Source organism: Copadichromis virginalis, linkage group LG3, assembly GCF_057382275.1.
Source record: "Copadichromis virginalis isolate Kocher_CV1m ecotype Utaka linkage group LG3, C_Virginalis_male_GT1.1, whole genome shotgun sequence".
NCBI lineage: Eukaryota > Metazoa > Chordata > Actinopteri > Cichliformes > Cichlidae > Copadichromis > Copadichromis virginalis.
Window position 1 is genome coordinate 14,308,638 of NC_140620.1, and position 105,582 is coordinate 14,414,219.

Genomic DNA, 105,582 nt, shown 5'->3' on the forward strand with positions numbered 1-105,582 from the left:
TGCCTAGCAACCATGATACTAACCGCTGGAAACGTTTCATACAGCTTTGTTTGAGAGAAATGAAGGAGAACATATTTTGTTCATTTGTTCGTTTGTTTCTACACGAGCTTTGTGTGATTTAATAAGTATCTGAGGCTGAGACCACATGACTGTAAAACATGATTGTTGGGCTTCATTTCTGTACTGAACAGTCATTTTAAGATTAGCTAGTAAATAACAATTATGTTGTTCATGAGACTAAAGTCAGTGTAAATATAATATGGCCAATATTATAGTTATTATATTAATCATTATTAGTTATTACAGCAGTGAACTTGAACAATTCACGTAAACAATTCACTTTTATTGTCACATCACATGTGCAGGTACACTGGTACAGTATGGAAGAAATATAGTATCATCAGAATTCAAGTATTTTTAGACATTGAATTTATGACACTGATTTTTTATCCTCCAAATTTCCCTGCAAAAATATTCACCTGCAAAAATTCACCTGCAAAAATTCACCTGAAAAAAATTCACCTGCAAAAAATTCATCTGCAAAAATTCACCTGGAAAAAATTCACCTGCAAAAATTCGCCTGCAAAAATTCAACTGCAAAAGTGATGAACTTTAATGACCCAAGCCAGAGCAATCAGCACCAGATCGAGTCGAGTGGCTCTCAGCCAATTAAATTACGCTGTTTGATCACATGACACCGTTAGCCAGCAGTGTGTCTCCTAAAAGAGAGCTGTTTAAAGGTGAGTGATTAAGTTTTTCTCCTAAATAGAGATCATTACAGAACGCCTAGTCCTATTTAAAATCCCATTTATTTTTATTATTTTTTTTATCATCTACTCGAACTAAGGAAAACGTTTGACTAACTCAAAGACAATTTCCACGCCTCCCCTGCCTGTCTGCAGAGGCAGTTTTGAATTTAGGAGCAGCAAGATGGAAGCGGCAAACCCTGGCGATTCTCCGGTAAGTATATTGTTATTTATCTTCAAGTTTGTCTTTTGAAACGTTAATGTTATTTAAATCCGTTGCTCACGTATAAAGTACACAGACGGGGTCTTTGCTCAACTCGTCTGAGGCGTGTCTCACTAAGCGCTACATGCTAGCATCCTGCTAACCGAGCTACCATTTACATGCTGTGCTTTAGAAAATAGGATACTCGTTAAAAAAATACTCCGCAGATATTGATAGATAGACGAACACTGCAAATATAATGTTGGAAACGAGAACGGCCTTTGGTGAAGGGGTAAAATACACCATGAATAAAGCCATATAGTGAATTGGCTGCCATGGTTGCAGAACAGCCTGATTTAATGACAAGAATGGGGAAGAGTGAGGTGAAGTGAACCAAAGCCACAAAACACAGTCAGAAGAGGCGGCAAAAGGGCAGTGATCTGTCCGTCAGTATGAAGTTGGTGTGTGCTTTGGTGAACAAAAACTCCAGACCGGTAGCAGGAAGATGGGAGACTCGTGTTTCACTGGAATAGTGGTGAATTAAAACATCCTTTGTTGGGGACATTTCGGTGTAAATGCATCCATACAGGTGAGACAGAGGCAGACCAGACAGTGAAGAAAACAAGGCAAACATTAGAAATATTAAAACGGAAATATAGGATTAATATAACATACAATTTGGGAAAATGTAAGGAACGCAATGTAAATGATATTGTAAAGTCATTAAAACAGCATACTCTGATTAAAAGAAACATGTAATTGGGTAGGATAATAATGTTAAAAAAACATGTACAAGATGGGTATGTATACTTGTAGCCAGAATTTAACAACTATAAAGTTGTAGCATGTCAGTACCTTACCCCATCCATTATATCCACACTTTCAGAAAAGGATATGGTCAATATCTTTACAAATACTATCTAAACTTAAACTGGATATTCCCTCTGCTTCTTCTGCTTCTCGTATACACCCTCAGGGTTTGTGATCAGCCAGCGGCTGATATGATCATTAATCCTGTAAAATATTCTTTCGGTTTATGAATCTGTTTGCATGGATTTCTTAATCCGTTTCCACTGTTAGCAGAAGTTGTGCATGCAGTTTTGGTGTGCTGCTCTCCAAGACTACAAGCTGCGTTAAAGTTGGAAGTAACTGGCCGATGTTCCACTGTTAAAAGACCATCTGTTCATCAAGAAATGACCAGGTGAAAAAGTCATAAACTAAACACTCTGCATGAGCATGGAATTTAGGATGCAACTTTATATCTTACCTGCTCTACACTCAGGGCTTGAATTACAACAGCAGTCAATCACATAAAAAATTATACTTTTGGTAGTTCTGTGTCTCTGTCTCTCTCCTCCAAACCCAGATGGCTGCTGGTACTGAACCGGGTTCTGGTTCTGCTGGAGTTTTTCCTCTGCACTGTCACTTCATGCTGCTCAGTGTGAGGGATTGTTGCGGTTGAGTCCATATGTCCTGCGAACAACTGCTGGGCAATGACACCATGCAATCTTCTGGGATTCCTTGGATAGAAAACCTGTGAACTGCACTTGTCCTTGGTCTTCACAGCTCACCTTTTTACTGTTTATTGAATCAAAATGCTCCAGTGACATGGATTCTACACTGTAACTGATGTGATGTTCTATGAAGTGGTTTTAATAAAAAAAAAAAGGCAAAAATTAGTTTGTTTCTTTATTTAATTTTTGAACAGCGATACTCATTCAGTAAATGCAAATTATTTACACGGCAGTACACTATAGGCATAAATCTAGACCCCTAGATAAAACATGATGGCATTATAGCAGTGACAACTCCTCCACAGTAGCAGGTGGGATTTTTCTGTTTTGAGGACGGCTCCTTTTACCTGTCACTACAGATGGTCTGTTTATGTTTTGATTGAGAGCCTTTTTTTGGGCAGCTGAAGAGGAGAAGTCCATCTTATGGCCAACCTCTGGCTGTATCTTGGTCATATTACCCAGCAAAACCCAGTATGCAGGTTCATCTGTAACAGTCCTTGTGCCACGGATCAACACTGTTGCTTCTACATTAAACAGAAGAGCAGTGACGTGGGTGCAGGTCTCCGTGACTCCGGCCTTACAGCTGCAGCGGGCGGCTTCAACCTTCCCTGTGATGCTCACAGTGACCCATGGCTGCAATGCAGGTTCATTCAGTCTTTGAGAGTGCAGGACCTGAAACACACACAAAGTTCTTGTCTTTAAATGAACTATGAGCCAAGGCTGACATAAATGTTTTATCTACTTAATCATAAATGTAACAGTGTTTAGAAAGTTAGCACATACATGTAATTTTTCATTTCTTTATGTGTCCATTGCTGCAGGTTATAGTGTAAATCTGCCTGTTCTGTCAGAAACCTGCCTGCAGAAAATGAACCTAAAGTATGTAATGCAAGGATGTAATCACTTTCAAAATGGAGAAAGCATAAAGTGACAATTATGAATCACCTTATATGATAAGGAGATTCTGCAGGTCATTAATCAATGTATAAAACTAAAATAAAATGTATTTTTAGTGACACAAGATACAAATATGGAAGCAAGATGTATAATCGCTCAGTTTGGGGAAATTGTGGGTAGCCTGCAAGGGCCTCAACTTCTCCATACCCACAATGTGCAACAAATGGGCACAGCTGATCTTCAACAGTGGAACATCGGCCAGTTACTTCCAACTTTAACACAGCTTGTAGTCTTGGAGAGCAGCACACCAAAACTGCATGCACAACTTCTGCTAACAGTGGAAACGGATTAAGAAATCCATGCAAACAGATTCATAAACCGAAAGAATATTATTTTACAGGATTAATGATCATATCAGCCGCTGGCTGATCACAAACCCTGAGGGTGTATACGAGAAGCAGAAGAAGCAGAGGGAATATCCCGTTTAAGTTTAGATAGTATTTGTAAAGATATTGACCATATCCTTTTCTGAAAGTGTGGATATAATGGATGGGGTAAGGTACTGACATGCTACAACTTTATAGTTGTTAAATTCTGGCTACAAGTATACATACCCATCTTGTACATGTTTTTTTAACATTATTATCCTACCCAATTACATGTTTCTTTTAATCAGAGTATGCTGTTTTAATGACTTTACAATATCATTTACATTGCGTTCCTTACATTTTCCCAAATTGTATGTTATATTAATCCTATATTTCCGTTTTAATATTTCTAATGTTTGCCTTGTTTTCTTCACTGTCTGGTCTGCCTCTGTCTCACCTGTATGGATGCATTTACACCGAAATGTCCCCAACAAAGGATGTTTTAATTCACCACTATTCCAGTGAAACACGAGTCTCCCATCTTCCTGCTACCGGTCTGGAGTTTTTGTTCACCAAAGCACACACCAACTTCATACTGACGGACAGATCACTGCCCTTTTGCCGCCTCTTCTGACTGTGTTTTGTGGCTTTGGTTCACTTCACCTCACTCTTCCCCATTCTTGTCATTAAATCAGGCTGTTCTGCAACCATGGCAGCCAATTCACTATATGGCTTTATTCATGGTGTATTTTACCCCTTCACCAAAGGCCGTTCTCGTTTCCAACATTATATTTGCAGTGTTCGTCTATCTATCAATATCTGCGGAGTATTTTTTTAACGAGTATCCTATTTTCTAAAGCACAGCATGTAAATGGTAGCTCGGTTAGCAGGATGCTAGCATGTAGCGCTTAGTGAGACACGCCTCAGACGAGTTGAGCAAAGACCCCGTCTGTGTACTTTATACGTGAGCAACGGATTTAAATAACATTAACGTTTCAAAAGACAAACTTGAAGATAAATAACAATATACTTACCGGAGAATCGCCAGGGTTTGCCGCTGCCATCTTGCTGCTCCTAAATTCAAAACTGCCTCTGCAGACAGGCAGGGGAGGCGTGGAAATTGTCTTTGAGTTAGTCAAACGTTTTCCTTAGTTCGAGTAGATGATAAAAAAATAAAAAAATAAATAAATGGGATTTTAAGTAGGACTAGGCATTCTGTAATGATCTCTATTTAGGAGAAAAACTTAATCACTCACCTTTAAACAGCTCTCTTTTAGGAGACACACTGCTGGCTAACGGTGTCATGTGATCAAACAGCGTAATTTAATTGGCTGAGAGCCACTCGACTCGATCTGGTGCTGATTGCTCTGGCTTGGGTCATTAAAGTTCATCACTTTTGCAGTTGAATTTTTGCAGGCGAATTTTTGCAGGTGAATTTTTTTCAGGTGAATTTTTGCAGGTGAATTTTTTGCAGGTGAATTTTTGCAGGTGAATATTTTTGCAGGGAAATTTGGAGGATACAAATTCAGTGTCATAAATTCAATGTCTAAAAATACTTGAATTCTGATGATACTATATTTCTTCCATAGTACAGCACATGTGAGTGAACTCTGTGTCAAACACTGAGCTTCAGTAAAGATTCAAGTTTCAGTTATTTATATTTCCCATCACCATAAATCTTCACTCAAAGACAAGAATCTTTTACAGTGTATAAATATGTATAGATGTATTATATGTACGAGACAAATAATGTTCATTTGTTGGCATTACTAAATTTGGCTCAATGCTTACATATATGTGCAAAATGAAAATGTACGAGCTGTGATAACTGTTTCTGATAGAATGAAGAGTAGACTGATATATTAAATATTCCTTTATTGGATGAGGAAATCAGACCATGTCATAACTGCTTTAAGTCATACAGAATAGATATCAGAGCCTTAAACATGCTGACTTCTGCTAAATGGGTCAAACTGGGCAGAAAGTCTACAAACACATAACATCCTTATAGAATATGATGTAACATTATAGAAAACCCACAAAACGCTACGTCCAGATGAACAGATTCAACTTTCGGAGATTTACTTTGCTGGATGATTGAGAATGCATCAAGACGAAATATTGTTTGGTCTGGGTCTAAACAGAGTGCATTGAGTGCATAGCTGGATTGGCCATCGGGCATACCGGGCATTTGCTGGCCGCTGGCGATATTTTGTTTTTATGGGCCGATGGATTTTTTTTTTTTTTAGGAAGGGTATAGATAATGAAAGGTGTTGGATTGGTCAATTGGTCATGATCGACTCTTGGCTGGACCAATTACAGCCGAGGAGGCCGGATGCACCCTCCCCCTTGTTTAGCAATCACGTGATTTTCGCGCATTGCATGCCAGGAACTCGTGGCAAAACAATCCAAGTACCGCATCAAATGCAAGCGTTTGCAGCGCCGCAAAATGTTCATTCTCCGGTTCCAATACCTTCTTGTTTTTTCTTTGCCGCACAAAAAAGGAATGTACAAAACAAAAGGAGAACAATGCCGGTCCGTACAAAGACAGACTCGACGAAAAGACAAAGAAAAGATACGAGGAAAAAATCAAAGGAGTGAAAGTGTCAGACCCTTACGAGCACACAGAGGGACAAAAGACATTAGCGTGCTGCCCAACTTTCACCACGCTCAGATTTATAATTACACGGTTCTTGGAGTGAGTGCATACACTCATGAAGTTTAGTAACTTCAGGTCACTGCAACAAGCCCAGGTACAGTTTACCGACGGATGGGTGCAGGACCTTGAAATGCACCGTGTAGAACGAAAGACCATCGTACGAACAAAGGTAAGTTTACCAGTCTCACAAATCGTCGTCATAAATACACATTCGTTAACCGTTTATTAATATAACCTTTGAGCTCAACGGTAATTAATTAGTAGTGGAAATAATTTCTGGTAGCATTACAGAAATGTAGCAGTGACAATAATATTGTATGTTGTAATCGCACTGGACAATTAGTGATACAAAACAACTGTTTTCTCCTGTGAATAAAAGTATATGTTTTTGTCAATGTACCATGGTAATAACAGAAACGAAACGCAATATTGTGTCAGGAAAATTCACTATTTATGCACAATAAACAAAGGAGCATAGCGCCACAATTTCTGTTCAGCGCCAGACTTGCTTGTAACCTATATCACCAATTATGTTAAGAAAAATGATGCATTAACTACAACAAAACTCTGACCTTTGTGGGAATGCTTGGAGCAGACTAACATGTGAGCTGGAGTGTTCTGGGACGTTATATTTGGTATATCCAGACCATCCGTCGGCTCTTACTTCGGAAACATGGCTTAAAAATGTCTCTTCAACGATGTAATCCGATAAAAAAAACGATCTCTCTACCCGTCGGCTTGCCGTGGCTGTCATGCGACCGACTATTGAAGTTAATAATACAACAGCTTCTTGCCATTTTTTGTGTTTCTTTTTATTGCTGTGTAACTGAGTTCAATTGAAAGCCTGCGTGCGCTAGTACCTCTTGCCACAAGTTCCCAGAATCCTTTGCGGTTTAACACTGAATGACGTCAAATTTTCAATCTTTATCCTGGTGGGCCGGTCTCTAGTCAAAATGCCCGGGCCAATTTTTTGTCCCAGTCCAGCCTTGATTGTGTGTGACGTCTTCTTTTGCGCAGGCAACATGAGCCTGCACACATTAATTTTGTGATAAGTGATATTATTGAAAATTCTCTGTGTGTAAGTACAGTTTAGTGCTGTCTGATCATCACTCTGATTGACTGCTGTAGAAGTGAACAGTGTTACTTTGACCTTTAACCTCGCTGCGCTGTGTTGTTTCCTCTCTTTCAGATCACGAAATCATCACAGCTGAGTCTGGACAGGACGTCACTCTGACATGTCAAGCTCAAGTTCACATCGTCATAGTTGTAGAGTGGAGCAGAACTGAAGAACAGAACTGGAAGATGAAGAACTTGTCCTTTTATATCAGCATGGATGACTTGTTCCAGATTACCAGCATCCATCTTTTGAGAACCAGGTGGATCTGAAGGACAGACAGATAGCTGATGGAGACGTGTCTTTGATTCTGAAGAATGTGAGACAAGATGATGCTGGAACATACGAGTGTCATGTCATCAAGAGAGCTGGAAAACCTTTGAAGCTCATCAGCGTCATCAGTCTGAAAGTTGGTTCTCTAAGTGAGTGAGGAGTGTTCAGTGTGTTTGAGATCTTCGGCTCTTTTAGCTGCGCTGCCTTATTGCTCCTAAATAGCTCTGTTTTCACAATCACTGAGATCCTTCTATTTTAGCCTAGCTGTGAATGATCTGTATTGGTAGTGTCCCGATTCGAAATATTGAGGCAAGTGTAGCCAGATGGGCTACTCGCCTTCCGTTGTTTTTCTTCTCTCATTCTCTCTCTCTCTCGCTCGCTCTACCACCCTCGCTCTCTTTCCACTGCACTCGCTCCTTGTATCAGGTGATCGGGTTAATTGGGAACCCACCTGCACATTGATTGCAGGGTGGCGCTAGCCTGTATAAAGCTAAGCCGATGTCTTGTTGGATTAATTCCTCCCGAGCTTCTGGTACGATACAGCAGTAAATGCTGGCGTACTGCGACGGACTGATCAGCAAGAGCCGATTATACGACAGCTACAGGTATGCTCTCGCTTAACCTTGGATTCCCTCCGAATACTGGAATTGGTGTTAATATCCTTTTCCAGCCTGTTGTAGCGCAGCAGTCTGTTTAATTCTGCCATTGCGGAGAGAGGTGTTCGTGGTATCTCCACCAATGAGAGTATAGTGCCTCCGGTCCTGGGGTAAGCTGTTAGAACTACTTTTATTAGCATTCATAGCTATAAGAGTTTAAGGTTACATTTATCTGTTTCAGGGTTCACTGCTGTACTCACCTCTCCATGGTAAATTGTCCAACCTAAATTGGAAGAGTGGACTGCCTTCTCAGTTGCTGTTGTGAACTCCTCCTTGGTGGAGTCTGCTGTCTTGTCTCGTTTTGTCTTATCTTGTTTTTATTAAGTAGGCTTACCTTTTTTTTGGGTTCGCCTGGTGTTCTATTTTACCCTGGACTGTTGCTCGTACCCACACTTCTATGATCGGGCTGAAGTGATTCTCTGCCCGAGTGTCGTGCTGGGACTCTAAATCGCCTGGGTGGCCGGTCTCAGCCGGTGGGGAGCCAGACCGGCCTACGCCTGAGAATAATTATTACCAGCACGAGTGGTAGTTTGACCCGTGGGGAATAAGCCTTTCCTCTGTGTGTGTGGGCGTGTGTGTGATTTCTTTTATTAAAGTTATTAAAGTGTGTTTTAGTCTTTTTATGATTTGTAGCGAGCCTGACGCTCAGTGTCCTTTTATTCTTTTAACATACTTTTCTGTGTTTTATTTCAGTGAAGGAGGACGAGCCAGTGGCCCTGGGACCTCAGGTGGTGGGTCGTTTTCACACTTTCTTTTGTACAGCACTGGGTGGTCTGCAGTGATTCTTTTGGTGTGATTTTCTTTTGGTTCCACGGCTGCTGGTAAGTCCAAGTTCCACGATTGTTTATTTTTACTGTAGGACACTGTCAATAATGACGCTACATCTTGACTTTTAATATTTTATTTATAAAATATTATTTATAATATTTTATTTATTTCTATAAATAAAACTGTTTTAATATTGGAAGCCAACCTGCCTCAGTGTGCATCCTTGAATCTGTGCGGTCTTCTTTTATTCCTTTTATTTATTTTTCTTAAATATATTTCCTGGGGGTGTAATTCCCCTAGGTGGCGTTGTCAAGTTTATTTATTTTGTTCATAACCCCGCCGACCACTTGGTCACACAAGGAACAAACCAACACTGGCCCAGAAGAGTTCAGTCAAATGATGATTTATTGAATACACGTGTGGGAAGATGTACACTGCAACTCATCAGCATAGATCTTCTCCAAACAACTCAATTCAGAATAGTTTTATTCATCTCAGGGTTCAGCCCCTTCTGCATCTGCAATGTACATAATTATGCTTACCGTATTTTCACAACCATAAGGCGCACTTAAAAGTCTTAGATTTTCTTCAAAAAGTACGGCGCGCCCTATAGCGCAGTGCGCCCTGTGTGTTGTAAGGAGGACGTAGTAGAGAACACCATGAGAACGCTAAAGGGTGAAGTGTGTGCGTTGACTTTATTGCACATACCTGTATAAAAGAACAGGTATGTGCGTTATGCAGGACATCGTTGTTTTAACAACCCTGAAAATGGCAAAGAGACACGCTTACGAAGCACAGTTTAAACTGAAGGCCATCAGCTACGCGGAGGAACATGGAAATCGAGCAGCGGCGAGAGAATTTAAGAATAATGAATCGATGGTTCGCAAGTGGAGGAAGCTGGAAAACAAGCTCCGACAGGTCAAGAAGACGCAGCTGACATAAGGCGATCATCGAGCAAAGAACGAGCGGGAGAAGCGTTTCGACGGTCACCATTTGGCTAAAAGCAGTTTCACTTTCACTTTTTATGAAACGGTGCCATTTTTCCATCCGGACCAGGACTACGGTAGCGCAGCAACTTCCACCGGATTATAAGGAAAAGCTGGCCATCTTCCGCTCCTACTGCAGCAAACACATCGGCGACAAACACATCCAGCGATGGATGACCGATGGAGACCACAGTTTCACCAAGAGTGGAAGGCAGCGCCGGGCGAGTTACGCCACAATTTGCCAATGGATTGTAGATGCTTGTGCTAACGTGGCTGCTGGCACTGTTGTTCGAGCTTTCGCAAAAGCCGGCATCATTTCCGAGGAGCCGCACGGCACGGAAAGTGACTCTGACAGTGAAGAAAGTGAACCTGGCATGTTTGATGGAGATTTAGCGCAGCTGTTCAATTCAGACACAGAGGATGAGGACTTCGATGGGTTTGATTGATGATAAAAATGTGAGTACCAAACTTTGTTTTGCTCCTGCTTTATTTTTAAATACGCACACTTGTATGCTTGTGTGTTGTTGATGATGACGATTACTGGTAATAAAAATGTGAGTGAGGTACCGAACTCAGGTTTGCTCCCGCTTTATTTTTTAAATACGCATACGGTACTTGTATGCGCCCTATGATCCAGTGCGCCTTATGTGTGTGTTAAATACAGTAATGGCACACATAACTGAGACTGCGCCTTTTAGCACAGTGCGTCTTATGGTCGTGAAAATACGGTAAGTTACAGTAAATCATCATGTGGCGGAGGTGTGGTCCGGCGCGCGGCTGCAGGGGAGGAGTGGTGCAGTGGGCTCAACGGGGCGGTGCTGGTAAGAACAGCTGATGGCGGTTTGGACTGATGGTGGTTTTCCTTCCCTTTATATAGTGAGGCGGAGAGGAGCGGAGGGAAAGGAAGCTGGGGAAACCGACCGCTGTCAAACGGTGTTCTGCTGTAATTCTGTGGACACTCACAATAAACGTGCATCTGATGATAACGACCTGTGTGTGGGTGTATCTGTGCCTAGCGTGTGTCACACATCACTTAAAAATAGCTAAAATAGACAGAGATGTTACTCTTTCCAGTACTTTCTTCCATACATGGTAATTAAATTCATTCTCCGAATAGCCCCTGGGGACTTTACACTTTCTTCACTCTTCTTCTGTCACTTTTTACTAGGCAAGCTCAACTGCAGGTAGAAGCTAAATGAATTCAAGGCCTTTGCTTACAAAGGTCTACATTTAAATCATATTTGTCTGTAAGCGTGAATGCTGTTTTAACCTTCCATTGCTCCAAATCACCTTACACAATAGATTGTGAAGACATCGCGCTTCACAAAGCTTGAAACCTTCAATAGACTGAGAATCAACTCTTATGAGCACAACTACTGATGTGACGTTCTGTATCGAGGCTTTGAAGCTTGTGTCGAGTAATGGAGGGGGCGTTTCCGTGATGCGCGTATCGAGGCTTGCTTCATTTATGGGAGGAGCTGAAAATGATGACGTCCAAAGCCTCGCTGCCCGGCTGTACCACGTGACTGGTTCATGAAGTGGTTCGAACTTTGCCGTGAGATATGACAGCGATATAAACCCCTCAGACTTCATTCAAAATGTAGGTGTTTGATGGAGAGTTGCAGTTAGTGAGAGTTTGGAGACCGTTTGGAGGTTCATGAGAGTGAGGAGAGACAGTCTGGAGAGAATGGAGCCAGCTAAGAAGAGGAGGATGTCCTCCCCTGTGTGGGAACATTTTGATCTTATTCCTCCCAACAAGGTATGTAAATTTCTACAGAAGATGTATTTTCATAATACTGATGGTGCAATACAATTTATGTTAAGCTGTCTGTACTTTTGTACAAGGTGAAGTGTTTGCTATGTGCCAGGGAGCTGGGATATAACAACAACACCTCATCCATGCTTAGGCACTACAGAGCTTTGCATGACAATAAGGGGAACACCGATTGTGGAGCAAGACCAGGTGAGCCATCAAATGCCATGATAATATAGCATGCTGTAATGTTACTAAATGATATAACAATATTATACAGCTGTTATAATTTACGTGTTTGATATTTATATTTGTGCTTTATCTTTATTGTCTTTCCTCAGGAGAACAATCTCAAATAGATGAAGACCTGGTTAGCATGGTGATTGAGGACTCCCAGCCATTTAGCATTGTGGAGGACAAAGGATTCAAAAGATTTGTTAAATCATTAAATCCTAGCTACGTTCTCCCCACTAAAGGTTATAAAAGCAGTGAAAATTTAGTTTTTACAGAATAAAATGTGAACAGGCAGGACTGAGGCTCAAAGCCTCAGTGTGTAGCTGTCCATACCTCAACGTTACAAAAGCACAACTACTGTCCACACCCCAACCACACCTCACCTCACAGTAAATGATCATTTCCATTTTAAGCATTTCCAAATAATCATTTTCCATACTGCCAGTATAAATATACACAGTATACTGCCATCACTACAATATAGATGTTTTACACACTCCTTTTGTTGTTGACATTTACAGGCTGTGTGCAAAAGGCCACACTCTTCAAATTCATGCCAACTAATATTTTTACGTCCAGTAGATGTCCTACTAGAGCAAATGAAGCTTCATCTGCCCATCACTAGGCACAACATGCAAATGTGTGTATACAATGATTATGGCTGCACATGCAATAAAAATGTTAATCTGATGCCAGTAGCTGTGATAAACAGTTTAATGCAATTTAATGACAAAGTTATATTATTAATGTACTAAAATAATTCCTTTATTCCCACTGTTAGCAGTGTTTGATTTAGTGTTTTCATAAAAGTCTATTTCTTGTGTGTATATTAGTGCTCAGAAGAACAGACATGTGGTTTAAAGCCTAGACAAAAAAAAATCCCCCTCATCAACACTTTTTTGTTTGTCAGGGGACATTTGTTTTGTAATAATTGCTGTTCTATCCCCACAACCACAATTGCTAACCTATCCCCACATTGTCCCCACATTGTGGGGATAGGTTAATTCGATAATTCAAATTACCACTAGGTGTGAATGTGCCAGTGAGCGTGAATGGTTGTCTGTCCCTGTGTGTTAGCCCTGCGACAGGCTGGCGACCTGTCCAGGTTGTACCCCGCCTTTCTCCCTATGACAGCTGGGATAGGCTCCAGCGCCCCCCGCGACCCTGAAAAGGATAAGCGGAAGCGAATGGATGGATGGATGGATAATTGCTGTTCTTTTGATATGATTTGCAGCAGGCCATAGTTTATTTAACACAGTGGATGGTGCAGCAGAGATACCTGACTCAAAACAGGACACTCTTTCAGGGCCAGTGAATGTCACCTCTCCTCCAGCTACAGGTAGATATGAGCAGCACTTAGATGAATTTTTTGATTTTGCTCTGACAAATATTAACATTTTAGAAATTCAATTTCCTGATCCATTTGTGATCTTTTCTATCACTTTTCCCAATGTACCTGCAATTAATTCCAGATCCTTGTCTCTGTGTCGCTCCGTGTACCTGGCCTGTACCACCACAGTCGCTGTCTTCACAGTTTCCGCCCTCCGTCTTTCTTTCACACAATGTTGTGATCATAGTCCTAGACCCTATCTTTGCATGTGATTAGTTACATTAAAATGAAGGCCTACAGAAGATGACATCAAGTCATTGTGAGCTGAGATTCTAGGTTTATCCAATTGTCACAAGAAGTCACCAGCAGGGACAGTACTTGTTGAGAGTCCGAATCAGAAGAAGATGTTTCGGACTCTGGAGGTGTGGAAAGTGACTGACCTTAGGTACCGACCAGAGGGCACGGGTCACACAGGTGGTGGGTGGGGTGCAAGGGGTCACCCATGATGACAGTGGTTTTCCTGAGAATGGAGGACATGGCAATGGCCTCCATGGGTGGCAGAGGGCAGCCAATGTTTTTCTTTTGTGGGGTTAATTACCCTCTGTGCAGCCTTTCTGTTCTCAGTTGTGGCCCCTGCGTACCTAATACCCAGGCAGTAGGAGAGTACGCTCTCCACTGAAGCACAGTAAAAGACTCGCAGCAGCTTCCGGTCTGGGTTATTCTTTCTCAGGACAAGGAGGAAATGCAGTTGCTGCTGGGCCTTCTTTACCAGCATGTTGGTGTTGTGGGCCCAGGTGAGATTGACAGAGATGTGGCTGCTGGACTCATGGACTGTTTGGGGCCAGTTGATGAGGAAATATTTAAATCAGGATCAGGTTTAAGGTGGTCCAGTTTGGTGGTAAAAATGTCTGGGATTATGGTGTTGAACGCTGAGATGTAGTCCACGAAGACCATCCTCACGTATCTTTTCCTGTGACGGCTATAGGTCTGTAGCCATGACCAGGGTGCTTGGAGGGGCTTTTTTTTTCCTGAGGGAGATGTAGGCAGGGAAGGAGCAGAGAGATTCTGTCAGATTGTCCTAGGTCATGGAGGGGTGTCAGTCTGTAGGCCTGCTTGATATCTTCACATGGTTCAGTGTCCTTACCCCTCTGGTAGGACATGTAACATATTGGTGGAATTTGGGGAGTACAATTTTCACACATGCCTTATTAAAGTCCCCAACAATGATATGGACACCCTGGTTGCTTTCTGCTCTGGTCGCACCTTTCCTTACAGGAGTATTTGGTGTGATCCTGATGGTATAATGTCCAGCTTGGTAAATCCACCTAGGCATTGGGGATGTTTGGATGGAGCCAAGATTCAGTTACAATTCAGTTTCAGTAGATAACACTCCCAGACAAAACAGTTACAGTAAATTTCTGATCAACTATAAAAATATTTTTGATGATGTTATTGTGTATTATGTTGTTTCTATGTGCTGTATTTTTAATAATAAGTTAAGCACTTTGTAATAGATTCTTGTCTAAAAAAAGTGCTATATTAATAAGTTTTAGTTACTTATTTACTTCACTCATCACCTACTTGACAGCTGACACCCTACATATCTTTCTTACCTTCAGGTCAGCCAGGAGGAACCAAATGGATGGATCTGTTGGAGGGATATGTCTGACTGATTGTCGTAGTAGTTTGTTTTGTTATTATTGTTGTTAATACAAGTATTACAGTTGTTGGTTGTGCTATTTCACTTCCTGTTTGTAGAAAGCAGCAACTTCCCAAGTCTGATGATACCTTTAACCCCTATTCCAGCTGCGAATTCACACATATAAGTGAATATAACAGCTTCTCTTGGCTCTCTGTGAAGGTGGTCGCACTTTTTCTCCTCTCCTCCTTCCCCTTATCTTCCCTGCTTAGCCTCTTGTGTCCTTGTCTTGTCTCGTGTGAATTACTTTTCCGTCGAACAGTCTCTCACTGTCGTTCTCTAAAACCTAAAAGAGAATTATGGATTTGATCAACTGGTGTCTGAATGCTATTGACACCCTTTTCTCAACGAGAAGTCTGGGCTCGGGAGAGCCCGAGTGCCCTGGAGGGACTTTCCCTGCCGAATACACGATGGATGGGTGGCAGACCTGGAGGATCTTGTGCCTGGCGGGACTGTCGAACGAGGACGCTGAAGATATCTACCTATTCGGAACCATGATAACAGCTTGCTTGGCCCTGACTTATCGGAGAAATAAGAGAGCGGAACCAGCTGTTCAAACCCCCCCAAGGCTGACCGCTGGAATTGAAGCGATGGGACAAGGCGCGACCTCTCACACCGAACGCAGCATGGTCAACACCTTGGAGATGCTTACAGCTGCTGTGAAGACTCAAACTAACACCATTGAGCATATGATGGGATACATCAGAGAGGGGCCTGCTCACAATGACACCCTTGAGTGAAAGTTGGATCACATCGCAGAACGGATCGCTGCAGTCGTGGGGTCTCAGAATCAAAAGAATGACAACACCACGGAACAGAAGTTTGATACCATCATGGGGAGGCTCGCGGCTCTCCAACGGGAGATCGAGAGACCAGTGTCAGAGTGCTAAATTCGGAGCTGCTCGCATAAAGGAGAAATCAACAATATTCAACATATGGACACCACGGCGCCAGCTGCTCAGGCCCAAGGCTGGAGCCCACCAAAACAGCTCCCTGATAACGACTGTGTGATGACTATTCTTCCCATCCCATGCAAGGCCACCTGGGTTGGCTGGCAGACTGTTTACTTAGCCTGATAGAGCGAAGGACACTGTCTCAGCTGGACTCTGGACACGCACACACATACACTTACACTGATAAGCACGCACTCATCCCCCTCCCTTTCCAAACGCCTTCGATGCTTGTTTCCTGTGGGGGAAGACGGCGGGTCTGCGTGCCACGCTGAAATGGTAGCGCTGTGTAGGACGACTGCTGTGTTCCTTCGGATTACCCCCCACCCCTCTATCCAACCCCTGTGGCTTGTCACGTGCTCTAATGTTGTGATGTGGACATTAATGTGCTCTCTGTGCAGAGGAGTTTTTTTATTCCTGTTCTCATGCTGTCCTCCCATAGGTGCCCAGCGTGAGAAGAGGTCTCTTTTTTTCCTCTTGTACTTTTCCCATTGTTGTGTAATTTTTTCAGTGTTTTCTCTGTAACGCTGCCGATCTCCGACTGTATTCCCATGTGATGTCTTTGTTGTGTGTGTAAGTCGGGGGGGGGGGTCCTATTCCTCTGCGGGGCAACCTGCATATGGCCAATAAAGCATTCATTCAATTCAATAAGTGCACAGGGAACCAGGTTTGCTCGAGCCCAGGTCCCTGACAGTACCCTGCATGCTGGACGCTGTGCCGTACATCGACATGCAGGACCCTCCGTTGTGCTGACTTCCTGCTCGGGCAGAGCAGGTCCCTCCGGCGTCATTGCAGCTGCAGACAATTGAACAGATGGTAATGGTGGTGTAGACAACGGGACCGGCGTACCAGGCTGTGAATTTACCGGCTGTCTGGGCCGGTGAGCAGCCTTGATTGGAGGGAGGAGGTGGAATTAATTAAGAAATGTGTAATACCCAAGGGGAAACCACAAAGCCACTTTCCCACAACGTGATGAACCTCTTCCCCGGGCATCTCCAGATAAATAAAATAGCTGCGGCTAAATAAATATTTACATGTAAACCAAATGAATGGCCTTTTTTATGTCTGTTTTTGTGATGTACCAAGATCTGAAAGTTTTATTTATTTATTTAAACAGTATTTATTTATTAAACAGTACATTTGCATAATGACTGAAACCAGCCCACTGAAGTAACAATGATCTGGGAGGTCAGTTCCTTGATCATTAATATACAAATTCTCATGACCATTTAGAACAACCACTGACCAAAGCACACTGATCAATGGCCATGAGTACCATTCACAGAGAGTTGAAAGACATTCCCCAACTCTCTGTGAATCGATGACACAAGGATCCAGGCCCACACAGACGGTGCGTAAATCATGGGAGGCCACATCACGGACAGGAACAGAGACACAGATGGACCGTTTAGACAGGAATAGAATAGGAATCTGTGGGAGGAAGTAGTATCCCCATCTACAAGACCACGCAAAGGAGGTATATGCTCTCTGCACTGGTATGTCATCCTTTAGGAGACACAGATGGGCCGTTTAGACAGGAATACGATAGGAATCCATGGGAGGAAGTTGTATCCACATCTACAAGACCGCACAAAGGAGGTATATGCTCTCTGCACTGGTATGTCATCCTTTAGGTTTATCACCATTTTCAGATCAGGATTACAACCAATATTGGTCCCATCCCACTCAAAGACCCTGCACTCATCAAACAACATTCTCTGGACAATCTCTTTTTGTTCCTCTTCCAAATGATCAAGATTCACTGGCGGATACCACGACATTGGGAGAGGTCCGGCTGACTCCACCATTATCTTGCGAACTGTTATTGCAGGTGGGCACTCGTTTGAGGCCTCAACCTCCACAATACGTTCAACTGGCTGTAAGGTGCCCAGGGCCATCTTGCTTGTCAAGGTCATATCATGTTTGGTGTCATTACTTAGAGCAGGGGTGCCCAATCCCGGTCCTCGAGAGCTACCGTCCTGCAGCTTTTAGATGCATCCTTGTTCCCACACACCTGAATCAAATGGTTTGATCTCTTCAGCATGCCATCATGTTTGGCAAAGGCCTGATAACAAGCCATTCATTTGATTCAGGTGTGTGGGAACAAGGATGCATCTAAAAGCTGCAGGGCGGTAGCTCTCGAGGACCGGGATTGGGCACCCTGACTTAGAGCAATGGTGATGTATGGGTTAGCTGGATTCTGTATTTCAACTAACCCCGTCAAGACATAGAACCGCTTTAGGGCCTGGTTGCCCAAATCATCCTCAAACAGCACTAAACAATCAAGTGGATTCATGGTTGATGGAACGGGGCACTTTAACCAGGTGACCTGTTCAGGAGGGATAATCACATCCCTTTCAACTGTTCTCAAGTACCCTTGTGTAATGTTTGGCTCTACTGTCTGAATGAAGCTTCAGACCACCTCACCATTCTCAGGGGGAAGACAGATGGCATTACACAGCAAGGTAACAAGAGTAGGTATCAACTGCTCTAGTTGCTCCTCAATGATCTGTTCCAAGACATTGAAACCGATCAATGGTTTGTCCACAGGCAAGGTACTGACGAGGACCGGAATACTGACGGAGAGGCTGGGGTCTTCACTCCCCGGTAAGTTGATCATGATGGGTACCCAGCCATCAAATGATATGGTTTCCCCGTTGACTGCGCAAACTTTCAACTCATCAATTTCCTTGATGATTTCAGATAGAGGTTGCATGACTAAGTCAGGCAAGTATCAGTCTTTCCAATGTTTACTTATGATGCAAACTTGAGCTCATGTGTCAAGTACTGCTTTCACTACTAAGCCATTCAAATTGCAATGTATGAGAGCTTTCTTACTGATTAGCTTAGCAACTGCCCCACGTTTAGTGTGGGGTGCCATAACACCAGATGTAGCGAGTGCCTCACCCTGCTGCTGGTTAACTACTTCTGATGTGACTGGCGAGGGGAGACTTGGTTTGCTACTGTTAAGGTTAGGTTGGGTCCCATATGAAGAGGACCCACTGCTTCAACCCTGTCACCCGGTAGAGAAACTGCTGTGGTGTCTCACTTTCATCTTTTCTGGCACACATTAATTCTTGAAAGAGTTCTGTACTATTTTTCTCTCTCAGGTGGGCATGGAGAAACCCCTTCAGTTCAAGTACAGTCAAATCGTCTTTATTGATTAACATATCTTTAAAAGTTCCAGGCCTTAATATCCTGAGCACTCCACGAACTATCTCTGCATCAGGGAAGCCTTCTCTGCGTCGACCTCTTGCTGACCCAGGCCCGCTGGACCCACCGTCTTAGCAACCATGGATCAGTCTCGGCTCCAACTTTCAGCTCGCATCAGCTCCCGTCCTGGTCCCAGATGTCATTTTTGGATCAGTCTCAACTGCAAGGTGTCGACAATCCTGGACGAGCCCCCAAGATTTGTTACGGGTCCCAAGGATGAAGACCATGATGACAAATATGTTACCTGTAAAAGCAGGTGAAGAGCAGAGTAAGGAAGACAGCATGTGTCTCTGTATTCCTCCAGATTGTGTCTGAGTCTGATTTATTTCACACAAACAAATGCTATATAAACACTACCATGAGCTTTCAATATATAATTCAGCAGGTTCCTCATTCACATCAATTACATTTACTTATTTCACATCCTCAGTGAAATATACTCTCTTTACTGGTTCATTTTCTCTAATTAACATCTTCTTTCATAACAGTTACTTTCCTTACTCATATCAATAAACACATCACATTGTCTTCTACAGTGTCTTACTGGCTAAACAGTTCAATAACAGTGTCAGTTTTGGCCAGCGGTCATAGGTTCTGTCCAATAATATGACGCAAGACTGGAGTAAAAGACATCCATGGATTGGCACTTTATTAATGAAGGAACATAATAGGAGCACAAGAACACTAACTATAACTAAACAAAATGGCTTCCTTTTGGGGTGGCTGTAGCTCAGGTGGCAGAGCAGGTCAGCCAGTAATCAGAAGGTTGGTGGTTCGATCCCAGGCTGCATGCCAAATATCCTTGGGCAAGATACTAACCCCATGTTTGCCTACTGGTGGTGGTCAGAGGGCCCGGTGGTGCCTGTGTCTGGCAGCCTCGCCTCTGTCAGTGCGCCCCAGGGCAGCTGTGGCTACAATGTAGCTTGCCATCGCCAGTGTGTGAATGTGTGTGTGAATGGGTGAATGACTGAATGTAGTGTAAAGCGCTTTGGGGTCCTATGGACTAGAAAAGCGCTATACAAATGCAGGCCATTTACCACTTTTATACTCTTCCGGAATAGCCCAAGTATGGGGGTTAACTAATCAAAATGAAAACATAACCCTCCACACACACAAACATGCAATTACATTAAAGCACATCACAAACATATACATATTTCCAACACGTACTATAAACAAACCAATAACATGAGCTTCACCCATTACTATATAAATTAAAACCCTCTTTATCCATACTCCCTAACCTGGCACACTGGTCTACTCCAAGAGCCCTTAAACAGGTGATTAAGCTGCTTTCACTCTTATGCTCCACATCCTGCAAGAAGCAACCAGGACAGGTGAGTACCTTATTTAGGTTACTCACAAATGATTAACTGTAAACAGCTTTAACCTTGGCTCTTCTCTGACACAGGTAGGATGGCCAGTCCCACTGTCTCTTCACCTTTACAAGCTGTCATTTTAGTTGTATGTCACATAAACCCAATAAAAGACTCCATAAGAACTAAAGTGTTTTTTCTTTATTACACTATTTTAAATTCCCAATCCAACAATTAATCACTAACAATACCAACCAGATAATGGAACCCCTGGTCTCCATTAAAAACAGCAAAACCGTCACCGGTTCTGACAGTAACCAGACAGAAAAGCAGCGCACATTTCGGTGCTTTATTTCAGTGCTTTTTTTTCCTGAGCTGTGATTCACTTTAGATTCTAGCCAATCATTTTATGTTTCCGAGGATAGTAGGCGGGTCCAGGTACGTACCTTCTTTTAGATCAGAGCTACAGATTAAAAATGCCCAAGGCGAAGCGGTCAAAAGTCTGGCTGTACTTCACAGCAAAAGATGCAAACTCAGCAGCCTGCTACAAGTGCTTTAATCAGATACTGCAATACTGTCAAAGGAGGTAACACCTCAAATCTGATGAAACGCCTGGTGACGCATAGCGTTTTTTTAAAAGCCGAGAAATGCGCCGTATTTGATAGCTTGCTGAGACCTCACACCGTGTACATCTACTGCAGGTGTGGTGCCTGTTATCGGACCCGGAATTAGCAACATCCCCCCAAAACACGAAGAGTAGAGTCCTGGCCCCTAGCCCTGCCAGTGTAGCAGAAATGATGACGGACGAAGATGGCAGCAGCAGCCGTTCTTCTCTGCGTGAGTAGCTTAATGTTGTTCATGTGTAATTCACGTTGAGTACGCTATCCATGTTATTACATTAATGCATGTAAGGTGAACTAGCAAACATCATCATAGCTACATGAGTATAATTCCCTGGAAGCACAGGCAGACGCAAGTGGTTTTCTGTCACTGGTTTATTTGAAGACTTCTCTCCAAAGCTACCGTGAAAACTATACAGCATTAACAAAATAAAACTCGGCGTAAGACACAGCACTAAAGATAACACTGTACAACAAACACGATTGTGAGGAGAAAGTTGTTGGAAGGCAAAGAAACTTACAACTCAGATATCTATTTTTTACATGCGCATGGGCGGTCACTGCTCAACCGATGTGACACAGAAAAACCGCCCAGGGCATTCAGAACATCCTTTATTTACATGTATACTTAAATCAAGTTTCCACAGCAGTAGGAGTGGCATGTATGGAACTGATCATTTTTCCTTAGAAGGAGAAAACCTTTCGCTTATCTGCTGAAAAAGGAGGTACCTTTGTATGTATAGAAATTCAGACATTCCCATAAAAGGAGAGAGAGAGAGAGAGAGAGAGAGAGAGAGAGCCAGCTTGTCTGTTAAAACAGGAGGTATGGTATCGTATGTCACCGCATTCCTCTACACATATGGCTTCAATCTCTCTTCCTGTGTTGGTTCCAATTCACAAGCTCTTCTTCCTTTAAATGAAGCTACAACTAAGCATAATCACAAAACTAAAAAATCTCTCATCAACGATAAATCAATAAATACCTCGTTGGCTGCATGCTGCAAAAAGGGAATTAGCTGCCGTTCTTCTGAGGTTTCCTTTAACCGTTTAACTGTGTGGTACCTCACAGGGGTACCACAACAACATCATCCAGGTAGAAAACAGCATATGCAATTTGAGGAAGCAGGTACCGCTCCATGAGGTGCTGAAAAATGGCCGAGGCTTCAAATAAGCCAAACGGAAGTGTGACGAATTGGTACGAACCATACAGAGTGGAGAAGGCCGTTTTTGTCTTTGGACTCTGCAGATAAGGGAATCTGCCAGTAAGCGTTGGTTAAATCCAGCATCATAAAATAAGACAAGCAGTGCTTAACCAGTCCAGGTCAACTCAGGCATTGGACAAGCATCAAACCATGAGACCTTGTTCACTTTCTGATAATCATCACCAATGTTCCCTCTAAACTGCGCGTGTGCTCAATTGCGCACTGCTGGCACGGTCTCTGTGCAGAAAAAATCCGTGTTGCACATAAAGTAAAATTCTAACCGGAATTGAAATTAAAGTGAATACGTTAACAATTCTGTTTTGCAGTGTTAGTCAGTAAGTGACTGGCTGCTCCAGTATGGGATTAGAACAATGGCACCTCATCCCATAGTCCAGCCAATCACGTGATTCAAATTCGTATATGCGCAGCTAATCAACGTCGTTGACAGGCTATGACAGCGTCCTTATGTGCCGAAACCGGTGTTTTAGCTAGCAAAGTGGCGTGGCTAATGTGGAGTGAAGCCACGTTAATGACAACGTGTACAACCATTGGAGATGTGAGCAGGACAGATGGAACAAGTGACGTAAAAAGAGTGGACATTATACCAGGTTTCAAATTGTGTTGATAGGCCACATAAAAAACAGAGTTGTGATTAAAAAAAAATCCAGTGTTTGGTTTTCTTCCAGAATATTGTTGTTTACATTTACTGGGGGAAGAAATGGTAAAAACGTCATTTTATAAAGAAAACGTTATAAAGCACTCTCCGCCTGTGAGCAAAGACAAAACCAAAACACCCCACCCTTTCCCATTGGTCAAAAAATGTACCATGCCGACCAATCAAAACATGGCATTTGGTTGTTAAGAAACGGAAGTTGTTAAGAAGAGGAAAATTTAGGAGTGACGGCAGTGTTTTGAGATGTGAGAGATTTGCAACGTTTAGCGCAAATCTTGTATAGTTAGTGTGTAGTGTAGTCAATAGTTTTGTTGTGTGTGTCAGAACAATGAGGCGGCTGCTAAATGTTACAGGAGTGATACATCTCCTGTTGTCAGGCCTGCAGGTATCAGGCTTTTGATGTTCTCCTTTATCTCATAGTGGACAGAAATTATTTTTTGGAGAGGCACAAATAATTTGTGTGGCATCAGATTTGATGCAGAACACCTGATTGTTCTGTAAATAGTTTGAAATGTTTAAAAAAAATCCCTTAGCAGCATTTTTAGGTAAACAGCTGCAAAAATCTTTGTTGTTTGCAATACTCAGTAACTTTTTTGAAGAAGTAACTATATAATTAATTGCCCAGCATTGGTCTTTATATATTGTATTTTGCAGAGAGAGTTACAAAGTTTCAAAGTGGTGCTCCATGAGAGTCCTGTAGACGAGCAGCAGCACAATCCTGCATTGCAACTGCAAACCGCTGTTGCAATGCAGGAACATCTGCTTTATTGGAATGTGTGAGATGTTAACCACAATGACTCTTAAAAACACTGTCTCAAAGCTTCATGCCAACAGCATGTTTTTAAGAAAAATCAAACATATGTTCTTTCAAGATCATTTTAGAGTTTTTAATGAGCTGCAGGATCCTTCTTCAGTGTGAGTGGAGAACAGCCAAGTCGCCTCCTGTGATAAACCTCCACATGTACCACTGAAAACAGTTAAATTAGTTTGAATCAGAAATAATGGGTCAAACTACTTGTTCTGAGACCATTTCTTTATTTTTCACACCAAACTGTTTAATAAGATAATAAGATAAACTCTACACAGACTTCATCAAATATAACTAACACTTTAACATTATCAGGATTTCATAATACAAACTTCAAATCAACAAGAAAACAGCTGCAGAACATGTGGATCAAAATTCATTAAAAAACAACATGTGGACTTCAATGACTAAATACACTAAAGTGAAAGGAGGAGCAAAAAAATAGAGGTTTAACAGAATTTGAATTACGTAAAAGTAGTCACCTGTGATCTTTAAAATGGTTCTGATGTGTGCTGCTGTTTTTAACTTTCAACATTTCTTTGCTGCCACTGTGAATAAGATTGTGCTCTTTGCCTAATTGAATAAAGGTTACACTGACTCACTGCTCCATCTTCTGGTACTAACTGGCATTACATGGAAGTACAGCCCAAAACCAGTTCAGCTTGAGTTTCGTTTTTTCTGGACATAAAGTCACAGCAGGTGTTGTTTCAAAGCTGGTGGACAGATTTAGTTCATTTTGGAGGTTTTAAGAGCAACTGCTGTGAAAATATTTGTAGTTTTGGGAGAAAAGGATTTAAGAGAAGATTTTACAACAGCAAAAGGTTAAATATGAATGAAGGATTGAAATTTAACAGAGGTAACACATTAAATGAATACATTACCCCACATTAAGTTAATTTTGGAAACACTAAGAAAGTTCAAATAAAAGAAATTGAAATATATATCCATATCTGCAATTCTGATACATTATTGGTTTGGTAAAAAAGACATTCCTAAAACTTTAATAATACAGTAACAAGTACAACTACTAAACACTACTGTGTCCTAAGGGAACAAAGATTAAAATGTAACAGAGATAATTTTAGAGAATTAAAATCCCCCAAAGGAAAAAAAAACTTGATATGCATATCTATGCATATCTATACATGCAGCTTCCTAAATGTAACATTCAGAATTATTCACTGCAGCTCCAGAAATCAGAGCTACCTCATCAGATCCAAGTGTAGCATCAGCTGACACTCTTTACAGGAGATTCCATCTGAACTCTGTGGAGCCTGATCTCAAGGTTTTTAAGTCTGACCCTGAAACCAGAAGAGGATCTTTCTCTCTCTTCAGATTCATTGTGATCCAGTGATTTCAGTCCTGCATGATCAGGCTGATGTTTGCACAGAGCAGATAATGAAGTGAAGGTTTTTGCACATTGGTAACAGTGAAACAGTTTATTTACAGCGTGGGATCGTTTGTGTTCGGAGTATGAACTGAGATTCCTGAAACTCTTGTCACACTGGTCACAGCTGAAGTTCACTTCCATGTGTGTACGTTCATGTTTGTTACGATGACCTGATTGTGAGAAGCTTTTGTCACAGTGTCTGCACTTGTATGGTGTCCCTCCTGCAGTGGTGAAGGATGACCCACACTGGTCACAGATGTGCTTTTTGACCACACTGTGGAAGAGTTCATGTTTTTTAATGTACTTGGTGTGTGGAAGCCTCTCCCACATTCTTTGCAGTAGTTCATTTTGTCTCCAGTGTGGCTACGTTGATGTGGTTTTAGGTCCCGTTCGTGATTGGAGGTTTTTCCACAAAGGTTAAAGAGAAACGCTTGCCCACCACCACAGTGACGACAGGGTTGAGAAATGGATCAGTGTGCTTTGCTCCACTCCTAAACAAAGACATTGTAAGTCAGGGAATTCCTTCAACGTTTTTATCCTGAACGTCGCCTGAAATAAAAAGCATCTCTGCCAACGTCCAATTACATTTTACTGTTTACACTATAAAACTCAGGTTACTTCTTCATTTTTCCAAACAGTTCATTCAGTATAACTCCATAAGTTTACTGATCAGACTTTTTCCAAACAATCAGGTTAAAATTACAAGATAAAAAATCAATACATCCTCACAGTAACTGCACTTCTAGAGTTACTTTCTGGAGTGGATCTGTTGGTGTTTTTTCAGCTGATTTGGAGCTTTAAAAGTCTTCTCACACAGGTAACATTTATAAGGTCTCTCCTCAGTGTGTTGTTGTAACTGTGCATCTGTTGTAAACAGTTTCCCACACTGATCACAGCAGGAAACATCAATTCCAGTCTGAATCCGTAGGTGAATATTTCGGTACCGTTTGTCACTGAAACTTTTTCCACAAAAGTCGCAGCTCTACGCCTTAATTCCAGAGTGGGTAACTAGATGCCTGTGTAAGTCGCTATTTAGAGCAAAAGCCTTACCACACAACTCACAGTTGTGTGCTTTAAGTCCACTGTGGATGAGTTGGTGTTTTTTTAAGGTTCCAGCCTGGGTAAAAGACTTTCCACACAAGTCACAGCTGTAAAGTTTAACTCCACTGTGGATGAGTTGGTGTTTTTTCAAGTGTCCAGCCTGGGTAAAAGACTTTCCACACAAGTCACAGCTGTAAGGTTTAACTCCACTGTGGATGAGTTGGTGTTTTTTCAAGTGTCCAGCCTCGGTAAAAGACTTTCCACACAAGTCACAACTGTAAGGTTTAAATCCACTGTGGATGAGTTGGTGTTTTTTCAAGTGTCCAGCCTGGGTAAAAGACTTTCCACACAAGTCACAGCTGTAAGGTTTAAATCCACTGTGGATGAGTTGGTGTTTTTTCAAGCTTCCAGCCTCGGTAAAAGACTTTCCACACAAGTCACAGCTGTAAGGTTTAACTCCACTGTGGATGAGTTGGTGTTTTTTCAAGTGTCCAGCCTGGGTAAAAGACTTTCCACACAAGTCACAGCTGTAAGGTTTAACTCCACTGTGGATGAGTTGGTGTTTTTTCAAGTTCCCAGCCAGGGTAAAAGACTTTCCACACTCATCACAGCTGTAGGTTTTCTCTCCCTTTCTTCTGTGAGGTTTCTCGGCCTCCTGAGAGCGCTGACTTCTCGCTCCATGTTGGTCCTGCAGTGACAGAGATACAAACAGAGGCAGTGAGTGAAATGCAGTCGTGGAACAAACTGAAACTCCCTTCATTGGTGGAATCAAACATGTCAACAAACACATTGTTGGTGTGTTTCCACCACCTTCTGGTGGCAGTATCACATTACAATGATGTGCTACAATGAGAGTTGTAATGAAAATGACATTATTGAAGAAATATTGATCAGCAGAGAAAATCTTTTACGCATAAGAAATTTCAAGTTCAACTGATGATATTGTTGTTTCAATGTGTGCTTATAAAATATGATCTTTGTATTTTCTTGTAACTTCTGTTACAAGAAATTAGAACTCTGAACAATATTTAAACTCCATTCAGAGTTACATACCATAAAATAATACTTTATGATTAACATAACAGTTTGATTGCTCTAATTACCTGTATTTACCTTGTGACATATTACAGGGCAAAGTACATTCTGGGTACAGTTACATCACAAAACATCAACTGTGAACACCTTATGTTACCGTGGCGTTTAAGTCCATGGGAATTATGAGTATCTACTCCCAAATTCCCATCCGGGCTACATTATTATCGGTTCATGGTATCGCTTAACTTTTACGAATATGAGTACACACACATTTTACAGTATCGGCCCCAATACCCGATACCAGCAACGGTATCGGTGCATCCCTAATTGTAACTGTGATATTTTTCTCACCTTTTGTGTTGAAGTCATTGATTGTTTCCTCTGTAGTGGCTGAGCTGAGTCCAAATGGATGAAATTGTCCCTCCGTTGCACCACCAGACTCTTCTCCTTCTGTTAATCACCTGGGGGACACACACGCAGCAGGATTTGTAAAAAGAGTTTTGATAAACACAATGCTGGACAGCAATGCTGTCATGTACATATACATATATACATGTCTATATACATATATATGTCTATATATATATATACATATATAAATAATAACACCCAGCACGCCCCTGCGGGCGGTTTATCCTTCAAGCTTGGGTCCTCTACCAGAGGCCTGGGAGCATATATATATATATATATATATATATATATATATGTGCAGATCCATAGAGGCTGGGGTCTATCACACCAGGCAAGACCCCAGGTGCAGGCTGTGTAAAGATGCCCCAGAGACAATCCAGCACATAACAGCAGGGTGCAAGATGCTAGCAGGCAAGGCATACATGGAACGCCATAACCAGGTGGCCGGCATAGTGTACAGAAACATCTGTGCCGAGTATAACCTGGAAGTCCCGAGGTCAAAATGGGAGATGCCCCCAAGGGTGGTGGAGAATGACCGAGCTAAGATCCTGTGGGACTTCCAGATACAGACGGACAAAATGGTGGTGGCTAACCAACCGGACATAGTGGTGGTAGACAAACAGAAGAAGACGGCCGTAGTGATCAACGTAGCGGTTCCGAATGACAGCAATATCAGGAAGAAGGAACATCATATGTCACTGCATTCTTCTGCACATATGGCTTCACTCTCTTTTGCTGTGGTGGTTCCAGTTCACGAGCTCCTCTTCCTTTAGTGTTGGGGAGTAACGGAATACATGTACCGCCGTTACGTACTTAAAATACAAAATATGAGTAACTGTATTCCGTTACAGTTACCGTTTATAAAGGTGGTATTCAGAATACAGTTACTTTGTTGAAATAAATGGATTACACTGCGGTACTTTCCTGTTTCATTTTGTCGCGGGTCAGGACTGTTTGGGTTTTGTTTGACAGCTACGTTCTGTTGTTCCAGGCGGCAGCATTACGGTTGCCATGGTTACAGGGCGACGCTCTCTTGCTCTCTGCGACTGTGTGTTTCCTGGGTGAGAGAGCGCCTTTTCGTTGTTGTTGTTGTTGTGCTAAGCTAACAGGCAGAATGCTACAAGCATAGCTCTAAAGAATGTAGCATCATGGGCAGTGTAGTCCGTGTTGCAGGGAGAATGGACTGCCATACACATTATGGGTCTGTGAGCGCGAGGAGGGAGAAAAGGGGGAGTGGAAAAGTACGAGCTGTCATCGAGGAAAAATGGGAGCTGGAAGCATGTAAATATAATAATAACCACTTCAGCCAAGAAGAGTGCCTGACGAGCCCAGTTGTAAGTAAGCTATTAAGACTCGACTGTACACCGTGTTCGTGTTTTCCTCCGAAAACAATAAGTTCTGTTGGAGCAGTCTTTCAACGCCTCTCTCTGTCTCTCGCAAGAAAAGTTGACCCACACAACAAAGTAAAGCTATTTTTCGGCTACGAGCCGACAGGGACCCCGCCGTATTAGTCAGAGGTCCCTTTACTACAGTTCGGAGTCGCGGACCTTCAGTAATAGTAATGAATCACCCAGCAATAGTACATTCACGTTGTTGTAAAAAGCATGATAATATATTAAGTAATCCAAAGTATTCAGAATACGTTAATGTCATTGAGTAACGTAACGGAATACGTTACAGAATACATTTTGGGGCATGTATTCTGTAATGGAATAGGGCTTTGGAGCGTGATGTCACGGGGGTGGGCGTGGAAAGGATTTTGGCCCGATCCGCCATTTTGGGGGTCTAGCGCAAGTGAAAAGGGAGCGAAGGCACAGACAACAGCCATGGTTCGTATTTGCTGTGTGGTCGGCTGCAATGTTCGATCGCACGACCAGCAAGAAAATAAGCTTGAAAATGGTTTATCTTTTCATTCTTTCCCAACCTGGAAGCAACACGAGGCAGCTCATGTATCGATGTTACCAAACAAAGGCGTCTAGCCTGGAGAGCAGCTGTGAGACGAGCTGACGTGCAGTTCTATTCCATCTCCAAATATCTGTTGGTGCTCCAGACATTTTCATTCCGGTAAGTTCTAAATATGTTCATATCACTCTTTATAGCCTATTAGTTTTATTTTCTATGCGCTCTGAGCTCATAGCAAATGACAACAAACATTCTACTGAGTGATTTTGCAGAACTACCTTCTATTTATAGAGTTGCTAATTATTTGGCATTATTGCAGCAAACCAGCCTATTAAATGGATGAATCACATCGTGACTGGGTTCCAGTGCTACACAAGGGACCTGCTTCAAACATACCACCATGCCAATCAGATTACTTCTTCCTTGTGAGGGTGAAGAGGTGACCCTTCTGGATAAGATGGTGAAGGTTTGCTGCGTTTTGGTGAACAGTGTGATAATAAAACCAGGGAAAAATGAAACCTGCTCCTGTTAAATACTCTTAAGTCTTGTGCTGTTAAAATTGCTGTATTTTTTCAAAAGATACAGTAAATAAAGTAATGTTAGTAGTGAGTGATATCATGTAAACACTCGTGATTTTGTGTAAACATTTTGTCATTTGTAAACTATAAAATCATTTTTCTTCTTTGGCTCTCAGCGAAGGCGGTCGCACTTTTCTCCTCTCCTCCTCACCCTTATCTTCCCTGCTTAGCCTCTATGTCCTTGTCTGTTTCGTGTGCATTACTTTCCCTGGAATAGACTCACACGGTCATTCTCTAAAACCTAAAAGAGAATTATGGATTTGATTAACTGGTCTCTGAATGCTATTGACACCCTTTTCTCAACGAGAAGTCTGGGCTCGGGAGAGCCCGAGTGCCCTGGAGGGACTTTCCCTGCCGGATACACGATGGACGGGTGGCAGAACTGGAGAGTCATGTGTCTGGCGGGACTGTCGATCGAGGACGCTGAAGATATCTATCTATTCGGAACCATGATAACAGGGTTCGTGCTGATCGGAGTTGGCTTGGCCCTGGTTTATCGGAGAAATAAGAGAGCGGAACCGGCTGTTCAAACCCCCCTAAGGCTGCCCGCTGGAATTGAAGAGATGAGATGAGGCGCGACCTCTCACAACGAACGTAATATGGTCAACACCTTGGAGATGCTTACAGCTGCTGTGAAGGCTCAAGCGTATGGGGGGAAACATCAGAGAGAGGCCTGCTCAAAATGAGACCCTTGAGCGACAGTTGGACGACATCACGGAACAGATCACTGCAGCTTTGAGGTCTCAGAATCAAAAGAATGGCAACACCATGGAACAGAAGTTTGATATCATCATGGGGAGGATCGTGGCTCTCCAACGGGAGATCGAGAGGCCAGTGTCGGAGTGTTAGGGCAGCCAAAAATTCTCCTGGGCTGCTCGCATGGAAATTTACAAAATCAACATTGAGATTGCGGACCCCCATAACGGCACCAGCTGCAGGCCAGAGGCTGGAGCCGAACAATCACTCCCTGATAACGACTGTGTTACGGCTATTCTTCCCATCCCATGCAAGGACACCTGGATTGGCTGGAAGACTATTTACTTAGCCTGATAGGCCGAAGGACACTGTCTCAGCTAAACTATGGACACGCACACACACACACTTACACTGATAAGCACTCACTCATCCCCCCTCCCTTTCCAACGCCTTCGATGCTTGTGCCCTACCGGGGAAGATAGCAGTCAACTGGACCAGCACAGATGCTGCAGGACCGGATGCGCTGTCTACACCGGCTCTCTCTTACCCTTTACCCGCCCCTGTTGCTTGTCTCGTGTTTCTATGGTGTATTGATAGTCATGTGCTTTTGTGCTGAGGTGTTTTTTCTGTTCTCAAACTGTTCTCCCACTAGGAGCTCAGTCTGAGTGGAGTTTTTTTTCTCCTCCTCTTACCTCATGTAGTGTATTTTCGTTGTTTTTTCCTATCAGCCTACCTTCTGACATGTCTGCCCAATGTGATGTTTGTGTAAAGTTGGTCAGAAGGTTCCTTTGTGAGTGCGCATGCGCCATTAGCGTGCTGCCTGCTGTAACCCCTAATTTCCCTCGGGATGAATAAAGTATTCTGATTCTGATTCTGATAAATGACATGGATTCTACATTGTAACTGATGTGATGTTCTATAAGGTGGTTTCAATAAAATTAAAAAAAAGAGGCAAAAATTAGTTTGTTTCTTTATTCAACTTTTGAACAGTGGGACTCAGTCAGTATATATTCAGTAAATGCAAATTATTTACATGGCAGTGCACTACAGGCATAAATCTAGACCCCTAGATAAAACATTATGGTTCATTCCCACAACCCACAGCTTTACTTGTTAGGATGCCTGGGTCGTCGACCCAGGGTTTTTGGAGTTTATGATATTATTTATACTGTTGTTTTGGACTTTGTTTCTGTGTTTTGTTCTGTTTGCACTTTTTTGTTTTGTTTTGTTGTTTCTGGCTCCTTGTTTGGTTTGTTTCGAGCCCTCCGTCCTGTTTCCCCCGCCGCCCACCCTGGTTGGGTTGTTTTTGTTGTTTTTTTGTTTTTGATGTTTTGGTTTGGGCTGTCTGGAAGCCAGCCCTTAAGGGGGGGGGGGGGGGGGGGGTACTGTTAGGATGCCTGGGTCGTCGACCCAGGGTTTTTGGAGTTTTTGGAGTTTATGATATTATTTATACTTTCTAGTTTTTGGTTTCTTTGAGTTCTGTCTTATGGCTTAGAGCAACTAAAGAAGACAGAGACTGTCTTCTTTAGTTGCTCTGTCTCCCCTATCACCTGCATCCCCTTGTCTAGTTCGCGTCTATGTGTATCTTAAGTTCCTATATCCCCGTGTTCAGTCAGTGTTTGTGTGTGCCCTGTTCCCACGTCTCTGTTCCCTTTGTAGTGCCTGCTTATGAGCCTGTGTCTGTGTTATGTGTTTCCTGTTTTACTTTGAAGGTCTCTGTCTTTTCTCAGTGTGTTCAGTTTACGCTTCTTTGGTCTCGTCAGTTCTGATTTGTCCCAGCTGTTTCCCTCCTGTTACCCATTCCCTGATTGCTCCCTCTGTGTATTTTAGCCAAGTGTTTCTCTGTGTCTGTGTCGCGATCTACCGTTTACTTTGCTGTGTGTTTTGTCAATCTGCCGGTGTTAGTTTATTTTTGAGTTTTTCCAGTTATGTTATGTTTGTGTTCAGCATTAAAGCTGTTTTGGTTTAAGTTCTGTCTCCGGAGTCTGCACCTTGGGTCCTATTCCTGCCTGCACACAGCCTCACCTAACAGAAGATCGCGACCAGAACATGGACCCTGCAGACTCTTTTTCTTCTGAGTTCTACGGTGAGATGGAGCGGATGGTGAGGCTGCTCGACCGCATCGCCCAGTCCCCGGATTTAAGGACCATGGCAGTGGGGCTGAGCGCGGTGGAGGCCATCATTCGGCATAATCCCCAGCTTAGCCAGTTCGCTAAGGACACTGAGTTGGGGAACACCAGAACTGCCTGGAGAGAGCAGGTCAGGGCTATCAGAATCAGAATCAGAATACTTTATTGATCCCTGGGGGAAATTATTTTTTGTTACAGTGCTCCATTTTAAACCAACATTAAGACAAGACAGACAATACGCTAACTAAGAATAGTACAATATATACATATATATACATACATACATACATAAGTCACTTATAAATAAATATTTGGAAAAGAAACATGTGTAGTTGTAGCAGCAAACAGTGTGTTAAGTGGATGCGTTGTACAGGGAGATGGCCACAGGCAGGAATGATTTCCTGTGTCGTTCAGTGGTGCTTTTCGGTAATCTCAGTCTCTCACTGAACGAGCTCCTGTGACTGACCAACATGTCATGGAGTGGGTGGGAGGTGTTATCCAACATTGTCTTTATCTTGGACAGCATCCGCCTCTCTGACACCACCTTGAGGGAGTCCAACTCCATCCCCACAACATTGCTGGCCTTACGGATCAGTTTATTAAGTCTGTTGGCATCTGCGACCCTCAGCCTGCTCCCCCAGCATGCAACAGCATAGAGGATCGCACTGGCCACCACAGACTAGTGAGCTTGCTCTCTCCCTCACTACGTCTTCCCCACCGCTGCCGCAGGACAACGCACACTCTGCTTCATCGCCACTGCAGGTTTCCTCCCCTTCCTCACGCCAGCTGGGACCTTGTTCGCCTGTCCGTTCGCCTGCCTTTTTCCTGGCGGCTGTGTGGTCGGAGGATGAGGAGGAGGTCTCCGTTTCTCCACCGGTTCCTGTTCCCTCGTCTAAAAGGAAGCGACGCCACCGTCGCTCCTCTCCTCGGTCATCCGTTCAGCTTCCTGTCTCCGCTGGAGGGTCCGAGGGGTCCGTTCAGCCACCTGTCTCTACTGGAGGGTCCGAGGAACCGCTTCAGCCACCTGTCTCCGCTGGGGGGTCTGAGGAACCGCTTCAGCCACCTGTCTCCGCTGGAGGGTCCGAGGAACTCCTTCAGCCACCTGTCTCCGCTGGAGGGTCCGAGGAACCGCTTCAGCCACCTGTCTCCGCTGCAGGGTCCGAGGAATCGCTTCAGCCGTCTCTTCCTGCTGGAGGGCCCGAGGAGCCGCTTCAGCCGTCTCTTCCTGCTGGAGGGCCCGAGGAGTCCGTTCAGCCTCACGCCTCGTCAGCTGGAGGGCCCGAGGAGCCCGTTCAGCCTTCTGCCACGTCAGCTGGAGGGCCCGAGGAGCCCGTCCAGCCGCCATTAGCCTCTGCCTCGGCTATGCCTGGTCCAGCTTCGGCCCCAGCCTCTGCAGCTCCGCCTGGTCCGGCCCCAGCCTCTGCAGCTCTGCCTGGTCCGGCCCCAGCCTCTGCAGCTCCGCCTGGTCCGGCCCCAGCTTCTGCAGCTTCGCCTGGTCCGGCTTCAGCCTCAGCCTCTGTTCTTGTTTCGCCTCCGCCTGGTCCAGCTTCGGCCTCAGCCTGTGCTTCGCCTGGTCCGGCTTCGGCCTCTGCAGCTCCGCCTGGTCCAGTCTCCGAGGGTTCAGCTTTGTCTGCCCCTGAGGTCTCCAATCTGTCTGTTCCTGCACGTCCCGCACGGCCTGCTCGTCCTGCCCGGCCTGCTCGTCCTGCCCGTCCTGCCCGGCCTGCACATCCTGTCCGGCCTGCTCATCCTGCACGGCCTGCACGTCCTGCTCATCCTGCTCGTCCTGCACGTCCTGCACATCCTGTCCGGCCTGCACGTCCTGTCCGGCCTGCACATCCTGTCCGGCCTGCACATCCTGCACGTTCTGTCCGGCCGATGACTGGACGTCGTTGCCGTCATGGACAGCCCTCTGAACTACGCCGCCATCATGGACGGCCCCCTGAACTACTCCGCCACCAGTGCCTCCCGCCCGGCCGGCCTCCTGACCTGCTCGGTCGCCGTCGCTGCTTCCCGCCCGGCCGGCCTCCTGATCTGCTCCGTCGCCATCGGTGCCTTCTGCCTGGCCGGCCTCCTGAACTGTTTTCTGGGCTCTTGGACCATCAGCCTCCGGGCCGCCCCCCTGAACTGCCCGGGATTGGACTATCGTGCTCTCAGCCTCCGGGCCGGCCCCCCTGAACTTTTTTGAGACTATTGCCTGGGCCTCTGCGCCTTTCGTGGGCTCTTTTGTTTGTTTGCTTTTGGACTTTGCCTGGGCCTTGGTGCTGTTGTTTTGGACTTTGTTTCTGTGTTTTGTTCTGTTGCTTTCCGGGCTCCAGTGTTTGCACTTTTTTGTTTTGTTTTGTTGTTTCTGGCTCCTTGTTTGGTTTGTTTCGAGCCCTCCGTCCTGTTTCCCCCGCCGCCCACCCTGGTTGGGTTGTGTTTTTTTTTTTTTTTTTTTTTTTGATGTTTTGGTTAGGGCTGTCTGGAAGCCAGCCCTTAAGGGGGGGGGGGGGGGGGTACTGTTAGGATGCCTGGGTCGTCGACCCAGGGTTTTTGGAGTTTGTGATATTATTTATACTTTCTAGTTTTTGGTTTCTTTGAGTTCTGTCTTATGGCTTATGTCTCTGTCTTCTTTAGTTGCTCTGTCTCCCCTATCACCTGCATCCCCTTGTCTAGTTCGCGTCTATGTGTCTTCATAGTTTTATTTTGGAGATACAGCAATTTTTATATACTGCAGGAAAAACAAAAACAATCCTATGATGCAAATTTGCAAAGAAAACAGCAGGTGCATCAAAATAAACTATTTCCAGCAGTGCAATTCGAGTTCTAAGCATCCCAGAAACTATTCAGAAAAGTCAAACATGACCAGTATAGGCTTTTAAGGCCTACAAGTAAAAAAACTACATTTTCCGCGAAAATGACATCACTTCCGGTTTCGGGCAGGAAATGGCGGACATGTGATAGTTAGCGGTGACGTCTGTTTCAATGTGCCAAGTGTTACGAACAGCTGATCGGATCGGCAAAGCGTGTTTCTGGAATATTATGTTTTTGTTCCTGCAAGTGCTTTTTATGCAATTTATGTGGAAGGAAACCGTGACCGAGGACAAGCTGATGGCATAAGATGTAAGTTTCATATGCAAAACAAATTATTGCGCTAGCTTACACGGTTCAGGTTCTACAGGGATTTAAAAATAGTTACACAAAACAGAGTGTGCTGCTCTGACCGGCTTTAAAGGGTTAACAATAACCATGTATTGAATAATGACTTTAAAAAATAATATAAAATAGTGTGCAACACCACTGAAGTTTTTTTTACCTCTCTTTTCAACCAACGGCAGTCACTCTCCTCTCCAAATAACTTCTGCTTAGCTTTCCGAGCTTCCCTCGGGACCTCTTAATCAGCGGTCTCCAACCTTTTTTGCGCCACGGACCGGTTTATGCCCGACAATATTTTCACGGACCGGCCTTTAAGGTGTCGCGGATAAATGAGGGAGGGGCTAATAATCGGCTCAGTCATTTTTAATGATCGTTGAAAGCCCAGATCGTAATCGTGATTAAAATTCGATTAATTGAGCAGCCCTACCTGCAAACATTCAGATTAGTGCAGCATAAATTCATTCATGAGAGGAAATTACAGTGAGAACATGTGGAGGCTGTTAGATGGATAACATAGCGAGTTCAGTGCATTGATGTGACATTGTCCTGAAGGATTGTTATTCTTTATGGTTAAAGAAATTGCACTATTCATATTTATTATAAATAATCCTAATTACACATCTTGCTTCCATGTTTGTATTCTGTGTCACTAAAAATACATTTTATTTTAGTTTTATACATTGATTAATGACCTGCAGAATCTCCTTATCATATTAAGTGATTCATAATTGTCACTTTATGCTTTCTCCATCTCTAAAGTGATGACATCCTTGCATTACATACTTTAGGTTCATTTTCTGCAGGCAGGTTTCTGACAGAGAACAGATTTACACTATAACATGCAGCGTTCTATAGATGGACACATAAAGAAATGAAAAATTACATGTTTTTGCTAACTTTCTAAACACTTTGTTACATTTATGATAAAGTAGATTAAACACATTTACGTCGGCCTTGGCTCATTAGTTCTTGTCTTTAAATGAACTTTGTCTGTGTGTGTTTCAGGTACTGCACTCTCAAAGACTGAATGAACCAGCATCGCAGCCATGGGTCACTGTGAGCATCACAGGGAAGGTTGAAGTCGCCCACTGCACCTGTATGGCCGGAGTCGCAGAGATCTGCAGCCATGTCGCTGCTCTTCTGTTTAATGTAGAAGCAGCAGTGTTGATCTGTGGCACAAGGACTGTTACAGATGAACCTGCATACTGGGTTTTGCTGGGTAATATGACCAAGATAACCAAGATAACCAAATATGACCAAATAATGTAAATATGACGGTGCATCACGAAAGATTGATATCAAACTGATCACTTGACCAATATTACGTTACTTGCTGTTCAAGTGAATCAACAAACGGCGAAATGAAAAGTCGAACAAATGCTATTTTTTTTAGAGAGTCTTAGCTTATGTGTGTTTATTTCATATTTTCAGTTCTTACCCTCCCCGACTAAATCGGTTTCATTTATGTACTGAAATATAAGAATGGAAAATAGAGGGATCTTTCAAAGAAAAAACTCAGGTAAATGTTATTTTATATGTTATGTTTTGTATGTTGTTCAGTATATTTCTATGCAAAACAAGAGGGATTTCAGTACACAGCAGGATATTCACATTTGTAACCAGATATTTACATACACTTTAGGGAGAAAACATAAAACATTTTTACTGTACAACATCAATTTAGATTAAACTTTTGTTTTAGATAAATATTGAAATATATTTTGAATTAGTTAAATGTCAGAATAAAGAGAGACAGCTGTCTATTTTTTATCACTTTGATCAAATTTAGGAGTACATATACACTAAGTTTATTGTTAATTAATAAGAAAACTCCAGACGATTCCATTCTGAGCTGAAGAAGCTTCTGATAGGTTAGTAGAGTCCATGTGAGTAAATTGGTGGAAATGGGTAAAATCAACAGATGTCAACCAAACCAGAAAAAGAACTGTGGAGCTCCATAAGTGTGGCTCAATTTTGAATACAATTTGGTGCCATTTGCAATTAAGAAATACAGACAATTTCTCTCTTTCCTCTTAAAGTTAACAAATATGTTTTTTTATTTATCAATCTAAAAAAATAAACATTTAGTCTGATTTGATGTTACAATTAAAAAAGTGTTTGTTTTGATCTGAAGAGTTTGTAAATATCTGGTTTCAACTGTATATTTGATGATTGTCAGCACAAAGAGAGAGAGAGAGGAACAGAGAGGAGAATGAGGACAGAACAGAGATGAACAAGAGCAGGTGAGACACACATGTTAGTCAAATGGTTGTTTACCAAAACTATCACCGTATCATAGGTACTCATGTATCTCGTACCTAGTGTTTCTTTTTAGGTTTGCTATTTTTCAAATTCTACATTTATTAAGTTATGCAGGCTTGTTTGCACAACAAGGCTAAATAATTATATAAACTTTTCTCAATCTAAATAGTGGACTTTGGTAGAATTAAAAAAACAAGTGTAGTGCAGGTCTATGATGATTTTTTAGTGCTACTATCATCTAGTTCTGATTCTTGTTCTGTCTTGGTTAAATCCTATATAGTCCTGATTTTGAACTGTTGTAGTCCAGTTTTAATTCCGGATCAGTTCTGGGTCTGGTTGAATTGGGGTTTAGTCCTCGTGTCTTGATACAACTCCGACTTTGTTCTGCCTTGCTGCTCAATTAAAAAACTAGTTTAAGGTGTTCTGCATATGAGATATATATTTTTCGCTATATGAAGTCATTCTTTTCTGAACAAAACTCAAAACAGAGCCTATTAATCTTTCAGTCATTTCTACCCCCCCCCCCCCCCCCCAAAAAAAATAAATAAATAAATAAAAAAAATCCCACATGCATACTACCCTTTAGGGCTAAGCCCCGGGTGTTTCAAATGTCTGGCTCCGCCTCTGCTCTACAGACTGTCTAACTCCAGTGTATACCAAGCAATCTATTATTCTTAACAGCAACAACATAAACTGAACCCACATTAAAGTTGGCTCGGTGCTTACCTTTATATGAGCCCACAAACCGAGAGAAACTCCGTGATGAAGCTGGAAGTCTTAAGAAACAGATCAGGGAGCAGAGACCCACGTGGTTCACGCTGATCTCGGCTACGATCCAGGAGACAAGGGTGTGCAGATCGATGCAGAAATTAATCCCAACGTTGGTAGTGGTATATGTTCCTGTAAGTTTACTACTTTACTCCCGTTTCATGAAAAAGCAGCTCTCTCTGCTCGACTCCTCTCCTGCACACACACTTTGCTCCGCCTCCTTTTCCGGCTCTGCTGTGATTTGTTGCTGTGCGGTCACGTGACTAAGCAGACCAACGTAGCCATGTGGGGTGTTATTTCAAAAGTAGCGCCTATCTCCTTTTCCTTAACTCTTTTTCTTGCCCTCGATGGAAACGTCATCGTGGGAAGGAGATTTGCTAAGGACTCAGGGAAAGAGAGGACCGGTGCTGAGAATTGGAACAGCTTTAGGCTGTATCCCACTTGTTGGGTTGCGGTCACGTGGTTCTGATGACGTGCGGAGGCAGCGCGATTTTTGAGTGGAGGGCGGAAGTAAACATGGAGGACACTGTGGAGAGTCAGGAGAGCAGCTATTGTGCAACTTTAGACCCCGTTTCTCGGGAGAGATATAAACAGATAGTTAAAAAAATATATCGGACGTGATCCGTATTCTTTGAAAATGTCCGAATACACCACAGAAGTAAAGGATTTGCCTACTATCGAGGCTGTGGATATCACCAACTACTTGGTCCTCCAGACTTCTTACTACACTAGGCAGCAAATGAAAGCTTTCAAGAGTCTGGAGGCGTACAATTTTTTTGTCAGCGGGTGGGTCCACAACCTTGGAACAAAACGTCTCCGTGATGGATACAGTTTGGTGTTTGCAAGGGTGAGTGTTTGTTCTTATATTGCTTTATCTTAAACACGCTAACAGTTAGCGGTAGCGGCTTTAACGTCAACAAACATGCCACATCCTTAGGACTTCGTTAGAGTGACAGTTGTTTGTTTCAAGGTAAACCATTCTCAGCGGTCTAACGAGACACCTCTGAAGGGTGTCTCGGGCTCTCAGCCGTCTGTTGCATATCCAAAATCGCCTCTGCACATCGATGCTGTTCTGCCTTAAGCTTCATTCTTTTCTCTCGTTTGAGAACTGATTCCGATCTGGGTTTTCGTTCGTAGCCGAGATTGACCGTCGGAGCCCAGTCCTCCGACTCTTCGTCATCCAAAGCACTTGGGCAGCCTATAGTCCCAATCAAGTCAATATTAGACTACTAACTTAAAAGCACTAAGTAAACGAGAATTTAACGACAACCTAATGCTAATAAGTTCGTTTGCAAACATAACATTACCTCTGACGAAGTGGTCGCTGCAGACACGGGCATTGGCAGACTCTGCTCCTCCCGACTGTAAACGTAAATTTAAAATCCATTTTTCCTACGTTTTTCGGTTAGAATTTTCCATTTTTCTCCTCTTCGTTGGGCTATTTTTGGTACCCTAAAATACCGTTTATCAGTTTCTCTGGTCGACCTACTGGAGCATCCGTAAACACAACAGGACATAGGCATTTTGCGTACTGTCTGTCTGTGATTTTGCGCTTATCTTTTTCACTTCCGACCGCCAGTCAAATTTCGCGCTTTACGTCGACGTCACGTCTACGTCAAATGAAACCTAGCTATTCAGGTTCGGCAGCCCTAAAGTACGCAGCCTTAACGGTCCACAAGGGCCGCGTACTCAAAGACCGCTAAGGCCGGAAGTGCGAGGCTTGTGAAATACCGGTCGATCTCCGTCGCGCTGCCCAGGTTGCCTAGCAACCATGATACTAACCGCTGGAAACGTTTCCTTTGTTTGAGAGAAATGAAGGAGAACATATTTTGTTCATTTGTTCGTTTGTTTCTACACGAGCTTTAAATTTAATAAGTATCTGAGGCTGAGACCACATGACTGTAAAACATGATTGTTGGGCTTCATTTCTGTACTGAACAGTCATTTTAAGATTAGCTAGTAAATAACAATTATGTTGTTCATGAGACTAAAGTCAGTGTAAATATAATATGGCCAATATTATAGTTATTATATTAATCATTATTAGTTATTACAGCAGTGAACTTGAACAATTCACTTTTATTGTCACATGTGCAGGTAAATGGCCTGCATTTGTATAGCGCTTTTCTAGTCCAAAGCGCTTTACACTACATTCAGTCATTCACCCATTCACACACACATTCACACACTGGCGATAGCAAGCTACATTGTAGCCACGGCTGCCCTGGGGCGCACTGACAGAGGCGAGGCTGCCGGACACAGGCGCCACCGGGCCCTCTGACCACCACCAGTAGGGGTTAGTATCTTGCCCAAGGATATTTGGCATGCAGCCAGGGTGCAGCCTGGGATCGAACCACCGACCTTCTGATTAGTGGCTGACCTGCTCTGCCACCTGAGCTACACTGGTACAGCACATGTGAGTGAACTCTGTGTCAAACACTGAGCTTCAGTAAAGATTCAAGTTTCAGTTATTTATATTTCCCATCACCATAAATCTTCACTCAAAGACAAGAATCTTTTACAGTGTATAAATACGTATAGATGTATCATATGTAAGAGACAAATATTGTTCATTTAATTTGTTGGCATTACTAAATTTGGCTCAATGCTTACATATATGTGCAAAATGAAAATGTACGAGCTGTGATAACTGTTTCTGATAGAATGAAGAGTAGACTGATATATTAAATATTCCTTTATTGGGTGAGAAAATCAGACCATGTCATAACTGCTTTAAGTCATGTAACTACAGGGGTCCAACAAAGAATGGCCACGCATCATACTGATGTCTTCGGAAATTTATTTCTCTCTCTCTCTCACTCTTATTGTCTTCAGACACCGTGAAAACTGAAGAAACACAAAGTTTACAACATAAATGTTTTGAGCTTATCAGTCTCTCATATCAGTGTCCATAAACAGTTTTGTGCAAGCAGAACAGAGAAAATGCACAATAATGGATATCACAAAAATGTCCTCTCATTACCACTGTAGAACACGTATGCAACATTATACAAACAATATACACGAAACCATACCGTTTGCGCCTCTTGGACCACATGCAGAATAACATTAACGCTGAGGCTGTAGATGCATCGGTAGCCATGTATCCATGCTAGCTCCACAATGCCATGGTTGTGCTCTCAACCAAACTCTGGTCATGTGACAATTACAAACTTCACCTCAAACAAACTTTACAGCACTTTACATATTTAACAAACCCATATTTTGTAATCACATATTTGAGACATGTTTTTTTATTTAATGTTAAACTTTTATCATCTTATCTTATAAATAAATGAACTAAATTAAGCATGAATCTATCACAGAAACATGAAATAACCAACTTTATTTTAACTGTCTCAGGGACAGTTACAAGTCATACAGAATAGATATCAGAGCCTTAAACAGGCTGACTTCTACTAAATGGGTCAAACTGTGCAGAAAGTCTACAAACACATAACATCCTTATAGAATATGATGTAACATTATAGATCAACTTACCTCAGAATATTTAAAGCATATAAACAATCACAGCAATATGATACAACAAACACAGCAGTGCTACTGATCCAAAATACTCAAAGCTTCATATAACTGAAACAAACATTTATTTTTAGCTCCATTCTGCTGCTGATACATACTTTAGGTTTCTGAACATTAAACTTGTTGCTGCCTTTCATAGTGTGTAACCTGAAGGCCCTGAGTACTTTCTCCCACACTGAAAACACTGGAATGATCAAATTATTTGAACATTACCTAATAAGACTGATTCAGGACAGACAATTAATTATTTTAAACTTATCTAGCAGTCCTTCACAAACAGGGAACAGTCTGTCTATTCTCTCCATCTGTCAGCTGCTCCTCCTCCTCTTCCTCACACTGTCGAGTTTGTCCTGGTGGATCATCAGGGGTGCAAAGCCTCACAGATGATGTGCAGCAGTGGGTCCCTCAGTCTGTCCTCACTCTGGACACTTGCAGTCATCACACATGGAAATCAAATGTGTGATAAGCTGCAGGATTCAAACACAAGTGTAACTTATAAACACATGTTCATACTTTTATTCCACAATCAGAGAGAAAGAAACAGAGAGAGAGTGCAGGACAGACAGACGGGTGGCAGTCTCAGGTGTATACACTGCTACAAAACAGCACAAAAGAAGGAGGATTTAGTTTGTGTTATTACAAAACAAGAAGAGTTTCCAGATGATACAGTGGACACATGTGTGACTGCTGTGATTAAAGCATCTTTCTTTCAGCTTAACGAGTGAACCGTCAGCTCGTTCAAACACACGTTAAAGTCCGTTTGGCTCGACACCACCGAACAGAGACAGCAATATAACACAGCTAACATTAACAGTGCAGTGAATCCTGCTTGTGCCGTGATATTCAGGACTGCAAACCGAGCAGCATCACTGACTTTCATCTTGTTGTGTTTGTGGATATATGACTGACTTTAATTATCAATAAAATGATCACATTCTCTGTAAGATTAAGGTCGACTACTGAACAGCATATATTTTAAAGTAAAGACTTTTAAACCAAGTTAGTACAAACATCACTAATATCACATAACTTTGCCGACCATTATTTACAGCATTACGGGCGGAGGATAGTCCTCCCCCTGCTGTGGGAGATGTTCACACCTGTGCGTCCAAACTGCAAATGTATGGAAGAAATATAGTATCATCAGAATTCAAGTATTTTTAGACATTGAATTTATGACACTGATTTTTTATCCTCCAAATTTCCCTGCAAAAATATTCACCTGCAAAAATTCACCTGCAAAAATTCAACTGCAAAAGTGATGAACTTTAATGACCCAAGCCAGAGCAATCAGCACCAGATCGAGTCGAGTGGCTCTCAGCCAATTAAATTACGCTGTTTGATCACATGACACCGTTAGCCAGCAGTGTGTTTCCTAAAAGAGAGCTGTTTAAAGGCGAGTGATTAAGTTTTTCTCCTAAATAGAGATCATTACAGAACGCCTAGTCCTATTTAAAATCCCAGTTATTTTTATTTTATTTTATCATCTACTCGAACTAAGGAAAACGTTTGACTAACTCAATGACAATTTCCACGCCTCCCATGCCTGTCTGCAGAGGCAGTTTTGAATTTAGGAGCGCCAAGATGGCAGCGGCAAACCCTGGCGGCTCTCCGGTGAGTATATTGTTTTTCATCTTCAAGTTTGTCTTTTGAAACCTTAATTTTATTTAAATCCGTTGCTCACGTATAAAGTACACAGACGGGGTCTTTGCTCAACTCGTCTGAGGCGTGTCTCACTAAGCGCTACATGCTAGCATCCTGCTAACCGAGCTACCCTTTACATGCTGTGCTTTAGAAAATAGGATACTCGTTAAAAAAATACTCCGCAGATATTGATAGATAGACGAACACTGCAAATATAATGTTGGAAACGAGAACGGCCTTTGGTGAAGGGGTAAAATACACCATGAATAAAGCCATAGAGTTAATGGCTGCCATGGTTGCAGAACGGCCGGATTTAATGACAAGAATAGGGAAGAGTGAGGTGAAGTGAACCAAAGCCAGAAAACACGATCAGACAAGGCGGCAAAAGGGCAGTGATCTGTCCATCAGTATGAAGTTGGTGTGTGCTTTGGTGAACAAAAACTCCAGACCGGTAGCAGGAAGATGGGAGACTCGTGTTTCACTGGAATAGTGGTGAATTAAAACATCCTTTGTTGGGGACATTTCGGTGTAAATGCATCCATACAGGTGAGACAGAGGCAGACCAGACAGTGAAGAAAACAAGGCAAACATTAGAAATATTAAAACGGAAATATAGGATTAATATAACATACAATTTGGGAAAATGTAAGGAACGCAATGTAAATGATATTGTAAAGTCATTAAAACAGCATACTCTGATTAAAAGAAACATGTAATTGGGTAGGATAATAATAATAATAATAATAATAATAATAATAAACGTGTACAAGTTGGGTATGTATACCCAGAATTTAACAACTATAAAGTTGTAGCATGCCAGACCATCTTGATTGAATGTAACTTTGCTCCACACAAGTTTTTTGTTAGACATATTCATATTGTTATCTAATAAATGATACATTCTTAGATTTTATCGAACGTTAATTTATAAATTGTTTCTGTCTTTATGTGTTTGTTTCAGATTATGCAGGATGAAATTATTCGGTCAGCAGTTGCTGACAGTTGCTAACATCATCCAACCAAACTGCTGCTGTTGCTGCTGCGATGAATCAGAATACAAGGTACTTTAGCAAGACTTATGAGTTAATCCTACATTCAACTAAATGGACAGCTGGACAGGTTCATACAAAATATTAGATTAGGCCAATTGTCCTATACATATTTTTTGACCTAGGGGTGGGATTGATTTTTTTTTCTTTTTTTTTTTGCCTGTCCCATTTGGTTCTTTAGCCATCAGAATTGTTGTCTGAAGACCAACAAGGATACCCAATGGATTTACTTTGCCAAATGGATCATCGTGGCATTGCCATATTGGTCCATTTGATCGACCTTTGTTTTTAATTATTTATTTTATTTTATTTTCAGTTGTTACAGATGGGACAGACATGAGTGAGGGATAGGAAAGGGGAGAAAGAAAGAGGAAGGAAAAGAAAAACAGAAGGGGAGAGGGACAGTGAGAAAGGGGAAAAATAAATAAATAAAATAAAATCTCCTGGATCACCTGTTGAGAGAGAAAGAATAGAAAACAAGCAAAAAAAACCAAAGCAACATACTAAACACAACACCATCGCATTAATCTAGCTAAGTGTAAACAGCAGTAAATACTAAATATTCAGTGTTGTTGTGCAGCACGCAGGACAGACAGCGCACAATGTGCTTTGAAGTAGCAGCCAAGAAAGGTGTAATTTAAGTCTACGAGCAGTGAACATCCGTGTGCACACCTGTGTGGATCAGCGCGTTTGTATTCAAATGGTTTCCACATGTAATGGTCTGCAAGAGCATGTAGCGAGCCATAGCCCCGTCCCCCAGGGCATGAAGCAGGCATGGAGGAGATCCAGGCCCCAGACATCCAGAGGCCCCAGAGCACGAGAGCCCAAGGAGGACCACCGGAGGAGCATCCGTGCCACCCTCATGGGAAGGGCGTAGGATCCCCAGACGAGGCGTCACCCAGTAGCCACCGAGCAGAAGCTAGAGGGGGCTGCACCGGCGTGCCCGCCGGCTCTGCCGGCAGCCAGCTGCGCCAGAGTGAACTGAGCCGCAGGCCCAGAGGCCGGAGGCCCAGAGGGCCCCCCACACCCCGGAGGAGGCCTGACCGAGCAACAGGCGCCAGCAATGCACCGACCCCTGAGAGCATCAGTCACCGGCAGGGAGTGTGGTGAGGGGAGATAGGCCTTGGAGGGCCTGGGAGTTCCCAGAGAGGTGGAGTCTAAGACCCGACCTGACATATAGACACAGACAAACAGGCACACACAGACACAAACATGCGTTCCCACCCTCATGCACACATATACAAACACTCAGCACTCACCCAACGTAAGGACTGACATAAATGGACATGTACACACAATCACACTCCCCAAACATACTCTACACCCCGGGTCCAGGTACCCTCGCCCCCAGAGGGGGAAACAGAACCCAGACCCAAGAGATGTTACCCTTCCCCCCGGGGTGGAGGCAAGCAGACCGTCCCAGGCTCCGCAGCAGCAGGGAGGCCAATCGGATAGCCAACAGCACATCAAGAAGGCTCAGGGCCTTCTTGATGTGGGGATGGTTTTCGCTCTGTATTGTAGCGTCCTGATCCTGATGACATCCAGTTTGTGCTCCAGTGGATGATGAGAGTCAAACCTTAGATACTGATCCATATGCGTAGGTTTACGGTACACGCCAGCTTTTAGATGTTCCCCATTACTGATGGAAATGATGGTGGTCTTCAATCAGTGGGTTTTGGTTAGTGGTTGTTCTCATGACAATGACAATAAAGTTTCTGATTCTGATTCTGATTCTGGTTGTTGATCAATGGTCATGAGAGCTTTGCATAATTATGATCAAGGAACTGACTTCCCAGCCCATTGTTGATTCAGTGGGCTGGTTTCAGTCATTATGCAAATGTACTGTTTATAAGATTTGGGGAAACCTGCAGTCAGCTGAGACTGAAGAAGTCACCTGGATGAGTGACGAAACGTTTCTCCCACAAAACGCTACGTCCAGATGAACAGATTCAACTTTTGGAGATTTACTTTGCTGGATGATTGAGAATGCATCAAGACGAAATATTGTTTGCTCTGGGTCTAAACAGAGTGTGTTGTGTGTGACGTCTTCTTTTGCGCATGCGGGCCGCTTTGAGGGTTCACACTAGAGCGCGTTTGCTGTCGCATTTTATTTATAGTGTGAACAAGCAGACAAAAAAATCAGATTTGATCAAAAAATCGGAATTAAGCATTAAGACCTGCAGTGTGAACATAGCCTAATTATTTTCTCCCCTCTCTCTGTGGGCGCTGAGTCCAGTGTCAGCTTCAGAAATATTCCCCTCTGAAACCCCTTGGTGTGAGGAACTTGTTTAAAATAAAACTGCTCTTCTCTCTGGGCTGAACCTTGACAGTTTTAGACAGCTTAATTTAACCGCAGCTATTTTATCTCTCACATGAAACTTTGAAATCACTTCTCAACCAAACAGATCATGCAAAAACAAGAACAGAGAGAGGGAAAAAAATGGTTTCAGACAAACACACACACACATGCGCACGCAGCAAAAATCATTACAGGACCAGTTGGACTAGAAAGCTGAGAGACACATACTTACTAATCACACAGAACTGCTGAGGACCCAGTTCGCTCACAGATTTCAAAAGCCTTAGTGATTATTATCCAGCATTAGTATCTGAACCTGGAATCATTTCTATGGAAACTGAATTTTATGTAAACGTTAAATTTAATCTGATGCAATCAGGTTTAAACTCACGTTCTGTTATTCACTGAAAATACAGACATTTAGAACAAACTAAGACCATCTGTGGTAGAGGAAATGTCTGCTGTGACTGCATCACTCTGCTCAGCTTTGTTGTTATTCAGCCTCTGCATGTTTACCTCTGCAGGTGAGTTTTACCTGTCAGGGCCCTGTTTCAGGAAGCCGGTTTGGAAAACTCAGAGTGAAAAACGATACGCAGGGTTGAGTAACCCCGAACTGTCCAACCCGGAATATTCGGTTTCAGAAAGGCTGATAGCAATTAGTTCAGTCAACGCGGAGTTGCTTTAACCCCAAGTGAAGCGCGCGGACAGGATACATAAAGCCCTGATAAGCGGAGCACAGATTAAGCGAGTCACCATGGAGACGGAGGGAAAGAAGGCGCGGTCAATGTATTTCACAGCGCTTGAGGCCGAAATTCTGATGACAGCATATGCCGATAACATGCAAATTACGCGGAAAAAAGTAACACAGCCACAGCTGCAAAAGAAAGGGAGCATGCATGGCAAAACATAGCCGACAGAGTCAATGCGTGAGTGTTAATATAAACATTGATCTAGGGATTTCCACCCATTTAACACGTTATTTTATCATATGTTATTTTATTTGTTATTTTATACATTTTATTTTGTGATGTGATGTGAGCGCAGGTGCAACCCAACAGGCCCCAAACGTGCCTGGCAGCAAGTAAAAATGAAATATAAAAATATAGTCCAAACAGGTAAGGTGTAATTGTATTATGAGCCATAGTGCTTGGTCTGTTTGTCCCATGTAAATCAATTGCAGTTAGAGGCTACATTAATTTTCTTTCTGTAAGCACTTATTGAAATTATCTGAGCACATTACAAGTACATATTTGCTTACTCTGTATGCTCAAATGTGGCCCGTTATAGCCAACAGAAAAAAAGGTGGGGGTCCTCCACCACCACCACTCACAGAGGCTGAGCAGTTGGCCCTCAGCCAAAACAGTGGGCGCCCTGTGGCCGAAGGCATCTCTGCGGGGACATCCTCTGAGTCAATAACCCCGCAAGACACAAGTGCCTACATAGGGGGTAAATTCAAAATAATACATGATGTGCATACATCCTTTCTTCACAGTCACCTTTGCAGTGCTACTCATTCATTTGATAAACTCTTTACCATAATGGATTATTTTGTAGTGAAGTTATTTTCCTACTGATTTTGCCTTCCCTCAGTCTTGGTTGTCTTTGAGAGCATAATGACAATGAAGTGTAAGGTGATTGGTATGTTTGTTAATTGCCATTTGGTCCCTTGTAAGTTATAAGTGACCTGTATAAACCTCATATTCTATCAGTTGATGGTGGTGGTGTACTGCATCTGGTGCAGCCTCCTGTTGAGCCAGACCAACATGCAGTTGTGAGTAATACTCCACAGATTATATGAGTGTACAGTAGAACAGCAATGTTGTTTATTTCTTTACTACAGGAAAATAATGAAGAAACATTGACAGCTGTTACAGAGGAGGAAGCAACAGAGACACTTTATGAGGTTTACATCTTTTAATACTTTGTGTACAGGAAATACAGGCGACCAATAAAGCCAGTTGAACAAAAAATCTGTTTATTCTTCTTTCAACATGTTGAGGTGATGGGTCAAAAGAAATGATTGTGACATATGGTGTCTCTGACTGCGCTTCCATCTTGTATGTCCGTGGGAGGGTCAGGATGTTCATGGTTTGGATCACTGCTGATGTTTGGTTCAGAAGGACAGTGTTCTCCTCTAATTGTGGCAATGTTGTGAAGAATCACACATGCCACAATAATGTCACATGCCCTTTCTGGGGTGACCCTGAGTCTTTGCAGGCACTGGAACCCGGCCTTAAGCATATGGAACGCCAGGACTGCCATAATGAATTAATTAAATACACCATTAAATAATTAATTAAATGTGGCAATAATTAATTAAAATTGGAATTAATTAATTAAATAAATAGTTATGACACATGTAATTAATTAATTATTGACACATTTAATTAATTATTTATGTATTTCACATTTTAATTAATTATTGACACATGTAATTAATTAATTATTGACACATTTAATTAATTATTTATGTATTTCACATTTTAATTAATTATTGACACATTTAATTAATTATTGACACATTTAATTAATTATTTAATGATATATTTATTTATTTCATTTTGGCAGTCCTGACGCCTGGCTCTCGTCATGAAATAATTTTATCTGTCAGCCTCACCCATCAAACTCAGGGGGCGGGGTTAACGCTGCCCATGCAGCTTCTCTAACATTTGATTGGTTGCCGTGCAAAGTAAGTCAAAACAGGTCGATCCTAGAAAATCGATTGCTTGTGTAGACTTGGGGCAGCCAGTTATCCCAGAATGCAGATCAAATCACAAGCAGCAATGGTGGTGGTGTAGTTTTAAAATACCCCGTTTTTCTGTCACCAGCTACACTTTTAACAGTGTTTTAGCCGCGAATGTCGCGACGTATGTCTGGTCAGGTTGTCAACATAGAACATGTTTGCAAAAGTGCTCAGATGTTTTCAGAGATTTCACTAGCTCTGCTAACAGTTAGCATGCAGAGTGCACCGAGGGGGTTACGTTAACCGGTTTGTTTACATATTCCACTCTCCGTGTTCCACATGTTGCATTCGCAGATTCTCATTTTCACCGAACGATCGTCTCTTTCCGCCTGGTCTTGTGTCTCTGTGCTTCTGTAACATAAAGAACGAGCTGACATTTTTCTCACGAAACCAGCGATCAGCTCAACAGACCCTCAGTTTACCTGCATGCATCCTCCTCCTCATCTGTCAGCTGTTTAACACCTGCTGCTAATTCAAGAAACACGCCTAGTTACCTGGTGATAGTCACAGTTTAACTCGGCAGCCGGTGCTCGATATAACGCAATGTCAGCGCATTTTTCTGCACAAGATAAGTAAATATAGTGTTTTCCCCGAGCGCAGAGCTGCTGGAGCTCGTTTCCTTACAGAGCACTTTATAGGCGAACAGCTTTATCAGCGGCTGATGTCCAATCACCGGCACACAGCTTTCAAACCTCAGCTGAGTTTTAGCTCTCAGTGGTTAAACGCTGGACTTCATTCACTCAGGTTCTGTCTGTCGGGTCACGTTTACTTCGCTGTTTTATTTACAACTGAGCAAATCGGTTTGGCTGAGGTTAAAGTTACGTTTCATAACTGCATAGTTTCACAGACGTTTAATGGTTCACTGGCACGTGTTAGACTGAACTATCATCTAAATATCATCTGTTTTTTAATAGTTATTCAACTGTATTCTAAGCACCAGCTGTCTGTTAGAATGTGATTTTTTTTCTCTCTCTGTTGGCAGAGGTATAAAAATGCGCAGGAAAATCTGACATGCATGGCGAACTTCACCGACGATATTTAGGGAGGAATAAACACACATCAAACATAAATGAACCATTTGTCTGTCTCCATAATTGAGAGAATTTTCTCTTCTTATGTCAACACACTCTCTCTTTTTTTTTGCTTTTTTTTTGCTTTTTCGGTCATGTTATGTTTACCTGTCAAAGGCTTGTTACAAACTATGAAACACATTGTGCAGACTTCTGGATGTTAGAAGAAAACTAATACTGCTCATGAATGAGACTAAAGGCAGGAAGGTGTCCTTTAAAACTAAACATGTTAATAGGACCTCCCTGTTTATATCATAGTTTATGATATAGCACGTGTATTTCAGTAATAGCCTGCTGAGGCCACTATACGTGCTGGCCTCATATCAAATATGAAGGCAGACTGAGTCTATGTTTGACGTTTTTTATATCTAATCTTCCTTTTCAAACATTTAAACAGCAGCGAGTCTGCAGCTGAGGGAATACAAATTCAAATTGTCGGAACAGGTTTGCTCGTTTCTTGGATTCATTTGGTGATTTATTAAATGTATAACTGTTATTCTAATCTGCTGCTGAGTCTCTTACACTTTTCTTTATGCTGTATATTTTCACGTCTCTGGAATAGTTGGCAGTTAGATAGTCAGCTGGGAAACTTTGTGTTAACTCATGGAGCTGAGGATATCGTGGATATGCTGACCTCGCTGCGTGGTGTACAGAGCGAGGTCAGCATGATTAATATTCACAATAAAAATATTAGCCGAACATCATGAAGTCTGTATGTGTTTCATAGTGTCGAACAACCTTTGTACAGTTAAAGCCAGCAGTTACTACATGACGGAAACACCAACGTTATCTCTTTTATGTGTTTATACACAGGTCACGCTGATTACTGAACAAAAACCCAAAGATCAGATGTTAAACAGATTTATTTGCTCTCTCTCCTCCTTAAACATGTTTTTAATGTTAGTTATAATTCAGAATTGGCGACTGAAACACGTAGGACACATAAGAACATCAGGAAATAAAACATCGATAAATATAACCTCAGTAAAAGAAGTCAGCGGGGGTTACTACAGCTGTGTACCGGGGCCTGCGCTTTGTCGGTGGGATTGCTTGCGAGGCGAGCGGGTCTATCCCACGCTTTGCCGTGAGACTGGGCAGACATCTCCGAAATCATCGAAACACTTTTGCAAAGAGGCTGTATCTTGACAAACCGACCAGACACATGAAGATTAAACCACTACATTCTCGGCTAAAAAAATATTAAAACGGTATTTGGTAACACACAAACAGGGTTTTTCAAAGCTCAGTTCTGTTAGCTTCCACATGCCGGTTGTTGTGTGCTAGAAACAATGGCCACCAGGCCAAAGCAATGGTTTTGACTCGATCAGCGTTAACCCCACCCCCTGAGTTTGATGGGTGAGGCTGACAGATAAAATTATTTCATGATGAGAACCAGGCGTCAGGACTGCCAAAATGAAATAAATAAATATATCATTAAATAATTAATGAAATGTGTCAATAATTAATGAAATGTGTCAATAATTAATTAAAATGTGAAATACATAAATAATTAATTAAATGTGTCAATAATTAATTAATTAAATGTGTCAATAATTAATTAAAATGTGAAATACATAAATAATTAATTAAATGTGTCAATAATTAATTAATTACATGTGTCATAACTATTTATTTAATTAATTAATTCCAATTTTAATTAATTATTGCCACATTTAATTAATTATTTAATGGTGTATTTAATTAATTCATTATGGCAGTCCTGGCGTTCCATATAAGCATTCCGATAGTCATTTCAATTCTGGCTCTTGTCCTGCAATTAGCCAGATTATATCGCTGCTGTGGGCCCGGTTCAGGGTCAGGGTAAGGGGTAAGCGAATAGGGTAAACATGGATACCCCCTATCACCAAGCAAGTAGCCAGTGAACTCTCCTAAGACAGAAGGATACACTTCAGTTCAAATGTCCCTGAAGCAATTGGTCTTTATATATTTTAAAGTATTCTCAACTCACCATGTCCAAATTTTGTGCTCAGTGTACATTCACGGAATATTTGTGAGTCATGGACAGAGCCTGGCCACTTGGCTTCCACATTTGTGATAATGTTGGCAGCATCATATATGATCTTCACAGTGCAGAGAACACAAATTAGCATCCATTACTATAATGAAATAATTTGTTAGTTTGAAATGCTACAGGGAACTATGTACCTGTACATTAATGCTGTGGAAAGACTTCCTGTTCACATAGTCTCCTTCATTTACTGAAGGAGCAATGATTGGGATGTGAGTGCCATCTGTACAGCCAATCACGCCTGGGAACCCTGAAAATAAATGTAAAATTTGAGTAGTAGTCCAAGTATCACCACATCATAAATTAAGTTTCGTTCATCCTGCTACCTGCAATTTTGTGGAATCCCTCTTTGATGAATCTTGTGGGTCTATGACCGGGGAACACCACAGATGAGTGCAGGAGACGTTTCAGTGCAACTGTAACATTCCTGACTGCCCGACAGACGGTAGCCTTGGAAACGTGCTCAGCGTCACCAATATTATACAGAAAGCTCCCGTTTGCAAAAAACCGAAGTGCAATACATATAATATGTAATGAACTGAGAGAATGTCCGCGATGTGTCACATGCGTAATATATGGCCTGAGGATGTTATCCAAATAACTTATAGATTGTGCTGAGAAACGGTAACGTTCGCACAGGAAATCATCAGGAAATGATAAAATGTCCAAACGCGCTCTGATCACTCTCTCCCGGCGGAGAGCTCTGCGGAGAATTTGGGCTTCACGATCTACTGGCTCTTCAAGGAAGAGGCACGCCATGTCCGACTCTTCCTACTGTCAGGTTTCCGACAAAGGGGCGGAGAAAGTCAGGGTTAGTTGTAGTAAACCTGCTAGGGGGCAGGTTAGCTTCACGGAGTGTGTCATCATAGTGACTCACTGAGGCTTCATCTGAACTCGCTTTGTGAAACCGACAACCCAGAGTTTTCGTTAACTCAGGGTATACTTACTCAGTTTTTCCACTAAACCGGCTTCCTGAAACAGGGCCCTGGAGATAAATGCCATTTCAATGATAGATAAAGACAAAGAAATTGAGTAGGATTATTTCATATTCATTCTGTTTGTCTGTGTGTGTGCAGGCAACATGAGCCTGCACACATTAATTTTGTGATAAGTTTATTGAAAATTCTCTGTGTGTAAGTACAGTTTAGTGCTGTCTGATCATCACTCTGATTGACTGCTGTAGAAGTGAACAGTGTTACTTTGATCTTTAATCTCGCTGCGCTGTGTTGTTTCCTGTTTTTCAGATCACAAAATCATCACAGCTGAGTCTGGACAGGACGTCACTCTGACATGTCAAGCTCAAGTTCACATCGTCATAGTTGTAGAGTGGAGCAGAACTGACCTGGAAGATGAAGAACTTGTCCTTTTATATCAGCATGGATGACTTGTTCCAGATTACCAGCATCCATCTTTTGAGAACCAGGTGGATCTGAAGGACAGACAGATAGCTGATGGAGACGTGTCTTTGATTCTGAAGTGAAGAATGTGAGACAAGATGATGCTGGAACATACGAGTGTCATGTCATCAAGAGAGCTGGAAAACCTTTGAAGCTCATCAGCGTCATCAATCTGAAAGTTGGTTCTCCAAGTGAGTGAGGAGTGTTCAGTGTGTTTGAGATCTTCGGCTCTTTTAGCTGCGCTGCCTTATTGCTCCTAAATAGCTCTGTTTTCACAATCACTGAGATCCTTCTATTTTAGCCTAGCTGTGAATGATCTGTATTGGTAGTGTCCCGATTCGAAATATTGAGGCAAAGAACAAACCAACACTGGCCCAGAAGAGTTCAGTCAAATGATGATTTAATGAGTACATGTGTGGGAAGATGTACACTGCAACTCATCAGCATAGATCTTCTCCAAACAACTCAATTCAGAATAGTTTTATTCATCTCAGGGTTCAGCCCCTTCTGCGTCACAAATGTACATAATTATGCTTAAGTTACAGTAAATCATCATGTGGCGGAGGTGTGGTCCGGCGCGTGGCTGCAGGGGAGGAGTGGTGCAGTGGGCTCAACGATCATGATGATAATGACCTGTGTGTGGGTGTATCTGTGCCTAGCGTGTGTCACACATCACTTAAAAATAGCTAAAATAGACAGAGATGTTACTCTTTCCAGTACTTTCTTCCATACATGGTAATTAAATTCATTCTCCGAATAGCCCCTGGGGACTTTACACTTTCTTCACTCTTCTTCTGTCACTTTTTACTAGGCAAGCTCAACTGCAGGTAGAAGCTAAATGAATTCAAGGCCTTTGCTTACAAAGGTCTACATTTAAATCATATTTGTCTGTAAGCGTGAATGCTGTTTTAACCTTCCATTGCTCCAAATCACCTTACACAATAGATTGTGAAGACATCGCGCTTCACAAAGCTTGAAACCTTCAATAGACTGAGAATCAACTCTTATGAGCACAACTACTGATGTGACGTTCTGTATCGAGGCTTCGAAGCTTGTGTCGAGTAATGGAGGGGGCGTTTCCGCGATGCGCGTATCGAGGCTTGCTTCATTTATGGGAGGAGCTGAAAATGATGACGTCCGAAGCCTCGCTGCCCGGCTGTACCACGTGACTGGTTCATGAAGTGGTTCGAACTTTGCCGTGAGATATGACAGCGATATAAACCCCTCAGACTTCATTCAAAATGTAGGTGTTTGATGGAGAGTTGCAGTTAGTGAGAGTTTGGAGACAGTTTGGAGGTTTATGAGAGTGAGGAGAGAAAGTCTGGAGAGAATGGAGCCAGCTAAGAAGAGGAGGATGTCCTCCCCTGTGTGGGAACATTTTGATCTTATTCCTCCCAACAAGGTATGTAAATTTCTACAGAAGATGTATTTTCATAATACTGATGGTGCAATACAATTTATGTTAAGCGGCTTTACTTTTGTACAAAGTGAAGTGTTTGCTATGTGCCAGGGAGCTGGGATATAACAACAACACCTCATCCATGCTTAGGCACTACAGAGCTTTGCATGAGAATAAGGGGAACACCGATTGTGGAGCAAGACCAGGTGAGCCATCAAATGCCATGATAATATAGCATGCAGTAATGTTACTAAATGATATAACAATATTATACAGCTGTTATAATTTACGTGTTTGATATTTATATTTGTGCTTTATCTTTATTGTCTTTCCTCAGGAGAACAATCTCAAATAGATGAAGACCTGGTTAGCATGGTGATTGAGGACTCCCAGCCATTTAGCATTGTGGAGGACAAAGGATTCAAAAGATTTGTTAAATCATTAAATCCTAGCTACGTTCTCCCCACTAAAGGTTATAAAAGCAGTGAAAATTTAGTTTTTACAGAATAAAATGTGAACAGGTAGGACTGAGGCTCAAAGCCTCAGTGTGTAGCTGTCCATACCTCAACGTTACAAAAGCACAACCGCTGTCCACACCCCAACCACACCTCACCTCACAGTAAATGATCATTTCCATTTTAAGCATTTCCAAATAATCATTTTCCATACTGCCAGCATAAATATACACAGTATACAGCCATCACTACAATATACATGTTTTACACACTCCTTTTGTTGTTGACATTTACAGGCTGTGTGCAAAAGGCCACACTCTTCAAATTCATGCCAACTAATATTTTTATGTCCAGTAGATGTCTTACTAGAGCAAATGAAGCTTTAAGAAGCTTTGCGCTGGGATGAACCAATTGGATGAAACGCTTCAGTGCTTCATGAAGCTTCATCTGCCGATCACTAAGTACAACATGCAAATGTGTGTATACAATGATTATGGCTGCACATGCAATAAAAATGTTAATCTGATGCCAGTAGCTGTGATAAACAGTTTAATGCAATTTATTGATAAAGTTATATTATAAATGCAGTAAAATAATTCCTTTATTCCCACTGTTAGCAGTGTTTGATTTAGTGTTTTCATAAAAGCCTATTTCTTGTGTGTATATTAGTGCTCAGAAGAACAGACATGTGGTTTAAAGCCTAGACAAAAAAAAATCCTCCTCATCAACAGAAACTGAAGTATAGCAGAAAGCTTTGTGAGCTTCTTCTGGTAATATCCTAGTAATAGTAATAGTAAAAACTAAATTTTAAAGTGTCTTAATACATGCTCAATCAAGCAGTTAAGTAAATCTCCAAAAGCTGATTCTGTTCAACTGGACGTAACGTTTTCAGTGGGAGAAACGTTTTGTCACTCATCCATGTGAATTCTTCAGTCTCAGTTGACTGCAGGTTTCCCCAAACTTATAAACAGTACATTTGCATAATGACTGAAACCAGCCCACTGAAGTAACAATGATCTGGGAGGTCAGTTCATTGATCATTAATATACAAATTCTCATGACCATTGAGAACAACCACTGACCAAAGCACACTGATCAATGGCCATGAGTACCATTCACAGAGAGTTGAAAGACATTCCCCAACTCTCTGTGAATTGATGACACAAGGCCCACACAGACAGTGCGTAAATCATGGGAGGCCACATCACGGACAGGAACAGAGACACAGATGGGCCGTTTAGACAGGAATAGGAATCCGTGGGAGGAAGTTGTATCCCCATCTACAAGACCACGCAAAGGAGGTATATGCTCTCTGCACTGGTATGTCATCCTTTAGGAGACACAGATGGGCCGTTTAGACAGGAATAGGATAGGAATCCGTGGGAGGAAGTTGTATCCCCGTCTACAAGACAGCGCAAAGGAGGTATATGCTCTCTGCACTGGTATGTCAACCTTTAGGTTTATCACCATTTTCAGATCAGGATTACAATCAATATTGTTCCCATCCCACTCAAAGACGCTGCACTCATCAAACAACATTCTCTGGACAATCTCTTTTTGTTCCTCTTCCAAATGATCAAGATTCACTGGCGGATACCACGACATTGGGAGAGGTCCAGCTGACTCCACCATTATCTTGCGAACTGTTATTGCAGGTGGGCACTCGTTTGAGGCCTCAACCTCCACAATACGTTCAACTGGCTGTAAGGTGCCCAGGGCCATCTTGCTTGTCAAGGTGATATCATGTTTGGTGTCATTACTTAGAGCAATGGTGATGTATGGGTTAGCTGGATTCTGTATTTCAACTAACCCCGTCAAGACATAGAACCGCTTTAGGGCCTGGTTGCCCTCATCATCCTCAAACAGCACTGAACAATCAAGTGGATTCATGGTTGATGGAACGGGGCACATTAACCAGGTGACCTGTTCAGGAGGGATAATCACATCCCTTTCAACTGTTCTCAAGTACCCTTGTGTAATGTTTGGCTCTACTGTCTGAATGAAGCTTCAGACCACCTCACCATTCTCAGGGGGAAGACAGATGGCATTACACAGCAAGGTAACAAGAGCAGGTATCAACTGCTCTAGTTGCTCCTCAACGATCTGTTCCAAGACATTGAAACCGATCAATGGTTTGTCCACAGGCAAGGTACTGACGAGGACCGGAATACTGACGGAGAGGCTGGGGTCTTCACCCCCCGATAAGTAGATCATGATGGGTACCCAGCCATCAAATGATATGGTTTCCTCGTTGACTGCGCAAACTTTCAACTCATCAATTTCCTTGATGATTTCAGACAGAGGTTGCATGACTAAGTCAGGCAAGTATCAGTCTTTCCAATGTTTACTTATGATGCAAACTTGAGCACATGTGTCAAGTACTGCTTTCACTGCTAAGCCATTCAAATTGCAATGTATGAGAGCTTTATTACTGATTAGCTTAGCAACTGCCCCACGTTTAGTGTGGGGTGCCATAACACCAGACGTAGCGAGTGCCTCACCCTGCTGCTGGTTAACTACTTCTGATGTGACTGGCGAGGGGAGACTTGGTTTGCTACTGTTAAGGTTAGGTTGGGTCCCTGTTGGGGGAAAACTCTGTAAAAGACCCAGGAGAAATAAAGACACAATGAGACAAAGTTACTTTCTTTATCAAACGTGTACACGGGTGAGCTGCTAAGGACAACTCACACCATGCACAGTGGCTTGGTAATTTTTATAGGAAAGACAGTGAGAACAGGATAAGAAAATACAAAACAAATAAAATAAACAACTCCATATGTGGCGCTAGTCTCGTCAGCAGAGAGCTGGGAGAAGGCTGTGAGAGATAAAACAATCTAAAACAATATGTCCCAGAAACAAGATGTCTTTGCTGGGAAAGTCTAAAAAGATCATTCTAAACTAATCTAACCATAGGCAAAGGGCAGACAAAAGGCATCTTTGTACATTTAAAAGAAGGTAAAGAAACATAGAATCATTTTTCCTGTAACATTCCCTCCTGTTTTAACTTATTTTAAATGTATACAACAATTGTCTATGAAGGTTATTTATTAAGTATCTTAGGCAATTTTTAAATTTTCAAAATTTTCAAAATGTCAGCATAGCAGAAATGGCAGTCATTTGGTCTAAAGAATAAAACAAAAGAAAATAATAAAAAGAAAAACATAGTAAATGAAAATCATAGTAAATGAAATAACAAGTGGAATAAACAAGAAAAAATAATACAACTACAAAAAATAAAAGATAAAAACCTTATATTTTAAAACGAAAACTTACAAAAAATAAAAGGATGAAAAGTAAAATGAAAACTTTATATTTAAAAATGATGAAAACCTAATATGTAAAATGAAAACTTCAAAAAATACAAGGATGAAAACCTTATATTTAAAATGATGCAAACCTTAAATTGAAAACTTTATATGTAAAATAATGAAAACTTCATATTTAAAATGAAGACTTCAAAAAATAAAAGGATGAGAACTTCAAAAAATAAAAGGATGAAAACTATATTTAAAATGAAAAACTTTATGTTTAAAACTCAAGACTTCAAAAAAAATAAAAGCATGAAAACTTGCATAACCTACTAATGTTTTAATCAGTGCATGATCACTTGACAAGTCATTTTTAATCACCACGTCATTTATTAGCAGCTAGTACAAGTTCTCCTCTAACAGAATTGCAACGGGATGTTGTTCTTCTTCAGGCACGGCAACATAAGCAGTCATTGTAGTTGTTATCATCTGTGAAATCATTACTCTTAGGCATGGCAACACACACAACACTAATATGAGCAGTGCTATCATGATGAGACCTAGAAGGAAAAATGGCTTTGCTACAGCAGCCAGCCATGAACCGCTGAACAGCCAGTCCAGCCAGCTTTGTGCTGTAGCTGCTCCAGGTGTGTGGTCAGTGACATATTTTTGCAGAGCGGTCAAATTCTGCAAAGCTTCATAAATGTCTCCTCCAGTTTCGTATCCATCAGGGATAAAAGTGCAACATGTTTCCCCGATCAGCTTGCAAACTCCTCCTTGTGATGCTGTTAGCAGGTCTAGTGTCAGTCTGTTCTGCAGCACCATCGTTCTGATGGCCTGCTGTTCTCCTGCTAAGGCGGTTCCCAGGGTCTTAGTCAAGTTGATGTGTCGTAGCAGAGCATATCGGTTGATTTCCACATGATCCCGCACCTCGGCAACTCCAATGCCGGGGATCAAGCTCTGTAAGAATTTCACTCCACCTCCCCAGATGCGAAACTCTCCCGGCACTCCAGTGTCCACAGTAATGCCGAAAGAATTGGGGGAGGCGATGTCCACTTCACGTCTCTGCCGGCTGCTTGGATGATGTGCAACACTTTGCATGAAGAAAACGTGATCTGATAATTCCACCAGGGCGCACAGACCTCCCCAACCTTCAGGGAGTGACAGATAAGCCTTGTTGCCACATAGGAAGTACCAGTCAGCCAAAACTCTGGTTCCTCTGCTGCTGGGTGCCGTCCGTGCACATCCTGTCTGGTACTGAGTCTTTGTTTGTAGTGGCATTCGGTAGCTGTAGTTGGAGCGACAGTTGAGGCTCATCAGTGTCGCGTTACTGGCACAGGTTTCGTTGAGTGAACAGTCCATACACTTCCTCTCGTTCCTTGGTGGGCAGAAAGTGTATATGTATTTGCATAGCAGTCAGTTTTATTATTCAAGTAAGCTGTAGTGTTCATAAACTGCCACCAGAAATTAGTGGCATAGCCATGGGGAAACTTGGTGTACTTTCCTTTGTCATACAGTGTCTGCCTTTTCTCCATATAACGTGACTTGTTGTCCCTCACGGAAGCAAAGGTGAGGAGCCCGGCCATGGTCAGGGCCGCTGCAGTTGATAAGAGCCACCACCTCATGACGACGGAACACACCCTCCTGTCGCGAGTAGACCCCCCGGCCAGGAAAGCTGACCCCTCCACCGGGCGAGATCACAACAAGTAGGCAAGCCTGCCGTCAGCTGTGTTTAGATGGCTTCACTGACTCGCCTGCAGTGACTCTGATGGACCCAGGATGGTCGTTCCGCAATTTTGCAAGCGGTCGGTGTAGTGAGGAGGACTTGGTATGGCCCCTCCCACCTGGGTGTGCTCCAGTTTTTCCTTTGGAGCACCTTGATCAGAACCCAGTCACCGGGCTTTAGTCTGCAAGACACTGGAGAAACATCATCAGGTTGTTGATTATGTACAATGATCTCTTTGTTTTCTAACAGCTTAGACATCCATTCTGCTAATGTGTTTTCTCTGATTGCTTTGTCTATTGGTTGACTGGTAATAGGCAGTGGAAACGGCCTGCCATGAATGATTTCAAATGGAGTTAGTTTATGGGAGCCTTGTGTTAAGCGCATCCACATCTTCACTAAACCCAAACATTCAGGCCACGGCCTTCCTGTTTCTGCCATACATTTCCTGAGCCTTTGTTTTATAGTGCCGTTAGTTCTCTCTACAAGGCCTGCGCTCTGAGGGTGATAAGCACAGTGGTGTTTTATGCTGAAACCGAGTGCTTCAGAGACCTTAGTGATGACATCATTTACAAAATGAGTGCCGTTGTCTGATCGTATCAAAGCTGGAATGCCATATGTGGGTATGAAGTGATTGCACAGGCACTTTGCTACTGAAATTGCATCTGCCTTTTTCACTGGATAGATTTCCGGCCACTTTGAGAACACGTCTATAACCACTAGGGCGTATTTTGACCCTTGACATTCGCTTAGTTCAATAAAATCCATATGAATTGTGTGAAAAGGATGAGGCGGAGTTGGAAAACGGCCTCTCCTTGGTCGCAGGTTACCTTGAGCATTATATTTTTGACACGTCATGCACGTTCTGACAAATTGTTTTGCTGAAGTTTCAAAATTTACAGTGTAGAAATGAGAGTTGCCAATACTGGTCAGTCCCCCCGTTGACAAATGCGTACAGCCATGAGTCACTAATGCCGCCATTTTGTGGAGGAATTTTTTGGCAACACTGGCTTGCCACAACACATCATTAAGTCGTTTGTCAGAACTGCACCGTGTTTTAGCCATTTTGCCTGCTCTGCTGTGCTTGCTGCTTTTTGTTCATTTTTCAACACATCCAGTGGAATCTGATGTGTGTTTACTGCCATCAATGTGATGTTTGCCTGTTGTGCCGCCTATTTTGCTGCTCTGTCAGCAAAATTGTTGCCTGTAGTAATGAAAGAGTCAGTAGGCGTTGTAAGAGGTTGGCATGCTGGTTTGCCAGTTGGTGTAATCATTCCTCTGGTTTTCCAGATTTTTTGCAAAATGATGCACAGCAGAGAAAACATACTGGCTGTCTATATAAATGGTTATTTGTTTATCTTTGTGTATTTCACATGCGCAACAATCTCGTGTGAAGTGACCTTCCTCTCCACGGTTCTAGCAGGCGTTGTCTCTATGTTATCTGCTGTTTCTGCGTGGCTGTCTGCGGCCTTGGTGTTTGTGACTTTGCTCGCCTCTCTGTTCCTGATAGCCACCTGCGAATTAGTGTTTTAGTCTGTTGTCAACAGTCAGCCTTATTTTTAAGTTACAGAATGCTTCTCCCTTTTTTTGTTTTTTGTTTTTTTGTTTGGGAGAATAGATGCAACTCTACAATTTCACTTAAGGCAGTTTTAGATAATTTCTAGTTCTTCAAACAATGCATGGATCTCACACATTTCAAACTTTCAAGTTAGGGTTGTTTCCCATTTATACAAATATATATATTTAACTTTGCATTGCTCACAGCTCATAGCTCACAGCTCTAAACCTAGGCATCAATCATATGCCTAATCACTATGTGTCACTGTGATTCTCAAGTATTGTCACAAGTTCGTTTAAATTCGTTTCCAAAACCAACAAAATAATCAAACAAAAGCAAAAAACATAAACGTGTCAGGACACAAAAGAAAAAGAAAAAAAATGCTGCCATCCGAACAAGGCAGAAGTCTGCATATGTTGGCTTTTAATAGCATGCAGCTTGTAACATGGTAGACTAATGTGCCTGTGTTAATTCAGCTCCATATTATTGTGTGAAGTTGCACTGGGTTGGGAGTGGTTTTGTGTGTGTCACATTTTTGGTGAGCCAATGGCTGGAATGGGGTTGGACTAATTAGAGGCAGGTGTACTTGATTGCACTGATACACCGGTCTTCTTATAGCCCACACTACAAACACTGCTGTGTTGTTTTGTCTCTCTGTGCAGGTATGTAATGTGATGAAATCAGATATGTTTGGGATGGACGGGTTTTGCCCTATGAATTTTATATTAGGTGTGTCGTTTTGTCTCTCTGTGCAGGCCAGGGCCTATTATATGCCACAGCCTAAAGGCAGCAGGGTTGCAGAGGCTTGAGTGACCACTGACTATATGCTTGCAGGGTGGTGGGTCTCCAAGGACAACTTCTAACCCTGTTAAAGGCAACATGTGGGGTGCAACTTGGCTGTGTGGCATAGCTGGCTCTGGCCTTGGGACTGTGTGTTTTTATACAATTCTTAAGTGGGACACTGGACTGTTTTATCTTTTATCTCTTGATATATTTTTTGTCAATAAATTATCTTTTAGAATTTTATTGACTGACATCTTTTTGCCCATGACTGAGACGGTTGGTCAGACCTAGAGTCTTTCTTTGGGTGTGTTACAGCAGCTTCTGCTCTAAAAGAAACAAATAAATAAAAAGAAAAGAAAATGTGGAACATGCTCATCAGCTTAGCAGTGTCTACATATTTAATTCAGCTTCTCAATCCTGTAGTTTTAGCTGTTGTCTACAGGGTTTTGCTTATTGGTTGTTATTATAGGTGTGCTCTATCTCAGCAATGTGTCATTCTAGAATGATAAGTTTCAAGCTGGTCAAGTGCCTCTATGCACTTCATTAGTTTAGTTATTCTCCGTATTGTCTTCATCTCACATGTCATTACACTGAGTTTCAGCAAACCTTAAGCTTGATGCAGACTACTGCTTAACAATTATTCACCTCACATCATAACCGATTAAGGTGCCTCTTCATATTAATATGTCATTGTTAATATTATCCTCTTTGTCTTATATGACAGCAATAGCATATTATAATATTTTATCAGTGTGTACCACTATACTACTACTGAGCTACTTTGATAGTTAGGATCATCTTATTCAGCAAACAGATAATTTAGAATTCATCCAATCTGCGGTCACATTTGTTCTCTCTGTTGCATGGCGGACCAGGCAGTTCTATTATAATATATTATTTATATTTTATTTTGTATCCATCAAGGGCTTCAGATGACCTGCAGAATCATCCTTTTCCCAAGGTGGAGACAGTTACCTTTTCACACACTGTCCTTGGCTGAACAGTGACACAGCCTTAATATACCTTATTTATTTTATTAAAATATTTTTGTGTGAATTATTTGCTTTATATTCATTTTATACATGCTGGGCATGGTCATCATGCCAACTGTGTTTCATTGTTAATATCACTTTACAGGTTGTTATCCTTGCTATTATTAATTTCAAATACTCTAAAGATAATTTCTACTGTAATTTTCCCTTTGTTCATCTTTATTTCGTACTTTTTATATTTATATCTACTCAGTGGGGTCTGTTTTCAACCCTTTTAAACTACTACAAAACTACTGTGATCTCTAGTTTTCACTTAATAAGGGATTATTATGTTCTTCCTGATATGGGTGTTGCTGCAGATGCGGCTGCAGGAGTGAGTGATGGTTTACTAAAAGGATTGTGGGAACTGCACAGTGTCTCGTCTTCTGGTTTTACTAAACTGGCAGTTGAGTTCTGTTCTTCTGACTGTTTATATTTTGTTTTCTTAAATCTCTCAGTTTACAGACACTGTTTTTGTCCGGCGTCTGGACTTTTCTTTTCTCACCACTGCTCGTCAGCAGGAGTGAGTTTTAATTTCACTTGCTTGATTACCCATCTTAATTATGTATTTACTTATTTTTGTTTAAGTAATACATACACAATACAGCTGCTATCACCTTCGCTGGTATTAGAGACGAGAGTGGTTGCTCACACGCCCTTCTACTTTCGGACTATTTCCAAAAGCGGTGTGAACTTTACGAGACGGAACTCGACCGTTCTCTCAACTCACCAGCACGTCAGTGAATAGCAGTAAAAGAAAAACACAGTAGGAGCAGCTCAGTCTCTTATTGGACCGTGAAAAGTCAGCTTGCTCCGTTAGTTACAACAATACACACACATACATTCACATTCACACTTATTCGCGCGATCGGAACCCTTATAATAAGGGGAGCTGCCAGTCTTTCTGTAGACGAGCTACTTATTCCCTTGACCCAGCTGGGGGAGCTACCCAGAGCTCCAAACCTAACCCACAAGAGTGGGGAGCTTCCAGTCGACGAGCTCCAAGCTACCAGCCGACGAGCTACTTTAAACCCACAGAAGTGGGGAGCTTCCAGTCGCGACGAGCTACTTTCGCTATTTTAAATTCCCTGAATTTAAAATACGATTTTACGCAAGATTGTGTCAGTGTGTCTGTATCTACCTGGTCAGTGTCGCCGGGTCTGGTCCACCTCGATCGGGCCCCACCACCGTGGGTCGCTTTCTAAGAACGTTGGCCAAGACTCGAATTTAACGCCCTTGGTCTTTGACCACACACCTAGTGTGTGGGCTGTCGACAGACGAGCAACGTGGACTGGTCACGGAGATGGGACACGATGGAGGCGATCCGGCTCGAAGGACCAAGAAATGTTGGGGGAAAACTCTGTAAAAGACCCAGGAGAAATAAAGACACAATGAGACAAAGTTACTTTCTTTATCAAACGTGTACACGGGTGAGCTGCTAAGGACAACTCACACCATGCACAGTGGCTTGGTAATTTTTATAGGAAAGACAGTGAGAACAGGATAAGAAAATACAAAACAAATAAAATAAACAACTCCATATGTGGCGCTAGTCTCGTCAGCAGAGAGCTGGGAGAAGGCTGTGAGAGATAAAACAATCTAAAACAATATGTCCCAGAAACAAGATGTCTTTGCTGGGAAAGTCTAAAAAGATCATTCTAAACTAATCTAACCATAGGCAAAGGGCAGACAAAAGGCATCTTTGTACATTTAAAAGAAGGTAAAGAAACATAGAATCATTTTTCCTGTAACAGTCCCATATGAAGAGGACCCACTGCTTCAACCCTGTCACCCGGTAGAGAAACTGCTGTGGTGTCTCACTTTCATCTTTTCTGGCACACATTAATTCTTGAAAGAGTTCTGTACTATTTTTCTCTCTCAGGTGGGCATGGAGAAACCCCTTCAGTTCAACATATCTTTAAAAGTTCCAGGCCTTAATATCCTGAGCGCTCCATGAACTATCTCTGCATCAGGGAAGCCTTCTCTGCGTCGACCTCTTGCTGACCCAGGCCCGCTGGACCCACCGTCTTAGCAACCATGGATCAGTCTCGGCTCCAACTTTCAGCTCGCATCAGCTCCCGTCCTGGTCCCAGATGTCATTTTTGGATCAGTATCAACTGCAAGGCGTCGACAATCCTGGACGAGCCCCCAGGATTTGTTATGGGTCCCAAGGATGAAGACCATGATGACAAATATGTTACCTGTAAAAGCAGGTGAAGAGCGGAGTAAGGAAGACACCATGTGTCTCTGTATTCCTCCAGATTGTGTCTGAGTCTGATTTATTTCACACAAACAAATGCTATATAAACACTACCATGAGCTTTCAATATATAATTCAGCAGGTTCATCATTCACATCAATTACATTTACTTATATCCTCAGTGAAATATACTCTCTTTACTGGTTCATTTTCTCTAATTAACATCTTCTTTCATAACAGTTACTTTCCTTACTCATATCAATAAACACATCACATTGTCTTCTACAGTGTCTTACTGGCTAAACAGTTCAATAACAGTGTCAGTTTTGGCTGGCGATCATAGGTTCTGTCCAATAATATCCCTGGTCTCCATTAAAAACAGCAAAACAGTAAATATATGACTAGGGATGAATACCGGTATCCGGTGCCATGATGGCACCGGTTCCTACATAAACGGTAGTAACCAGACAGAAAAGCAGCGCACATTTCGGTGCTTTATTGCGGTGCTTTATTTCGGTGCTTTTTTTTCCTGAGCTGTGATACACTTTAGATTCTAACCAATCATTATACGTTTCCGAGGATAGTAGGCAGGTCCAGGTACATACGTTCTTTTAGATCAGAGCTACAGATTAAAAATGCCCAAGGCGAAGCGGTCAAAAGTCTGGCTATACTTCACAGCAAAAGATGCAAACTCAGCAGCCTGCTACAAGTGCTTTAATCAGATACTGCAATACTGTCAAAGGAGGTAACACCTCAAATCTGATGAAACGCCTGGTGACGCATAGCGTTTTTTTAAAAGCCGAGAAATGCGCCGTATTTGATAGCTTGCTGAGACCTCACACCGTGTACATCTACTGAAGGTGTGGTGCCTGTTATCGGACCTGGAATTAGCAACATCCCCCAAAAACACGAAGAGTAGAGTCCTGGCCCCTAGCCCTGCCAGTGTAGCAGAAATGATGACGGACGAAGATGGCAGCAGCCGTTCTTCTCTGCGTGAGTAGCTTAATGTTGTTCGTGTGTAATTCACGTTGAGTACGCTAACCATGTTATTACATTAATGCATGTAAGGTGAACTAGCAAACATCATCATAGCTACATGAGTATAATTCCCTGGAAGCACAGGCAGACGCAAGTGGTTTTCTGTCACTGGTTTATTTGAAGACTTCTCTCCAAAGCTACCGTGAAAACTATACAGCATTAACAAAATAAAACTCGGCGTAAGACACAGCACTAAAAATAACACTGTACAACAAACACGATTGTGAGGAGAAAATTGTTAGAAGGCAAAGAAACTTACAACTTAGATATCTATTTTTTTACATGCGCATGGGCGGTCACTGCTCAACCGATGTGACACAGAAAAACCGCCCAGGGCATTCAGAACATCCTTTATTTATACTTAAAGCAAGTTTCCACAGCAGTAGGAGTGGCATGTATGGAACTGATAATTTTTCCTTAGAAGGAGAAAACCTTTCGCTTATCTGCTGAAAAAGGAGGTACCTTTGTATGTATAGAAATTCAGACTTTCCCATAAAAGGAGAGAGAGAGAGAGAGAGAGAGAGAGCCAGCTTGTCTGTTAAAACAGGAGGTATGGTATCGTATGTCACCGCATTCCTCTACACATATGGCTTCAATCTCTCTTCCTGTGTTGGTTCCAATTCACAAGCTCTCCTTCCTTTAAATGAAGCTACAACTAAGCATCATCACAAAACTAAAAAATCTCTCATCAACGATAAATCAATAAATACCTCGTTGGCTGCATGCTGCAAAAAGGGAATTAGCTGCCGTTCTTCTGAGGTTTCCTTTAACCGTTTAACTGTGTGGTACCTCACAGGGGTACCACAACAACATCATCCAGGTAGAAAACAGCATATGCAATTTGAGGAAGCAGGTACCGCTCCATGAGGTGCTGAAAAATGGCCGAGGCTTCAAATAAGCCAAACGGAAGTGTGACGAATTGGTACGAACCATACAGCGTGGAGAAGGCCGTTTTTGTCTTTGGACTCTGCAGATAAGGGAATCTGCCAGTAAGCGTTGGTTAAATCCAGCATCATAAAATAAGACAAGCAGTGCTTAACCAGTCCAGGTCAACTCAGGCATTGGACAAGCATCAAACCATGAGACCTTGTTCACTTTCTGATAATCATCACCAATGTTCCCTCTAAACTGCGCGTGTGCTCAATTGCGCACTGCTGGCACGGTCTCTGTGCAGAAAAAATCCGTGTTGCACATAAAATAAAATTCTAACCGGAATTGAAATTAAAGTGAATACGTTAACAATTCTGTTTTTCAGTGTTAGTCAGTAAGTGACTGGCTGCTCCAGTATGGGATTAGAACAATGGCACCTCATCCCATAGTCCAGCCAATCACGTGATTCAAATTCGTATATGCACAGCTAATCAACGTCGTTGACAGGCTATGACAGCGTCCTTATGTGCCGAAACCGGTGTTTTAGCTAGCAAAGTGGCGTGGCTAATGTGGAGTGAAGCCACGTTAATGACAACGTGTACAACCATTGGAGATGTGAGCAGGACAGATGGAACAAGTGACGTAAAAAGAGTGGACTTTATACCAGGTTTCAAATTGTGTTGATAGGCCACATAAAAAACAGAGTTGTGATTAAAAAAAAATCCAGTGTTTGGTTTTCTTCCAGAATATTGTTGTTTACATTTACTGGGGGAAGAAATGGTAAAAACGTCATTTTATAAAGAAAACGTTATAAAGCACTCTCCGCCTGTGAGCAAAGACAAAACCAAAACACCCCACCCTTTCCCATTGGTCAAAAAATGTACCATGCCGACCAATCAAAACATGGCATTTGGTTGTTAAGAAACGGAAGTTGTTAAGAAGAGGAAAATTTAGGAGTGACGGCAGTGTTTTGAGATGTGAGAGATTTGCAACGTTTAGCGCAAATCTTGTATAGTTAGTGTGTAGTGTAGTCAATAGTTTTGTTGTGTGTGTCAGAACAATGAGGCGGCTGCTAAATGTTACAGGAGTGATACATCTCCTGTTGTCAGGCCTGCAGGTATCAGGCTTTTGATGTTCTCCTTTATCTCATAGTGGACAGAAATTATTTTTTGGAGAGGCACAAATAATTTGTGTGGCATCAGATTTGATGCAGAACACCTGATTGTTCTGTAAATAGTTTGAAATGTTTGTTTAAAAAAAATCCCATAGCAGCATTTTTAGGTAAACAGCTGCAAAAATCTTTGTTGTTTGCAATACTCAGTAACTTTTTTGAAGAAGTAACTATATAATTAATTGCCCAGCATTGGTCTTTATATATTGTATTTTGCAGAGAGAGTTACAAAGTTTCAAAGTGGTGCTCCATGAGAGTCCTGTAGACGAGCAGCAGCACAATCCTGCATTGCAACTGCAAACCGCTGTTGCAATGCAGGAACATCTGCTTTATTGGAATGTGTGAGATGTTAACCACAATGACTCTTAAAAACACTGTCTCAAAGCTTCATGCCAACAGCATGTTTTTAAGAAAAATCAAACATATGTTCTTTCAAGATCATTTTAGAGTTTTTAATGAGCTGCAGGATCCTTCTTCAGTGTGAGTGGAGAACAGCCAAGTCGCCTCCTGTGATAAACCTCCACATGTACCACTGAAAACAGTTAAATTAGTTTGAATCGGAAATAATGGGTCAAACTACTTGTTCTGAGACCATTTCTTTATTTTTCACACCAAACTGTTTAATAAGATAAACTCTACACAGACTTCATCAAATATAACTAACACTTTAACATTATCAGGATTTCATAATACAAACTTCAAATCAACAAGAAAACAGCTGCAGAACATGTGGAAACCAGTTCAGCTTGAGTTTCAAATATAACTAACACTTTAACTTTCAACATTTCTTTGCTGCCACTGTGAATAAGATTGTGTTCTTTGCCTAATTGAATAAAGGTTACACTGACTCACTGCTCCATCTTCTGGTACAAACTGGCATTACATGGAAGTACAGCCCAAAACCAGTTCAGCTTGAGTTTCTTTTTTTCTGGACATAAAGTCACAGCAGGTGTTTTTTCAAAGCTGGTGGACAGATTTAGTTCATTTTGGAGGTTTTAAGAGCAACTGCTGTGAAAATATTTGTAGTTTTGGGAGAAAATGATTTAAGAGAAGATTTTACAACAGCAAAAGGTTAAATATGAATGAAGGGTTGAAATTTAACAGAGGTAACACATTAAATGAATACATTAAAAAAAAGTTAATTTTGGAAACACTAAGAAAGTTCAAATGAAAGAAATTGAAATATATATCCATATCTGCAATTCTGATACATTATTAGTTTGGTAAAAAAGACATTCCTATAACTTTAATAATACAGTAACAAGTACAACTACTAAACACTACTGTGTCCTAAGGGAACAAAGATTAAAATGTAACAGGGATAATTTTAGAGAATTAAAATCCCTCAAAGGAAAAAAATTAACTTGATATGCATATCTAGACATGCAGCTTCCTAAATGTAACATTCAGGATTATTCACTGCAGGTCCAGAAATCAGAGCTACCTCATCAGATCCAAGTGTGGCATCAGCTGACACTCTTTACAGGAGATTCCATCTGAACTCTGTGGAGCCTGATCTCAAGGTTTTTAAGTCTGACCCTGAAACCAGAAGAGGATCTTTCTCTCTCTTCAGATTCATTGTGATCCAGTGATTTCAGTCCTGCATGATCAGGCTGATGTTTGCACAGAGCAGATAATGAAGTGAAGGTTTTTGCACATTGGTAACAGTGAAACAGTTTATTTACAGCGTGGGATCGTTTGTGTTCGGAGTATGCACTGAGATTCCTGAAGCTCTTGTCACACTGGTCACAGCTGAAGTTCACTTCCATGTGTGTACGTTCATGTTTGTTACGATGACCTGATTGTGAGAAGCTTTTGTCACAGTGTCTGCACTTGTATGGTGTCCCTCCTGCAGTGGTGAAGGATGACCCACACTGGTCACAGATGTGCTTTTTGACCACACTGTGGAAGAGTTCATGTTTTTTAATGTACTTGGTGTGTGGAAGCCTCTCCCACATTCTTTGCAGTAGTTCATTTTGTCTCCAGTGTGGCTACGTTGATGTGGTTTTAGGTCCCGTTCGTGATTGGAGGTTTTTCCACAAAGGTTAAAGAGAAACGCTTGCCCACCACCACAGTGACGACAGGGTTGAGAAATGGATCCATGTTCTTTGCTCCACTCCTAAACAAAGACATTGTAAATCAGGGAATTCCTTCAACGTTTTTATCCTGAACGTCGCCTGAAATAAAAAGCATCTCTGCCAACGTCCAATTACATTTTACTGTTTACACTATAAAACTCAGGTTACTTCTTCATTTTTCCAAACAGTTCATTCAGTATAACTCCATAAGTTTACTGATCAGACTTTTTCCAAACAATCAGGTTAAAATTACAAGATAAAAAATCAATACATCCTCACAGTAACTGCACTTGTAGAGTTACTTTCTGGAGTGGATCTGTTGGTGTTTTTTCAGCTGATTTGGAGCTTTAAAAGTCTTCTCACACAGGTCACATTTATAAGGTCTCTCCTCAGTGTGTTGTTGTAACTGTGCATCTGTTGCAAACAGTTTCCCACACTGATCACAGCAGGAAACATCATTTCCAGTGTGAATCCGTAGGTGAATATTTCGGTACCGTTTGTCACTGAAACTTTTTCCACAAAAGTCGCAGCTCTACGCCTTAATTCCAGAGTGGGTAACTAGATGCCTGTGTAAGTCGCTATTTAGAGCAAAAGCCTTACCACACAACTCACAGTTGTGTGCTTTAAGTCCACTGTGGATGAGTTGGTGTTTTTTTAAGGTTCCAGCCTGGGTAAAAGACTTTCCACACAAGTCACAGCTGTAAGGTTTAACTCCACTGTGGATGAGTTGGTGTTTTTTCAAGTGTCCAGCCTGGGTAAAAGACTTTCCACACAAGTCACAGCTGTAAGGTTTAAATCCACTGTGGATGAGTTGGTGTTTTTTCAAGTGTCCAGCCTGGGTAAAAGACTTTCCACACAAGTCACAGCTGTAAGGTTTAAATCCACTGTGGATGAGTTGGTGTTTTTTCAAGTCTCCAGCCTGGGTAAAAGACTTTCCACACAAGTCACAGCTGTAAGGTTTAACTCCACTGTGGATGAGTTGGTGTTTTTTCAAGTGTCCATCCAGGGTAAAAGACTTTCCACACAAGTCACAGCTGTAAGGTTTAACTCCACTGTGGATGAGTTGGTGTTTTTTCAAGTGTCCAGCCTGGGTAAAAGACTTTCCACACAAGTCACAGCTGTAAGGTTTAACTCCACTGTGGATGAGTTGGTGTTTTTTCAAGTCTCCAGACTGGGTAAAAGACTTTCCACACAAGTCACAGCTGTAAGGTTTAAATCCACTGTGGATGAGTTGGTGTTTTTTTAAGGTTCCAGCCTGGGTAAAAGACTTTCCACACAAGTTACAGCTGTAAGGTTGAACTCCACTGTGGATGAGTTGGTGTTTTTTCAAGTGTCCAGCCACGGTAAAAGACTTTCCACACAAGTTACAGCTGTAAGGTTTAACTCCACTGTGGATGAGTTGGTGTTTTTTTAAGGTTCCAGACTGGGTAAAAGACTTTCCACACAAGTCACAGCTGTAAGGTTTAAATCCACTGTGGATGAGTTGGTGTTTTTTTAAGGTTCCAGCCTGGGTAAAAGACTTTCCACACAAGTTACAGCTGTAAGGTTGAACTCCACTGTGGATGAGTTGGTGTTTTTTCAAGTGTCCAGCCACGGTAAAAGACTTTCCACACAAGTCACAGCTGTAAGGTTTAAATCCACTGTGGATGAGTTGGTGTTTTTTCAAGTCTCCAGCCTGGGTAAAAGACTTTCCACACAAGTCACAGCTGTAAGGTTTAAATCCACTGTGGATGAGTTGGTGTTTTTTCAAGTCTCCAGCCTGGGTAAAAGACTTTCCACACAAGTCACAGCTGTAAGGTTTAACTCCACTGTGGATGAGTTGGTGTTTTTTCAAGTCTCCAGCCAGGGTAAAAGACTTTCCACACAAGTCACAGCTGTAAGGTTTAACTCCACTGTGGATGAGTTGGTGTTTTTTCAAGTCTCCAGCCAGGGTAAAAGACTTTCCACACAAGTCACAGCTGTAAGGTTTAACTCCACTGTGGATGAGTTGGTGTGTTTTTAGGCTTCCAGCCACGGTAAAAGACTTTCCACACAAGTCACAGCTGTAAGGTTTAAATCCACTGTGGATGACTTGGTGTGTTTTTAGGTGTCCAGCCTGGGTAAAAGACTTTCCACACAAGTCACAGCTGTAAGGTTTAACTCCACTGTGGATGAGTTGGTGTTTTTTCAAGCGTCCAGCCTGGGTAAAAGACTTTCCACACAAGTCACAGCTGTAAGGTTTAAATCCACTGTGGATGAGTTGGTGTTTTTTCAAGTGTCCAGCCTGGGTAAAAGACTTTCCACACAAGTCACAGCTGTAAGGTTTAACTCCACTGTGGATGAGTTGGTGTTTTTTTAAGGTTCCAGCCTGGGTAAAAGACTTTCCACACAAGTCACAGCTGTAAGGTTTAACTCCACTGTGGATGACTTGGTGTGTTTTTAGGTGTCCAGCCTGGGTAAAAGACTTTCCACCCTCATCACAGCTGTAGGTTTTCTTTCCTTTTCTTCTGTGAGGTTTGTCGGCCTCCTGAGAGCGCTGACTTCTTGCTCCATGTTGGTCCTGCAGTGACAGAGATACAAACAGAGGCAGTGAGTGAAATGCAGTCGTGGAACAAACTGAAACTCCCTCCATTGGTTGAATCAAACATGTCAACAAACACATTGTTGGTGTGTTTCCACCACCTTCTGGTGGCAGTATCACATTACAATGATGTGCTACAATGAGAGTTGTAATGAAAATGACATTATTGAAGAAATATTGATCAGCAGAGAAAATCTTTTACGCATAAGAAATTTCAAGTTCAACTGATGATATTGTTGTTTCAATGTGTGCTTATAAAATATGATCTTTGTATTTTCTTGTAACTTCTGTTACAAGAAATTAGAACTCTGAACAATATTTAAACTCCATTCAGAGTTACATACCATAAAATAATACTTTATGATTAACATAACAGTTTGATTGCTCTAATTACCTGTATTTACCTTGTGACATATTACAGGGCAAATTACATTCTGGGTACAGTTACATCACAAAACATCAACTGTGAACACCTTATGTTACCGTGGCGTTTAAGTCCATGGGAATTATGAGTGTCTACTCCCAAATTCCCATCCGGGCTACATTATTATCGGTTCATGGTATCGCTTAACTTTTACGAGTATGAGTACACACACATTTCACAGTATCGGCCCCGATACCCGATACCAGTATCGGTATCGGTGCATCCCTAATTGTAACTGTGATATTTTTCTCACCTTTTGTGTTGAAGTCATTGATTGTTTCCTCTGTAGTGGCTGAGCTGAGTCCAAATGGATGAAATTGTTCCTCCGTTGCACCACCAGACTCTTCTCCTCCTGTTAATCACCTGGGGGACACACACACAGCAGGATTTGTAAAAAGAGTTTTGATAAACACAATGCTGGACAGCAATGCTGTCATGTACACAAATACAGTGGGGCAAAAAAGTATTTAGTCTTTCCTTTATCCTGGTGCATGCTTGATACGGCACATGTGCATTCAGTGCTGCCATGTCAATCATGTTATAAAACACGGCAACTGGCCAGCGCCATTCTTTCCCAACCTGGAAGCAACACGAGGCAGCTCGTGTATCGATGTTACCAAACAAAGGCGTCCAGCCTGGAGAGCAGCTGTGAGACGAGCTGACGTGCAGTTCTATTCCATCTCCAAATATCTGTTGGTGCTCCAGACATTTTCATTCCGGTAAGTTCTAAATATGTTCATATCAATCTTTATAGCCTATTAGTTTTATTTTCGATGCGCTCTGAGCTCATAGCAAATTAGAACAAACATCCTACTGAGTGATTTTGCAGAACTACCTTCTATTTATAGAGTTGCTAATTATTTGGCATTATTGCAGCAAACCAGCCTATTAAATGGATGAATCACATCGTGACTGGGTTCCAGTGCTACACAAGGGACCTGCTTCAAACATACCACCATGCCAATCAGATTACTTCTTCCATGTGAGGGTGAAGAGGTGGCCCTTCAGGATAAGATGGTGAAGGTTTGCTGCGTTTGGTGAACAGTGTGATAATAAAACGAGGGAAAAATGAAACCTGCTCCTGTTAAATATTCTTAAGTCTTGTGCTGTTAAAATTGCTGTATTTTTTCAAAAGATACAGTAAATAAAGTAATGTTTGTAGTGAATGATATCATGTAAACACTCATGATTTTGTGTAAACATTTTGTCATTTGTAAACTATAAAATCATTTTTCTTCTTTGGCTCTCAGCTAAGGCGGTCGCACTTTTCTCCTCTCCTCCTCACCCTTATCTTCCCTGCTTAGCCTCTATGTCCTTGTCTGTTTCGTGTGCATTACTTTCCCTGGAATAGACTCACACGGTCGTTCTCTAAAACCTAAAAGAGAATTATGGATTTGATTAACTGGTCTCTGAATGCTATTGACACCCTTTTCTCAACGAGAAGTCTGGGCTCGGGAGAGCCCGAGTGCCCTGGAGGGACTTTCCCTGCCGGATACACGATGGACGGGTGGCAGAACTGGAGAGTCATGTGTCTGGCGGGACTGTCGATCGAGGACGCTGAAGATATCTATCTATTCGGAACCATGATAGCAGGGTTCGTGCTGATCGGAGTTGGCTTGGCCCTGGTTTATCGGAGAAATAAGAGAGCGGAACCGGCTGTTCAAACCCCCCCAAGGCTGCCCGCTGGAATTGAAGAGATGAGACGAGGCGCGACCTCTCACAACGAACGTAATATGGTCAACACCTTGGAGATGCTTACAGCTGCTGTGAAGGCTCAAAGCAACAACATTGAGCGTATGGGGGAATACATCAGAGAGAGGCCTGCTCAAAATGAGACCCTTGAGCGACAGCTGGACGACATCACGGAATGGATCACTGCAGCTTTGAGGTCTCAGAATCAAAAGAATGACAACACCACGGAACAGAAGTTTGATACCAAAAAAAAAAAAAAAAAAAAAAAAAAAAAAAGAAGTTTGATACCATCATGGGGAGGATCGTGGCTCTCCAACGGGAGCTCGAGAGGCCAGTGTCGGAGTGTTAGGGCAGCCAAAAATTCTCCTGGGCTGCTCGCATGGAAATTTACAAAATCAACATTGAGATTGCGGACCCCCATAACGGCGCCAGCTGCAGGCCCAAGGCTGGAGCCGAACAATCACTCCCTGATAACGACTGTGTTACGGCTATTCTTCCCGTCCCATGCAAGGACACCTGGATTGGCTGGAGGACTGTTTACTTAGCCTGATAGGCCGAAGGACACTGTCTCAGCTAAACTATGGACACGCACACACACACACTTACACTGATAAGCACTCACTCATCCCCCCTCCCTTTCCAACGCCTTCGATGCTTGTGCCCTACCGGGGAAGATAGCAGTCAACTGGACCAGCACAGACATGCTGCAGGACCGGATGCGCTGTCTACACCGGCTCTCTCTTACCCTTTACCCGCCCCTGTTGCTTGTCTTGTGTTTCTATGGTGTATTGATAGTCATGTGCTTTTGTGCTGAGGTGTTTTTTCTGTTATCAAACTGTTCTCCCACTAGGAGCTCAGTCTGAGTGGAGTTTTTTTTCTCCTCCTCTTACCTCATATAGTGTATTTTCGTTGTTTTTTCCTATCAGCCTACCTTCTGACATGTCTGCCCAATGTGATGCTTGTGTAAAGTTGGTCAGAAGGTTCCTTTGTGAGTGCGCATGCGCCATTGGCGTGCTGCCTGCTGTAACCCCTAATTTCCCTCAGGATGAATAAAGTATTCTGATTCTGATAAATGCCATGGATTCTACACTGTAACTGATGTGATGTTCTATAAGGTGGTTTCAATAAAATTTAAAAAAGAGGCAAAAATTAGTTTGTTTCTTTATTCAACTTTTGAACAGTGGGACTCAGTCAGTATATATTCAGTAAATGCAAATTATTTACACGGCAGTGCACTACAGGCATAAATCTAGACCCCTAGATAAAACATTATGGGTCATTCCCACAACCCACAGCTTTACTGTGTACCAGCACAGTATCCAATAGCGGTGACAACTCCTCCAAAGTAGCAGGTGGGATTTTTCTTTTTTGAGGACGGCTCCTTTTACCTTTCAATACAGATGTTCTGTTTATGTTTTGAACAAGAGCCTTTTTTTGGGCAGCTGAAGATGCAGGTTCATCTGTAACAGTCCTTATGCCACAGATCAACATTGTTGCTTCTACATTAAACAAAAGAGCAGCGACATGGGTGCAGGTCTCTGCGACTCCGGCCATACAGCTGCAGTGGGCGACTTCAACCTTCCCTGTGATGCTCACAGTGACCCATGGCTGCGATGCTGGTTCATTCAGTCTTTGAGAGTGCAGGACCTGAAACACACACAGACAAAGTTCATTTAAAGACAAGAACTATGAGCCAAGGCCGACACAAATGTGTTTTATCTACTTTATCATAAATGTAACAAAGTGTTTAGAAAGTTAGCACATACATGTAATTTTTCATTTCTTTATGTGTCCATCTATAGAACGCTGCATGTTATAGTGTAAATCTGCCTGTTCTCTGTCAGAAACCTGCCTGCAGAAAATGAACCTAAAGTATGTAATGCAAGGATGTCATCACTTTAGAGATGGAGAAAGCATAAAGTGACAATTATGAATCACTTAATATGATAAGGAGATTCTGCAGGTCATTGATCAATGTATAAAACTAAAATAAAATGTATTTTTAGTGACACAGGATACAAACATGGAAGCAAGATGTGTAATTAGGATTATTTATAATAAATATGAATAGTGCAATTTCTTTAACCATAAAGAATAACAATCCTTCAGGACAATGTCACATCAATGCACTGAACTCACTATGTTATCCATCTAACAGCCTCCACATGTTCTCACTGTAATTTCCCCTCATGAATGAATTTATGCTGCACTAATGTGAATGTTTGCAGGGAAATCAAACGCGTTTCACTCGCAGTACTCGAGCTGACTTACCTTTGTTTGAATGACGACTTGTACGCGCTGATTCCACAGACAAGGTCCGAAAATATGTCAGGCTACGTCAGTAGCGGTTGGTCTTCAGGGTTTCTACTCCACGGCCGTATTTCATACGGGTCCACATTTCCAATGCACGCTATTTTCTGCAAGTACCGCCACTTCGCCTCTGGACGCAATCGGTCTCTATACAGTCCATTCTCTTTTGAGCTGCTTTTAAGCATCTTTCTTGTAGTCGTCGTTCCAACACAGTGTGTTTGTTTTGATTCGTAGACCCCGAAAACGACGCTGCGCTCCCACAATGCTTTGTGGCGTGACGTCAACTCCAAAGCCCTATGAAGTCCTATTCTACAGGCTGATTGCCCTTGTCACTACCCGATCCGTACCGGAAACCCGATCGGTACCCCGCATGCGCAAATCTTACGTCACTTCCTCTCTTTGCCAACATTGCGACATTCAATATGTTTGAATGATATGGTTAGCGCCCAGTTAGCTCCTAGCATTTCTCAGCAGCTCTGCCTCCTTTTCGACTACCAGGACATTTAAACAATGAATAATCCGTATCCGCAACAAATTTTTGCTTTTCTCCTCAACAGAAAGCGTTCCCCGATTGAACAACAGCGCCGTAAAATAAGAAGAATGGTGCCTAATGACAGAGTTAATAATACAGACTTTATAATATGTCACGTGAAGATTCAGCAGCCAGATGAAGTGTTTACTGGCAATTGACAGTGATAGCGGACATTATCATCACTTTTCCAACAATCCTCTCCACACCGACAAGCATAAACACACTCGATTATCACTAAATCAAATTTAACACACGTTTGTAATGACGCTAATTCAGTTTACAATAGGGTTCATTCGCTCAGTCAGCAGGTGGCGGTGTCCTCGTACACTGGGGAGTACACTGCCATTAAACGAACAGAAGAAGAAGAAAACCCCTGCACATGCGCGGTACGGATCGGGTAGACCCGATTTGTACGGTCTGACTTTGCACATGCGCAGTAAGGATCGGGAGTCCCGATCTGTCACTATCTTTTAATTTTTTTATTTTTGTCTACATTATATTAAATGTTTCATTATCGGAAACATGTTAAGAGATACTTGTTATTTTTAACATCTTAACAGATACTCTGACCTGTAACTATCGTAAAATGCTTCGACCGGAAGTAGACACCTTTCGCACATGCGGGGTACCGATCGGGTTTCCGGTACGGATCGGGTAGTGACAAGAGCACCTGGCTGCAGCCACTGTGGAGCTCCACAGTAACCGGATACACGTGACCTCCACACTAACCGGAAACACGTGACCTCCACACTAGCCGTAAACACGCATGGATACCGTGGAAGTCATGCAAGTTGATCGCAAAGGTTGGTTAAGTCTTTATGAAACACTTTTTTTGCGTTACAAAAACATTCCTCCTTATTTTAATGTTTTTTCATCGTGCTCCATGGCAGAGAAACACACAGATATGCTTTTTCCTGGGCCTGGTTTAAGTAAGAGAGCTGGATTAACGGCTTCTGTGGGCGAGAAGAAGCAAAAAACACATTTTGCATTAGAGTATGATTTATTGTTGGCGTCAGAGATGCAAAATAACGAATACTTCAATACTGTACTTAAGTAGAATTTTCTGGTATCTTTACTTTACTGCTGTACTTTTTTGTGCCTACTGTATACTTCTTTATACTTCTACTTCTCACATTTTAGCACGCGTATCTGTACTTTGTAATGCGTACATTTGTAAATCAGCCCCCCGCACGCGTGCTTTGGACGCAAGATTACTTCAATATTTTGTACATAAATTATACTTTAGACCCTGTACTTCTTACTTCGACTTGACTAAAAAGTCGAGTCAGTGCTTTTTAAACAGAGGTATCTAAACTGTTAGCGTCAACACTGTAAATTTCATCACAAACAGATTTATATATTTATCAATACTTCTATTCGTCATTCTTTTCTGTACAGCTTTTTTATTGCCCAGATTTTAGTTAGCCCCTGTTCAATTGACTGTTATATGTCAATAGAAACATGTCTCACAAATTAAAGTGTCTTGTAAAATATTTGTGGGTTTTTTTCAAGAATTTTCTTCCCAAATCTATTACATGCCAACTGTAAATTCTTATTTCTGCTAAAACCTTAACTTAAATGTATATATGGTGTTTATCTGTTTCTCTCTCTGTTTTAGATGCACATATCAATCCGGAATTCGGGCTTAAAGCCAGAATTGCAGGAATGCAACACGTGTTGCAGAGGACTCTTTCACTGCCCTCTGTGCCCCACTTTCAGCCCTACTGTCAGGGCAAAGATTGAGGAGCATCTAAGTGTGCATATAAAAAAATGCTTTGCCTTTCAAAGGTATGTTTGTATTAAATATACTTTATAGTTATAAATATGCACTTTTTTTAAGCACTTCTGCAGTATCTTTGTTGACATAAAAGTTGCTGTTGATATTGTACAGTTCAGTGCATTCATCTGCAACAAAAATAGTGTTTTTATAAAATATATTTTTATTTACTTTTCACCACTTTTCTTGACATAACTTTTGTGATCCATACCATTTTGCTTTCATTATTGAGGTTGGCTTGGATGTTTTTGTTAACATGTACAATCTGATTGTTAGACAAATTGATTGCATTCTATACAACTACATTTAAATTACATCTGTTTGTTTGTTTGTTTGTTTGTTTTTTCTCTTACAGATAAAATGATATGCCGGTGCAGGCTGGCTTGCAGGACAACAGGACACTTTCACCGCCCTGTCTGTAAGATTACAATCATACGGCGTGGGGATATGGCAAGGCATATATTGTCTTGTCAGCATTCTTCAATGCCAAGTCAGCCACCATTATCAGGACTGCTCCCCGCTGAACTCTCCGAGGAGACCCATATTCCTCCGGCAGTACTCTTCGAGGAGCCCCGTCTCCCCCCCCCAAGGTTTTGTCTTCGGTATCTGAACCATTTTCTGAGTCTTTGTTAGAACATTCATATGCTCCACCCTCTGTGTTCAATAAAACTGCAGCTGATGGAAAGTCCATGAAAATGACATGCCCTCACTGTGGCCTTACTCTTCGTAGCTCTGGCAAGCTATTTGCACACTGGAGAGAGGAAGCCAAAGCTGTGCTTGAAGGACAACACGTGCCAATTTTCAGACTGAAAAAGCGCAAGTTCCAGGAAGTCAGTCAGGTCAGTATTCACTTTAAACAGTAGTGTAATTACATGGTTAGTGACATTTGAATAACTGTTGTAGCGACTTCCACAGTCGCTACAGGCCGGGGCTGGAGCCTGCCTATTTGCCTGACGCGCTGTCAACTTTACGCAATAATGCGAGAGATGGAATTGTTTGCTTGTTTATTAAAGTGCTTTAAGAGTTTACAGAGTAATATCATCAGCTCCTGATTCAGACTCTTACAACATCACAGGCTCTAATAAACGAAGCGAAACATGTAGTGCAGCGGTCAACAAAAACTACGGCTACCGAGCCCTCCTCTCTGTCAAAATCAAAACCCATGAATGACAGACTGACAACGCCCATTTATGTCACCGCTAGCACCCACGTGACTCCCATAACAACCAAACAAATAAAAACCCAGTGATCATCAAAATTCAATACATTCAATTATGGCTCCTACAACTGTTAAAAAACTGTTCTGCAACAGAGAAATAACTGTTTTCATCCCCATTTGCCTGACACAGGAGCCAGCAGTTGTTGAAGATCTGTGTCCTGCTGTGCAGTGGGTTGTCCAAAATAAGGCACTTTTCCGTGGACATGTAACAATGCCAAAATATCTGTCCTTAAATCAAGGGGACCAGCAGAGGGTCTTAAGAGACATGTCAGAGGAAGAAGACACTGGAGCAAGGGACTTGTTCCTCGTTGTTTTTCAGTTTGCAGAGGACATGGAGCTCTTTTTGAAAGCATGTGCTGATGAGCAGGGGCTAAGGGTCAGTGCTATGACATGTAATGGACAAATGAAGGCACTGGCTGTGTTTGTTTGTTTGTTTAATATGTTGTTGTTTTTTTGTTTTGTTTTTTACGTAGTACAAAATTCAAATTAAACTTATTTCAAAATGTTGTTCACTTTATTCTGTGTCCATACTTATAATAAAGGATTACAGTGTAACAGCATTAAATGTAACAGCATTTTTTTTGAAGTTGTAATTTCAAAATAAAAAGCTTATTGTTGATATTAACAGTAAGAATTGTAATCAATAATATTTTTATACATTTTAAACATTAACACTGGGCTCTATCCTGGCCAATTGTGGACACTTCACTTATTCTTTTTTTTGACTACTGGGCCCTATTTCAGGAAGCCGGTTTAGAAAACTCAGAGTGAAAAACGATACTCAGGGTTGAGTAACCCCGAACTGTCCAACTCGGAATATTCGGTTTCAGAAAGGCTGATAACAAGTAGTTCAATCAACGCGGAGTTGCTTTAACCCCAAGTGAAGCGCGCGGACGAGGATACATAAAGCCCTGATAAGCGGAGCACAGATTAAGCGAGTCACCATGGAGACGGAGGGAAAGAAGGCGCGGTCAATGTATTTCACAGCGCTTGAGGCCGAAATTCTGATGGCAGCATATGCCGATAACATGCAAATTCCGCGGAAAAAAGTAACACAGCCACAGCTGCAAAAGAAAGGGAGCATGCATGGCAAAACATAGCCGACAGAGTCAATGCGTGAGTGTTAATATAAACATTGATCTAGGGATTTCCACCCATTTAACACGTTATTTTATCATATGTTATTTTATTTGTTATTTTATACATTTTATTTTGTGACGTGATGTGAGCGCAGGTGCAACCCAACAGGCCCCAAACGTGCCTGGCAGCAAGTAAAAATGAAATATAAAAATATAGTCCAAACAGGTAAGGTGTAATTGTATTATGAGCCATAGTGCTTGGTCTGTTTGTCCCACGTAAATCAATTGCAGTTAGAGGCTACATTAATTTTCTTTCTGTAAGCACTTTTTGAAATTATCTGAGCACATTACAAGTACACATTTGCTTACTCTGCTCAAATGTGGCCCGTTATAGCCAACAGAAAAAAAGCGGAGGCCCGAAAAACAGGTGGGGGTCCTCCACCACCACCACTCACAGAGGCTGAGCAGTTGGCCCTCAGCCAAAACAGTGGGCGCCCTGTGGCCGATGGCATCTCTGCGGGGACATCCTCTGAGTCAATAACCCCGCAAGACACAAGTGCCTACATAAGAGGTAAATTCAAAATAATACATGATGTGCATACATCCTTTCTTCACAGTCACCTTTGCAGTGCTGCTCATTCATTTGATAAACTCTTTACCATAATGAATTATTTTGTAGTGAAGTTATTTTCCTACTGATTTTGCCTTCCCTCAGTCTTGGTTGTCTTTGAGAGCATAATGACAATGAAGTGTAAGGTGATTGGTATGTTTGTTAATTGCCATTTGGTCCCTTGTAAGTTATAAGTGACCTGTATAAACCTCATATTCTATCAGTTGATGGTGGTGGTGTACTGCATCTGGTGCAGCCTCCTGTTGAGCCAGACCAACATGCAGTTGTGAGTAATACTCCACAGATTATATGAGTTTACAGTAGAACAGCAATGTTGTTAATTTCCTTACTACAGGAAAATAATGAAGAAACATTGACAGCTGTTACAGAGGAGGAAGCAACAGAGACACTTTATGAGGTTTACATCTTTTAATACTTTGTGTACAGGAAACACAGGCGACCAATAAAGCCAGTTGAACAAAAAATCTGTTTTTCCGTCTTTCAACATGTTGAGGTGATGGGTCAAAAGAAATGATTGTGACATATGGTGTCTCTGACTGCGCTTCCATCTTGTATGTCCGTGGGAGGGTCAGGATGTTCATGGTTTGGATCACTGCTGATGTTTGGTTCAGAAGGACAGTGTTCTCCTCTAATTGTGGCAATGTTGTGAAGAATCACACATGCAACAATAATGTCACATGCCCTTTCTGGGGTGACCCTGAGTCTTTGCAGGCACTGGAACCGGGCCTTAAGCATTCCGATAGTCATTTCAATTCTGGCTCTTGTCCTGCAATTAGCCAGATTATATCGCTGCTGTGGGCCCGGTTCAGGGTCAGGGTAAGGGGTAAGCAAATAGGGTAAACATGGATACCCCCTATCACCAAGCAAGTAGCCAGTGAACTCTCCTAAGACAGAAGGGTACACTTCAGTTCAAATGTCCCTGAAGCAATTGGTCTTTATATATTTTAAAGTATTCTCAACTCACCATGTCCAAATTTTGTGCTCAGTGTACATTCACGGAATATTTGTGAGTCATGAACAGAGCCTGGCCACTTGGCTTCCACATTTGTGATAATGTTGGCAGCATCACATATGATCTTCACAGTGCAGAGAACACAAATTAGCATCCATCACCATGATGAAATAATTTGTTAGTTTGAAATGCTACAGGGAACTATGTACCTGTACATTAATGCTGTGGAAAGACTTCCTGTTCACATAGTCTCCTTCATTTACTAAAGGAGCAATGATTGGAATGTGAGTGCCATCTGTACAGCCAATCACGCCTGGGAACCGTAAAAATAAATGTAAAATTTAAGTAGTAGTTCAAATATCACCACATCATAAATTAAGTTTTGGTCATCCTGATACCTGCAATTTTGTGGAATCCCTCTTTGATGAATCTTGTGGGTCTGTGACCGGGGAACACCACAGATGAGTGCAGGAGACGTTTCAGTGCAACTCTAACATTCCTGACTGCCCGACAGACGGTAGCCTTGGAAACGTGCTCAGCGTCACCAATATTATACAGAAAGCTCCCGTTTGCAAAAAACCGAAGTGCAATACAAATAATATGTACAGAACTGAGAGAATGTCCGCGATGTGTCACATGCGTAATATATGGCCTGAGGATGTTATTCAAATAACTTATAGATTGTGCTGAGAAACGGTAACGTTCGCACAGAAAATCATCAGGAAATGATAAAATGTCCAAACGCGCTCTAATCACTCTCTCCCGGCGGAGAGCTCTGCGGAGGATTTGGGCTTCACGATCTACTGGCTCTTCAAGGAAGGGACACGCCATGTCTGACACTTCCTACTGTCAGGTTTCCGACAAAGGGGCGGAGACAGTCAGGGTTAGTTGAAGTAAACCTGCTAGGGGGCAGGTTAGCTTCACGGCGTGTGTCGTCATAGTGACTCATTCAGGCTTCAGCTGAACTCGCTTTGTGAAACCGAAAACCCAGAGTTTTCGTTAACTCAGGGTATACTTACTCAGTTTTTCCACTAAACCGGCTTCCTGAAACAGGGCCCTGCACTGCAGTGGACCAAAACAATGACACGGGTTTGATCTTAAGGATCTAATAGTTGTGTGTGTTGTGCATGACATTGCCACACAAATATGTATTTGCAAGATAGAGTAGAATAAATTATGACGCATGAAATATTACATAGGCTGCAGTGAATTTCTGTTGATGCAGCCTATTGAGCTTTAAGTTTCCCAGTCAAACTTAGCTTTGACGCACCTGCTAACAACACTTTTACTCTTTTACATTTCATAACAAGACACCATAGCCAAAATATTAACAAAATATATATTATTAAAAAATTCAAAGCTGCAGCACATACAGCAACAAACATCGTTAGTAAATGTGTCCTGGAGTTTATGCAGGTGCAGAAAGTGCTGCTGCTGTAAGTAAGCCTAACAGCTTACAGATCACTTATTTTTCTGGAAAGATGGTAGGAAAGGCATCACTGCTCATTTCTACAGTCTCCCAGATCTTGGAATACAATCCCTTTGTACCATGAAACCACTTCGCAGTACTATGAGTCCACTAAAACCTATAAAGAGAGTGATCCTGGAAGAAATGGGGCACACACTAGTGACCTCAACAATTGCAAGACAGCCTTTTCCCCGATGCTCAGATGGGGAATAAAAGGAAGTTTCATGAAAACATTAGGACTTTATCACCGTTTTATCTGAAAAGTTAATGGTAATATATAACCTAATTGGCTATAAAGAGTAAAAAATTTAGATACAATTTTGATTTTGATGAAAAGGACTGGTGCTATTTTAAAGAGTCACGTCGGTAAAAGTAGATAAATGTTTTAAGAAACATTTTATAGCATTTTGTGAACATACACAAAAAGTGGCCATTTTTGGCAACAAACAAGCTGAGAGAGTTTTATATTTTTGGCTCTCCTTGAACAAAAATAATAGTGCATAATAATCAATGTTGATGTTAATCAATTAGATGTCCCAGACTCTACTATTAATAATACAGCAGTCCCTCGTTTATCGCTGGTGTTACGTTCTAAAAATAACCCGCGGTAGGTGAAATCCATGAAGTAGCCAACTTTATTTTTTACAATTATTACAGATGTTAAGACTGTAAAACCCCTCACTACATGCTTTATACACTTTTCTCAGACAGGCATGAACATTTTCACACTTTTCTCTTTTGTTTAAACACTCTTAGAGTTCAAACCTTCGTAGAAACATAAGTCCAGTATTATGGAATGAAACCTAAAGGTGCATTTGAGGGTGCAAAACGTTTCGTCGGCATTGTTGTGTTTGTTTGGGAGAAAACTTCCAAACATACAGTACAGCACTTCAGAGTTACACTGCTAGCATCAAAGATTTATGTAAATTCGACAAGCTAAACGCATTCTGTACTGTACAGCAGGAGTCCCCAACCTTTTTGCGCCACAGACCACTTTAATGTCAGACAATATTTTCAGGGAACGACCTTTAAGGTGTCGCGGATAAATACAACAAAAGAATAAAAAAAAGAAACTGTGGTATTTTGTAAATGTAATAATAAACGTGACTTGAGCTGTGCGCCAATAACAATGACAGTGACATCCTCCTCTCTGCTTCTTAACGCTATCTGGTCGCTATGGTAACGCGTAAATAGTTCTTTCAAAATAAGACACACAACTACAACCATACATTTCACACCGGAGGATCAACTCTCGCGGAACGGTACCAAAAGACTCACGGACCGGGACCGGTCCGTGGGCCTATTAGGGACCGCTCCTGTACAGGAGACACTGGACTAGATTGATTGACAATGGTCTACAGCAATCAGAACGCACAACGCGATGTACTGTAAAAAAATAAATAAATCAGCGAAACAGCAAGTGTCACTTTTGGCCACGAACAATTTAGGGGATGGTGAATTTTTTTGAACAAACCCAGAGTGTTAAAACCCCCCACTTAAAAACATTTTTATTTCTCAGCAGCATCAATAGTGACAAAAACGCAATTTAGTTTTCGATGTCAAAGTCGATTTAACCGAAGTTACGTGTTTCCGGTTATTGTGGAGGTCACGTGTTTCCGGTTACTGTGGAGCTCCACAGTGACAGCCCTCCCCCACGCTTGTACCCGTGGCTTCCTGTCCTGGGGGTTGGCTCTTCTCCTGCCCTGCACCCTTTGTTCATATTCAAAGACTATTTTTCTGTATGTATTCTTACCCCATAGCAACCGCCAGATTATAATGTTGCAGACAATCACAAACTCTACAGTCTGTCTAACTCCAGTGTATACCAAGCAATCTATTATTCTTAACAGCAACAACATAAACTGAACCCACATTAAAGTTGGCTCGGTGATTACCTTTAGATGAGCCCACAAACCGAGAGAAACTCCGTGATGAAGCTGGAAGTCTTAAGAAACAGATCAGGGAGCAGAGACCCACGTGGTTCACGCTGATCTCGGCTACGATCCAGGACACAAGGGTGTGCAGATCGATGCAGAAATTAATCCCAACGTTGGCAGTGGTATATGTTCCTGTAAGTTTACTACTTTACTCCCGTTTCATGAAAAAGCAGCTCTCTGCTCGACTCCTCTCCTGCACACACACTTTGCTCCGCCTCCTTTTCCGGCTCTGCTGTGATTTGTTGCTGTGCGGTCACGTGACTAAGCAGACCAACGTAACCATGTGGGGTGTTATTTCAAAAGTAGCGCCTATCTCCTTTTCCTAAACTCTTTTTCTTGCCCTCGTTGGAAACGTCATCGTGGGAAGGAGATTTGCTAAGGACTCAGGGAAAGAGAGGACCGGTGCTGAGAATTGGAACAGCCTTAGGCTGTATCCCAATTCAGGTTCTGCAGCCCTAAAGTACGCAGCCTTAACGGTCCACAAGGGCCGCGTACTCAAAGACCGCTAAGGCCGGAAGTGCGAGGCTTGTGAAATACCGGTCGATCTCCGTCGCGCTGCCCAGGTTGCCTAGCAACCATGATACTAACCGCTGGAAACGTTTCATACAGCTTTGTTTGAGAGAAATGAAGGAGAACATATTTTGTTCATTTGTTCGTTTGTTTCTACACGAGCTTTGTGTGATTTAATAAGTATCTGAGGCTGAGACCACATGACTGTAAAACATGATTGTTGGGCTTCATTTCTGTACTGAACAGTCATTTTAAGATCAGCTAGTAAATAACAATTATGTTGTTCATGAGACTAAAGTCAGTGTAAATATAATATGGCCAATATTATAGTTATTATATTAATCATTATTAGTTATTACAGCAGTGAACTTGAACAATTCACGTAAACAATTCACTTTTATTGTCACATCACATGTGCAGGTACACTGGTACAGTATGGAAGAAATATAGTATCATCAGAATTCAAGTATTTTTAGACATTGAATTTATGACACTGATTTTTTATCCTCCAAATTTCCCTGCAAAAATATTCACCTGCAAAAATTCACCTGCAAAAATTCACCTGAAAAAAATTCACCTGCAAAAAATTCATCTGCAAAAATTCACCTGAAAAAAATTCACCTGCAAAAATTCGCCTGCAAAAATTCAACTGCAAAAGTGATGAACTTTAATGACCCAAGCCAGAGCAATCAGCACCAGATCGAGTCGAGTGGCTCTCAGCCAATTAAATTACGCTGTTTGATCACATGACACCGTTAGCCAGCAGTGTGTCTCCTAAAAGAGAGCTGTTTAAAGGTGAGTGATTAAGTTTTTCTCCTAAATAGAGATCATTACAGAACGCCTAGTCCTATTTAAAATCCCATTTATTTTTATTATTTTTTTTATCATCTACTCGAACTAAGGAAAACGTTTGACTAACTCAAAGACAATTTCCACGCCTCCCCTGCCTGTCTGCAGAGGCAGTTTTGAATTTAGGAGCAGCAAGATGGCAGCGGCAAACCCTGGCGATTCTCCGGTAAGTATATTGTTATTTATCTTCAAGTTTGTCTTTTGAAACGTTAATGTTATTTAAATCCGTTGCTCACGTATAAAGTACACAGACGGGGTCTTTGCTCAACTCGTCTGAGGCGTGTCTCACTAAGCGCTACATGCTAGCATCCTGCTAACCGAGCTACCATTTACATGCTGTGCTTTAGAAAATAGGATACTCGTTAAAAAAATACTCCGCAGATATTGATAGATAGACGAACACTGCAAATATAATGTTGGAAACGAGAACGGCCTTTGGTGAAGGGGTAAAATACACCATGAATAAAGCCATATAGTGAATTGGCTGCCATGGTTGCAGAACAGCCTGATTTAATGACAAGAATGGGGAAGAGTGAGGTGAAGTGAACCAAAGCCACAAAACACAGTCAGAAGAGGCGGCAAAAGGGCAGTGATCTGTCCGTCAGTATGAAGTTGGTGTGTGCTTTGGTGAACAAAAACTCCAGACCGGTAGCAGGAAGATGGGAGACTCGTGTTTCACTGGAATAGTGGTGAATTAAAACATCCTTTGTTGGGGACATTTCGGTGTAAATGCATCCATACAGGTGAGACAGAGGCAGACCAGACAGTGAAGAAAACAAGGCAAACATTAGAAATATTAAAACGGAAATATAGGATTAATATAACATACAATTTGGGAAAATGTAAGGAACGCAATGTAAATGATATTGTAAAGTCATTAAAACAGCATACTCTGATTAAAAGAAACATGTAATTGGGTAGGATAATAATGTTAAAAAAAACATGTACAAGATGGGTATGTATACTTGTAGCCAGAATTTAACAACTATAAAGTTGTAGCATGTCAGTACCTTACCCCATCCATTATATCCACACTTTCAGAAAAGGATATGGTCAATATCTTTACAAATACTATCTAAACTTAAACGGGATATTCCCTCTGCTTCTTCTGCTTCTCGTATACACCCTCAGGGTTTGTGATCAGCCAGCGGCTGATATGATCATTAATCCTGTAAAATAATATTCTTTCGGTTTATGAATCTGTTTGCATGGATTTCTTAATCCGTTTCCACTGTTAGCAGAAGTTGTGCATGCAGTTTTGGTGTGCTGCTCTCCAAGACTACAAGCTGCGTTAAAGTTGGAAGTAACTGGCCGATGTTCCACTGTTAAAAGACCATCTGTTCATCAAGAAATGATCAGGTGAAAAAGTCATAATCTAAACACTCTGCATGAGCATGGAATTTAGGATGCAACTTTATATCTTACCTGCTCTACACTCAGGGCTTGAATTACAACAACAGTCAATCACATAAAAAATTATACTTTTGGTAGTTCTGTGTCTCTGTCTCTCTCCTCCAAACCCAGATGGCTGCTGGTACTGAACCGGGTTCTGGTTCTGCTGGAGTTTTTCCTCTGCACTGTCACTTCATGCTGCTCAGTGTGAGGGATTGTTGCGGTTGAGTCCATATGTCCTGCGAACAACTGCTGGGCAATGACACCATGCAATCTTCTGGGATTCCTTGGATAGAAAACCTGTGAACTGCACTTGTCCTTGGTCTTCACAGCTCACCTTTTTACTGTTTATTGAATCAAAATGCTCCAGTGACATGGATTCTACACTGTAACTGATGTGATGTTCTATGAAGTGGTTTTAATAAAAAAAAAAAGGCAAAAATTAGTTTGTTTCTTTATTTAATTTTTGAACAGCGATACTCATTCAGTAAATGCAAATTATTTACACGGCAGTACACTATAGGCATAAATCTAGACCCCTAGATAAAACATGATGGCATTATAGCAGTGACAACTCCTCCACAGTAGCAGGTGGGATTTTTCTGTTTTGAGGATGGCTCCTTTTACCTGTCACTACAGATGGTCTGTTTATGTTTTGATTGAGAGCCTTTTTTTGGGCAGCTGAAGAGGAGAAGTCCATCTTATGGCCAACCTCTGGCTGTATCTTGGTCATATTACCCAGCAAAACCCAGTATGCAGGTTCATCTGTAACAGTCCTTGTGCCACGGATCAACACTGTTGCTTCTACATTAAACAGAAGAGCAGTGACGTGGGTGCAGGTCTCCGTGACTCCGGCCTTACAGCTGCAGCGGGCGGCTTCAACCTTCCCTGTGATGCTCACAGTGACCCATGGCTGCAATGCAGGTTCATTCAGTCTTTGAGAGTGCAGGACCTGAAACACACACAAAGTTCTTGTCTTTAAATGAACTATGAGCCAAGGCTGACATAAATGTTTTATCTACTTAATCATAAATGTAACAGTGTTTAGAAAGTTAGCACATACATGTAATTTTTCATTTCTTTATGTGTCCATTGCTGCAGGTTATAGTGTAAATCTGCCTGTTCTGTCAGAAACCTGCCTGCAGAAAATGAACCTAAAGTATGTAATGCAAGGATGTAATCACTTTCAAAATGGAGAAAGCATAAAGTGACAATTATGAATCACCTTATATGATAAGGAGATTCTGCAGGTCATTAATCAATGTATAAAACTAAAATAAAATGTATTTTTAGTGACACAAGATACAAATATGGAAGCAAGATGTATAATCGCTCAGTTTGGGGAAATTGTGGGTAGCCTGCAAGGGCCTCAACTTCTCCATACCCACAATGTGCAACAAATGGGCACAGCTGATCTTCAACAGTGGAACATCGGCCAGTTACTTCCAACTTTAACACAGCTTGTAGTCTTGGAGAGCAGCACACCAAAACTGCATGCACAACTTCTGCTAACAGTGGAAACGGATTAAGAAATCCATGCAAACAGATTCATAAACCGAAAGAATATTATTTTACAGGATTAATGATCATATCAGCCGCTGGCTGATCACAAACCCTGAGGGTGTATACGAGAAGCAGAAGAAGCAGAGGGAATATCCCGTTTAAGTTTAGATAGTATTTGTAAAGATATTGACCATATCCTTTTCTGAAAGTGTGGATATAATGGATGGGGTAAGGTACTGACATGCTACAACTTTATAGTTGTTAAATTCTGGCTACAAGTATACATACCCATCTTGTACATGTTTTTTTTAACATTATTATCCTACCCAATTACATGTTTCTTTTAATCAGAGTATGCTGTTTTAATGACTTTACAATATCATTTACATTGCGTTCCTTACATTTTCCCAAATTGTATGTTATATTAATCCTATATTTCCGTTTTAATATTTCTAATGTTTGCCTTGTTTTCTTCACTGTCTGGTCTGCCTCTGTCTCACCTGTATGGATGCATTTACACCGAAATGTCCCCAACAAAGGATGTTTTAATTCACCACTATTCCAGTGAAACACGAGTCTCCCATCTTCCTGCTACCGGTCTGGAGTTTTTGTTCACCAAAGCACACACCAACTTCATACTGACGGACAGATCACTGCCCTTTTGCCGCCTCTTCTGACTGTGTTTTGTGGCTTTGGTTCACTTCACCTCACTCTTCCCCATTCTTGTCATTAAATCAGGCTGTTCTGCAACCATGGCAGCCAATTCACTATATGGCTTTATTCATGGTGTATTTTACCCCTTCACCAAAGGCCGTTCTCGTTTCCAACATTATATTTGCAGTGTTCGTCTATCTATCAATATCTGCGGAGTATTTTTTTAACGAGTATCCTATTTTCTAAAGCACAGCATGTAAATGGTAGCTCGGTTAGCAGGATGCTAGCATGTAGCGCTTAGTGAGACACGCCTCAGACGAGTTGAGCAAAGACCCCGTCTGTGTACTTTATACGTGAGCAACGGATTTAAATAACATTAACGTTTCAAAAGACAAACTTGAAGATAAATAACAATATACTTACCGGAGAATCGCCAGGGTTTGCCGCTGCCATCTTGCTGCTCCTAAATTCAAAACTGCCTCTGCAGACAGGCAGGGGAGGCGTGGAAATTGTCTTTGAGTTAGTCAAACGTTTTCCTTAGTTCGAGTAGATGATAAAAAAATACAAAAATAAATAAATGGGATTTTAAGTAGGACTAGGCATTCTGTAATGATCTCTATTTAGGAGAAAAACTTAATCACTCACCTTTAAACAGCTCTCTTTTAGGAGACACACTGCTGGCTAACGGTGTCATGTGATCAAACAGCGTAATTTAATTGGCTGAGAGCCACTCGACTCGATCTGGTGCTGATTGCTCTGGCTTGGGTCATTAAAGTTCATCACTTTTGCAGTTGAATTTTTGCAGGCGAATTTTTGCAGGTGAATTTTTTGCAGGTGAATTTTTGCAGGTGAATTTTTTGCAGGTGAATTTTTGCAGGTGAATATTTTTGCAGGGAAATTTGGAGGATAAAATTTCAGTGTCATAAATTCAATGTCTAAAAATACTTGAATTCTGATGATACTATATTTCTTCCATAGTACAGCACATGTGAGTGAACTCTGTGTCAAACACTGAGCTTCAGTAAAGATTCAAGTTTCAGTTATTTATATTTCCCATCACCATAAATCTTCACTCAAAGACAAGAATCTTTTACAGTGTATAAATACGTATAGATGTATTATATGTAAGAGACAAATAATGTTCATTTAATTTGTTGGCATTACTAAATTTGGCTCAATGCTTACATATATGTGCAAAATGAAAATGTACGAGCTGTGATAACTGTTTCTGATAGAATGAAGAGTAGACTGATATATTAAATATTCCTTTATTGGATGAGGAAATCAGACCATGTCATAACTGCTTTAAGTCATACAGAATAGATATCAGAGCCTTAAACATGCTGACTTCTGCTAAATGGGTCAAACTGGGCAGAAAGTCTACAAACACATAACATCCTTATAGAATATGATGTAACATTATAGAAAACCCACAAAACGCTACGTCCAGATGAACAGATTCAACTTTTGGAGATTTACTTTGCTGGATGATTGAGAATGCATCAAGACGGAATATTGTTTGGTCTGGGTCTAAACAGAGTGCATTGAGTGCATAGCTGGATTGGCCATCGGGCATACCGGGCATTTGCTGGCCGCTGGCGATATTTTGTTTTTATGGGCCGATGGATTTTTTTTTTTTTTTTTAGGAAGGGTATAGATAATGAAAGGTGTTGGATTGGTCAATTGGTCATGATCGACTCTTGGCTGGACCAATTACAGCCGAGGAGGCCGGATGCACCCTCCCCCTTGTTTAGCAATCACGTGATTTTCGCGCATTGCATGCCAGGAACTCGTGGCAAAACAATCCAAGTACCGCATCAAATGCAAGCGTTTGCAGCGCCGCAAAATGTTCATTCTCCGGTTCCAATACCTTCTTGTTTTTTCTTTGCCGCACAAAAAAGGAATGTACAAAACAAAAGGAGAACAATGCCGGTCCGTACAAAGACAGACTCGACGAAAAGACAAAGAAAAGATACGAGGAAAAAATCAAAGGAGTGAAAGTGTCAGACCCTTACGAGCACACAGAGGGACAAAAGACATTAGCGTGCTGCCCAACTTTCACCACGCTCAGATTTATAATTACACGGTTCTTGGAGTGAGTGCATACACTCATGAAGTTTAGTAACGTCAGGTCACTGCAACAAGCCCAGGTACAGTTTACCGACGGATGGGTGCAGGACCTTGAAATGCACCGTGTAGAACGAAAGACCATCGTACGAACAAAGGTAAGTTTACCAGTCTCACAAATCGTCGTCATAAATACACATTCGTTAACCGTTTATTAATATAACCTTTGAGCTCAACGGTAATTAATTAGTAGTGGAAATAATTTCTGGTAGCATTACAGAAATGTAGCAGTGACAATAATATTGTATGTTGTAATCGCACTGGACAATTAGTGATACAAAACAACTGTTTTCTCCTGTGAATAAAAGTACATGTTTTTGTCAATTTACCATGGTAATAACAGAAGCGAAACGTAATATTGTGTCAGGAAAATTCACTATTTATGCACAATAAACAAAGGAGCATAGCGCCACAATTTCTGTTCAGCGCCAGACTTGCTTGTAACCTATATCACCAATTATGTTAAGAAAAATGACGCATTAACTACAACAAAACTCTGACCTTTGTGGGAATGCTTGGAGCAGACTAACATGTGAGCTGGAGTGTTCTGGGACGTTATATTTGGTATATCCAGACCATCCGTCGGCTCTTACTTCGGAAACATGGCTTAAAAATGTCTCTTCAACGATGTAATCCGATAAAAAAAACGATCTCTCTACCCGTCGGCTTCCCGTGGCTGTCATGCGACCGACTATTGAAGTTAATAATACAACAGCTTCTTGCCATTTTTTGTGTTTCTTTTTATTGCTGTGTAACTGAGTTCAATTGAAAGCCTGCGTGCGCTAGTACCTCTTGCCACAAGTTCCCAGAATCCTTTGCGGTTTAACCCTGAATGACGTCAAATTTTCAATCTTTATCCTGGTGGGCCGGTCTCTAGTCAAAATGCCCGGGCCAATTTTTTGTCCCAGTCCAGCCTTGATTGTGTGTGACGTCTTCTTTTGCGCATGCGGGCCGCTTTGAGGGTTCACACTAGAGCGCGTTTGCTGTCGCATTTTATTTATAGTGTGAACAAGCAGACAAAAAAATCAGATTTGATCAAAAAATTGGAATTAAGCATTAAGACCTGCAGTGTGAACGTAGCCTAATTATTTTCTCCCCTCTCTCTGTGGGCGCTGAGTCCAGTGTCAGCTTCAGAAATATTCCCCTCTGAAACCCCTTGGTGTGAGGAACTTGTTTAAAATAAAACTGCTCTTCTCTCTGGGCTGAACCTTGACAGTTTTAGACAGCTTAATTTAACCGCAGCTATTTTATCTCTCACATGAAACTTTGAAATCACTTATCAACCAAACAGATCATGCAAAAACAAGAACAGAGAGAGGGAAAAAAAATGGTTTCAGACAAACACACACACACATGCGCACGCAGCAAAAATCATTACAGGACCAGTTGGACTAGAAAGCTGAGAGACACATACTTACTAATCACACAGAACTGCTGAGGACCCAGTTCGCTCACAGATTTCAAAAGCCTTAGTGATTATTATCCAGCATTAGTATCTGAACCTGGAATCATTTCTATGGAAACTGAATTTTATGTAAACGTTAAATTTAATCTGATGCAATCAGGTTTAAACTCACGTTCTGTTATTCACTGAAAATACAGACATTTAGAACAAACTAAGACCATCTGTGGTAGAGGAAATGTCTGCTGTGACTGCATCACTCTGCTCAGCTTTGTTGTTATTCAGCCTCTGCATGTTTACCTCTGCAGGTGAGTTTTACCTGTCAGGAGATAAATGCCATTTCAATGATAGATAAAGACAAAGAAATTGAGTAGGATTATTTCATATTCATTCTGTTGGTCTGTGTGTGTGCAGGCAACATGAGCCTGCACACATTAATTTTGTGATAAGTGATATTATTGAAAATTCTCTGTGTGTAAGTACAGTTTAGTGCTGTCTGATTATCACTCTGATTGACTGCTGTAGAAGTGAACAGTGTTACTTTGACCTTTAACCTCGCTGCGCTGTGTTGTTTCCTCTTTTTCAGATCACAAAATCATCACAGCTGAGTCTGGACAGGACGTCACTCTGACATGTCAAGCTCAAGCTCACATCGTCATAGTTGTAGAGTGGAGCAGAACTGAAGAACAGAACTGGAAGATGAAGAACTTGTCCTTTTATATCAGCATGGATGACTTGTTCCAGATTACCAGCATCCATCTTTTGAGAACCAGGTGGATCTGAAGGACAGACAGATAGCTGATGGAGACGTGTCTTTGATTCTGAAGAATGTGAGACAAGATGATGCTGGAACATACGAGTGTCATGTCATCAAGAGAGCTGGAAAACCTTTGAAGCTCATCAGCGTCATCAGTCTGAAAGTTGGTTCTCTAAGTGAGTGAGGAGTGTTCAGTGTGTTTGAGATCTTCGGCTCTTTTAGCTGCGCTGCCTTATTGCTCCTAAATAGCTCTGTTTTCACAATCACTGAGATCCTTCTATTTTAGCCTAGCTGTGAATGATCTGTATTGGTAGTGTCCCGATTCGAAATATTGAGGCAAGGAACAAACCAACACTGGCCCAGAAGAGTTCAGTCAAATGATGATTTATTGAGTACACGTGTGGGAAGATGTACAATGCAACTCATCAGCATAGATCTTCTCCAAACAACTCAATTCAGAATAGTTTTATTCATCTCAGGGTTCAGCCCCTTCTGCATCTGCAATGTACATAATTATGCTTACCGTATTTTCACAACCATAAGGCGCACTTAAAAGTCTTAGATTTTCTTCAAAAAGTACGGCGCGTCCTATAGCGCAGTGCGCCCTGTGTGTTGTAAGGAGGACGTAGTAGAGAACACCATGAGAACGCTAAAGGGTGAAGTGTGTGCGTTGACTTTATTGCACATACCTGTATAAAAGAACAGGTATGTGCGTTATGCAGGACATCGTTGTTTTAACAACCCTGAAAATGGCAAAGAGACACGCTTACGAAGCACAGTTTAAACTGAAGGCCATCAGCTACGCGGAGGAACATGGAAATCGAGCAGCGGCGAGAGAATTTAAGAATAATGAATCGATGGTTCGCAAGTGGAGGAAGCTGGAAAACAAGCTCCGACAGGTCAAGAAGACGCAGCTGAGTTTCCGCGGACATAAGGCGATCATCGAGCAAAGAACGAGCGGGAGAAGCGTTTCGACGGTCACCATTTGGCTAAAAGCAGTTTCACTTTCACTTTTTATGAAACGGTGCCATTTTTCCATCCGGACCAGGACTACGGTAGCGCAGCAACTTCCACCGGATTATAAGGAAAAGCTGGCCATCTTCCGCTCCTACTGCAGCAAACACATCGGCGACAAACACATCCAGCGATGGATGACCGATGGAGACCACAGTTTCACCAAGAGTGGAAGGCAGCGCCGGGCGAGTTACGCCACAATTTGCCAATGGATTGTAGATGTTTGTGCTAACATGGCTGCTGGCACTGTTGTTCGAGCTTTCGCAAAAGCCGGCATCATTTCCGAGGAGCCGCACGGCACGGAAAGTGACTCTGACAGTGAAGAAAGTGAACCTGGCATGTTTGATGGAGATTTAGCGCAGCTGTTCAATTCAGACACAGAGGATGAGGACTTCGATGGGTTTGATTGATGATAAAAATGTGAGTACCAAACTTTGTTTTGCTCCTGCTTTATTTTTAAATACGCACACTTGTATGCTTGTGTGTTGTTGATGATGACGATTACTGGTAATAAAAATGTGAGTGAGGTACCGAACTCAGGTTTGCTCCCGCTTTATTTTTTAAATACGCATACGGTACTTGTATGCGCCCTATGATCCAGTGCGCCTTATGTGTGTGTTAAATACAGTAATGGCACACATAACTGAGACTGCGCCTTTTAGCACAGTGCGTCTTATGGTCGTGAAAATACGGTAAGTTACAGTAAATCATCATGTGGCGGAGGTGTGGTCCGGCGCGCGGCTGCAGGGGAGGAGTTGTGCAGTGGGCTCAACGGGGCGGTGCTGGTAAGAACAGCTGATGGCGGTTTGGACTGATGGTGGTTTTCCTTCCCTTTATATAGTGAGGCGGAGAGGAGCGGAGGGAAAGGAAGCTGGGGAAACCGACCGCTGTCAAACGGTGTTCTGCTGTAATTCTGTGGACACTCACAATAAACGTGCATCTGATGATAACGACCTGTGTGTGGGTGTATCTGTGCCTAGCGTGTGTCACACATCACTTAAAAATAGCTAAAATAGACAGAGATGTTACTCTTTCCAGTACTTTCTTCCATACATGGTAATTAAATTCATTCTCCGAATAGCCCCTGGGGACTTTACACTTTCTTCACTCTTCTTCTGTCACTTTTTACTAGGCAAGCTCAACTGCAGGTAGAAGCTAAATGAATTCAAGGCCTTTGCTTACAAAGGTCTACATTTAAATCATATTTGTCTGTAAGCGTGAATGCTGTTTTAACCTTCCATTGCTCCAAATCACCTTACACAATAGATTGTGAAGACATCGCGCTTCACAAAGCTTGAAACCTTCAATAGACTGAGAATCAACTCTTATGAGCACAACTACTGATGTGACGTTCTGTATCGAGGCTTTGAAGCTTGTGTCGAGTAATGGAGGGGGCGTTTCCGTGATGCGCGTATCGAGGCTTGCTTCATTTATGGGAGGGGCTGAAAATGATGACGTCCAAAGCCTCGCTGCCCGGCTGTACCACGTGACTGGTTCATGAAGTGGTTCGAACTTTGCCGTGAGATATGACAGCGATATAAACCCCTCAGACTTCATTCAAAATGTAGGTGTTTGATGGAGAGTTGCAGTTAGTGAGAGTTTGGAGACCGTTTGGAGGTTTATGAGAGTGAGGAGAGACAGTCTGGAGAGAATGGAGCCAGCTAAGAAGAGGAGGATGTCCTCCCCTGTGTGGGAACATTTTGATCTTATTCCTCCCAACAAGGTATGTAAATTTCTACAGAAGATGTATTTTCATAATACTGATGGTGCAATACAATTTATGTTAAGCTGTCTGTACTTTTGTACAAGGTGAAGTGTTTGCTATGTGCCAGGGAGCTGGGATATAACAACAACACCTCATCCATGCTTAGGCACTACAGAGCTTTGCATGACAATAAGGGGAACACCGATTGTGGAGCAAGACCAGGTGAGCCATCAAATGCCATGATAATATAGCATGCAGCAATGTTACTAAATGATATAACAATATTATACAGCTGTTATAATTTACGTGTTTGATATTTATATTTGTGCTTTATCTTTATTGTCTTTCCTCAGGAGAACAATCTCAAATAGATGAAGACCTGGTTAGCATGGTGATTGAGGACTCCCAGCCATTTAGCATTGTGGAGGACAAAGGATTCAAAAGATTTGTTAAATCATTAAATCCTAGCTACGTTCTCCCCACTAAAGGTTATAAAAGCAGTGAAAATTTAGTTTTTACAGAATAAAATGTGAACAGGCAGGACTGAGGCTCAAAGCCTCAGTGTGTAGCTGTCCATACCTCAACGTTACAAAAGCACAACTACTGTCCACACCCCAACCACACCTCACCTCACAGTAAATGATCATTTCCATTTTAAGCATTTCCAAATAATCATTTTCCATACTGCCAGTATAAATATACACAGTATACTGCCATCACTACAATATAGATGTTTTACACACTCCTTTTGTTGTTGACATTTACAGGCTGTGTGCAAAAGGCCACACTCTTCAAATTCATGCCAACTAATATTTTTACGTCCAGTAGATGTCCTACTAGAGCAAATGAAGCTTCATCTGCCCATCACTAGGCACAACATGCAAATGTGTGTATACAATGATTATGGCTGCACATGCAATAAAAATGTTAATCTGATGCCAGTAGCTGTGATAAACAGTTTAATGCAATTTAATGACAAAGTTATATTATTAATGTACTAAAATAATTCCTTTATTCCCACTGTTAGCAGTGTTTGATTTAGTGTTTTCATAAAAGTCTATTTCTTGTGTGTATATTAGTGCTCAGAAGAACAGACATGTGGTTTAAAGCCTAGACAAAAAAAAATCCCCCTCATCAACACTTTTTTGTTTGTCAGGGGACATTTGTTTTGTAATAATTGCTGTTCTATCCCCACAACCACAATTGCTAACCTATCCCCACATTGTCCCCACATTGTGGGGATAGGTTAATTCGATAATTCAAATTACCACTAGGTGTGAATGTGCCAGTGAGCGTGAATGGTTGTCTGTCCCTGTGTGTTAGCCCTGCGACAGGCTGGCGACCTGTCCAGGTTGTACCCCGCCTTTCGCCCTATGACAGCTGGGATAGGCTCCAGCGCTCCCCGCGACCCTGAAAAGGATAAGCGGAAGCGAATGGATGGATGGATGGATAATTGCTGTTCTTTTGATATGATTTGCAGCAGGCCATAGTTTATTTAACACAGTGGATGGTGCAGCAGAGATACCTGACTCAAAACAGGACACTCTTTCAGGGCCAGTGAATGTCACCTCTCCTCCAGCTACAGGTAGATATGAGCAGCACTTAGATGAATTTTTTGATTTTGCTCTGACAAATATTAACATTTTAGAAATTCAATTTCCTGATCCATTTGTGATCTTTTCTATCACTTTTCCCAATGTACCTGCAATTAATTCCAGATCCTTGTCTCTGTGTCGCTCCGTGTACCTGGCCTGTACCACCACAGTCGCTGTCTTCACAGTTTCCGCCCTCCGTCTTTCTTTCACACAATGTTGTGATCATAGTCCTAGACCCTATCTTTGCATGTGATTAGTTACATTAAAATGAAGGCCTACAGAAGATGACATCAAGTCATTGTGAGCTGAGATTCTAGGTTTATCCAATTGTCACAAGAAGTCACCAGCAGGGACAGTACTTGTTGAGAGTCCGAATCAGAAGAAGATGTTTCGGACTCTGGAGGTGTGGAAAGTGACTGACCTTAGGTACCGACCAGAGGGCACGGGTCACACAGGTGGTGGGTGGGGTGCAAGGGGTCACCCATGATGACAGTGGTTTTCCTGAGAATGGAGGACATGGCAATGGCCTCCATGGGTGGCAGAGGGCAGCCAATGTTTTTCTTTTGTGGGGTTAATTACCCTCTGTGCAGCCTTTCTGTTCTCAGTTGTGGCCCCTGCGTACCTAATACCCAGGCAGTAGGAGAGTACGCTCTCCACTGAAGCACAGTAAAAGACTCGCAGCAGCTTCCGGTCTGGGTTATTCTTTCTCAGGACAAGGAGGAAATGCAGTTGCTGCTGGGCCTTCTTTACCAGCATGTTGGTGTTGTGGGCCCAGGTGAGATTGACAGAGATGTGGCTGCTGGACTCATGGACTGTTTGGGGCCAGTTGATGAGGAAATATTTAAATCAGGATCAGGTTTAAGGTGGTCCAGTTTGGTGGTAAAAATGTCTGGGATTATGGTGTTGAACGCTGAGATGTAGTCCACGAAGACCATCCTCACGTATCTTTTCCTGTGACGGCTATAGGTCTGTAGCCATGACCAGGGTGCTTGGAGGGGCTTTTTTTTTCCTGAGGGAGATGTAGGCAGGGAAGGAGCAGAGAGATTCTGTCAGATTGTCCTAGGTCATGGAGGGGTGTCAGTCTGTAGGCCTGCTTGATATCTTCACATGGTTCAGTGTCCTTACCCCTCTGGTAGGACATGTAACATATTGGTGGAATTTGGGGAGTACAATTTTCACACATGCCTTATTAAAGTCCCCAACAATGATATGGACACCCTGGTTGCTTTCTGCTCTGGTCGCACCTTTCCTTACAGGAGTATTTGGTGTGATCCTGATGGTATAATGTCCAGCTTGGTAAATCCACCTAGGCATTGGGGATGTTTGGATGGAGCCAAGATTCAGTTACAATTCAGTTTCAGTAGATAACACTCCCAGACAAAACAGTTACAGTAAATTTCTGATCAACTATAAAAATATTTTTGATGATGTTATTGTGTATTATGTTGTTTCTATGTGCTGTATTTTTAATAATAAGTTAAGCACTTTGTAATAGATTCTTGTCTAAAAAAGTGCTATATTAATAAGTTTTAGTTACTTATTTACTTCACTCATCACCTACTTGACAGCTGACACCCTACATATGTTTCTTACCTTCAGGTCAGCCAGGAGGAACCAAATGGATGGATCTGTTGGAGGGATATGTCTGACTGATTGTCGTAGTAGTTTGTTTTGTTATTATTGTTGTTAATACAAGTATTACAGTTGTTGGTTGTGCTATTTCACTTCCTGTTTGTAGAAAGCAGCAACTTCCCAAGTCTGATGATACCTTTAACCCCTATTCCAGCTGCGAATTCACACATATAAGTGAATATAACAGCTTCTCTTGGCTCTCTGTGAAGGTGGTCGCACTTTTTCTCCTCTCCTCCTTCCCCTTATCTTCCCTGCTTAGCCTCTTGTGTCCTTGTCTTGTCTCGTGTGAATTACTTTTCCCTCGAACAGTCTCTCACTGTCGTTCTCTAAAACCTAAAAGAGAATTATGGATTTGATCAACTGGTGTCTGAATGCTATTGACACCCTTTTCTCAACGAGAAGTCTGGGCTCGGGAGAGCCCGAGTGCCCTGGAGGGACTTTCCCTGCCGAATACACGATGGATGGGTGGCAGACCTGGAGGATCTTGTGCCTGGCGGGACTGTCGAACGAGGACGCTGAAGATATCTACCTATTCGGAACCATGATAACAGCTTGCTTGGCCCTGACTTATCGGAGAAATAAGAGAGCGGAACCAGCTGTTCAAACCCCCCCAAGACTGACCGCTGGAATTGAAGCGATGGGACAAGGCGCGACCTCTCACACCGAACGCAGCATGGTCAACACCTTGGAGATGCTTACAGCTGCTGTGAAGACTCAAACTAACACCATTGAGCATATGATGGGATACATCAGAGAGGGGCCTGCTCACAATGACACCCTTGAGTGAAAGTTGGATCACATCGCAGAATGGATCGCTGCAGTCGTGGGGTCTCAGAATCAAAAGAATGACAACACCACGGAACAGAAGTTTGATACCATCATGGGGAGGCTCGCGGCTCTCCAACGGGAGATCGAGAGACCAGTGTCAGAGTGCTAAATTCGGAGCTGCTCGCATAAAGGAGAAATCAACAATATTCAACATATGGACACCACGGCGCCAGCTGCTCAGGCCCAAGGCTGGAGCCCACCAAAACAGCTCCCTGATAACGACTGTGTGATGACTATTCTTCCCATCCCATGCAAGGCCACCTGGGTTGGCTGGCAGACTGTTTACTTAGCCTGATAGAGCGAAGGACACTGTCTCAGCTGGACTCTGGACACGCACACACATACACTTACACTGATAAGCACGCACTCATCCC

At 42.0% G+C, this 105,582-nt stretch overlaps 4 protein-coding genes and 6 long non-coding RNA genes across 12 annotated transcripts; 3 read left to right on the forward strand and 7 right to left on the reverse strand.

Moving 5' to 3' along the window:
* Nucleotides 1-2,693: 2,693 nt before the first annotated feature.
* On the reverse strand, nt 2,694-5,177 carry LOC146712959 (uncharacterized). Its single transcript, XR_014917487.1, has 3 exons — nt 4,984-5,177; nt 4,762-4,819; nt 2,694-3,134 (listed from the first exon to the last, which is right to left on the reverse strand). It is a non-coding gene; the product is annotated as an uncharacterized LOC146712959 (long non-coding RNA).
* A 2,895-nt stretch (nt 5,178-8,072) lies between these two features.
* LOC146712960 (uncharacterized) lies at nt 8,073-9,542 on the forward strand. 2 transcript variants are annotated; one of them, XR_014917481.1, is made up of 3 exons: nt 8,073-8,378; nt 8,454-8,539; nt 9,123-9,542. It is a non-coding gene; the product is annotated as an uncharacterized LOC146712960 (long non-coding RNA). The 2 variants fall into 2 exon arrangements; XR_014917482.1 differs by lacking the exon at nt 9,123-9,542 and adding an exon at nt 8,611-8,810.
* A 14,646-nt stretch (nt 9,543-24,188) lies between these two features.
* LOC146712961 (uncharacterized) lies at nt 24,189-27,622 on the reverse strand. The gene is made up of 2 exons (XM_085437216.1): nt 27,605-27,622; nt 24,189-27,100 (listed from the first exon to the last, which is right to left on the reverse strand). The coding sequence occupies exons 1-2, from the start codon at nt 27,620-27,622 to the stop codon at nt 26,354-26,356; spliced, it is 765 nt and encodes a 254-aa protein (XP_085293342.1). The 3' UTR covers nt 24,189-26,353.
* A 5,461-nt stretch (nt 27,623-33,083) lies between these two features.
* Nucleotides 33,084-39,207, forward strand: LOC146712962 (uncharacterized). The gene is made up of 6 exons (XM_085437228.1): nt 33,084-33,299; nt 33,842-34,267; nt 34,340-34,875; nt 35,020-35,313; nt 35,427-35,616; nt 39,199-39,207. The coding sequence occupies exons 1-6, from the start codon at nt 33,084-33,086 to the stop codon at nt 39,205-39,207; spliced, it is 1,671 nt and encodes a 556-aa protein (XP_085293354.1).
* A 913-nt stretch (nt 39,208-40,120) lies between these two features.
* LOC146712963 (uncharacterized) lies at nt 40,121-40,962 on the reverse strand. Its single transcript, XR_014919263.1, has 2 exons — nt 40,639-40,962; nt 40,121-40,529 (listed from the first exon to the last, which is right to left on the reverse strand). It is a non-coding gene; the product is annotated as an uncharacterized LOC146712963 (long non-coding RNA).
* Nucleotides 40,963-60,574: 19,612 nt separating this feature from the next.
* On the reverse strand, nt 60,575-67,049 carry LOC146712964 (syncytin-A-like). The gene is made up of 2 exons (XM_085445900.1): nt 66,444-67,049; nt 60,575-62,124 (listed from the first exon to the last, which is right to left on the reverse strand). Exon 2 carries the CDS (start codon nt 61,567-61,569, stop codon nt 60,607-60,609), a length of 963 nt encoding a protein of 320 aa, XP_085302026.1. The 5' UTR covers nt 61,570-62,124; nt 66,444-67,049; the 3' UTR covers nt 60,575-60,606.
* A 4,112-nt stretch (nt 67,050-71,161) lies between these two features.
* On the reverse strand, nt 71,162-89,758 carry LOC146712965 (uncharacterized). The gene is made up of 3 exons (XM_085445914.1): nt 89,199-89,758; nt 75,897-76,006; nt 71,162-75,198 (listed from the first exon to the last, which is right to left on the reverse strand). The coding sequence occupies exons 2-3, from the start codon at nt 75,912-75,914 to the stop codon at nt 73,192-73,194; spliced, it is 2,025 nt and encodes a 674-aa protein (XP_085302040.1). The 5' UTR covers nt 75,915-76,006; nt 89,199-89,758; the 3' UTR covers nt 71,162-73,191.
* LOC146712966 (uncharacterized) lies at nt 85,158-86,124 on the reverse strand. Its single transcript, XR_014919264.1, has 3 exons — nt 86,045-86,124; nt 85,848-85,959; nt 85,158-85,767 (listed from the first exon to the last, which is right to left on the reverse strand). It is a non-coding gene; the product is annotated as an uncharacterized LOC146712966 (long non-coding RNA).
* A 439-nt stretch (nt 89,759-90,197) lies between the features above and the next one.
* Nucleotides 90,198-92,419, forward strand: LOC146712967 (uncharacterized). 2 transcript variants are annotated; one of them, XR_014919266.1, is made up of 3 exons: nt 90,198-90,545; nt 90,708-91,958; nt 92,124-92,419. It is a non-coding gene; the product is annotated as an uncharacterized LOC146712967 (long non-coding RNA). The 2 variants fall into 2 exon arrangements; XR_014919265.1 differs by having other exon boundaries at nt 90,708-90,765; nt 91,838-92,419.
* Nucleotides 92,420-92,475: 56 nt separating this feature from the next.
* On the reverse strand, nt 92,476-94,972 carry LOC146712968 (uncharacterized). The gene is made up of 3 exons (XR_014917554.1): nt 94,794-94,972; nt 94,572-94,629; nt 92,476-92,943 (listed from the first exon to the last, which is right to left on the reverse strand). It is a non-coding gene; the product is annotated as an uncharacterized LOC146712968 (long non-coding RNA).
* Nucleotides 94,973-105,582: the final 10,610 nt, after the last annotated feature.

Excerpts from the sequence above, each read along its gene's own strand:
- LOC146712962 (XM_085437228.1), top strand. The coding sequence starts at position 33,084 with ATGGACCCTGCAGACTCTTTTTCTTCTGAGTTCTACGGTGAGATGGAG. Across the intron at positions 34,876-35,019 it reads CGGCCTGCTCGTCCTGCCCG|TCCTGCACGTTCTGTCCGGC; the intron begins TCCTGCCCGGCC and ends CCGGCCTGCACA. Across the intron at positions 35,314-35,426 it reads CCCGGGATTGGACTATCGTG|GCTGTTGTTTTGGACTTTGT; the intron begins CTCTCAGCCTCC and ends CTGGGCCTTGGT.
- LOC146712964 (XM_085445900.1), bottom strand. The coding sequence starts at position 61,569 with ATGGACTGTTCACTCAACGAAACCTGTGCCAGTAACGCGACACTGATG.